The sequence below is a fragment of the Mustela nivalis genome (assembly GCF_964662115.1).
Source record: "Mustela nivalis genome assembly, chromosome: 15".
NCBI classification, from domain to species: Eukaryota; Metazoa; Chordata; class Mammalia; order Carnivora; family Mustelidae; genus Mustela; species Mustela nivalis.
Window position 1 is genome coordinate 68,998,433 of NC_139034.1, and position 144,179 is coordinate 69,142,611.

The following is a 144,179-nucleotide window of genomic DNA, read 5'->3' on the forward strand; positions in this document are numbered from 1 at the left end:
CATTCTATTTGGACAACAATAAATCAGAACTTTTTCTGGGTTCAATTAAGCATAGAGTAATTTACGTATTTAAAAGGTGTGTCCATTATTCTTTTTACTTCCATATTACTTAATATTTCTTCAGAATAGCAGCACTTTTTCTCCTCCTCCATTTCATTTGTTTTCAGTGTCATATAGGCTAGCTTGCATTTTGCTAAAATTACATGAATATATCCGTTATGATGAGTTTGAGATCAGTGTACTGGAAAATTCATAATAACTTCACAGAATTTTATCTCTATTGAATCTAATAATCCATTTTAAAATGGGGTTTGGTTCAGATATCACTGTTTTTTAAATTTTATTTTTCTAGAAATTCAGTTTTATATTCTTTAAAAATATATATAGGCATGTATCGAATTTAAAAAATAGAAAAATATCAAAACCATGTCACTTTATCACAGAGACTTTGAATAGCACTGTTCTAGATTGCTTTAGCTGAGAACAGTTATCTACTCTCATACATATTTACCCCACCCACAAATATCTTTAATCCTTTTTCATCATATATATGGTTCCATCCTATATTTATTTTCATAGGAAAATTGTGGCACTAAGTTAAGAAAATACTCACATTTGCTTCTTTGCAACCAATACTAATGGGAATTATTTCAGTCATGAATTTTTATGAAAAGCTAGAGAAATAAATGAGCATGCTTTTACAGCATTTGTCTTTTTCTGGAAGCTATTTCCTGTGTGAATGTGGACATTAAGGCAATAGCAGGAGATGTCAGAAAGCATATATGATGTTCATAGAGTACAGAGGTGACAGTACTAGCCAAGGGGGGAAAAATCATAATGAGCAATAGCAACAGTACAATGTTGGCCTTTGGGACACATCCATCCACCCTCATTTACTTGGTATTCTCTTTCCAGCCACAGTAGCCATCGTTGAGACACATCTGTCTCTCAATCATACTCTCTAGCATGTGAAAACTCATTTTTTGAACCCTGATTCATTGTTTGATTATTTTTATAAGGTTACATTTTTGGCCCTGGAGCTCTTTGATTTTTTATTTTTCTCTCTATAGTCTACTTGGAATATATATCTGAACACAACATGAAACTCTGCCACAGTAATCCAGGCTGTCAGCTCTCAGCTTCCTTGGATTACTCTTTTGGATTCATGACCTGAAGCAGCATATGCCCAAGACTTTTAACTGTCATCCCAAAGATGCTGTGTTCTAATAAAGGATTCTCCACCCACTATTTAGCATTTTCAGAATATACTCAATGGTTAAAACTGTGATTTCCTGATTAAACTGAAATCAAACACACTGTTAAAGTGCTATTTCATTTATTATTACTTCAATAGCTTCAAATTTTAAGGTATTTCTTACATTAGTAAGACAGCCATTAAATTTTTTTTACATTTTTATTTTATGAACCCAGTGCTCATAATCACCATCACCCTTAATCCCAGTCACCTATTTCACCCATACCCCCACCCACCTCCACTCAGGTAACCATAAGTTTGTTTCCCGTAGTGAGTCTCTTTCTCAGCTTGTCTCTCTCTCTCTCTTTTACCCTTTCCTTATTTGTTTTGTTTCTTAAATTCCACATATAAGTGAAGTTATATGGTATCTCTCTTTCTCTGACTGACTTATTTTGCTTAGCATTATAGTCTTCAGTTCAATCAATGTCATTGCAAATGGCAAGATTTCATTCTTTTTATGGCTGAATAATATTCCATTACACACACACACACACACACACACATATGTGTGTGTGTGCGTATCACTTCTTTATCCTTTCACCTTTATCAGTGGACACTTGGGCTACTTTCATATCTTGGGTATTGTAAATAATGCTGCCATAAACATAGATATGCATTTATCTCTTTGAATTAGTGTATTCGTTGGGTAAATACCCAGTAGTATGATCGTTGGATCATAAGATAGTTCTATTTTTCACTTTTTGAGCAACCTCAGTACAGTTTTTCACAGTGGTTGCACCAGTTGGCATTCCCATCTACAGTGCAAGAGTGTTCCTTTTTCTCTGCATCCTCACCAACACCTGTTATTTCTTGTGTGTCGATTTTAACCATTCTAACAGGTGTGAGGGGGATATCTTATTTTAGTTTTGATTTGCATTTCCCTGATAAATGATGATGAGCATCTTTTCACATGTCCCTTAGCCATCTGTTTATCTTCTTTGGAGAAATACCTGCCTTTGTCTTCTGACCATTTTTAAAGAGGATTATTGAGTTTTGGGGTTTGAGTTTTATAAGTACTTTTTATATTTTGAATACTAACCTTTTATCAGATATCTCACAAATATCTTCTCCCATTTGGAAGGTTCCCTTTTAATTGTTTTAATTGTTTGCTGTACAGATACTTTTATTTTGATGTTGACCACAATGGTTTATTTTTGCCTCTTTCTGCTTGCCTCAGGGAACCTGTTTAGAAAAAGGTTGCTATGGCCGATGTCACAGAGCTTACTGCCTGGCTCTCTTTTAGGATTTTTGTGGTTTCAAGTCTCACATTTAGATCTTTAATTTGTTTTTGTGTATGGTATATTCAAGTGGTCCAGTTTCATCCTTTTGCATGTTGCTGTTTAGTTTTCCCAGTGCCACTTGTTGAAGATATTGTCTTTTTTCCACTGAATATTCTTTCTTGCTTTGTCGAAGATTCATTGACCATAAGTTGTGGATCCATGTCTAGGTTTTCTATTCTGTTCTATTGATCTGTGTCTATTTTTACAACAGTAACATACTCTTTTAATTACTAAAGCCTTGTAATATAACTTGAAGTCTGTAATTGTGATTTCCTCAGTTTTACTTATCTTTTCTCAGAACATTTTTTTTTTTTTTTTTGCTATTTAGGTTCTTCTGTGGTATTTGGATAGGAATTGATATATAGGATGATTTGATTGTTATCTGGTTGCATGCATAGGATGACATGACCTAAACTTCTACTTGACCATCATCTTCCCTCTCTCCACAATTTGTAGGCATTCATGAGCTTTTGATTCATGACCATATTTAGATCATTTTTGCAATTAACTTTTTTTTTTGGATTTTATTTATTTATTTGACAGAGAGAGAGACAGAGAGAGAAAGAAAAGAAGCAGGGCAAGTGGGAGAAGGGAGGGTTTTGGAAATGTTGACAACTAATATAATTTTCCAAAGATAGAACCTATGCAGCTTTTGACTGATTACAGAGAGAATAAGTCACACAGAAATGCTTTGGAAGCATGATTTCATAGTGTGAAAAAGGTAGAAGCACGACATAGACATCTATTTAAACCAGCTACTGCATATGATCTATAGAAACTGATTTTTCTTGTCACTGCATATGTATTTGAAAGTTTTTATTGGATAATGAAAAATACACTTTGAAACTTCTGGCTAAGAGGAAAAATATATAATTTAAAAAATTATAAAAATATACAATTTAAAAAATTATAACTCTTCTTACACTCACTTTTTTAAAAAAAAGATTTTATTTATTTATTGGACAGAGAGACAGTGAGAGAGGGTGCACAAGCAGGGGGAGTGGGAAAGGGAGAAGCAGACTTCTCACTGAGCAGGGAACCCAATGTGGGACTCGATCCCAGGACTCTGGGATCATGACCTGAGCCAAAGGCAGACACTTAACAACTGAGCTACCCTGGTGCTCCTTTACACTCACTTTTGACTACAGATTTTATATACACCAAAAATCTTCCACTTCTGGATCATTGAATATATTTTAAAATGAATATAAGTAAATGAAACTTATGATGTGATAAGTAAATGAAAACACAATCACATTAAAGGTAATACTATCTATGATTATATTCATCACGTGTTAATGATGTATCAAGTTATATGCTAAAAGCTGGGTTACAAAAGTGTAGGTCTGAAGAGAAAAAAGAAATGTGTCTAATATTAATGTGTGCTATTAGCTGAAAATTCACAGAATGTTGTGAAGAAGACATTAAAAAATACCATGTAATTTTAAAAATGCATGTTAAGTATAAATATGTGAATCATTTGTCATCCCCTAGAGTTTCTGTGGATCAGGAATTGAAAAACTCAGTAGGGCCATTCTAGCTCAGAGTCTCCTATGTGATTATAGACGGTGGCTAGAGCTGAAACATTTCAGGGTAGGCCATCACCTTTTTCTTCATGTAGACTTAGGGATCACTATATACTATTTTCTATTTGGGTTAGTTTAGGCTTCTTCACCACCTGGTGACTTCAGGGCAGTAGACTTACATGCCAGCTCAAGGTTCCAAATGAAAGTGTTTTGGTGAACAGGGTGAACCACACTTTCTAATCTAACCTTATATATATGTATGTATCTGTGTGCATATAAACATATACATATGTGTTTGTGTAAACATACACAAACAAACACAGAGAGAAAGAGGAAAATATTGAGCATTCATATGTACAAATTAATTTATTCATTTTGGGGAAAATCTTTGGAGGAAATAAAACCTAGTCAAGTTTTAGAGAATTATTGTACTCATTTTTAAAAATTGTTTTAAAACATTCTAGATAATTATAAATTTATATGCAGTTTTAAGTACGTTATCACAACCAGAATATTAGCATCAATACAGTCACAAGTATAGAGTATTTCTACAATGCATGCCTATTATGGTCATACCAACATCTTTCCTGTCCTCACCCCATTGTTAACCCATGGAGACAACAAATCTGTTCTCCATTTCTGTAACTGTTACTTCAAAAATGAGAGGGTAAATGGAATCATATGTTTTGTATTTGGTGATGACTTTTTTTTTCTTTTAAGATTTTTTAAAATTTATTTATTTGACAGACAAGTAGGCAGAGAAGCAGGCTCCTCGATGAGCAGAGAGCCTGATGTGGGGCTCAATCCCAGGACCCTGGGATCATGACCTGAGCCAAAGGCAGAGGTTTTAACCCACTGAGCCACCCAGGCACCCCTGGTGATGACTTTTTTAAACAGTATAATTCCCTGGAGATTTATCTAAGTTGTTACATATATCAATAAATTTTTCATTTTAATTGCTGAGTAGTATTCCTTGAAATAGATGTACTGTAGTTTGTTTAACCATTTATTCATTAAAACTCATCTGAGTGGTTCCTAGCTTTTGGCTATTATGAATAAAACTGCTATAAACATTCAATAGAAGTTTTGTGTGAAAAGAAGTCTTAATCTGTTTAGGATAGGTGCCCAGAACTACATTTACGGTACATGTTTTATTAGACTTACACCTAACATTTTATCTTTTTTAAGGGATGGCAAATTATATTTTCCAAATATTTATTGATAGTAGATAGGAATAATATGATTTTTGCATATTATCTTGCAACCTCTCACCTTACTAAACTCACTTAATTACTTAATTTACTTTTTCATTTTAGAGAGAGAACATGAGCATGGAGTGGGGAGGCAGAGGAAGAGGAATAAGAAGATTGACCATTGAGTATGGAGCCCAACTGGGAGCTTGATCCCAGGACCCCAAAATCATGACCTGAGCTGAAGTCAGAGGCTTATCTGACTGAGCCAACCATATATCACCAAAATCACTTATTTTAGAAGTTGTTCTTGCAGATTCCTTGGTGTTTCCTATATAGATAGACTTTTCATCTGTAAGCAGAGTCAGATATTTTCTTCTTTCCTGAGATCTACAGATTTTACTTTCTGACTTGTCTTATTGCACTGGCTAGAACTCTTAGAACTCTGTTAATAAGAGTGAGATTAGATAACTTGCCTAGTTTCTGATCTTGACAGGCATATATTCTGGTTTTAGCATTAAATATTCTATGAACTGAAGGTTTTTTTGAAGTTCTCTATCAGTATTTTTTTTCTGAGAGTTTGTTTTTTTTTTAACATGAATTAATATTAAGTTTTGTCTATTGCTTTTCAGCATAGACTGATATGAAATTGTGAATTTTCTTCTTTAGCCTGTTGATATGGTGAATTACTTTGGGCTGATTGACTTTGGGTGATTGACTTTGGGCTACAGAACCTGCTCTGCACACAAAGGTATTTCGATGAAATTCAGAATTCATGAGAGAGAAAGCCTGAGAAAGAGACAAAGGACATCCAGAGAAAAAGGAAGAAAACATGAGGAATGAGGTTCACAGAAATCAGTCCGAGAAAGGTATTTTAAATAGAGTTGGCAATCATTTATAGAAGCTGATGGAAGGTAATATAAAATAGGAAAGCATAAATTCCACTGAATTTAGTCACATGAATGCCACTGGTGTCATTAAGAAAGCATGCATTTTGGAGGTTGAATTCAAGTTACTTTTTTTCTTGTAATTCACATGTAATTCAGCAAAAATTTTCTTTAGCTCTATTTTCAAAATTCATCTAGAATCTGACTATCTCATTCCTCCAATGTCATTACCCTGGTTCAAGCCCCATCATTTCTTGCCCGGACAACTCCTTCTTTCCAGTCTTCTCTTAGAATATGTCTCCAACACAGTAGTATTAATACTCCTTAAAATTATAAATCAGATTATATTGCTGCTCTCTTCAAGATACTGAACTGACTTTCTACTTCAACCAAAGTGAAAACAAATTTACAATTTACAAAGATATGCATGAACTGGCTCTTGTTACCTCCCTGATACCCCTTCTCCTCTCACTTAATTCCCTCTACTCTAGACATGCTAACCTGCTATTCTTTGCTCATATAACATGGCTGTGGTAGGTAACTTTGGCTCTTAACTCATGAAACCACTCTGGATAGAAGCTTCTCTCTGGAACTTAGCTGTGGTTAAGGAATAGAGAAACAAATTAGGCCTAATCAAGATGTCATATGATCAATGATAGCATCAAAATAGGGGAAAGGAACATAATGTAAGAGAGGGATATCTAACATATTAAAAATAATAAAATCTATCCAAGTTTTAGTATATCCCCAATTAGCAATCTGCCAGTATTTCCCTAGATATCTGATATCCATTTAGTAATAGAATGCTTAAAGATCATTATCATTTAAATGTTAAAGTTTTTCCATTGTTTTCCTTTTATTTTTATTTTAACTCTTGTTAGCTATTTTACTAAATATTTTTTTTTCTTCTACATTTCTAGGAAGAGATTTTCACAAAATATTTTGGCTCTCACATTCATTGGTGTTTAAGTTTAGTTCATATTTTCCACATTCTGACTCCAGAGCCAAAATTTAATTTTAAAAATCTCATAAATGTAGTCCTGTGTTTGCATTGAATAGCAAAATACCACTGGATAAAATGATGCAAACTCATAAGCTTTGGCTTGCTAATAAAAACTCTAGTTTTACCCAGTCATACTGAGTTTTTCCTTCTTGAATGGCAGACAACTGGAATAAGATTAAGCTCCTCTTTTGTGCCAGTATGCCCATCTTAAGTAGACAGGAGAGAGGAGGGGACATGTTAAGTCTCCAAAAAAGCTTCTCCCTGTAAAAAGCATAAGAAATAGAAAAAAAAAATGTTACTGAAACCATGATACAAATTAATTTGCCAAGTTAGTACAGTCATTTATGCTTGAAAATTTACTTATTTTTTAACTCCTAGAAATAAAGGATACATTTATGAAATCTGAAAAACAAAGACATAGTTGGTACTAAATAAAAAAGGAATGTTCTCTAAATCAGAAATGGAACAGAAATAACAATGAGCTGGGTTGACGACATGAATTTTCTGTTTTCCATTCCAGAACAACCAGTGAGGGTTGGAGTGTGTTTCTTGAGGTATTTAAAAACAAAACAAAACAAAACAAAACAAAACAAAAGATTTGACCTCATGCCTGTTACAATGGCCATCATTAAAAGGCAAGAGAGCAAATACTGGCATGTGTGCAGAGAAAAGGGAACACTCTCGGCGGGACTGTAGATTGGTGTGGTCACTATTGAAAACAGTATGGAGGTGCTTGAATAAATTAAAAACAGAACTACCAAATGATCCAGCAATTCTAGTTCTGGAGTATATCCAAAGGTAACAAAAACTTTAACTCAAAAAGACATCTGAATCTCCCTGTTCATAGCAGTATTATTTATAATAATCAAGACATGGTAACAACCTAAGTGTCCATTGATGGAGGAAAGGATTGTGTGTGTGTGTGTGTGTGTGTACATACATACATATACTCACAATGGAATATTATTCAGCCATAAAAATTAGGAAATTCTGCCATTTCTGATAACAAAAGTTACTAGGCTAAATAAAATCACTTAGAAAAAGACAAATACTATATGATCTTGTGTATAGCATAAACAAAAAGTGAAACAAAACAGTCTCACAGAAAGAGATCTGACTTGTGATTACCAGAGGTGGGGGTGTGAGAGAAGGAAGGATTAAAGGAAAGTGGTTAAAATTTGTTAACTTTCAGTTATAAGATAAATAAGCACTAGGGATGTAATGTACAACATGATGACTCTAGCTAACACTGCTGTATGATATACAAGAAAATTGTTAAGGAGTGAATATTGAGAGTTCTCATCATAAGGTGAAAAAAATTTCCTCTTCTTTTTCTTTTTTTTTTTTTTTAACTGTATTTGTGTGAGAAGGTGGATGACAAACCTATTGTAATGATTTTACTAACAATATAAATCAAACCATCATGCTATATGCCTTAAACTTATACAGTGATATATGTCAACTACTACTCAATAAACCTGGAAAAATGTAAAATAATAAAAATAAAATAGAAATGGTAACTTCTTAAAATACATATATGATAACAGGCAGACTTAGTTGAGATAGACATCTGGAATAGCTCCTGAAAAATTAGGGAGGCAAGAACATATCTATCTGTGCATATGTAAATGGTATATGTCTTTATCCAGAGGTTGGGAAAAAGGAGACAGGAATCAGTAATATAATAAATAGGGCTTTCAGGGACAGGTCACAAAACCACTGAATTTATCATGAGATCGGACATATCCTTAGTGTCACACCTGGGAAATAATACTGAAGGGTGCTTTAGTGTGGGCTCACAAACAAAAATCACTAGACAGTGAAGACTGAGCCTATAGGGGGAGAGGAAAAAAAAAAAGGAAACTAACAATCTTTCACTTCTCAAAGAAAATGCTTCCCATCAAAATGTACATGCAAACAGAAATATCAAAGCTCATGAAGAAATCCAGTCCTAAAAACAAAGCAATACAATACAGTCAATAATCAGATAGTAATTTTGATCTTGCTAACCAAGAACTTGAAATACATACATTAAGGGTGTTCAAAGATGGAAAGAAGTTATAGTTTTTATTTAAAATGCTCCATGTATTTATAAAAAATCAGAAGGGAGGAGTTTAACCAAGTCACAAAGTCTTGTAACTAGCAAATAAACACTGAAATTGCTAAGATTTTCTAGTTAAAGAGATTTGGGAGCATGAGGTTTGATCATCCTGGATTACTGCCCTCCCCATTTTAGACCAGAGACTCAATTTCCCTACTTTATGAATGTCTACACCCTAATAATTCCTGTGGGCATTCAATTTCCCTGACCTAGTGCAAGGCCATATAAATAAGATAAATAGCAGAATGGACATGTTGAAAGGTTTGAGAGACTATTCTTTTTTTTTTTTTTCATTTTTTTAATGATTCCAGTTTTTTATTTAAATTCTAGGTAATTAACATATCGTATAATATTAGTTTCAGGAGTAGAACTTAGTGATTCATTCCTTACTTACAATACCCAGTACTCATCACAGCAAGTGCCCTCCTTAATACCCTTCACCCATTTAGCACATCTTCCCACCCACCTCTCTTCTGTCAACACTCAGTTTGTTCTCTCTAGTTAGGAGTCTCTCTTATGGTTTGCTTCACTCTCTTTTTCTTTCCCCTGTGTTCACCTGTTTTGTTTCTTAAATTCCACTTATGACTGAAATCATATGGTATTTGTCTTTCCCTGAGTTATTTTGCTTAGCATAATATACTGTAGATCCATCCACCTCATTCTTTTTGCTGGCTGAGTCATATTCTGTTACACATACACACACACATACACACCACCTCTTTATCCATTCATCAGTCCATGGTCATTTGGGCTTTTTCCATAATTTAGTTATTGTTGATAATGCTGCCATAAGCATTGGGGTACATGTGCCCCCTTTGAATCAGTATTTATATTTGGGTAAATACCTAACAATGTAATTGCTGGGTTGTAGAGTAGTTCTGTTTTTAACTTTTAGAAGAACCCCCATATTGTTCTCTAGAATGGCTATACCAGTTTTCATTCCCACGAACAGTATAAGAAGGTTCTCCCTTCTTAACATCCTCAAAAACACCTCTTGTTTCCTGTGTTGTTAATTTTAGCCATTCTGACAGGTGTGAGATAATATCTCATTGTAGATTTGTATTTCCCTGATGATGAGTAATATTGAGCACATTTTCATATGTCTGTTAGACATCTGTATGTCTTCTTTGGAAAAATTTCTATTCATGTCTTCTTCTCATTTCTTAACTGGATTTTTTTTTTTTTTAAGGTGTTGAGTTAGTAAGTTCTTTATAGATTTTGAATACTAAACCTTTATCAGATATGTCATTTGCAAATATCTTCTCTGATTCCAAAAGCCACCTTTTTATTTTATTGATTGCTTCTTTAACTATGCAGTTAAATAAATAATATATTACAAAGTACTTCTTTTTTTTTTTTAGATTTTATTTATTTATTTGACAGACAAACATCACAAGTAGGCAGAGAGGGAGGCAGAGAGAGAGGAGGAAGCAGGCTCCCTGCTGAGCAGAGAGCCCAATGCGGGGCTGGATCCCAGGACTCTGGGATCATGACCTGAGCCGAAGGCAGAGGCTTTAACCCACTGAGCCACCGAGGCGCCCCAAAGTATTTCATTATTGACTTTATCATATGGTATATATAGATCAAGAAACATGGATACATTTGTGTTCCTGAATACCATTTCCTGAGATTAACAATACTCACTAAGTATTTGTGAAATATATCACAAAATGCTTAAAAGTATTTTAAGCAGCCTGGAGACCAGCTGCTTGGATTAGAAACTCGGTTCTACCACTTAACTTTTAGTGGCTGTGAGTTTAGGTAAATCCTCTACTCTAAGCCTGGGATTCCTCTTTTGGAGTGGGATTAATAAAAATAACTACTTCAGCCAATTGTTGCAAGGGTTAAATGGAACATTAAATAGAAAAGTATTTTTTGTGAAATTCTCAATAAATCTACTGTTTTTCAGTGATTTTCTTTATAATATCTATATGTTTATATATTTAATGATAACGATAGAACCTGAAACAATAATTTTTATATGAAGCCACATAATGATGAAAGCACATTTTTGATATGTAACTATAGAATAATTTTATCTTTTGATTCTTGTATGATACTAGAAAAGAAATTCCTTTTTAATTAAATGATAAAGTAACTTAAGCAAAAATAGATAATGAGTTTATTTCTTTGATCAGTCAGTGAAAGACTAATGATTCACTGTATGCTCATCAGAAAGTTTTTATTTATAAATTAACTGTGCTTTATAAAACTGCTAATAATGAAATACAATATCACATCCTGAGAATAAGTGTCATTACATTTTGAGATGGTTATGACAGGATAGAGAAACATGGAAATAAAAATAAACTAAGGCTTTTTTTTTAGGACTTAGAAAGCTTCTATTAATTGATAAATATCCTGCATTATATTATATCAAACATCATCCTCATTGGTGAATAATTTTTTTAAAAAAGTCCTTTGAATTTTTTTCCAGCACTCCTTTTTAAAATAAAAGACCACAAACTAAAATAAATTTAAAAGGATTTTAAAGCAATGAACTATCATGATTCTGAAGTAGAATGTTTATGTAGAAAGTTCAGGTGACTATCACAGTGAATATTATTAGAATTTTCAAGGAGATTTAACAATATTGATATAAGATCATTATAAAAGATTATTATTTTCCTATAAATTAATACACTTTAGAAAATGAAATCAATTTAGAGGTAAAATTTGTATCAGAAACAGATGATAAGATACCTAAGAATGTATCTTTTAAGTTTTTTTTAATTTTAATTTTATTTTTTCAGTGCTCCAATATTCATTGTTTATGCACCACACCCAGTCCTCCAAGCAATATAATGTATCTTTTTAAGTGGTGTGCAAAATCTTAATATAAACTTAAAAAATTTTTGAGTTTTTTAAAGTAACTTAATAAGTAAATGACCCAGCAGCATAAAACTGTCCATGTGCTCCAAATTTAAAGCTTCAAAGCAATTCCAACCAAAATCTCAAAAGATTTTTTTCTTTATTTTAATAAGTTTTACAAGAGATTTTTAGAATTTATGTAAAAGTGTGAAAGGATAAGCATATTCAAGAGTCCTTTAAATATGATGAGGTTAGGAAGAAGGACCTGCCTACCACATGGTAAGCATTTTTTCAAATGTAAATTCAAACCAAATAAGATACTATTTCACCTTGTACAGATTGGTTAAAATAAAACCAAACCAAAAACATATCAACCGATCAACAAATAATCCTACAACTGTCAAATGTTGGGATAGGTGGAGCCTATTATACTACTTGATTCCTCTCTCAATACTTTACCTCTCTCTTATTGACACTTATTACCACACTTTTATTGACAATCATCAACGGATAATTTTCTCCATCACTTCAGATTCATCTGTTCAGTGTGCTACACAACATGTTCACTTGGATTTCTAATTCATCTTCATTTACCCAAACTGGACCTCATGATCTCACCAGCCTAAACTTTTTACCTGTGAAATCTTTGCATCTCAGTTAAAAGCAACTCCATTTTTCCAGTAACTCAGGCAAAAGCTTGACTTCCCATTTTCTGATATACTCCACTTATGAGTCTCAAAAAAACAAAACAAAACAAAAAAACAAAAAAACTTTGTGCTTAACCCTTAAAATACACTTATAAAATCTGACTATATCTTATCACCTGCATCACTACCTTTTGGTTCTAAACCACTTTTAAATTTGGGTTACTGCAGCAGTCTCCTAACTGGATCTCCTAATTTCTGTTTTGCTGTCCACTAACTTCTATTCTCAGGAAAACAGATGAATCCTTTAAGAGAATTGGGGCACCTGGGTGGCTCAGTCGGTTAAGCAGCTGCCTTCAGCTCAGGTCATGATTCCAGGTTCTGGGTCTCTTTGCTATTCGTGAGGCATGGCATATACATGGAGTTATGGAGTACTCTGAATACCCTTCATAGCCATTTGGCTGACTCCCTCACCACAACAAAATCTGTTAAAATATATTTGCATACTGGGGACTATCTTTTTTAAAATTTATTTATTTATTTTAATTAATTAATTAATTAATTTTTTTACTGGGGACTATCTTAACCACTCTACTTAACATCACAGCCCCTTAGCACACACACCTCTCTCCCAGTCCCCATTACCCTGCTGTATTTATTTTTCCATGTCATTTATCATGTTCCAGCATTCTAAAAAGAATAGTTCTAGTTTAGTATGCTCATTATTTCTCTTCACTCTAGAATATAGTAAGTTCCTGAAGATAATTTGCTGTTGTTCAAGTATGGCATTACAAATTTTAGAACTGTGTGTATTCTATAGAAAGAATACATATAAATATTAATAAATACTAATCAAGAACAACAAATTCATAATTATGCTAATAATGAATTATAATGTGTTAATAATACATAGCAAGAAATATTGGTTTATTGAATTGAATTTCACATGTGAAACCCTTGAAATTATGTGATTTATGCAATAATAGGCAGATGGTAGAGTCTGACCTTGAATTAGAACCTCTCCTATAATCAAGGTTAACTCTTTGGTCTGCAAACGTTAGGGTAAATATACATATCTAGGTATTTTTAATATAGAGATATCCAGACCAAATTCTCAGAGATTCTAATTATTTATGTATCATCTTTTACCCTAGTAATTTGCATTCTAAACAAATACTCCATGTGGCTTTTGGTACAAGTAGCCAAATTCTCCTTTGAAAAATACTACATTGGGGTGCCTGGGTGGCTCACTGAATTAAGACTCTGCCTTTGGCTCGGGTCATGATCCCAGAATCCTGGGATCAAGTCCCACATAGAGCTCTCTGCTCAGCAGGGAGCCTGCTTTCTCCTCTCTCTCTGCCTGCCTCTCTGCCTACTTGTGATCTCTGTCTGTCAAATAAATGAATAAAATCTTTAAAAAAAAGAAAAATACTACATTATTGAATTGTAGCAATGCCTAAGTTTACGTTCTCCCTTATTTATTCCACATTTGGCATAAATTTTGATGCCCTAGAAATGTATTTGTCCATCTTGCTTTTGTGAAGTGCAAAGAATACTGCTGAGTTGGGTTCCATCTAACATGGTTCCATCTAAGATGGAGTAAACACATTCTACCTTGGTTCCCCCATTTAATGTAGCAATTAAACATTGACAAAGTGAATTTTAATTATTCAAGGTGTCATAAAAATAAACAGTAGTAAGCAGATCAGGAGAGAAGACCAGACTGTGAAAAGAAGAGTGAGTTTACCATTTCTTTTTCTGTGCATGTGTTATGTCATTCATAGGACGGTACACATATGAAAATTATTTTTACTGTATTAACAATTAAAATAACATAAATAAAATAATACTGATGTTCATTCTGTGCTTCAAATGATTAATAAATCTGATGTAGGGGACAGGTAATTTTTGAAAGTATCACATGCAATTTCTTGCAAAGCCAAGGATAGAAACCATTACACTAGACCCTAGATGCATCTCCAGTAGATGCATCTCCAATTTTTTTCTGTTAATTTTAAGTGGGTTAAATTTTTCTGGAAATCAATTACTTTGTTTAGTCATTATTTAATTTCCTAAAGCGCTACAATGTTCAAAGATTTCCTTATTTAAAAATCACTCAAGACTAAAGTTTTAGGCTTTTCCTGCCTTTCCCAATTTGTTCCCATATTCTTGTCATTCTTTTTGTCATGCTTATTGCTAATGTGCAAGGGTTATAGGCATCAGTTCAGTCCTCATGCTTCCTGCCCTAAAATGTCTCCCTTCCTGCAGTAAGAACAGTGAGATCTTTAAATATTCAGCACACATCCATTTGGTTTTCTCTTCTTTGTTAAGCCTGACTAAAGGTAAACCTAAGTGTAAATGAAGAGTAAGTGTAAACCTTTTCTTAAGGAGAAGTGAAAGAATCCATTCTTTCATTTTCCAGAATAAAGAATGTGAGATCATGGAGAAAACTTAAGAGGAAGTTCAAATGAGGCCATTGTAAGAAAGAAATGTTCAGTGATCCTCCACTTCAAAAAACCCCAAAGATATTTACATGTCAATGTCAACAGGAGAGCTTTTAAAAATTGTAAATTTCAGGATTATGAATTTGGATTTTCTTGATGTGGGACATAACAACACAACCTCTAGTTTTTAAAACCCACAGTGATGCTGACTGACGCCAAACTGAAGAATTAATGGTCCATATACCTCCATTCAAAGCCCTGCTAGAGCTCGTAACTTCATCATTTTAATCCAATCTCCCACAAAATTAGATGTTTTTATAATCTGTTGTGTTTGAGGGTGGTTTGTACCTACCTATTATTAATTGCATTTTATATGACACACACTAAGCAAAAACAGCACATTTAAAAAAACTCTTAAATGATGAAACTGAAGTTGAGAGATTTTGTGTGATTTACTCAAGATCTCAGAGCTAGTAATTAGCCTGTCTTGACTCTAAAGCCTATGGCTTAACCCACAGTAATATACTTTTCTCTTGGGTCAATACCCTACACATCATCACAAAGTGAGTTTATTTAACAAATTGACATTATCTCCTACTGATATTTCATTAAATAGAAGTATCGCATATGAATATAACAGGCCATTTTATAGTCATTAATAGCGTAAAACTCATTGCATCTTTCTTCACACAAACCCTGAAGTAGAAATATGTAATTTGACTAGAAACTTCTTTAGGAAATTGTTAAGAAGTATACATTTAGGAATAATGTATCACTGATTTTTTTTAAAAGATTTTATTTATTTATTTGACAGACAGATCACAAGTAGGCAGAAAGAGGAGGAAGCAGGCTCCCTGCTGAGCAGAGATTCCCACAGGGCTAGATATCCCAGGACCCTTGGATCATGACCTGAGCTAAAGACAGAGGCTTTAACTCATTTGAGCCACCCAAGCCTCACCATATCACTGATATTTTTATCCCCATATGATAAATAACTCTAGTGCATTAATATCTTGAACACACTGAATTTATTTGAAAAATACAACTTGACAAATATTTAAATCTGATAAATTTATTGTTAATATAACTTATACTAAGTCTACTATTTATTTAAAATTAAGTATACTTAGTTTTATTTTCAGAAGAGAATAGTCAAATACATATTTTCAAATATTTGTCAGCATATTATTACCTTTAAATGATAATGATAGATGATAAGTATAATCATACAAGATCAATGAGGCTGACAGCTTTTAAACTTTTGTATGCTGTTTTCAATATTGAGAATTGTATTGAGAAAATTTAACTATAAGAAGTAAATAAATAAAAAATAAAAATAAAGGCAGGAATCTAACATCATATATGAAGATTGAAGAAATGTTATAAATTCTTTTTCTTGAGACATTTATAGCAAATTATAAGCAAACTGTTATAGATAGCATGAGAATTGTCTCAAATCAACCATAGCATTACACAAAGATTTATCACCTTTAAATGAATTGAACAAGTTATTATCATTTCAACTATGGATGATCACATTCTTTAATAATGAATATGAAGCTAAAAATCCTAAAGAAAATGCTGACAAATTCTTTTATTTAAAAAAATGATCCATCAAACGAATTTGCCCTTATAATAGAAATATTGAACTCAAACAGCAAGATACTTTAAGTTAAATAATTCCCCAATATTTTAATACTACATTTGTTTATTTGACTTGATATATATAATGGTAAGGGACATAAAAGTAGAAATCCTGTTCCAACAAATCCCCATCTGTGTTAAAGGAATTTAAATCTCAGAACTTTTATCCTATCACGAATATTGCTTTTATTGTAATAATAACTAACACTGTTGCCGGGCCTTGGAACATAGGCAGATATATATATTCAGAAATATAAACTTAATTAGACCGATATATGTTCAAGAACAAAAGAATTCTCTAAAGATCTTGAAACCATGCTAATCCAACAATAAAACCACCTGTACCTAAGTTTATTTCACTACCTTATCTTTAAATTCAATGGGGTGAGAAATCTTTTGTTGCCTTTGCAAATGCGAAACAATTTGCTGTCTTGGAATACATTTTTGCTTTCATTTATTTTTGTATTTTGGTTTTGTATTAACTTATAAAAGTGTAATCAGTGGCTTGCTATTATTGGGTTTATTAGCAAACAACACTACTTCCAATATATGTGAATGATTTATTTCTAAATATTTTAGGGTTTAGAAAAATCATTAGCCTTATTCTTTTTACTTTGATCATAGTAAGTCTTTAGAAAACAATGGAATGGATAAAAAGAAGTCTTTGATGCTATATGTAACTAATGAGTCATTGAAAACTACATAAAAAACTAATGATGTACTATACGGTGGTTAACTGAACATAATAAAAAAACAAAGAGGTTTGAGGTCAATTCTTCACTAATTTTTTATTCAATTATAGATGACAAAAATATACCAGCTGTCATAGTGCCATTTTTTCATAAACTATACATAGTTAATCTATTGTTTAGGGCTGAATAGGTGTTTTTATGCTCTCTTTATACATTTTTTAAACTATTCTCCTTCATTTTTGAAAGTATGGGATTTACTTTTTTAAAGGATGTATTTTATAACATGAAGAAAACAAACAATTATCTTTAAGCAATAGCAAGATAAATGGAAAATCATTTTGTCATAGATTTTAAAATGAAGTTAGACCTAACACTAAAGATACCTTCCTATTCCGAAGATTCAAATCATTCTTCTAGTGTCAGGAAACACAATATTGTCTCTTCTCTAATGATTTCTCATCCATCTAAAATGAATTAAAAATGACCTTTTTTTCTTTTCCTCTGGATATGTACAAAAATATGTGATATTTATATGTGTGTGTGTGTATATATATATCATATATGTGTGTATATATATGTCATATATGTATATATATCACATATTTATGTACATAGGCAGAGGAAAAGAAAAAAATATATATATTATGTATATATCCAGAGGAAAAGAAAAAAAAAGTCATTTTTAATATATATATAACACATATTTGTGTATATGTATATTTATGTATTTATATATATAACACATATATATGTGTATATATATATCCTTCAAATGTGTTATTTTTATATAATCCTTATATGTATATATCCTTATATATATATATGTATGTGATATATATGTGTGTGTGTGTGTGTGTGTGTGTGTGTGTGTGTATATCTCCTTCGTAAATTAAAAAGAACTACCTACCAGGGCACGTGGGTGGCTCAGGGCACTGTGCAACTGACTCTTGATTTCAGTTCGGGTTATAATCTCAGAGTTGTGACAGGGAGCCCTATGTGTGGGCTCTGTGTTGGGAGTAGAACCTGCCTACAATTCTCTCTTTCCCTCTCCCTTTGTCCCTCCCCTCCTAATCTCTTTTACACAAAATTAATTAATTAATTAATTAATTAATTATTAGTTAAAAAGAACTAACCTACCATATGATCTGGCAACTCCAGTTCTGACCATGTATCTTAAAACAAAAATGAAAACAGGATATAGACAATGCTGTGTTTACTGCAACATTATTCACAATAGCCAAGATAATGGATGTTGTCCGAATGAATGAATGGATAAAGAGGTAGTATTTATACCATGGAATATTACTCAGCCATAACAACAGCAACAACAACAAAATCCTGCCATTTGCAACAACTTGTGTAAAAGTTTAGGGCCTTTTACTAAATAGGTAAGTCAGACAGAGAAGGATAAATACTGTTTGATATCATTTAGATGTGAAATCTATAAAGGCCAAACTGGTAAAAACAAAGAATAATGATCTAAATGATATCATTTAGATGTGAAATCTATAAAGGCCAAACTGGTAAAAACAAAGAATGTGAAATGCCAAACTGGTAAAAACAAAGAATAGACTGGGGACTGAAGGTTGGGTGTGGTAATGGGGATATTTGGGTCAAAGGGTACAAAGTTCCAATTATAAAATGAATAAATTCTGGACACCTATAGCAGTTATAGCTAATTATACTAATTGTATTGTATACTTATAAGTTGCTAAAAGAGTACACCTTACATATTACTACTACAAAATAGAAATAGTAATTATATTATAAAATGGAGGTATTAGTTGACTATGGTGGTAATCATTTTACAATATATAAGTGTATAAAATCACATTTTTAGTGGTTTTATTACTGACATGGGCTGGAGGGAGAAGGTGGGAGAGTTTTCCTGTTTGGGGTTTGTACCCCTTCTTAAGACTCTTGCCTCAGGGCACCTAGGTGGATCAGTGGGTTAAAGCCTCTGCCTTTGGCTCAGTTCATGAGACCAGGGTCCTGTGATTGATCCCAGCGTTGGGCTCTCTACTTGGTGGGGGGCCTACTTCCCTTCCTCTCTCTCTGCCTGGCTTTCTGCCTATTTGTGATCTCTCTCTGTCAAATAAATGAAATAAATATCTTTTAAAAAATAATTTTAAAAAGGACTCTTGCCTCATGCCTTTCATAAAATATGTCAATTGTTAATCTTTATCTCTTCTACTATTTTCTCTAGGCTCTACACTTTTTCTCTTTTCCTCCTAGGACTCTGAAGAAAAAAAAAATCTTACGTATTTTATATTATCTGACAAACTTTTGGGACTTTCTTTTCCTTTCCATTCTTTTTTTTATTCAGATAGCATAATTTTTATTGATGTATTTGAGTACTGATTATTTCCTATGTTGTTTCCAATAAATTTTAAATTTTGCTTATTTTTTTTTACTTACAAGTTTTACTTGTTTTTTCATAACTTTATTTTTTGCTGATTTTTTCAATGTTTTAATTACTTTCAAGTGTTAATAATTGCATGGCAAAGCATAAATAAAAAGGATTATTTGAGATAACCATTCTGAGTATGAGTTGTTTCAAATCTAAACATTCCACATATCTATTGATTAAAATATATACTTTATAGAAAGTCTATTTGTTTTCATTCTTTAACTTGAGACTTACGAGTCCCATATTGGAATAACAACTATACTTTTCTAGTTATTTTATATATAATTATGTGTATAGTAAAATTCTAGTGTATAAGCTGTCTTTAAATAGAGCAATTTGTTTGCCTTTGCCTAAATTATATAATAGGATCTTTAATTTTTTCAGAATTCATTAATAATTTAATTAGATGTTACAATTATAAAATAATAAAGGAAATACATTGTAAAAGTTTATGCAGTAAGTGAAATGTGTTGTAGGTACAGACCTCACAATGATATAAATAATTATATTAATTTAAAAACTCATGCTTGTAATAATCAATGTTCTTTTTATCAAGCCTTAGTTTGTAAATTCCTCACTTCTTTTTCTCCACTTCTTTGCTTTGTGATATGGAATTGGCTGTAGAAGAACGTAATACACTTTGTTTCTTTGGAAACGTGCAGCGGGTTGCTGATTATCTCTAATAATGAAACTATTATCTCTAGCAGATAGGAACCAATATGTTGTTCTTTTTTCAAGTAATACTAATAAACATTCTCTCTGCCCCGGTAGCTGCGGATTTGCTTTTTAAATACTTTTTACTCAGTAATATGCTGCAATATATGAACAACTTCATATAACTTGAACAAATTCATCTCCTAATACATTTTTTATATATTTCTTTCTCTTTAATAAACACTTATGTGGAAGTATTTTGCTTTAAAATTTTACATATATTTCATAGATAATAACTGTAATGAATTTGTGCATATAAAATGTTATCTTTGTTGACTATTTTTTTCCATTTTATTTTACTTTACTTCTTTTCAGTGTTCCAAAATTCATTGTTAATGCACCACACCCAGCAGTCCATGTAACACATGCTCTCCTTAATATCCACCACCAGGCTCACGCAATCCCCCACCCTTCTCCCCTCCAAAACCTTCAGGATGTCTCTCAGAGTCCTCCACAGTCTCTCATGGTTTGTCTACCCCTCCGATTTCCCCCACCTCACTTCTCCTCTCCATCTCCCAAGGTCCTCTGTGTTACTCCTCATGCTCCACAAGTAAGTGAAACCATATGATAATTGACTCTCTCTGCTTGCTTATTTCTTTTAGCATAATTTTTTCCAGTCCTGTCCATGTTGATACAAATGTTGGGTATTCATCCTTTCTGATGGAGGCATAATACTCCATTATATAATTGGACAATATATATTTTTTTTCTTTTCTCCGAGGAGCACTAACATTTACTAGGTTCTCTCCAAGTCCCGAGTACCATTTCCACCCGTCAACTGCGTAGCCCAACAGCCCTAGGAGCTATGAGGGGGTTCTGAGACATGTCTGCAAATTCTGTGACCCTCTTTCCATCTGGAGCTGGAATCTGTCCCTTCCCCTTGAACCTGGGTGGACTCTGGTGGCGGCCCCCAGAAGAGAAGGTAGCAGAAGCTACCATGTAGCTCTGAGGCTGTGTGAGCAAAGGCGGGGAATCCCAGCAGCTTCCCTGCGTCTGCAACCGCTCGCCGCGCCCAGGTTCACGGGCGAACTCCGTGCTGGTTGTCGCTTCAAGCAAGGGGTCTGGATGGTCTCTGGTATACCCACGGCTACCGGTGACATGATGTTGTTTTACGATCTCTGAGGTTCTGAAGCAGGTTCGACCAGGTCTTTGTGCGGAGCATGGTGTCGGGGGACTCTAGGAGGGGCTTCCCGGCATAGCGGCTGGGGTGGGCACGTCGGGGTCACGGAGCTGCAGGGGGAGCCCGAGCGCACCGTGCGCTCCTCCTGCCTGCTGCGCACCGGGGGCTCCAAACCTGGGAAGTGCCAAGGGGATCAGGGGGTTACAGGACAGCCTGGGATGTCCCTAGAAGGGAGCAGGGAACTGTGGCGGGGGGGGGGGGGATGGGTGGAGCCCGTCTGTTCATTCACTGAAGGTCATCTTGGTTCTTTCCAGTTTGGTGACTGTGGCCATTGCTGCTATGAACATTGGGGTACAGATAGTTCTTCTTTTCACTATATCATTATCTTTGTGGTAAATACCCAGTAGTGCAATTGCAGGGTCATAGGGCAGCTCTATTTTTAATTTCGTAAGGAATCTCCACACTGTTTTTCAAAATGGCGGCACCAACTTCCATTCCCACCAACAGTGTAGGAGGGTTCCCCTTTTTCCACATCCTCTCCAACACTTGTTGTTTACTGTCTTGTTAATTTTGGCCATTCTAACTGGTGTAAAGTGGTATCTCAATGTGGTTTTGCTTTCAATTTCCCTGATGGCTAATGATGATGAACATTTTTTCATCTGTATGTCTTCTTTGGAGAAGTGTCTGCTCATGTCTTCTGCCCATTTTTTGCTGTGATTATCTTTGTGTATGTTGAGTTTGAGGAATTCTTTATAGATCTTGGTATCAGCCCTTTGTCTGTAGTGTCATTTGCGAATATCTTCTCTCTCTAGTGTCATTTGTGAATATCTTCTCTCTCTAGTGTCATTTGTGAATATCTTCTCCTATACTGTGGGTTGCCTCTATGTTTTGTGGACTGTTCCCTTTGCTGTGCAGAAGGTTTTGATCTTGATGAAGTCCCAAAAGTTCATTTTTGCTTTTGTTTCCTTTGCCTTTGGAGACATGTCTTGAAAGAAGTTGCTGTGGCTGATGTCCAAGAGGTTAGTGCTTATGCTCTCCCCTAGGATTCTGATGGATTCCTGCCTCATGTTGAGGTCTTTTATCCATTTTGAGTTTATCTTTGTGTATGGTATAAGAGAATGGTCAAGTTTCATTCTTCTACACATAGTTGATTTGTTGACTACTTTAAATCACTTCTCCTTTTTTCCTGACTGAAATAGTATTTGTGGTGATATTTTATGTAGAAACAAGTTATGATTGTTATTGAAAATGGTGAAACTTCTCAGATGTTTAGAGACTAAATCTTCCTTTTAAGAACTATCTTTGAAAGATTATTATTTGATTCACAGCTACCAGGCAGTTGGTTAGATATGGAAGTAAAAACATAATAATAATAATGCAGGTTAAAAGGCTAGGATATTAATTTTGTTGAGTTTAATTAGTAGTGGCTTGCTTCCAAGTACAAGTAGCCATTAAACTTAAAGAGGATAAAGCTGCCAAGGATTTTGCCTAAAGCAGGTTAGGTTCAAAAATAAAATGACCATTAGTTCACTGCTGATGACAAGATATTTCACTATAGCTATTAGGCATGCAAAAGCTTTTACAAATTCTTGAATGTGTATCTTTGCTACTTTGGAAATACTTATTTTGGCAAAGAACTCATAACATCTTTTCTATTATTAATTCCAGCTTAATCAATGTAGAGGGTTTTATAATCAATAATTTTTTTCAAATGTACATGTTTTATCACAGGGCAAAATTTACATAGTTGTTTCGCTATGCAACTACTTGTCAAAAATGTTCATATATGCAAAGGAACATATGTATAGTAAGAATAACTTCCTGGGGCTCAATGGGTTAAAGCCTCTGCCTTCGGCTCAGGTCATGATCCCAGGGTCTTGGGATCGAGTCCTGCATCAGGCTCTCTGCTCAGCAGGTAGCCTGCTTCCCCTTCTCTCTTTATGCCTGCCTCTCTGCCTACTTGTGATCTCTGTCTGTCAAATAAATAAACAAAATCTAAAAAAAAAACTTCCCAAATTTTAAAGCAGTAGTAACATGTAACTTTGTAGAGAGCCAGTCCTTTTTCTCTTCCAGAATTAGCTTTCAAGGTACATTCTCCATTGGCCATATCAGAAAAACAAAACCATAATCATGTTGGTTATTCTACCTTTGTCTCAGTATATCTGCATCATTCAGTAATTACTTTTCTCTGAGTATCCCTGAGACTTTTAAGTTCATCTTCTATGCCGTTCATTCTTTGTAGTAAGTCAAAACTTATTTCCAGGCCTTTGGGAGAAGTTTATCCTCATCTTGAAAATAAATAAGTTTACACCGATGCATCAAAACTTTCAGCAAGAACTTCTGTATGACTTTATATTCATAAAGTCGATGACACAACTTAAATAGAATTAATCTGTGAGATATTCATCTAAGTTTGAATGATAATTAATACTCAAGGGTATGTATGTATTTGATGTGCTCTAAGTTTAAATGGACCAATGTTACTCTGAGAGATGTGCAGTTTGTCGAGCCCACAATATGTGGAATAAAACATATCATATTAAAAATGTTTAATTATATTCAGGTAAAACTCTATGGAATGAATGTATTTCAGCAGTTATATGCATTTCAAGATGGACAAGTACATATTCCTCCTCAGGTGAAAAGATAACACAGTAACAGTCAACAAAACAAGTTGTAAATATCTTATTTTTCAGGTTTAAAATACCTTTATAAATAGGTAGCAGTTTTAAAACAAACTTTTTAACATGACCCTATAGAATTGTAAATGTCTTTACTTTATAAAGTGCTCCTATTCTTAGGATAATAATTGACAAAATCCTTAAGTAAGTCTTCTGCATATGTCTCACTGGTGGCTATAACATTCCTGGTTATTGTAATAAATTAGTCAGAATCATTCAGTCCTGTTACAAACAGATGGTTTCTGTTTTTCCCTTATACTTTCCAATAGGCACTCATTATAAACTAAAAACCAGTTATGGAATCCTCTAAAATAAAAATAAAGGCAGTTTGGGATCTCTCACATTCAGGGCTTCATGGAGGACTCTTAACTGTTGGCACTTCTGAGTACAGGCTTTTGTCATCATAAACTTGCACCTGAAGGTTCCAAGGGAATTAATCAGGATCTGGAGCACAATTATGATCCAGATGCTGATTTCATGAAAGCAGACTGTTCATCTAAGATCCAGCAGAACAAAATCTCATCATGTCTGAATGAATACAGCCAATGAGGGAAATCTAATTGCTTTTATAATACCAGTTATTGCTTTTAGATTAATACTACTATAGCTTTTAATTTCTATGTTTCATGATGGGCAAATGAGAAAGCAATTGATCTTTTTCTTCTAACCTTCCATTGAGCAGACTATATTCATGTAATACAGAATAAAACAGGTTTTGAATGGTATACACTTTCAACTCCCATTTCTTATAGATATAGGAAAATATCTAAGAGGTCTTAATATTATAAGCAGATTCATTTTAAGAGGAATACAGGATGATCATTCTCTAGGTATATGTCACATATTCAATAGCTTGTTTTGAAAACATTCCTCAACATTGGTCAAGGTACCTTTTTCATGTCTCTTAACTCAATCTACATGAACCTATTATAGAAGGAAACTAAGGAACCATTTTTAAGAAGCCATGAATTAATACTATTCAACCAGTCTATTTGACACCAAAAATAAAATATTAATACAAGGGATACTGAAAAAATACTGACTCATAGTGCTGGATGCCATCTTTTTTGGGAGGGGGACAGGGTGCCATCTTTATTTCCTTGGTATATATAGTTCCAATTTGACTTTTCAGCTGAAAATATGTACCACACTTGTAGTCTTTAGAGAAATACCTGACAGATTTGACTGAGCAGCACAGTTTATATAAAATTCATAACTTATCCATCCAATGATCAGCCCAGGTCATCAAGTAGCACATACTGTACTACATTACACTGATTTAGTGCGTGACAAGAATATGATGACAAAAGAATTAGAAAACAACATAAAACAAGTAAACAAACCATGTAGCTTTATTTTTCATATAAAAATGTATGCATTCGGGGGGCGCCTGGGTGGCTCAGTGGGTTACGCTGCTGCCTTCAGCTCAGGTCATGATCTCGGGGTCGAGTCCCACGTCGGGCTCTCTGCTCAGCGGGGAGCCTGCTTCCCTCTCTCTCTCTCTGCCTGCCTCTCCATCTACTTGTGATTTCTCTCTGTCAAATAAATAAATAAAATCTTAAAAAAAATGTATGCATTCGGTTGTTACATGTCCTAGCTATGCTTTCATTTGAATAGACATCTTCATAGACACACTTCTCTCTCATGTACAAATACAAACTGTCTAACCCTATTTGACTGTGATCCAATAAGACCCATTGTATGCCTAATGTGTAAGATGCCATACTAGATATTTGATGAATATTATTTCAAGATGCATGCAAGCTTTTCAAGGTAGGAATTATCATTAATTAAAAGAAAAAAAGAGCTCGGAGAATAAGTAATTTGTCCATGTTTACATCATCTAGCCACTAACAATAGGAAGTATTGGGTCTCTTTGCTCACGTTCCTTACATTCATCTTTTCCCTCAGTTTTCCTTTCCCTCAGCATTTATTTCTGTTCTCTTTGGGAAAAGCTCTCTATATGAATGGCCACCAGTGCCATACAACATAAAACATATTGAAAGTGCTTTGTAGAACACATAATTAAAGGTACTATGAAGCCAAACAGGCTTGGAATCCCACTTTCACCATCTTCATGGCATTTTTATAAGGATCAGTTGAAAACATGTGAAGCACTGAGGACTATGTCTTACAGGTAGTGAGAGCAGTCTGATTATTGTTCATTATCCTTATTGTTGCTGTCCTTGTTGATATCATCACACTCAATAGTGATACATGTCTGTAAATTTGCCTAAGAATTCACTTGTATTTCCTTGGAGCATGAAAAGGAAACCCTGTTGGGCAATGTTTTGCTCTGAGATTTTCAATGCCAACATTTGTTCCAGCAACCAAAGAATAGCTTGTTTAGCAACGTAGAAAAAAATCTTAAACACACTTTTTTTTATAGTCTTTTTATTTTTTTTCAATTAAGTAAGGTCTGTGCTCTACATGAGATTTTACCTCATGACCCCAAGATCAAGAGTTTTGTGCTTTACCAACTGAGCTAGCTGGACACCCCTAAGAAAAATTGTCATATAAAGCAGAGCTATTTAACCTACTAATTTATTATCAAACTCACTAAGACACCTAAAAGTTACCTGAAAATACTCTCTTTTGAAGTAAATATATTCTATCATACGCATGTTCTAGCAATTTTGGAATTTGAAAGAAGATTGGTTAAGGTAAGAATCTCAAAATAGTATTTTTAAAGTATTTTCAGGTAAACAGAATATATATAAGCTTCCTTTTCAAGAAGGAACTCTGTGAGCTTCTCATTGCCTTTATGCCAGAATTCTTTTTTTTTTTTTAAACTAATTCCAAACTCAACCTTCTACATAACTTCTCCATTCAATGCTCTGCCTCCTTGTTTTTGCTGATATTTCTTTTTTTTTTTTTTTTAAAGATTTTATTTATTTATTTGACAGAGAGAAATCACAAGTAGATGGAGAGGCAGGCAGAGAGAGAGAGAGAGAAGCAGGCTCTCTGCTGAGCAGAGAGCCCAATGCGGGACTAGATCCCAGGACCCTGAGATCATGACCTGAGCCGAAGGCAGCGGCTTAACCCACTGAGCCACCCAGGCACCCTTTGCTGATATTTCTAAACATTGTTTAGGGATGCCTGGGTGGTTCAGTCAGTTAAGCTTCTACCTTCAGTTCCGGTCATGATCTCAGGGTCCTGGGATTGAGTCTGTCATCCAGCTCTTTGCTCTGCGGGGATCCTGCTTCTTTTTCTGCCTATTGCTCTCCCTTTTTGTGCTTTCTCTCTCTCCCCCCCCTCAAATAAATAAAATCTTTTAAAAATTTATTTTAATTCTGAAAGCAGCATATTTATTTTAATTCCACAAACATAGCTTGTCATCTCTCAATTAAATCTATCTCAAGATGTTCTCTTTACCAGAAGCATGACTCCTCCTGACCCACTTAGCCCTCAGTGCTCCATCAATTTTCAATTTGACTCTCATTTTTGTTTATTTTCTTTTCCCACAGTGTGATATCAGAGTATATGCCTTATTAATCTTTAGATTTGGTTCCATTTTCTTCTGGACTGCATTATGCGTAATGAGAAAGGCAGAATAAGCCTTCCTTTGATTATCATGTAATTGGTATTTAGAAATTGTTAAATGTCTGTATAATTTAAAAGAGAAGGAATCATTTTACATGGAAAACATAAAATGTTGAAAACTTCTATGTGGAAACAAATTTACAAATTTAGTATCTATATGTCCTATACGTACCTCCCAGTTTAAACCTCATGACATAGTACTATCCCATGGTAATTCCATTTGACCAATGAGACAATTTGCTAATATAATCAATAGAGTAAAAGAATATGTATAGATAAATTGTTCTATAATAATTTTCTTTAAACCATGTGTTTAGTTACATACAATTGGAACTTTATTTCTATAACCAAATTTGAGTCTTAGATGATTCGATTTTCCATAATTCAGTTTTTTTCTATTCACACTAAGCCTTGAATGAATCCATAAGCATTGCTTTATCACTACCAAGACGGGGTAGTCAGGTCCTTAGCTATTTATTTCATATGTACAGACACCATTGTGGCATTTATATTTCCCAAAATCTTTGATAGGAAACTATTCACATAAATACTTGGTAATAAATGTTCATTTACACCAACTCATGGAGCCATAAGATGTTTTCAAGTATTCAAAAGTTAAAAGAATGAATTACCAAAGACTCACACTACAAGATGTGTTAAGCCAAATCTTTTGGGAGAAGAAAGATGACTCTGTATGGAATATAGATCTACACAAAGGATGGGGAGTGCTGGAAATGGAAACTACATAAATATATATACACTTTGCTTATATACCCCATTAAAAGATAATTGTTATTTAAATGAAAATAATGTGCAGTTTGGTTTTTATATCATGCATAGAATTAAAAAGAATGACAGTATTAACAAAAATGTCAAAAAGATAAAAATGCAAATAAAAATTTTAAGTTCTTACAGTAAAATGTATATGGTATCACATAAGTGTGATAAGTTAAATATATATAATATAAAATCTGTCATTAAAATGAAAAAGTTATAACAAATTTATCAGAAAAGAAGGTAAAACAGAACTAAACATTATTATCAATCTAAAAGACAACAAAAGAGAAAAGGAAACAAAAAGCAGATAATACAAATAGAAAACAGATAGCAATATTATGGTTTAAACTGAGCCATATTATCAATAATATAAATAAAAAATGTTGTGAAAGCCTAAATTAAAATCAGAGATGGTTTGATTAGACATTAAAGCAAGATCAATTATGTGCTCTCTGCAACAAATACACTTCAAAAACAAAGTCACATATAAAATAAGATAAATGGATGCCAAGAAATATACCATGTTCATATTAATCTTTTTTCTTTTTATGTATTAATCTTTTTAAAAACAAAAACAAATGATATAAATATAAATAGATGATATATTGTGACCAAGTAAAATTTATCCTAGCGATGCATGCATGGTTAATTTTTTTTAAAACATTTTATTTATATATATGACAAATAAAGATCACAAGAATGGCAGGCAGGTTTGGGGGGGAAGCAGACTTCCTGCTGAGCAGGGACCCTGATGTGGGGCTTGATCCCAGGACCCTGAGATCATGACCTGAGCTACAGGCAGAGTCTTTAACCACAGCCAACCAGGTGCCTCCATGCATGCTTACTTTAATGTTTATAACCAATCAAGATCATTACACATTTTAAAATCTAAAAAGAAAAATCATATTACCTCAATAAATGCAGAAAAAGCTTTTGACAAAATCCAATTTCCATCCAGAAAAGGAAAACCTAAGCAAAGTAGGAACAGAAGGAAACTCATTCAATTTGATAAAGGGATCTAAGAAAAACCTGGCGTTTATACCATACTTAATAGTGAACGACACTTCCCTTAATATTATGCAAAAATAAGTGACCAATCTCATTACATCTGTTCAACATTATACGGTAGCCAAATGAAGAAAAAGAGACATAAAGCATTCAGATGAAAAAGGAAGAAGTAAAATACCCTTTATTCAAAGACAATATGTCTATATAAAACTGAGTGGAATCTGCCAAATGTTCGTAGAACTAAGAAGCGTTCTAACATGTTTGCAAGATACAATATAAACATACTGAAGTCAGTCTATTTCCTCACACTAACATCAAACAGAAACTGAAATGTTGAAATATAAAATTATAAATGGCAATGTAGAGATAAACCTGGTAAGTGACATGCAGTATCTGTACAATGAAGACTATAAAGTATTTCTGAAAGAATATAAAAAGACCTGAACCAATAGAGATATAGACTATGCTTATGTACTGGAAATTATAAAATGGTTACATTTTTAATTATCTCTAAATTATCTGTAGATGTAATATAATACCTTTCAAAATCCACAGAACTTTTTTGTAGAGATAAATTTATTATAAAATCACTATGAAATTACATAGAAACTGTCATGGCCAAATGACTTTGTAAAAGAGGAACGATTTGGAGGACAGATTTGGTTAAAAGATTAATCAAAAAACCATGTTAAGACACTGATATTGCACAAGATCGACAAGTCTATCAATGGAACAGAGGAAGGATTATAGACCTGTAAAAAGTTGATTTTGAAAACGATGTAATGGAAGTACAGTAGAGAAAGGAAATTAAGTAGATGGTGCTGGGAAAGTATATGTCTATACAGCAACTTTTAAAAATTCAGAATAGATTTCAGAACAAATATATTAAATCTCACACTAGTGATCCGTGGGAGTGGCCGCCACGACTAGTATGATTGTTGGCTCAGAAAAGAAAACTGTCCAGATCAGGGAAATAACAAAGAAGGTGGCTAAGCAGGCAGACAGAGGGTGTTTTGAGGAAGGGAAGTAAGATTTATGTGAGATAGGAGATATTAAAACTTCGTCCAGTAAATGAAAAGTAGGGTGTGTTTGAGTGAGGGGGTAATACTTGCAACATTACATAAAAAACCCTAATAGTGCAATGTATTGTGGCATTTCGTTACACAAAGATTTCTTAGAAGCAACTCCACAAGGAACAACTATAAAAACAAATAAATGATAATAGAACATCATTATTTTATTTAAATTCCGTTCTTCAAAAGGTATAGATAAGTGAATGAAGAGATGATACTTTGAAAGAAAATACTTGCAAGTGATACATCTCATAAAAAACGTGCATCCTGATTATATAAATATTCTCAAAGTAAGAAGAAAACTCAATAAAAATGGATAAAGTCTTGAACTGACATTATACCAAAGTTGTTTCATCAGAAAGATATAAAAGAATTGGACAGACATCTTACAATATTTACCTTCAGAAATAAGTATATAAAACTGTGTAACATCTTTAGATGTTAGGAATATTCAAATTAAAACCAGAAGGAAATAACACTAATCACCTGTTAGAATACCTGGAATTAGAGTGATTGATCATTCTACACAAATATCCACAGCAAGTTTATAAGACTCCCAAACTGAAATATTTATCAATGAATGAATGGGTAATCAAATGATAATATGTTAACAAAGAAACTTTATTCAGCAATAAAGAAGAAGAAAACTGTCAATACATGATACAATGTGAAAAATTCAAAATTGTTACTCTGAGAGCAAATGAAAGCCAATTAAAAGGGAGTGCAGATTGTATTACTCTACATTGATTCATAGGAAAAGCCAGTGAACATATTGTGACCAAAAACGTGAGTGTCTGAATGAGGAGATGGGAGGGGGCATAAAGGAAAAATTTAAAGAAGCACAAGGAAATTTTGGGATGATCTATATGTTTGTTATCTTGACTATGAGATAATTTCATGGAATGGATGTATGATGAAGGGAAGCAGAATATGCCACCCTCAAATATGCCAGTTTGGCATATTGATTTGAAGGTAAAGATCTTTAGAAACAATTGGTGAAAGAAAGATGCCCTGATCCTGTCTGCCTGAAAGCTGGAGATAAATCTCCCACGTGGAAGGCACCAACCTGGACCAGAATGATAGAAGGCATTCTTATCACCACAGATATAGGATTTAGGGCTTCAAAGGCTGTTTAAACAAACTTTGTTACATCTTCACCAATTTATTACCCCAAGCCCAAACCCCTTTGTTTTGTCAATTCCTCACAAATCTATTGTTTCTTTGTCTAAACAGTAGAAAAGCTTCTGGCTTCAAGTCTTATGTTTTTATGAATCTCTTGTATGTATGAAATCAAATTTGTTTTTCTCCTGTTAATCTGTTTTATGTCAATATAATTATTTAATCAGCTGAAGAACCTAGATGAGAGGAAGGGAAGAATTTTCTACCCCTACTTGTCAAAGCATATCAAAGTATACATTTTATATATGTACAACTTATAGTATATAAATGACATGATGGTAAATCTTTTTAAAAAAAAAGGTAGAAGGGAGAATTATTAAGAAGACATTAAAACTTTAACAAATCATAAGACCTGAGAGAAAAAGACAGAAATACTAAACATTCCAGGTATGGATTCTTTGGGGGGGGGTAGGATCACATAAATATATATCAGGTACTATTAATAAAAGGAAAAGTTCAAAGTGACAAAATAATATAGAAGTGAAATTATAAGAATAAAATATAGAATTTTGCAAACAAATTTGAGAACATAGATGGAAAAAATGTCTTTCTTGAAGTATATACAATTAACAAATCTGAGCATATAAAGATATAAAATAGATAACACACCATAAGCAAAACAGATAAAGTTGATAATTACCTTAATTTCTAAAATTTAACATTATATATTAATATTGAATAAGAAAAATCAATTTGTAATCCCTTCAGTTTTCATGTTTATGTACCACTATATAGCACATTATTTTTTGTTTTGTTTTATAATAGTAGGTACTAATATATGACTGGGATATTTCTTCAGTAATACACAAAGTCCTGCTAAAACAAGTTTGTCTGGAGTTATAAACCATATGAGTGTGGGGCAAGAAAAAAAAGAAATTTATTATAATTTCAAACTTCTAGAAAAGAATATATATACTTAAAATTATAAAACGATCCCATGCTTATAAAATGATTCCTCACTTAAAAAAAAGAACATTAAATAAATCTTTTATGATTATAGCCCCTCCATCCCTCCAGTTAATAACTTGAAATTTCTGTTTATCACAAATATCTTGCTGTATATTCTTATCATATATATAAGCATACCTAAGCATTATACTGTACAATATTACGTGTTTTCAAAATTCAATGAAAATGTACCACATGACTTATTAGCAACTTGGTTTGTACTGTCAATACTATTTTTTTTAACCTTAATTAATGTCACCATGCACAGCTAAATTTTGTCCCAAGATATTTGAGTTTTCTTTTAGGCTTTTTGCAATTATAGTTCTTATGATGACTGCTTTGGTTATTGTTGCTTTGGTCATCCTTGTATACAACTTCTAAGAAATATCTTTAGGAAGCATATTCAGAGTAGAATTGTTGGATCTTAATTTACAGGAAGACTGACATATACCAGTAAAGTAAATGGCTCTCCAATATAATTATATCAACTTATGCTCTGTCTGCAATTTCAGATTGCCATTTGTGGAACAATATTACAAAACTTGCAATTGATAAATTTTTAACATCTTGTCAACATAGTGATTCTAACGTACTTATGGAGTGATTTAAATTTCTGTATCACTAATTATTTAGTGATTAAACAGATTTTTCATAGTATTACAGACACTTATGTTATCTCCTTTGTGAAATATCTGGTGATATATTTTTCCCATTTTATCCATTAAGTTGTTTTCCTATTTATTGATTTTTTTGAGCACTGCTTTGAAGATTAAATATTTTAAAAATGTCTTCCAAATTTTTTTATTTACCTTTTGGAATTATTGTATATTTTTATAAGCAAAAGTTGTAAGTTTTAAATGAGTTCAGTTTGTACAATATCTATAACAGTTTGTGTGATATATATCAAAACTCAACTATAAAGATGAACAACACACCCAGAAAACATAGAGCCAAAAAAGTTCCATTTTCAGATAAACCCTGAGATTATGTACCAGTGACAGAACTTCCTTAGAAAAATTTTTTTAAATTTTTTTTTTTTAAGATTTTATTTATTTATTTGACAGAGAGAGATCACAAGCAGATGGAGAGGCAGGCAGAGAGAGAGAGAGAGGGAAGCAGGCTCCCTGCTGAGCAGAGAGCCCGATGCGGGACTCGATCCCAGGACCCTGAGATCATGACCCGAGCCGAAGGCAGCGGCTTAACCCACTGAGCCACCCAGGCGCCCCCCTTAGAAAAATTTTTAAAGATGTACTTCAGAAATAAGGAATTAGTTTCTGAAAGTTAAAAAAAAACAGTAAACAAAGAATTAATGACCCACATAGATAAATCCAAATAATTCGTGATTTATGAAATTCTGAAAACAAGCTCTATATAGTAAGCTCTGGTAGAAAAGTTGTAGCTCTAGGTGTATAGATGTTTACATGTGATGAAAATCAGACAGAGATGATTTGAGTGAAAGCATTTTCAGTTTATGGTATTAGATAGGAGATTAAAGATTATAATGTAAATTATTTTTTATAAGGTATTTATTTATTTGACAGAGAGAGAGGGAGAGATGGATCACAAACAGGAAGAGTGAGAAACCCCATGCCCAGCTCAGTGCCAGGCTCAATGGGGGGCTCCATCACTCAATGACTGTGCCACCCAGGTGCCCCAACAATTAAACTGTTTTTAAATTTAAATTAAATTTAATTTTTTCCAGTGATCCATAATTCATTGTTTATGCACCACATCCAGTGCTCCATGCAATATATGCCCTCCTTAATACCTGCCACAGGGCTCATCCAACTCCTTCCTCTCCAAAACCTGTTTGTTTCTCAGAGTCCATATCTCTCAAGGTTTGTCTCCCCCTCTGATTTCCCCCATCTCACTTCTCTCCATCTCCCAATGTTGTTATTCCTTATGCTCCACAAGTAAGTGAAACCATATGATAATTGACTCTCTCTGCTGAGTGAAATAAGGCAAACAATTAAAATCTTAAGAAAGAAGGCACTGGAACCAATTCAGTGGCAAGCCATCAAATAATTTTAAACATACTAACAATAAATCACCACATCACAGTGTTTAGCAACTACTTCTCATCCTCAGCAGAGCAATCAAGGACTGAATGCGCATTCAAACTGAATAACAGAGTTACTCCTAAAATTGGTCCCTCGGGTTTAGGGTTGAGTGAGCTTTGAATTGCCCGCATTCTATTGACTGTTCAATTCTCTCAGTCAATTGATAAATAAAATACTTCAGTCATCAGAATTAATCCACTTTCGTAACACTTTTCTTTAAACATTAGATTAGGTCTTTTTGTTTATTGAATTTCAGATTCTGGTCAAGTTAAATGAAGTTTATGTCATTACAAATTGTCAGGCATAACTCCTCCTGGGGAATTTGAGGAATTTTTTTGTGGAATTAAATCTTTCTAAAATCAGCAGAGAGCAACATGATTTATGCCAGCATGTTGAAATAGGTTTTTTATTTCTTATGGAAAATAATTATATCAAAATAAAACACTTGAAAGATGTATTTCATTAGTATCAATAATTAGTTGAATTCAGCCTGGGTGGGCCATTTCTAGTAACTAAAATGTGAGAACCTATGATGCATTTACATTTAATATAGGGTACTTGATTGTTTTGAAGATGTAGGTATGTATTTTTGTTTATATCATTCTCTTTCCCCTCAGTAATTTAATCTTGAAGAATATACAAGTAATCGTTTTGATAAATTCCTTTAGCCATCATTTTAAAGTAGGTAAGTGATAAACTCTTAGTGTTCCTTCATCTGTGAATGTGTTGATTCCCTCTTCATTTTTGAAGAATATTTTCACTCAATATAGGATTCTGAGTTGGTAGGCTTTTTGTTTCTTTGTTTCTCCCAGCACTTGAAAAGTGTTCTGCCACTTCCTTCTGATCTCAAGAAGGATTTATTGTGAGAAATCAGTTGTAATTTCATTTTTTTCCCCTTACAGGTAAATGTCTTTTTCTCTCTCACTGATTTTCAGGTATTTTCTTTGTCTTTATTTTTCAGAAGCTTGTCTATGATGTGCCTTGGTTTGTATTTCTATAGGTTCATCTGTTTAGGGATTCAGTGAAGTTCTTGGACCATAGATTAATGTCCCCCCCCCCAAATTTGGGAGGTTTATTCTATTATTTTTCAGCGCTTTATTCTCCTTCTTCTTTTCAACTCTAGTGATGAATTTAGTTAGCATATTATAGTTTCACTGTTTCTTAGATGTTATTTATTTTTAACTCTATTTTCTTTTGTTATTCAGGATAAATGACTTTTAAGTTTTAATTTTACTAATTCCTCTGTCTTCTTCTTCTGCGCCTATGCATTGATAGTTATTTTAATTCTTTGGTCATTATACTTTTTAGTTATTAATTTTCCATTGGCTTCTTCTTTGTATTTTCTGGTTCTTTGCTAGGAGTCTTTATTTTTTTCATTTACTTCAAACATGACCATTGAAGGAAGTTTATGAAGACTACTTGAAAATATGTGTCAGATAATTCCAATATTTCTGTCGTCATTTTTTTGCCATCTCTTGATTGTGTTTTTAATTCAGTTTGAAATCTTTTGGGTTCTTGGTTCAATAAGTGTTATTTAATTGAAATCTAGAGATTTTGAATATTATGTGGAAGTATAGTGAAGGTTAAATTTTTCTCTTAGCTTCTTTTCTTTTGATTTGGTTTCAGTGGATGGGTTCAGGAGTCTCAGTATAGCCTTGGGAAAGTGGACTATTTAGACTCCCCACTCAGGATTTTCTGGCATAGATAAAGGTGGGGCTACAGTTCTAATCTGTAGGATTTGACTATTGTTTTCTGAAAGTTTTCTGTCTTGCTGAGATGTCTCTGACTTGTTTTTGTTTCTTTTTGGCTATAAAGGTCAGGCTTTCTGAGGAGATTTTACTGCACATATTAGCATTTACAGGTTGCTGGATACCCCAGCATCCATTCTAGAGTACAGACATACTTTGTCTTATTGTGTTTCACTTTATTGTACTTCACAATTGGGCTTTTTCTTTTTTAATAAACTGAAAGTTTGTTGTGACCCTGCCTCAAGCAAGTGTGTTGGCACCATGTTTCCAACAGTATTTGTTCACTTGTGTCTCTGTTGTGCATTTTGGTAATTCTCACAATATTTCAAACTTTATTATTATTATTATATTTTCGTCATGGAGATCTGTGATCAGTGACCTTTGATGTTACTATTGTAATTTGTGAGGACCACAAACTGCTCCCGTATAAAACAATGAACTTTGCTGATAAAATTTGTGTGTGTTCTGGTTGCTCCACTGACTTGCCATTTCCCATCTCCTCCCTCTCCTCAGGCTTCCCTGTTCCCTGAGAAACAACAGTGTTGAAATTAAGCCAATTAACAACCCTACAGTAATTTCTAAGTGTTCAAATGAAAGAAAAATTGCACACCTCTCACTTTAAATCCAAAGCTAGAACTGATTAAGTTTAGTAAGAAACGTGTGGTGAAAGCTAAGATGAGCTGAAAGCTACGCCTCTAATGCCAGTTAGCCAAGTTGTGAATATGAAGTAGAAGTTCTGGAAGGAACTTAAAAGTGCTAGTCCAGTGAATGCACTAATGATAGGAAAGCAGGGGCACCTGGGTGGCACAGTCAGTTAAGCATCTGCCTTTGGCTCAGGTCATGATCCCAGGGTCCTGGGATCGAGCCCTGTGTCAGGCTTCCTGCTCAACAGGAGCCTGATTCTCCCTGTACCATTCCCTCTGCTTGTGTTCCCTCTCTCACTATGTCTTTCTCAAATAAATAAGCAATATTATATATATATATATATATATATATATATATATATATATAGGCAGGCCAGCCACACCATTCCCTTATCAAAGGTTAATCCAAAGCTAAGTCCCATTGTCTTCAATTCTATGATGGTTGAAGGTAGAGAGAGGTGAGAAAACTGTAGGACAAGCTCTGAAGCTAGCAGTGGTTGGTTCATGAGGTTTAAGGAAAGAAACTATCCCCATAACATAAAACTACAAAGAGAAGCAGAAGTGCTGATATAGAACCTGCAGCTAGTTTTTCAGAAGATGAGCTAAGATAAGTAATTAAGGTGGCTGCACTAAATAACAGATTTTCACTGTAGACAAAACAATCTACTAGAAGAAGATGCCACCTGGCACTTTCATAGCTAGAGAGGAAAAGTCAGTGCCTGGTTTCAAAACCTCAGAGGCCAACTGGCTTTCTTATTAGGGGTTAATGCAGCTGTTGACTTTAAGTTGAAGCCAATGTTAATTTCTATTCCAAAAACCCTAGAGCCCTTAATAATTATGCTAAATCTACTCTGTCTTTGATTTATAAATGGAACAACAGAGCCTAGCTGACAGCATATCTGCATATAGCATGACTTATTAAATATTTTAAGCACACTGTTGAGATCTACTACTCAGCAAAAAAAGATTGCTTTCAAAATGTTACTGTTCATTGGCAATGTACTCATTACTGAAGAGCTCTGCTGGAGATGGACAACAAGATTAATGTTGTTTTCATGCCTACTAATACAACAGCTCTTCTGTAATACAATCCACTTTGGATCAAGGAGGCATTTTTACTTTCAAGTCTTATTATTGAAGAAATACTTTTTGTAAGGCTATAGCTTCTGTAGATAGTGACCCCTCTGATGGAGCAGGGGAAAGGACATTGAAAACCTGGAAAAGATTCTCCATTCTAGGTATCATTAAGAACATTCATGATTCATGGGAAGTGGTCAAAAATATCAACATTAACAGGAGTTGGAAAAAGTTGCTTCCAACCCTCATAGGTGATTTTGAGGAGATCAGTACTTCAGTGGAGGCAGTAACTGCAGTTGTGAGAGAAATAGCAAGAGAACTAGCACTAGAAGTGAAGCCTGTCTATGCCATCGGATTGCAGCAAATCTCATGATAAACTTGACTGGATGAGGAGTTGCGTCTTATGGATGAGCAAAGAAAGTGGTTTCTTGAGATAGAATTTACTCCTAGTGAAGATGCCGTGAGGGTTGTTGAAACAACAGCAGAGGATTTACAATATTACATACACTGAGTTGATAAAGCAGTGGCAGGGATGAGAAGATTGGCTTCAGTTTTGAAAGAAATTCTACTGTAGGTTAAATGCTATCAAATAGCACCATATCTACAGAAAGAAGGGCTGTGAAAGGAAAGAGGGAAGGAAGAGCTGATTTGTGAAGGATAGAGGTAATCAATGAGGCAAACTTCCGTGTCTTATTTTAAGAAATTACAATGGCCACGCCAACTTTCATCAGCTACCACTGACAGTGATCTGACAGCAGCCATCAACAATGAGCCAAGTCCTTCCATTGGCAAAAAGATTACAAGCTGGTTGAAGCTCAGATGATGGTTGGCATTTTTGAGCAATAAAGCATTTTTTAACTTAAGATATGCACATCGTCTTTTTAGACACAATATTATTTCACACTTCATAAAATACAGTATAGTTTAAACATACTTTTAAATGTGCTGAAAAGCCCCAAAATTGATTTGACTCACTTTATTGTGATATTCACTCCATTGTGCTGGTGGAACCTGCACAATCTCTGAGGTATGCCTGTATATGAGCCAATAAGAAATCTCTGGAACTTAACTACCATGTTGTTTTCAGGGCACATGAACATTATCTGGCCCACACACTTTTCTCCAATTTTCAAAATTCTTTTATTTTGCTTTTACATGGAATGCCCACCATTTGTCATTGTACTTAGAGGAGAAATAGGAAAAAAAAGTACAAATACCCCATTATCCTTTATTTCTGTTTCTTAACTTATTTTCCTTTGGTGCAATGTTCTCCCTCTTCATTAGGTTAAAGAAAATGTGCACTTAATTGCTGACATATTTTTATGGTGGCTGTTTCTAAAGCCTTATCAAATCCTTATCAAATTATACTCATATTGGGACACCTTGGTGGCTCAACCATTAAGCATCTGCCTTTGGTTCAGGTCATGATCCCAGAGTCCTGAGATTGAATCCCATGTCAGGCTTCCTGCTCAGCAGGAAGCCTGCTTCTCCCTCTCTCTCTTCCACTCCCCATGCTTGTATTCCCTCTCTTGCTATCTCTCTCTGCCAAATAAATAAATAAAATATTTTTTAAAATAATACTCATATTATTTTTGGTATTCATGTCAGTTTATGGCTTTCTTACTCAAGTTCAGGTTTCCTTTGCTTTTCATAGAACAGTGATTTTCAGTTGTACCATGGACATCTGGGTTCTTCTATTAGGAGAATCTCGATCCTATCTGAATCATCAGCTTGCCCTGTTTAGTTTCAGCATTTAGGTCTGACCAATTTTAAAGGCTATAGTTCCAGTGAGTGTTCGGGTTCCTCCTATGACAGTGCATTTCTGCTCTGCTCATTGTCTGGTGCTTCTGGGATTCCTGCTCCATCCCTGCTGGTGCCACCTGTAAAGACAGAAGGAACTTTCCTGAGCTTCCCTCTGTGACTGGGCAACATTTGAGAGATGAGAGCAAAGCTTCCGGGCTGGTGTGTCTATGCTACAGTGTAGAGGGCAAAGAGATGCATAGTTTTGCGTTGGGATTCCTGCTGGTACCCCAGTTGATAAGCCGGGTCTTGGGTGAACCAGGAGGACTTTGTTACCACAGCTGCTAATAAATTCCTTTAGGTCCACTCACTGAATTTAAGTTATGAAGCTTGGCCTGGGATAGCCAGGTTTCATTACGAACTCTGCTACAGGCAGGTTAGATGCCCAGTGGAGCCCAAATTTTGAGCAGGGCTGGAGTGGATTACCTTTGCTATTACTACCACCAGTGGATCATATCATCAGCAGCAGCCAGCTGATGAGTCAGTTAGGGCTCTCTGCTAGGTCTCTGTTAGATTTCTGCTTTTCAGGTCCTTTAACCAGCAAGGGCAGGTTATTCTTGTATGTTGCCGATTTTATAGACTTTTCACTATGCCTATTGTGGTTTGCTATTATTTTCTCTGCCACTGCCTAGGTCAAATATATATCAGGGAGAGAAAGAAAACCCAGGGAACTCACTTCATTGTAGTTTCTCATGTCTTGGGTTCCAAGGTATTCTGGGGTAATTAGGATTCCTTCATTGTTAGTGTAATAAATCCAAGGTATTTAGTTGTATTAAGAAGGAGAAGAACAAGGAAAAGTAAAACTATACTATCTTTTTCACCACCTGTAAGTGTACCAAATCATATTTTAAAATATCTTTGTGGGCAATATAACTTTTACTCTTAAAAGAGCAAACAATTTTGCTTTGACTTTATGATAGTACTCATTTCTCCCAGGCTTGCTATTTCCTCCCAAATAAGGTAGACACATCTTATTTTCTTTTTCTTTTCTTTGTTTCACAGGGATTTTAACCCTTAGTATTTGAAGCTGATAGATCCAGATAATAAAGATTAGTACTTTATCTTGCTTTGATGTTGTTTTTTGCCATGTTTGTAACTGTTTGAAACTTAAGGCCACTTAAGGTACTTAAGGTTAGCTCCCTTGAAATTACATCTTGTGTTGAGATAAGGGACTACAAAGTTTGGGGGATATGGTAGTCATTTTGGTGAAGATACAAGGAAATGTGAAGATCAACTATACAGTTGATCCTTGTACAAAATGGGTTTGAACTGTACAGGTTGACTTTCATGTAGATTTTTTAAAAAGATTTTATTTATTTATTTGACAGAGAGAGATCACAAGTAGGCAGAGAGGCAGGCAGAGAGAGAGGGAGAAGCAGGTTCCCTGCTGAGCAGGGAGCCTGACATGCAGGCCCAATTCCAGGACCCTGAGATCATAACCTGAGCTGAAGACAGAGACCACCCGGATGCCCATATGTGGACTTTTTATGGTAGAACACTTGTACATGTATTTTGTCTTCCTTCTTATTTTCTTAATATTTTATTTTTTCTAGCTTACTTTATTGTAAGGACACAGGAGATAATACATAAAGCATATCAAAATATGTATTAATTGACTGTTTGCATTATCTGTAAGGCTTTCAGTCATTTGAAAGATCTTACTATGTTGTGCACAAAACACAACAGCTGTGTTTCAGTTTTGAAAAGGAGAGAAAGCTTATTATTTTTGAAACCTAATAGAAACAGAAGAGAAAGGGAATCTACACATAAATGATATAATAATAGGCAATGAATGAGAATAAAACAAAGTTATATAAAACCAGGTACTTACAACATCTGACCTCATCAGCTAGAGAAGCCCCATAGGAAAAATCAGGCTGGATTCCTGAAGGCGATGCCTGCACAGAGTGTCCTCCCCTGAGGTGGGACTTCCAACTCACCCCTCCCAAACCCCCATAACCAATAACAGGGTTTAAAATTAAATGTTTCTTTACCTACATGCAGTTTGGACTGAGCTGCATTTCCATGTCATCATGTTTCTATATTTCCAAGAAGCCCAGGCTTTGTGTCTGCCTCCCCTCCAAGATTCCATTCAAGGGAGGCCACACCAGCGTGGAGCAAGATGGGACTTGAGACAAGATTTGACACTCTTGGCATCCAGACCAGAAGAGCCAGTTCTTACTTGGAAGCCCGATTGACATACCGCAAAAAACCAAGCTCCCAAGTTTCCTCACAGAGCATGAGTCTCACCAACAACACTTGTTAGCCTGCCTGTGTACTTGTAAAGTCTGGGTGGTTGGTTACAAGGGACAAATCACAAAAACATCCATACAGAATATAATCATTAAATTTGGGGGGAGTCAGAAGTGAGGTGTGGATTTTCTACTTTCAGCATCCATAACTCCAGTGTTCTTCAAAGGTGAACTATAATTATTTAATAAATTTCACTATGCTTTTCCCTACACAAGCTTCTGTTTTTCAGTTCGTTAATGACTATCTCAATATTTAAACTTCACTCTTTAGAAAATGGAATCAAAGAGAAAATAAAAGATTCTGATTGGCCAGGAGTTGATGGCTGACCCGGGATGACCTCCCCATCTGAGGTAGCAGACTCTATTCTGAGATAAATACATCTCCTCTCATTTGGCCACCAAGCCCTTTTGTTTTTGTTTTTTTGTTGTTATCGCTGTTGTTCCCTACCCCCCTTTAAAAAAGTATTTGAAGTGAAAGCCTTTAAAATTTCTTTCTATTAGTCCTAGCAACACTGTACTCTCATCACAGACTGGAAATAATTTGGCTATTATAAATAATGTTGCAATAAACAAAGGGATGCATATATCTTTTCAAATTAGTTGAATTACTGGATCATATGGTAATTCTATTTTTAATTATTTTAAGTTTTTATATTAATTCCACTTAGTCAACATACAGTGTAATATTACCTTCAGGTGTACAATACAGTGATTCAAAACTTCTGAACGTGACCCAGTGCTCGTCAGAGCAAGTGCCCTGCTTAACTTCCATCACCTATTTCCTCCATCCCTCACCCACCACCCCTCTGGTAACCATCAATTTTTTCCCCTTAATTAAGAGGCCCTTTCCTTCCTGGCTTCTCTCTCTCTCTTTTTCATTTTTCTCATTTGTTTTGTTTCTTAAATTCCACATATGAGTGAAATCATGTGATATTTGTCTTTCCCTGACTAGCTTATTTTGCTTAACGCTATACTCTCTACATCCAACCATATCATTGCAAGAGTCAAGATTTCATTCTTTTTTGTGGCTGAGTAATAGGCCACCATCTTCTTTATCCATTCATCAATCGATGGAAATGTGGATGACATCAATCGATAGACATTTGGGATGCTTCCATAATTTGGCTATTATAAATAATGCTGCTATAAACATAGGGGTACATGTATCACTTTGAATTAGTGTTTTTGTGTTTGTTATGTAAATACCCAATAGTGCAAATGCTGGATCATAGTGTAATTCTGTTTTTAACTTCTTGAGGAACTTTCATACTCTTTTCCACTATGGCTGTACCAGTAAAAGAATGAAATTTTATCATTTGCAACAACATATATGGATCCAGAGAGTATAATGCTAAGTGAAATAAGTCAGTCAGAGTAAGACAAATACCATTATTTTGCTCACATATGGAATTTAAGAAGCAAAAGAAAAAAAAAGAAGAAAAAAAACCTAGAAATAATTTTTATAGTCCTTGGTATTATCTCTTTTTGTGCTTTGACAAATATAAATTATCTTCTGTTTGTGGGGATATTTATAATATTTATTTAAAAATTTTCCTCATACTGTACATACAGATTTCCATTTCACATGTGCTTCTTTGTCCCTCCTGTTTGGTATCAAGAACTTGGTCAGTTCATGAGCATAATGCATTGCAACAAGTATTTATTGAGCACCTTTGTGTTAACCACTAGTGAATGACATTATAGAGATAAAAAATGAAACACTTCTCTTAGAGGACATTTATAACTAAACAATTAAAATGCATAGAATAGTTAGAGTTACTCTTAAATACTGTTTAGACTAGGATGATAAATGATAATGGAGAAAATCCCTACCTTAATGAGAATGATTCTAAATACCTCTCTGGGGAGATGTTGCCCGAATATGGAGTATTTAATGATCCATGTGAAGACTTGAGTGGAAAGAGCCCGGGTTGTGGAGAAAGCATGTGAAAAGTTTCCAAGTTTGGAAAGAATTTATGTGGTACCAGGATCCACATAAAATTAAGGGAGGAAGATAGAACAGTCAAGAGGATACTGTTTCAAAGATGGACAGGGACAGAGCACATAGTGCCCCATAGACTATGATAAGGCTTGGGATTTATTTTACCAGAATTCCTACTATGCTCATTAAAAAAAAAAAAAAAGATTTATTTATTTGAGAGAGAGAGAGACTGTGCATGAGCAACCAGAGGGTGTGGAAGAAGGAGATGCAGACTCCCTGCTAAGCAGGGAATCAGATGCAGAGCTCATCCCAAGGCCAGGACACTGGAGTCATGACCTGAACTGAAGGCAGACATCTACTATGATTATTTTTGTGTATTTTATCTTATACTTTATATATTATATAGGTTACAATACAACATTTCCTGAGAGAAGGCAGAAGTTTTAAGTAGTTAATGCATTAGCTAAATCATTATCTAAAATAGATACAAACTTCCTCAATAAATTTGAATTAACTCCTTATACAACCTCTTGTTTGCATTCCCCCAACCATCAGTGGACTGTTAGAATTCTATCTTTGGCACTTACTATGAAATGAAAAAAATATACCATAAGAAACTGTCAACTCAAACCATCTATAACCCATGTTATTATACTAAATGTATATAATTTGTGTGGTTCAAAAGAGCTGTCCAAGTATTTTTTTAAGTATAACTCTACATTGATGACCTTAAGTCCTTCACCTCACATAGTTAGCCTTGTACATGTGGTAAGTACACTTATGATCTCTTGTCTTAGCAAATATCAAGTATACAATACAGTAAATGTGGATGAACTTGAAGTACATTATGCTAAGTGAATTAATTCATATTCAGAAAGACCAATAATACATGCAATAATATCTGGAATCTATGAAAAATTCAAACTTCAAGAAACATAAGGTAGAATGGTAGTATTCAGGTGCTGGAGGTGGGAAAAATGGGGAGATGTTGGTTAAAAGGTACAAACTTGCAGTGTTAAGATGAGTAAGTTCTGGAGATATAACCATGATAGTTACAGATGACAATGTGTGTCTGAGAAGTAAAATAATCTTTTATTTTATACATAAAGTAATAGACAAATTCAACAAAATGAAAAAGGTCATTATATATCTTAATAATCAGGTCAATCTAATTACAAAACAACAGAAGTATAGAGCAAACTTGAAGATGAAATGAAAATCATTGATCAAATAAATGAAACTGTAAAACCAGCAGTTACAGACGAACACATGAAACATTTGTGAAAATTATATGAGCAATGTTTAGGATTTACACATTATAGAACATACATCTTTACCATAATATGATTACTATTATATATTGAAAAATACAATAAAAAATGTGTGTACGGTGTGAATTATCTCCTATCATAACCCACAAGTCAAATAGAAAATCATAATGGAATTTATAAAATGTTTAAAACTAAAAAACCATGAAAACTACACATTGTATCTTCTGCAAAACAGTAAAACAATCCAATATCTTTGGTCTTAAATGCTTGTATTCACACCCACACACACACATGCACACACACACACAAACAAAAGAGAAGTCCTGAAAATTTATCAGCAAAATATCTATCTCAAAAAGTCAGTGAACAGAATAGTAGAATAGATTTTATAGGCACTAAAAGTTGCTGGCATTTGGTTTGGAGGTAGGTACTCCTGGGTGGTAGGTGGTCTCCTGCCAGGTATTGGCTCCACATTTCTTTTGGACCAGTAGTCACCTGCATCCAGCCAGTGGAGAGGAAAAGAAAGCACAGGGAAAGATGAGCTCCTTCTTACGTGCCTTGGCCTGAAGAGGACACAGAAACATTTGTTCACGTGTTTCCCACAAAAAAGTCACATGTTCCTCCCTGGCCAGCTACTTACAGGTGTTAACTCTACTTTGGTATGTTTTCCAGCTCTACCACTATATAAGAATGCAAGTGGCAGAGCTGGCAAACCAAAATCTATAAAAGAACTTATTAAGCTCAGTATTCAAAAAACAGATAATCCAGTTAAGAAATGGGAAGACAACACAGATAGGCATTTTTCTGAAGAAGACATCCAGATGGCCCACAGACATATGATGAGAAGATGCTCAACATCACTCATCATTAGAGAACTAAAAATCAAAACCATGATGAGATACCACCTCGCAACTGTCAGAATGGCTAAAATTAACAGCACAGGAAGGACAGGTGTTGGCAAGGATGCACAGATAGGGGAACCCTTTTAAACTGCTGGTGGGAATGCAAACTATGGCAGGCACTCTGGAAAACATTATGGAGGTTCCTCCAAAAGTTAAAAATGGAACTACCCTCTGACCCAACAATTGCACTACCAGGTATTTACCCAAAAGATGCAAAAATACTGATTCAAAGATACCCATGCACCATGTTGTCTTTAGCAGCATTATCCACAATAGCCAAATTATGAAAAGAGCCCAGATGACCATTGGCTGATTAATGGATAAACAAGCTGTAGACATACACAGTGCAATATTAGTCAGTCAGTAAAAAGACTGGAATCTTGCCATTAGCAACAATGCGGATGGATCCAGCCTGTATTATGCTAAATGAAACAAATCAGTCAGAGAAGGAAAAATGTCATATGATTTCACTCATATGTGGAATTTAAGAAATATAACAGATGAGCATAGGGGAAGGGGGAAAAAGAGAAGAAGGCAAACCATAAGAAACTTTTATATCTAGAGAGCAAACTGAGGGTTGATGGAGGGGATGTGGTGAGAGAATGGGCTAAATGGGTGATAGGTATGAAGGAGGGCACTTGTGATCAGCATTGGGTGTTCTATGTAAGTCATGAATCACTAAACTCTACTCCACTAAACTCTAAACACTATATGTTAACTGACTAGAATTAAATTAAAACTTGCAACAAAAACAAAAAATAAGAGTGCAAGGTTTGTTTCTCCATACAAAATCAGTTAAGAAAAACAAAATGTTAATGCATTACTGATTTTTTTATTACAAACTCTGGGTACTAGAGCAATAATTTGGAAGCTTAGAGAGAAGAGGTGACTGTCCCAGACATGTGGTAAATGTCAGGTGCCTACCCTGAGATGTCATGGTGCTAAGATTAAGCAAGATTGTCTGCTTTACCTAGACAGTAAATTGTAGTGATTCTGGCACTTGATCAATAAAGTACAAGAATAAGAACTCCAGTAATATTTTGCTGAATTTACAAGTTTATTAATATTTGAGTACTCAGAGAAGAAGAAAAATTGGGAAGTTTACACTACTAGATGTTGGGATTTATTATAAATTATGGATGTTAATTTTAATTTAGTGTCAAACTGACTCCAGAAGAGAAGAGGGAGAGATGAGATAGAATCTAAACAGACCTATGCATATGAAGACGTCAGATGTTTAACAAAGGTGGACAGGAAGGAAGGAAGGAAGGAAGGAAGGAAGGAAGGAAAAAAGAAAAGAAAAGAAAAGAAAAGAAAAGAAAAGAAAAGAAAAGAAAAGAAAAGAAAAGAAAAGAAAAGAAAAGAAAAGAAAAGAAAAGAAAAGAAAAGAAGGGGAGGGAGGAAGAAGGAAAAGGAAAGAAAAAATAAAGAAAGAAAATTAAAGGAAAGGAAACTTCTCAGTGAATGTTGTTAAAATCAGTGGGACATCCATATGGGTAAAAACAAACAACAGTGACTCCTAAATCCCATTGTATGAAAAAAAATATTTTAGCAAGACTGAGAACCAAGCAAGAAAAGTGAAAAAAAAAAAAAAGAATCTTTTTGGAGGTGATTTTTGGATATTCATGACCTCAGGATAGAAAAAGTTTGCTTAAACAGAAAGACTAATCACTAAAAAAATAATAAATTGGACTCCTAAAATTTATGAATACTGCACTTCATGAGAAAATTTCAGAGAATGAAAAAATAGACACACAAAACCATGAGAAGGTAATATATATGTGACATATTTAGTAATAAAATTTATCAACAGATGGACAGAAGAATGAATATATCAGTCTGTCACACACAGAAATGGAATACCCTATGACAGTGAAAATAAATGAATTCTTGCTATATGGAGAACTCTTAAAAGCATAATTTTAAAAGAAACAAAATACAAATGGATGCAAAGTATATGAATTTAGGCATTTATAATTTAGAAACAGACAAAACCAGTAACTTGTGAAAATCCAATATATTGTTTGCTTCTGTGCAAAAAGTAAGGGATAGAGATTGACACGGATAACAAAGAGTTTTGGAGGTGTTGATGACATTCTATTTCTTGACCTGGGTGGTGTTTCCAATAGTTGAAAATTTATTGTACAGTGTATTAATTTTTAGGTGTATCTTAATTAAAAATGTGGTTGACATGTTTTATACAATTGAGAATTAGAGAGGTTAAAGTCTGACTGCAGGGTACTTTTGATTATTAAATCAATGTTGTTAAGAAGGAACATTTTTTCCTTTTCTAATCTCCACATATTAATTACTGCTATAAATAAGAATTCATGATCCCAGTATTTCTGTTAACAGCTCACAGAAGTATGCACTTCATCCTTCATGCTTGACAGAATGAGAGAATCTTGCTCCTAGCATAGAAAGAACAAATTCTGAGATTCAGAGTAATTGTTTGATTCAAATCACATGTCCACCACTGAACCAACAAATGTGGCAAAGGGGGCATATGAAGCAATTGGCTTCACCGTGCTCTAGGTCTGAGTGTGTAATCAGCTCTGTACAATCCCTTGATGCCTTGATAGGAATTGAGGGCTTCTGGATAGGAAAGTTACTAGAATTCAGTTAACAAATATTCAGAAATGACAAGAAAGAAAACAAATTGACTCTATATTACACCAATTACATTCTCAGATCCAGAGTGAACCAAACAATGATTGTTTCAATATACTGAATGTTATGATCTCACCGACATTTAAAACATGAATTTCTAAGTAAGTACAAAATGGAAAATGGAGTACACTGTTACTTGCTCATCATGATGCCATTATGGTGGTAAATGACTCTGAAAATCTATCACAGTGTTTATCCATTCACAATGCCATTCAGTGGAAACTATTGCTGTGGAAAAACCAAACGTGAGGCTAACAAAGTTAATTCACATATGAAGCATTTAAACTATACAAAGTTAATGTCAGAGTCAACATTTGGGGAAAAAAGCAGCCACATTAGTGGTATTGTGAACTGTGGGTAACTAAGGTCTCCTTTCACACTAGAAAGTGCCTCTAATTTTTGAGGGCTGCAGGAAGTAACCTGCATCTTGAGTCAGTCTGTAAGAAAAAAAATTAACAGTACCATTAGATTACAGAACCTGAAAAAATAAGTTAAAACATAAAAATTAAAATTAAGGAATAAAACTTAAAAAAATAAAAAGACTGTAACATCTGATCCTATTAAGTCATTATCATTGGTTTTTATCCTATGAAAAATTATCACATGTAATAAGATCAAAGGGGCTTTTGAGAAAATGTAAGTAATGCATGGTTAAGTACATTTGTGATATTTAAAAGCATTTTTTTTAAGATTTTATTTATTTATTTGACAGGGAGGGAACACAAGCAGGGGGAGTGGAAGAGGGAGAAGCAGGCTCCCCGCTGAGCAGGAGCCCAATGCAGGACTCGATACCAGGACCTTGGGATCATGACACCAGCCAAAGGCAGATGCCTAATGACTGAGCCACCCAGGCACCCTTAAAAAAACATTTTTTAAAAACTTTTTTTAAATTCATTTGAGAGAGAGAACGAGTGAGAGAGAGAGCATGAGCATGGTGAGGGGCACAGGGAGAAGCAGACTCCACACTGAATAGGGAGCCTGTCCGGGGCGTGGATCCCAGGACCCTGAGATCATGACCTGAGGTGAAGGGTGATGCCTAACTGACTGAGCCACCCAGGTACCTCTTAAAAACATACTTAAAATAGGAAAGGAGAACTGAATCAGTCTTCCAAATAATTGAGGGTCCTTAGAAAAGGCTTCTAAACCAGAAAGTGTTTTCTTCATTCTTATTTTGATCTTAAGTGAAATTAACTTAATATTACATTAGCTATTAATAACCAATTATATAATCAACCAGTTTATTGCAAATAAACTTAAACTTTTAAAGGAAGTGGAATTTTATGACAAAGTTTATCATTATCTGGATGACAGCTTTAGTTATGAGAAAGATGAAGAAAGCAAATTCACCATAATTAAATTTGCTGTAAAATGTGATTAGAAGAGGATAAATATGAACTTATTTTTCAAATAATTCAGAGGGATAATATGTTGTCTTAATATTTTATACTTTTTTTAAGGGTTTTATTTATTTATTTGACAGACAGAGATCACAAGTAGGCAGAGAGGCAGGTGGGAAGGGGTGGGGGAGCAGGCTTCCTGCTGAGCAGAAAGCCTGATGTGGGGTTCGATCCCAGGATCCTGAGATCATGACCTGAGCTGAAGGCAGAGACTTGACCCACTGAGCCACCCAGGAACCCCAACACTTTATACTTTTATCATATAAGTCTGTGTGATTCATCAGTCTTAATCAATTTGTAGCACTCATCATAGCACATACCCTCCCCATCATCTGTCACCCAGCCACCCCATCCCTCTCACCCCTCTCCCCTCCAGCAATTCTCAGTTTGTGTACTCTTACCAACCAATATAGCAGTACTACTGTCTTCTTGAATATCATTTGGATGGTAGTATTATTTATATTTATTTATATTTATTTTATTACATATCTGTAAAGTGGTTTTATTATTGATGTCAAAGAAAATAAAGAATACTCCTATAAGATTATATTTCTAGTAATGTAAGCAAAATGATTTGGACCAACAGTCCAACTGAAAATAATTAAATAACCACTGAAGAACTCAGAGAACAATAAGAGATTATCAATATAGAATCCGAGAAGGCAAAACTCCAGATAAATAGAGTACCAGAGGCTACTTACAGAAAAACACATAAGCCTGCATACATGTGCGAAAGAGAGAACAATAAAATAATAGGGCAAAGATAAACATTCATTTGTTCTTTATAAAAAATAGAAGAGAGTTACTCAAACAATTCTCACAACTTAAAAATAAATTTAAAAAGGTATGTTTCCAACCAAACCAAACCAGAAAAAAAAACCCTCTTATTTTTAACATGGTCTCTGTGTTGAAAATTGTGTTGACCTTAATATACTCTAAGAAATACTATGTTTTAGGGGCCCCTAGGTGGCTCAGTGGCCCCTCAACAAGCTCAATGTTAAGCATTTGCCTTCAGCCGAGGTCATGATCCCGGGTCCTGGGTTGGTGTCCCACATTGGGTTCCCTGCTCAGTGGGGAACCTGCTTTTCCCTTTCCCTCTCCCCCAGCTTGTGTTCTCTTTCTCTCTCTCTCTGTCAAATAAAAAAAAAAAAAGGGAATACTATGTTTTAGATAATATTTGAGCTACTTGCTGAAAAGCAAACTAATGATTTTTAGATTATATTAAAAAGTTTAAAAACAATAATAATGCCTAGAAAATACGTAAAATATTATATATATATAATTAATATTTTAAATTTCTAGATGTGACAATAATGTGTAAGTAAAGAAGGAGATAATAGAATTCAAATATTCTAAAGCCCTTTATTATGTGGGAGAGCAGGGTCAAACTCTATATGAAGTCAACATGGAAACCTTCTCTCTCACAATATATTCCAGTAAGTCAAAATTTTAAGATCTGTCTTCCTGCAAAGTAATCTGCAAAGATCCCCTTAATATTTATTTCCCTTTGCAATTTAACTCTACCCAGAGCCCTTTGAAATACCAACCCTAAGCCTTATATTTATTTGTATTTCCCATAATGCTCCTAGAATAGGAAGAAAAGTCTACCTACCATCCTGTCACATCTTAACTATAAACTATTGGAAGACTTCTGATGTGCAGGAGAGCATGAGCCTCCTATAATTCCAAAGGGGACCTATGCCTCCTTTGGAAGAATTTGCCCTCATTAGGATCTAGCCCTCCCCCACCTCACTCCATACTTCTTGATGTTCCACTCTGGGTCACAGTGTGAGAAATCTGCCTATGACTCTCTGAGATGGGCAGGCTCAGAACAGCAAGTGGAATCACAGAATCCAGAGGTTACTCCCCCCCACCCTTTCTAATATGTAAACAGTCTGGGTGTGGCTGTGCTGGGCACCTTTGACTAAAAATCAGAGGACTTACACATGCTGGAGAGATAAGGTGCAAGCAGGCTTAACACATCTAGGGGCTGTATTTCTAGCAAAGTCTCTATTTCCCGTGTGGCTGGAAGTGGAAGGGGTGTTTGGGCAGAGAGGATAAAAAGTTCAAATAAGGGGTAAATCATCCATGTTCTGGCCTGAAAGATGCAAGTTCATCAGCAAACTCATCTTGAATTTAGAAGTTAGTAAGCTAATATGTAACTAGTGTCTAAGTCCCTTACACTCATGTTTTTGTCTCTACCATTTTCATGAAAGTCAGCAATGAGTTTTTAAAATTTATTTGTTTATTTATTATTTATTTTTACATTCAGTGACCTTTCCTTTATCCATATATTTCACAATCTGTTTTTTGGCATTTAACTTTGTTGAAAGTTATGAGAAGAATATTAAATTTGAAGTTCTGGTTGAAAAGTAAAGATGATTGATACAAATGTGTGTTCTCATACAGAAATGCCAAAGTTCAAACCCACATGAAATCATGGGCTTTACAGCTTTTGTGACTTAATCTATGACATGTGAATAAAAGGAGTTGACCCACTGGAGAGAAAGAACTTCTTGAGGATTTCTTTAGAGCTAGCTATGCATTAAATCTACATACATCATAGGGAACTTCCTGCAACTATTTCTCAAAACTAAGTTTGGGGTCATTGGTTATAGAAAATGTGTTTGTGTTTTGGAGTTTGAGGTCTGACCCCCTAACCCCAGGAAATCTGGAAAACAGCATTCAATAGCCTGTGAGATCCTTGAAGATAAGAGTTGAGGGGAGATGCTACTGTGTTTTCCAGTCAGTCAAGGATGCCATGAGTATTTCCTTTGAACAGAAGTGGAGAGAGCTGAGAGTCATGTTAAGTTCTGCTCAAGAAGATGACCTGGAAAGCAAAAGAAGTCAAATATTTACTAGTGTTCAGAGTGACCTGTTGGAGAACTGGGAGTAGGGATGAGTGGCAGGCTAAATGGTTCATTGACCGACATCATTTGTTAACCACAAGTTCTCAGCTCAGTAAACAGTGATGTCCCCATACGAATGTCAAAGATGGAGTCAACCAGTGTGGCAACATCATATATTTGTCAGAGTAAGCTCTTTCTTCTGAGTCAGTTCTTTTGTTGGGTCCCATGCTGAAGGGGCCAACTTCAGTAACTAGAAAATGAGGGAGATTTGAGGAAAAATGAGACAATAAGGAATGTGACAATTCTCTTGATACAAATAGTAAGGCTAGGGAAAAAAGTTATCAATTCTAGAGTTTTCCTTATTGTTAGGTAACTGGACATTTGAATAGAGATTTTTTTTTGAGACCTGAAATGGCAGTAGCACTTTGGGTGGATGAAAAGAAAATTCATTGATTTGTTCCTTTAAAAAAAAGAAAAGAAAAAGAAAAGAATTGGTAATATTAAAATGAAGACAAAGAAATAAAAATAAAGTTGTAATATTTTTATATCATGACAGGACATTGATTCAACATAATGATTAAATCTATTATTCATAGATTCTATTTGATTCATGAATTTTCCTATCTTGTTTCTGTGTGTTATATTACTTTTTAAATAGCTTCTTAGCCTCTAATTTATTATGTAGCATGCTAAATATAAGTACTCAAAATTTCTCTACTCAACTATTTTTTGCCCTTTGATCATTCATATGTGATCTATCACTATCACTATTTCAGTTATCACCATTATGTAAAGTAGGCACATATTAAAAATGTCCTTATCTGTGCTCCTTAATATGACCTTGGGCATTTTCTGTTTCATTGTTAAGTAAATGTGTACTATCTGTGTATGTGTGTGTATGTTTATTATAAACTCTGCAACACTCAGTTATTCTTTATGGAAAATTTCAAGTTATTTTTAATGCTCTCACATTTATAACCACAAAATATTGTAAACTATATCTTGGCAATGGTTTGATAAATGTATCTTTTTCAGTATATCTTCATTGACCTCACTTCCTCTTGTATGAAACCATTCTTTTGTCCTACAGATCCTTTCAATTTAGTCATATATCATGCAAATTTATGTCTAAATAATCTGCTTTGAAAAACGAGTTGCCACTTGCATGTTAAACACTTATAACAATTTTTATTTCATGCAATTTATTTCCATCCATGCCTCCAATGATATGTTTAACTTTCCGTTTTTCATCATACTTCTATCTAAATGGAGGTATCAGAGCATAGAACAATATGTTGTTGTGGGAAACACAACACACTATAGGGTGATTTTGGGAGCATTTCACTGCCAAGTTTTCTGGATGTTGCACAATATACTGTATGTGACAGAACCACGTAAGTCTTAGGAGAAATTAGGGAGAAAAAATTGAGAGAAATTTCCATTAATTAGAACAAAAATTCCAAAAGATAAATAATAGAGAAATGCTATAAAATAGTCAAGAAGAGTTACTAATATCAGGGAAAACAAAAAGATGTATAAGAAATGAAATGTTGGGGCACCTTGGTGGATCAGTCAGTTGAGCATCTGCCTTCAGCTCATGATCTCCAGTTCCTGGGATTGAGTCCTGCAAAAGGCTTCCTACTCATGACAGAGTTTAATTCTCCCTCTCTCTCTGCCCTCCCCTCACATGCTCACTCTCTCGCCTTCTCTCTTTCAAGAAATAAAATCTCTAAAAAAAGAAATGTTATAAAAGTACACCATATGACTCTGCTGTCAGTAATAAATACATATAACATAAATATAGTCAGAATTTTAATTCCACTAAAAATTGTGTCAAAAATGTATTGGTAGCATGAATTGAAGGAATTTTTACAATCTCCTTATAATCAATAATCAAAAATAAAAAAATAATTTCTAAAGCTGAAATAAACAATAAGTAGCTGTATAAAACTGTTACTCAGAAAGATGGTAGTAAGTATTCAAAGTAGTAAATAAGATGCTTGAAAGCGGATCCTTTTGGGAATGACAAATAGTGATTACATACTATAAGTGTAAGAGGAGTATCCTTTTGTATAAAACTTTGTATAAAACTTCTATTAAAAAAACCTAAAATTTAAACAACACATAAATTTTTACAAAATAATTTTCATTTTATATTTCTGTATTTTATTGTAAAAGAAATTTAAAAATATTAATATGTCATATATCTTTGATATCTCTCTCACTCAAATAAATAAATAAATCTTTTAAAAATAAAAATACATACTACAAATAAGCTTTTAGGAAATATTAATATATTGTTTGGAACAATCTATATATCATATCTATATTTATAGTATAGTATAGACACCAAACAATTTCATAATTTTGATTTAGTCTTGGTAAAAAAAAATATATTATGTGTTACACTGTACTTAATATTCATGAGAGATTTGGAAAACAAAATGCATCAGGTAAGCAAAAACAGCATGTTTTTATAGATTAACAGAGAAATTAAGGAATATCTGCATACCTGTTATCCAAACAAATTATATAAATCTAAATTTAAAATTTTATTTTCCTAAAAGCTGCTTCTGTTTATTTATTAAAAAGAAAAAAAGCTGAGGACTATTACAATTTTTAGAGGAATGCTGTTTTCTTCTCCTGCTATTTATGGTGGTGGTTAGCACCTTCTAAAAATAACTAGAAATGCTGGAATACATCATATATATCATATATGTCTTTATATATATAAAATATGTGATATGGTATTTTTGAAAATAAAACTAAACACAACACCCCAAAAACTCTATAGCACAAATTTAAAACAATCTTGCCAATTTTTGAAAACAAAACAAAACATAACAAAACCCTGTTGAAATTTTGCTTGGAATCACATTAAATCTACAGGTCATAAGAACTAATATCTATATTTAGTTTCTTTTATAACTAGCACAATATTATCATTACATTTGTTTAGATCTCTTTAGAGGCATTTTCTTGTTTTCATCATACAGTGTTGAATATATTGTGTCAGCTTTATACTGAATCATTTAATATTGGGGAAGAGCTATTCTAGGTGTATTCTATTTAGTGCAAGTTCTAATTGCTGATGTGTAGAAATGCAATCGACTTTTGCATACTGACCTTGCATAGTGTGAAGTTGAAAAAAAGCTATGTATTGGGCTAATAGCTTTCGTAGATGCTTTGAAGTTTTCTCCCATAACAAATCATGTTGTCTGTTAATAAAGACAGTTTTATTTTCCCTTGTTATTCCATCATGGCTTGTAGCAGACACCAAAGATATTTTTTTTTTTAGAATTTTAATGATGAATGTATTTTTAGAGGCAAATTTCCATGTAATGTTTCAACTATAAGAATTCGATCATTTACTGTCTTTGAGGTTTTTTCCCATTAGGAAGAATAACATCTCACAATGTAACTTTTTCTCCTTAATTATTTTTAGCTATAATTAAAAGTTCATAATATGGTAAATACAACAATGGTCATCTATCATAATTCAAGAAAGGGTTTTGGCAGGCTAATATTTATATCTTTCAGTGAGTCTTTTTAATTTGTAAATCTTATTTAACATTACAGTATTAATTTTGGAACATGTCTAGTAATTATAGTAATTGTGGCAATAAGAATGAGCATGTTTAATTCTTCGCTTAGTCATGGCAAGATAATAAAACATCTCATTTTATCTCTATTACTGTCAAATACATGTTTTCCTGCCTGGATTCACTTTCCTCAGAAAAGGCCCAGCAAATGATAGGCTGTTGAGAAGGGCTTCAGAATAGCCTACTTCATATGATAAAATGTAAATACTTTTTGAGGTACTTCACAGCTTTTTTTGAGAGAGTAGTGGTATGCTTTGAGAGCAATTTTTTCTTAAATTTCTGCATCTCTTTAGAATATAACAAAATATTTAACCCACTGAGCCACCCAGGTGCCCCTAGAATATAACAAAACATTTAAATGTAAACATTTCTGGTGACCTGATTAGACCTTCCAGTTCAACAACAATAAGTTTAACAAAATCCACTATAAATGAATGAATGAATGAATAAATAAATATGAACATTTCTAACAGCTTTTTATAATTCATTTCATTATATATTACAACTATTTAAAGTGGATACCAATTACACATATACATTTTTTAAGTTATATTTTGCCTAATAAAAGCTATATGAAATGTCAAAATATGGATGCCTGGATGGCTCAGATAATTAAGCATCTGCCTTTGCCTCAGGTCATAATGCCAGAGTCCTGAAATCGAGCCCCATGTCAGGGTTCTGCTCTGTAGGGAGTCTGCTTCTCCCTCTCCCCCTGTCCCTCCTACAACTCATGCTATTTTTCTCTGCCTCTCAAATAAATAAATAAAATCTTAAGAAAAAATCAAAAGGCAAGGGAAGCAAGGGAAAAAATGAACTATTGGGATTTCATCAAGATCAAAAGCTTTTGCACAGCAAAGGAAACAGTTAACAAAATCAAAAGACAACTGACAGAATGGGAGAAGATATTTGCAAACGACATATCAGATAAAGGACTAGTGTCCAGAATCTATAAAGAACTTAGCAAACTCAACACCCAAAGAACAAATAATCCAATCAAGAAATGGGCAGAGGACATGAACAGACATTTCTGCAAAGAAGACATCCAGATGGCCAACAGACACATGAAAAAGTGCTCCATATCACTCGGCATCAGGGAAATACAAATCAAAACCACAATGAGATATCACCTCACACCAGTCAGAATGGCTAAAATCAACAAGTCAGGAAATGATAGATGCTGGCGAGGATGCGGAGAAAGGGGAACCCTCCTACACTGTTGGTGGGAATGCAAGCTGGTGCAGCCACTCTGGAAAACAGCATGGAGGTTCCTCAAAATGTTGAAAATAGAACTGCCCTATGACCCAGCAATTGCACTATTGGGTATTTACCCTAAAGATACAAACGTAGTGATCCAAAGGGGCACATGCACCCGAATGTTTATAGCAGCAATGTCCACAATAGCCAAACTATGGAAAGAACCTAGATGTCCATCCACAGATGAATGGATCAAGAAGATGTGGTATATATACACAATGGAATACTATGCAGCCATCAAAAGAAATGAAATCTTGCCATTTGCGACAACATGGATGGAACTAGAGCGTATCATGCTTAGCGAAATAAGTCAAGCAGAGAAAGACAACTATCATATGATCTCCCTGATATGAGGAAGTGGTGATGCAACATGGAGGCTTAAGTGGGTAGGAGAAGAATAAATGAAACAAGATGGGATTGGGAGGGAGACAAACCATAAGTGACTCTTAATCTCACAAAACAAACTGAGGGTTGCTGGGGGGAGGGGGTTTGGGAGAAGGGGGTGGGATTATGGACATTGGGGAGGGTATGTGCTTTGGTGAGTGCTGTGAAGTGTGTAAACCTGGTGATTCACAGACCTGTACCCCTGGGGATAAAAATATATGTTTATAAAAAATAAAAAATAAATTAAAAAAAAAAAAGAAAAAATCAAAATACTATTGTTTAAAACTCTTAAATAATAGGCATAAAAGTTACCATGTTTTGAATCTGTCCTAGTTGACTTAAAAATAAACCTGAATTCAGAAGTTTGCAAATTTTGAGTGAATTCAAATTAAAAAAAAATGGGAAATATAATTATCAAATAAATTGTATTACTTTTGCTAATGTAGCAAGAATTGTAATCATATAGAATAGAATAATGTTTATCTGAGAAAGACTAAAAAAAAAAAAAAGGGCAAGTAGGCATTTTAACTTGCCAGACATCATTTTGTAATTAAAAGACACTATCCACCTTTGAAACATATACACTGATTTATAATGCTACTGTGAAGTTAGTTACAACTAACTTTTTTCCACTCTCTTATTGAGAGCTTATTAAAACTTACTTCTTTCTTTTAGCAAGCATGTACGGGTTTGTGGGTTTTCTTCAGATACAGTATTCCTTAGGTATATTTGGAGAGGGAAGGGGTTATGGAACTCAAAGATAGACTATGAGTCCTGTTTTGTATGCATTATTTCTAGCTGAATTCAAAGCATTCATCAAACTTGATTATGTATATTTTACCCATTGCCTCCTAATTTCTCTTTTCTGCTTTTCTCTCTGCGCTATCCTATTAATCCGTCCTTCTATAGAATAGTCATTTGCCACTTAAATCATTATGAGAGTGTTCCTTGTTCCTCTGTTCAAATAATATTACTACAATGTATTCCTAAGGTCTTTTGCTGATTATAGACTAAACTGTCTCAGAGTTCTTAATGTTCCCAGTCCACTACCATAATTTTGCACTTCAGTCTGTAGCAGTTTGAAAATAGAAAAAAAACACCCATGATGGGCGCCTGGGTGGCTCAGTGGGTTGAGCCGCTGCCTTCGGCTCAGGTCATGATCTCAGGGTCCTGGGATCGAGTCCCGCATCGGGCTCTCTGCTCAGCAGGGAGCCTGCTTCCTCCTCTCTCTCTCTCTGCCTGCCTCTCTGCCTACTTGTGATCTCTCTCTGTCAAATAAATAAATAAAATCTTAAAAAAAAAACAAAACACCCATGACATTGACTGTTGCTTAGGAAAATCCAAGTGGCTCATACAGCAATATATTAAATTGTCTTAGCTATATAGACTGTTGCCCTCAGCTCTCAGTCATGCCAACCACAAAGTCTGCTGGCAGAAACACATCTTGTTAGAGATTTTTAATAAATCCATTCAGAAAATATATAGATAAATGACCTATAATAGTTATTTACAATAATAAATGGTCAAGTAAATAAGGAAGGATAGGTGTTATTTGCTCATGAGCTCTCCATGAACAAATAAATAAATAAAATAAATGAATAAATAAATAAATGAATGAATATATATATATACATACACACACACACACACATATATATATCAAATAAAAATACCTACCTCATTATTTTACAATAAGTGATACAATGATAGTATGATTGGCATACTGTTACTCTTTAAGCCACATTCAATTGAAACCATTCCTGCCTGACAGATAAAACAGCAAAGTAAGGGATGCCAACTGGTTAGATCTAACAAATAATCTAATATCTTCTAAAACAATAGCCAAGCAGACCAGATACTGGTTTTCCTAGAAGGATCAGTTTTTTTTGACAGTTTTTAAAGAATCCTGCCATTCTTCTCTCATCTTCCTATTCCATGCTTCCCTTGCTGAGGACTCACATTCTGATATTCTGATTTGACTTCTCTCTCTCTTTCCCCCCTGCCCCATACTCCAGTAGGACCATTCATAAAGCAAATGAGCCCAGGGCCTTTTTTCCTTTTTTTTTTTTTTTTAAAGATTTTATTTGTTTATTTGACAGACAGAAATCACAAGTAGGCAGAGAGAGAAGGAGGAAGCAGGCTTCCCTCTGTGCAGAGAGCCCGATGTGGGGGCTCCATCCCAGGACCCTGGGACCATGACCTGAGCCGAAGGCAGAGGCTTTAACCCACTGCTACCCAGGCGCCCCCTTTTTTCCTTTTTTTACATGACTTAATGGAGCACATTTTTGATGAATTATAGGTATTTATACCTTAACTCTCAGATGGTGATTTTTTTTTTTTTTTTTTTTTTTTACTTTTAAGTCTTGGGATAGTGGTGCTCATTAACTTACCCATATGCCAGAGAAAGCACTTTCCTTTCATTATTGTGTTAAAAGCACATTGCAGTGTCTGAAACAGTTAATGTTAATATTCCACAGCAATTACTATGTGCCAGACACTAAGGGCTTTACACATAATTAACTCATATAGTACTCATAAAAATTCTTTGATGTAGGTTTTGGTTATTATTTTCCATTTACAAATAAGAATATTGAGGGCTGTTCTTATTTATGTCCAGGGGAATTTAAACTTTAAACAAAATATTCTCAATTACTGGTTAGTTTATCTTGCCTTTATCTTGGCCAAGTGTCAGTAGAAGACTTGTAGGTATCTCCAGAAATTAGCACAGATCAGGACCAGTCCATCTGTAAGACAGTCTTATCTTATAAAATCCCTCTATGTTTCGGGTGCCTGAGTGGCTCAGTTGGTTGAGTGACTGATTTAGGCTAGCGTCGTGATCCTGGAGTCCTGGGATGGAGTCCCACATTGGTTTCCCTGATCAGAGGGGAATCTGCTTCTCCCTCTCCCCTCTCATGCTCTTTCTCTCTCACTCTCTCTCTCTCAAGTAAATAAATAAAATCTTAAAAACAAAACAAACAAAGCAAAACAAAACAAAAACCCTCAAGTGATTCATGAATATTTCTTAGGACATCTATCTGTCAGTGAAATCTAGCTATCTTTTAAACCGATCCTTTCTCGTGCAGCCCCTGATAGGACAGGCATTTTAAGATGCAGAATTTCTGGGGGTGCCTAGGTGGCTTAGTGGGTTAAGCCTCTGCCTTCAGCTTAGGTCATGGTCTCAGAATCCTGGAATGGAGCCCTGTAGCGGGCTCTCTGTCTAGCAGGGAGCCTGCTTCCCCTTCTCTCTCTGCCTGCCTCTCTGCCTACTTGGGATTTCTAAATAAATAAATTAAATAAATAAAATAAGATTTCAAAATAAATAAATAAAATTTCTAAATAAATAAATAAAATCTTTAAAAAAAAAGACACAGAATTTCTGAGACTCAGCAATGAGACTCCCTCAATAGCCTTCCACTTATAATTGCAACATTTCTATAAGCCAACCTCCCAACTATAAATAATAGTCTAAAAATGTGCATCAAATTATTTTGATATTTTCCTGATCAAAGTTATCCAAATCTTGAACAGAGTGAGGTTGTAAAATTATTTCTTATCAAGAAGGTATTATACCTATCAGACATGCTTAGTTAATACTAAAGAGGAAGAGAAATCACATAAGTTCAAGCATTTGCCCCGTTAAATAAGAAAAAATAAAATAGATGGAAAAAGACTTCAACTAAAATTATTAAACATAAGATATAATTTCAAAAAAATAAAGGAAATAATCTACACTAATAAAAAATAAAGATAAAGAGCTAAAAGTGTAAATAACAACAAAAGAAGGAAATATAGAACTTAAAGTTAACTCTAAAAACTCCTATACTACAATGTAAACACAGAAATTTGTAAAAGGCATAATTCGGAAGCAAAAATTGAAAGAGCTGACACATTTGATCATGAGTACCAAGGAAGAATATTAGATAAACTAAAATGCAGGAGCCATATGGACAAATCCTGTGCCTAGAATAACTGATAAAAAACAGGCATGGGGCACCTGGGTCACTCAGTCAGTTGAGCGCCAGACTCTTGGTTTCCTGCTCAGGTCATGATCTCAGCATTGTAAAATCAAGTCTCGAGTAGGGCTCAGATATCTGTGGGGAGTCTGCTTGAGATTTTCTTTCTCCCTCTCTTGCTGCCCCTCATACACCTTGTGCTTTCTCTTTTTCTCTCTAAAATAATAATAATAGTAAAATAAAATAAGTTAAGATGAATACTATTTACTAAAAAAAGTAGATAAAAAACGTACTTTGGGTGGATGACTTTGTATATGAGAATTCATTTGTTTTGTTCTTATCTTCAAATTATTCACAAAACCAAAGCAAGCTATAAAATATCCTATAGGAGAGGGGGACTGGTCATGGCACATATGGAAAACTTCTATGAAATTTAAGTTTTTAAAATACTTTGGTTTGGGACAAAAGGCAGATAGATCTGTGAAAGATAAACCTTAGTAAGGACATTGTTGTGTATTTACCAATACTTAATGAAAAATGCAAATATACATTAACCTCATAGTTCCATTTTTACATATACTAGAAAAGCTGGTGATCAAACTTAATGGATCCTGTGAAAGTTTCAGACTGGAAGTAGGACAAAGATTTCTCTCAAATGGCCAATGGGCAACTCCTGCCCCAGCTTCAAAGAATGGTTAATGATGCAATGGCTGTTTCTTCTGTCCACTTGGCTTGAATGTTGGGTGGGCATTATATAGATAATATAATATGCATAAATATACATACACATGAAAACACACACATATTACCACTATATTCACACATATATACCCATGCACACACATATACACACATACATATATATACATCCCCACATGTACACACACATACATATATATGTACCATACATATGGCCTGAATATATATTTTAATATCTGCATATTGTATTTTGTGCATAAATGTGCATAATTGCAATGCAGTTATATAAACATATGTGTCTGTATATATATAATATATACATATCAATTACGTATAATACATTGTGTTGTGTATTTCTTGTGCACATGTATGTTTACACATGTACATATGCATGCATGTGTACAAATGCATATTTGGGGACGCCTGAGTGGCTCAGTTGGTTAAGCAGCTGCCTTCGGCTCAGGTCATGATCCCAGCGTCCTGGGATCGAGTCCCACATCGGGCTCCTTGCTCCGCAGGGAGCCTGCTTCTCCCTCTGACTCTGCCTTCCACTCTGTCTGCCTGTGCTCGCTCTCACTCTCTTACAAATAAATAAATAAAATCTTTAAAAAAAAACAAAAAAAAACAAATGCATATTTGATCTACAAACTTGAAACCTCAAGCTTTATTACTATGTAGAAATATATGTGTATATATATGCAGTAAGCATGCATTTATATGTATTTAGATACAGTATCAAACTTGCTTATTGTACATGTATACATGTTTTTAAGGGGGAGTACCAGTGTTTGGTTCTGGAAAGCTTCACAAGAGTAAGAGATAGGGAATTAGGGCAGGGAGAGCAAACACTGCATAAAATCTCATTCCTAATGAGATAGAAAGTACCAGGCAGAAGGGAGGGCAGCTGTTGACAAACAGACCAACAGCTGTGTGGACAGCTCTCTGCCCTTTCTATTGTGTAGGTCTTGAAAAAAAATGTGTCTGATCACACCCTGTGTTTATATAGAACAAATGCTGAAAGCCAACCTTCAATCTCTTACTGATTTGGTAGGTGAACAAGTCAGCAGAATTCTGATTCAGAATCCCATCTTCTGGATTCAATCAATCCCCAAAAATGAATGTGAGAGGCATTCCATATTCCTCCATATTGCCTCTCACAGGCTCTTCTTCCACTGCTAAAACAGATTGGGGCACCAGGGAGGATTGTTCAATACATGCTTTGTGTGATGTTCTTAGGCGCTGAAGCGGGCCGTGCTGTGTGCCCACGTCTGGCACTTTCACAAGATGTGATGGACCCTATGTGTCAGTTCCTTCCTTCCCTCAACAGAAAAGAAAAAAAAAATTACGTTAAAAGAGAATTCATTTTTTAGAGCTTATTTATTTGTGAGAAAGAGAGCAGGAGAGTGTGGCAAGGGAGGCAGAGAGAGAGAATCTTCATTTAGACTCCCCGCTGAGCTCAGAGTCCAAAGTGGGGCTCAATCTCATGACCCATGAGATCGTGACCTGAGCTGAAACCAAGAGTTGGATGCTCAACCAACTGACTGAGTCACCCACGCTAAAGGAGAATTAAAAGAAATTTTTTAATAAAAATTTTAGGTAATCAATTATAAGGAAGGTAACAATTTCATATACTAAGGCTAAGGGCTTTCTTCACAGGTCCCAAGGAATTTATCCAAAATTCCTCTCCAGTACATAAGGCAGAGCTACAAGTATGGTTTGTTGTTGCACTGAATCCTGGGCAGCAGTTTTCCCCCCAAAATCATTATGCTACAAAGCCACATATCCTTACTGAGGAATTAAGTGCTGAAGCCATGGAAGCCAAGGGCAGGATGGTTCTGAGATTTACCAACGTCATCATAAATACAAAAAACATTGTCATGAGGAGTGTTAGTGAGAAAATTAAAGAAAAATTTATAGAATACAAATTTTTATGTAAAATGTACATGGACTTTTAAGATGAGTTGCATTCTGCTGCATGATCCAAGTTAAAGTCAATTTTAAATATGCAGTGATACCAATAAAGTTAATTAAATATTGGATTATTTACTAAACATAATTTGGACAGAGAGTATATGGCTTCGGTATGGTGGTAATCTTTGTCACATTATTTCAATGGTAGAGCTCTGTCATATTTGTTTCATTTAATTAATGATTTTTTGAAATTATCGGGCCAAACCACTGCATGAGCAATACTTGTTAGGGCAGGCAGTAATTGCCATGTCATTGGACTTGAATCAAATGTGAAGTATTAGCCCACTTCTTCCAGTAAGAAGTTCCACATATACCCTTCTTTTCTTCCTTTTATATATATAAAAAAAAATGTTGGTATCCACTGAAAATGTGCATTGAAATATCATATCAAAAATACATTGGGGGAAGAAAGTCATAAACAGAAATGCAGCTGGTATTTTTCCATCCAGTGCTTGAGTTGGATGAAAGGCAATTTGGAAAGCTGCATTCTGTGTTTTAGGACATACAGGTCCCACACTAGTTGAGTCATGTGCCAAATAGCACTTCAGTGACCTGGATAATTGTTCTGAAGGTCCAAATTGCAATGGATTCCTCACACGCCTAGCCGACGTTGTTTTCCTATTTTAACTTTTTTGAACTACACGAAAATTTTCTGCATACTTTTCTACTTCGTGTAGGGACAGATATAAGGACACAGTCGTAGTAATTAGTAGTACTGGTGGTAGTAGAGAAGAGAAGCAGCGTGTAAGCTCTAAATTAGTACATTTTTAACGTGGACTACTTTATACTATATAGATTTCTGTCTAAAAATGTGGGCTATAAAATAACTACAGTAAATCTTGGGCAACCAAAATTGTATAACCCATAAGTAGCCAAATGGAAGAGGTCAAACTCAGTACAGTATACAGCATTTCATCACTGGAAGCTTTCAGGTATTGACCGGCTGGCAACTTTATAGAATGCAAATATTCATGAGGCAACTCTCATGAAACAAAGAAACACTAGGTATTCTGTATGCTGCTACATTCTTCTGTATGTCCCTCATTCTAAAAAAAAAAAAGTACCATAATTTATACTTACATAAACTGGATGGAAAGGGTGGAATAAATGTCAATACCGCTTTTGAGATGAGTAAGCCAAACATTGCAAAATCACTCAATAACAAAGTTGTAGAATTTTATGTGAAAATCTAATTACTTTGTATCGTCTGCTTTCTTAAGGCATGATTATTATTTTGGATTTTAGAGCTTTTATGGTCAATTTACATATGTAAATATTTACTAGGCTTTGATTTACTTAGCGAAAATTCAAATTAACCCAACATATTATTCAAAGTCATCAGAATCTTTCAGATTCTCGTAAATAAATCATGAATGCGAAGGAGTCTTTAAATATTAAGTTATGTATATAAAAGTGTTATCAGAGATATATATAATGGATAGATTTCTAAGATAAATAATTCAAATTCAGTTTGACTCTATAAAATGTCAAAAAGTTTACAACTTTAATGTTATTGTCAAATATAATATGAAACAAAATTATAATGATAGGGAAATAAGTATGAAATGAAATTCCTAAAGCAATAATTATATACATAAATATTAGCCTTGTTTTTAAAATTAGGATAGTCTGTTGAATATATATAGCTAGTTATATGCTGTTTAATGGCACTTAATTTATTTGCAACAGGCATATGAAACATTCACTTAGAGGATCATAAATGAAGGTAAGAGCAGTACAACTGGCAAAAAAGTGCCTTCCATTTTCTAATAAGGGTTTAAAAATTCTAGATAGTAAAAACAACAGACAAGTAAGCTAGTTGATAAATTAGGTTGGCTCAGAGAAGAAATTATAAAAATGGCCAAAAAATTAAACTTATAAGTGCTTCCACTTAGCAATAATCACTGAAAAATAATGAAAATTTACAAATTAAAAAAGTATTATCTGTTTATTTATATATTTTTTCCACAAATAAAATATGAATGAACTAGTCTATGGTACCTTAAAGTACAAATAATAAAATATATTTTTAATTATCATACAGCAATCATAGTTCTGGGTCAGCTATTTTGGAAACTTTGTTAGAGTTTTCAATAATAAAATATAAATATTAGATCATTCAAAGAAAATAAAAGATAATACATATTAAATGAAAAAACTGCACAAAAACATTTACCTAAATGTAGTGAATATTAAGAGTAGTCCAGTAAATCTAATGACCTAATTGCTATTTGCTATACTTTAAATTTTGGGAAATGTCTTTTGTTGTGAGTAAAATTCACTTACAATAAGTGTTCTCAGAGTGTGAACAGCTAGTTGTCAGCCTGTTTGTCCAATTACTCACTGGCTTGGAGGAATATATTCCTGTGACTTTTGTATTTACCTTTTATTTTTATAACTTCTGTAGTGTGAAATAACAGGTTTATCAGAATGAAGGCTACTCATTTTTTTGAATTTTAGAGGAATTTCTTTTTGTTGTTGTGCTACATCCTTAAAGCCAAATTTTTTCCTTTAAAATACATTTTCCTTTAAAAGACATTTCCTTGGGGTGCCTGGGTGGCTCAGTGAGTTAAGCCTCTGCCTTCAGCTTAGGTCATGATCTCAGGATCATAGGATGGAGCCCTGCATCGGGCTCTCTGCTCAGCAGCGAGCTTGCTTCCTCCTCTCTCTGCCTACTTGTGATCTCTGTCAAATAAATAAAATAAAACATTTAATAAATAAATAAATAAATAAATAAATAAATAAGACATTTCCTTTAAATAAAGTCGTTATTAAAATGAAGCTTTCTAGTGAGTATACATATACAAGCACAAATGTTGCCGAGATTCACATTTTTTTTTAACTTCAAATTGAATTCAGGTATCGGTTGAAGGTTTAAGCTAATGGTTACATATGGATTTCTTTCTATAATCAGCTAATGATTTCTAAATCTCTTCTATCAAAAAGAAAGTGAGAGGGTCCACGTCATTTTGCTCATTTTGCCTATCACATACGAACCTGTTCTGCAAAACCCCCATGCCTCACCTCAGACCATATTTTGAGTCAAATCTATATTAAGAAAGTTAGCTAAATACTCTAAAAAATAGAACATCAGGCATATAGGTACACTCCAAGGTTTTCTATTTTATATGGAATTGCATCAGAGTCAAAACATTTGAAATTGGTCTTAACCAACTTTCTAGATATAAAACAACGAATAAGAGTTAACAGATTTTGGTAATGAAGGAAAAGGATGTGATTACTCTCTCTTCAGTAGAGATATTTTACATAGGCAAATTAGATATAAAGCAAAAGAATCATAAGCTAAATGTTGTCAGTAAAGACAATAAATAAATTAATTAATTAATTTAATTAATCGATGTAATTACAGCACAGCATCTAACATGTCCCAAATGATGGGTGTGTTTCCTTTTCTGTTGAATTGTTTAAATAATAACTTTAACTCTTCCAATTTAATTTGCCTCCTCAAAAAAATCTTGTCGACCCTACAATGCATTTATCTACACAGACTGACATATTTAAAGAAATCTATCCTCCATAGTTAAAAACTGGAATAAGACACACAGGAAAATATGTAAGTATTGCATTTTTAAACTTAAATGATAGTAGAGACATATTCTTATCACTGACCACCTGCAGAATTTCAATTAAAATATTAATTAATTTAAAATATTTTATCAAAACTAATTGCTGTGGACATATGTCATGCTGAATATTAAACATAGTGGAATCATTTCAGAGAGAATATGGAAATTCATATTAAGACTTTTATATACAGATTTTTAAATCCAATAATTATTTTTGCCATTCTGAGGAGTTATATCAAAAGAATTGAGGTATCATTACTTTAACGATGTCATAATATTGCTTATAATGGAGAAAATTACAATCAACTTATTGCTTTAAGTGTTACAGCATAATTTGGGGTATAATATGGTAGTTGCAGTAAGAGCAGAAAGTTTAAGAATGAGACACAGGTTGCTGAAGTAGTTCTCTATTTCAGTTGTTTGGTTTCATGTTGACAATAAACTATATAGATGTTCATAGCACCCAAAAATGTGAATTATTTAGATGTACAGAACATGTACTTACTTACTATGAAGTGAATATATTAATAATAATTAAAATTTACTTCAGTAGCAATTTATTTTAATTATTATTTTAAATTTCCCATGCTTTAACATTATGTAAATTGCTGACCTTTTGAGAGAAAGGTTTTTTTAAAAATATATTTACATTTTTAAAAATAGACTAATACAAGATTATTTAATTTGGCAACTTATTACTACTACCTCTTTGGGAGCAAAAGGACATATTAGAATCAATATCAAAGTTTTAAAAACTCAATAGCAAAAAATCTAAATAAACTGATCGAAAGATGGGCTAAAAACCTGGATATACATATCTTCAAAACATGTATTTGGACATTTTTCTAAAGAAGATGTACAGGGGCACCTTGGTGGCTCAGTGGGTTTAAAGCCTCTGCCTTCAGCTCAGGTCATGATCTCGGGGTCCTGGGATCGAGCCCCACAGCAGAAAGACTGCTTCCTCCTCTTTCTGCCTGCCTCTCTGCCTACTTGTGATCTCTGTCAAATAAATAAATAAAATTAAAAAAAAAAGAGAAGATATACAAATGACCAACAGTTATATGTAAAAAAGGCCCAAAGTCACTCATCATCAGGGAAATGCAAATCAAAACCACACTAAGATATCAGCTTACACCTGTCAGTTTGGCTGTTATCGAAAAAAAAAAAAAAAAAAAAACATGTTGGTGAAGGTCTGAAGAAATTGGAATGCTTGCACACTGTTGGTGTCTATTTCAAATAGTACAGTTGCTATGGAAGATAATATGGAAGCCCTTCAAAAAATTAAAAGTATCAGGGCACCTGGTTGGCTCAGTGGCTTAAGCCTCTGCCTTTGGCTAAGGTCATGATCTCAGGGATCAAGCCCCGAGTCAGCAGGGAGCCTGCTTCCCCAGCAACCCCCCACCCTGCCTGCCTCTCTGCCTTCTTCTGAACTCTCTCTCTGTCAAATAAATAAATAAATCTTAAAAAAAAATTAAAAGTGTAACTACCACATGATCCAGAAATCCCACTTCAGGGTATTTATCAAAACAAAAAACAAACAAAAAACAAAAAACAGGACCTTAAAGAGGTATTAGCACTCCCAATGTTCACTGAAGTACTATTTATAATAGTTACACTGTAGAACATACTTAAATGGTCATTGGCAGATGAGTGGTAAAGAAAATATGGCATACATATACAATGTAATACATTTCAGACACAAAAAGAAAAAGAGGAAATTCTACAATATGGAACAACATGGACCAATCTTGAGAATGTTTTACTAAATAAAATACACCAATTACAGGGGGACAAATACTGCATAATTCCCCAAGTATGAGGAATATACATAATCAAATTCATTGAACACCAGGAGGACGTTGTGGTTGCCAGGGGACAGAGAACAGGGGTGGGTGGATGGGGAATAACTAATCAATGGACATACAATTTCAGTTAAGCAAGATGAATAAGCTCTAACGATCTGCCATGCAACACTGTACCCATAGTCAACAATAATGTATTCTGCCTCAAGAAATTGTTAAGGTCTCATGTGAAGTGTTCTTACCTATTACCAAATAACGTTTTAAGGATAAATATAGTAAATATCAAGCCTTAGATTAATTACTTAAATAAGAACTAACTGTAAATGGTCCTTGCCATCTATAATATATAATGATATAAGGATTTTTTTTTTTTCTCAGAAAGCTTAAATGACTTTAAATATTGTATTCCGGGGCACCTGGGTGGTTCAGTGGTTTGGGCTTCTGCCTTCGGCTCGGGTCATGATCTCAGGGTCCTGGGATCAAGCCCCACATGGGCTCTCTGCTCCACAGGAAGCCTGCTTCCCTCTCTCTCTCTCTCTCTGCCTGCCTCTCTGCCTACTTGTGATCTCTGTCTGTCAAATAAATAAATAAAATCTTTAAAAAAAAAATGTTGTATTCCACTTAAGATCTTAGTCAACTGCTTTATGGTGTGTCCTTGACCTCTTCCAATATTGCAGGCTTTGATGTAGTGCACAAATATTTCCAAACCCACGTATCATTTACAGATATCCCTCAGGGTCTTAATAGCTAAAAAGAAGACAACTTTTTTTTTTTAAATTTTCTGTCCTCAGTCTTTATCAAATAATAATATATTTTATATTTACCTTCATAGGTGAAAAACTCAATATGTTCAGGTTTTCCTTGACATATGAACCAGGACTCTAGGGAACAAAGAAGTAACCAAAGATTTATTTTTCTAATTATGGTACCAATCACTTTACTCTCCTTGGGGAGGAAATTTTTAGAGTGAAATTGAGAAAAGAGATGTAATACTTTATAGAATGCTTGTATTACCTTTTAGGATTTTCCTTTTCTCCTGTATTTTTTCTTTCTTTTTAAGCACCCCTTTCTATGTTACCTGGTATTCATACACTTTTTCAAATTTCATATTATAAAAATGTGTGACACATACACACACACACATGCAATATTCACACACTACATTCATAACTTGAAATACCTTTGTAGTCTTTTTGGCACAGATTATTTTATCTGTTTTTGTTGCTGCTATTTGCTTCCAGGTATTCAGAAACCATTTTTCTGAAATTCAGGAACTATTTTTGTTTACTTTTGTATTGGCATCTCAACAGTGTTAAGGACATCTCTGTAGTCACAAGAGAAATTGCACCAGAGAGTTGTTAAAACAAAACAAAACAACCCTCAAGATAGACTTTATTTCATATTTGGAGTCTGAAAGAATAGGTCTAGTCTGAATAATTAAAGTAAAATTTGAAGCCTCTCTTCCCAGGCTCCCTAGATGTTCTAGAATATCTCAATGGGATAAACATAGATTAATCAGTAGCAATTTACAGGGGCCCTATTTTGTTATACAAAGCTAAGTCAGTATTATGAAAACACATTCTGTTCTTTAATTGAAATATAATTTGCTAATGGTTCAAAGTTTGATTTTATTTGTTTCTAAAGATTTGCTGCGAATATTTCCAGTTACTTTCTCTTCACTTGTAGGTACTCAAAAATTGTGCTTGGGCCATAGAAGTATTAATTCACATTTCGCCAGATTATCTCCCATATTTTTGTCTACCTTTGAAATTTTGTTTTTCTTCCTGATAAAAGGAAATAAAGGCGAGAGATTTTTGATGGATGGATATTGCTCTACAGAAATTTAAAGAAATATTCTTGTCCCATTATTCAAAAGGAATTAGGGTCTGTGAGAGTTTAAAAAGAAGAGAAACTGACTCTATACTTGTTTTTGTACATATGAGTCTTGGTCTGTGGAAGTTGAAGTACAATGAAGTCCAGATTGGAATAAATATGACTGAGACTAGGAATTACTATTTTGTTATAGTTTATTTTAAAATTATGCAATGTTTTTTTTTTAATTTATTTATTTTCATGATAACAGTATTCATTATTTTTGCACCACACCCAGTGCTCTATGCTGTCCGTGCCCTCTATAATACCCACCACCTGGTACCCCAACCTCCCACCCCCCCGTCCCTTCAAAACCCTCAGATTTTTTTCAGAGTCCGTAGTCTCTCATGGTTCACCTCCCCTTCCAATTTCTCCCAACTCCCTTCTCCTCTCTAACTCCCTATGTCCTCCACGCTATTTGTTATGCTCCAGAAAAAAGTGAAACCATATGATAATTGACTTTCTCTGCTTGACTTATTTCACTCAGCATAATCTCTTTCAGTCCCGTCCATGTTGCTACAAAAGTTGGGTATTCATCCTTTCTGATGGAGGCATAATACTCCATCGTGTATATGGACCACATCTTCCTTATCTATTCGTCTGTTGAAGGGCATCTTGGTTCTTTCCACAGTTTGGCGACCGTGGCCATTGCTACTATAAACATTGGGGTACAGATGACCCTTCTTTTCACTACATCTGTATCTTTGGGGTAAATACCCAGTAGTGCAATGGCAGGGTCATAGGGAAGCTCTATTTTTAATTTCTTGAGGAATCTCCACACTGTTCTCCAAAGAGGCTGCAGTAAAAATTATGCAATGTTTTACTTTAAAAAGAATATATATTAAGTATGTCAGAATGTCAGTATCAACTTGAGAACATCTAAATTAAATATTGGTTGGCTTAAAAAGTTCAAATACCCTTTGTTGTCTCAACACTATATATTATACCTCATCTGGGTATTTTATGACAGTTTCCAATTATTTTTAGTATTTACTGCAAATACGGTTATTCTAAACAATGTTCAAAGGAAGAAAAAGGACATGAAATGGACATTTTATTCATGCTTTAATAATACCTAATTTATATAAATCAGCACAAGTCAATTTAATAAAAACTAGCCAACACTTGTTCTGATAACATGAAGAATATTTTTCTTTATTGGCTTTTCAGTTAGTTCAAGAGTTGAGATTATGAAAGTCATAACCTCCTGATTAATGGTAAATTTTTATATTAAATTCTATATTTTGAAAGGAACTAAAACCAGAAAGTTAAACAATGTCTATTTTTTTTACCATTACTATCTTCTAATAATATATTCATCAAAATAAAATCTTAAAAAAAATAATATATTCATCAAAAGTACATTTTTTAACCTCAATTTAGAAAAAAAGTGAGTTTTTTATCACTATTTAGAAAAAATAATTTATCTTCTACCACACACTCTTATTACATTTAATAGTAGCATAATTCTGCTGTAACTCACTACATATGCGTTGTCAGTCCAATACCTTTCCCCCCCTGGAAACTTAACTTTGAACCTGAAAAATATAAATTGCTGAAAAAGAGACATACTAAGAAAGTACAAAATTGAAATTGCTTTCTTGAAAACTCTACAACTTCTATTAAGTTATTTTGATTTATATAATGGATAGTAGGATTTCGTGCACAATAATGGAACTCATACTTCAAAATGTCATATTTTTTCATAATCTCCAGTATCTAGGTGCATTTTTCTTTAAAATATATATATTAAGAGGATTCCAAAAAAGTTGAGTAGTAATTAAGTGATTTCATATATAGCCTTAAATATTACTGAATAAAGATGGGTATAATAAGGCAAATACATTTATATTATATGCTTCACAGATAGAAATGTCATACAGATTAAATTCTGATACTTCCAAGTGTTGAATAGGGCAACAGAAGCCATGAAATACAATTAGTGCCTTTGTAAATAGATATAACTCCTAGCAATTCAGAAGTAATCAGTAAAATTGAAGTTGTATATATCTTGGGACCCAGAAATCCCATTGGGACATAAACTAGAGAAAGTTATCATACATGCTGTAGTGGCATGTTCAAGAATGTTCACTGTAGCATCATTTGCAATAGAATCTGCTATGGCCTGAACATTTGAGAAATAGCAACTTTCTTACACATAACCAAAACTACAAGAATAATTGTCAACATATCTACTCTGTAAAAAAATAAAATAAAATAAATTCTTTCTGTCAGAAATGCCATGTCACAGTTTGAACATATAAAACGACACGAATAGCCCTGGAAATGAAAAGATGATGGTACAAAGAAATTTTTTTTGTCACTTGTAACAAAAATACTAGACAAAATGCAACCCTGTATTATGCGTTTATGTCATATTTAAAAGAGCATTACAGTAATAGCTCAAAGGATAGGAAGAAAGAATTGTGATTATAAAGTTGTAATATCCTTATACTGCATGTGAAGTAGTATAATATTAGGTGAAGGTAGGTTGATTAATTAAATTGTTTGTTATAAACCTTATGGCACCATTAAAAGAATTAGCAACAACAAGATGTATATATAATAAGTTAAAATTAGCAACAACAAGATGTATATATAATAAGTTAATGAAGGAAACAAGGAGAAATCCCGAGAAAATGGTCAGTTAACACAAGAGAAGGCAGAAAAGAGCAGGGAAAAAACAGAAAACAAACACATAGAAAGGAGATGGAAAGATAAGAGATTTTAATTTAAACCCTGCCAAAAGTCATATTGAATATGAATAATCTAAGAATACCTGTTACAGGATAAATATTATCATACTTGGTAAAAGGAGATAATCATAAGTTTAATTTAGAATTAACTTCTGAATTATAAAATAAAAATATATGCAGTATCAATGTATGTGATTATTCAAAAAAACTAATATATACATTTAGACTAATTTTTCACAAGCTTCATTTAGATTATAGAAAATTTAATTGTTTTGATATTAACATATGTGTTCACTTAATATTTCCTTTCCTGGATTGGGAAAAATTAACATGCAAAATAAAGTTTATTCTTTACCAAGATATTTAACCCTATCTATGTTTTAAAACTTTAGAACTTCAAATAATATTTATATCTAAATAAATAAATAAGTTATATATATATATATGGACCAATTCTGTTCTATCTATTAGCATGTCTTTATTCACACAGGAAATATAAGGTATTCATCTAAACACAGATGTATCTAGAAAAATAAGGAGATAACTAAATGTGTTTTCTGGGAAGAGTCAGGTGAATTTAATAAAGCAATTTGTGGCTTAAACGTATTCTATGCATTTTTTTATATAACTTCATATTTTAAAAAATTCAAACCATTCTTTACCCCCCCCCAAAGTATATATGGACCAAAAATTAAATGTATGGGGGAAAATGCTTCATCCCATAGAAGTAAACATTTGTAAAAAGTAGGGGAATTGCTGTTATACAGAGCCTGGAGCACTTAGGGGTTGCTGGTGTTAGATTCTCAAATAAAGGCTCCAGTAACCTCTCCTCAAAATGCCCAGGGCTCATTATAAGCAATTGCCATATGTGTACAGTTGAGTATTTCATTCATTGTGAGTTCAAATTATTATGCTCTCTAAATTGCAGTCCTGGCATTCCCTTCAGAAACATCCTGTTCAGAAATGTTCCCTTATATTAAAGGGCTTTACAGGTTCATTGACAGCATTGTATGGGAGCTTCCTTAGAACCAACCCATACTGTTCAGTAGTCCATTAAATCCTAAAATTATATAAGAACTATTTTCACACAAAAATGCTGACTGTTTTTTAAAGTTATTACTTCAACAATATTGGTGGAAAATTCTATTGGAAACTAGAGAAGTTGTCCCTATGCCAAAATCCCACTGGTTGGTTCATGTCATTTATATTGTTTCACTGTAGGAGAAAAGTTGGATTTACTAGTTGGCCATCGAGTAAAAACAATATTAAAACTAAAAATAGTTCCCTGATGAGAACTCATCAAATATTTACAAACTCTCTAAAGAAGTAAAGAACTTAAAACCTTATCTAACAGAAAAAATAATTGAAGCAAAGTACATAATAAAAATAGGACATTTTCTATTAGTAGATATTATACATTATGGTTTTATAAGTTTCAAAGCTTCCCTCTCTATTCTGTATTCCTTCATAAAGGATATGATGTTAAAATTTGTTATTTTATTGAGTCTTGATGGATATATTCTTCATATTGGGTTTATTCTCCATTTTCTAAATTTCTACTAACTATAATTATGTTACCAGTCAGCCATCCAGCAAAGGATTACAGACTGACCCATGACAGAGGAAGGAAGCAAATTGTCTTTATGTAGATTAACCACAGTACAAAATTTGTGGCATTCTAAAATGCAAACAGATATGTGGAAAGGTGTGGAAAGAGGAATATAACAGGCCAGAAGAAAGTTTTCATGTCTTAGAAACTTCAGCATTTTTAGGCTATTGATTTGTGTATGATCTTCAAAACATTAAATCTACTTGTCCTTTTTGTCTTTGTGATAACGTTACTATAATGCCTTGCTCGAACTATTAGATTTGACACCAAAATGCTTTTTATAATCCTTTTCTTGTTCCTCAAATTTTATTTTATTTTATTTATTTTTTTTTTTTTAAGATTTATTTATTTGTCAGAGAGAGAGCGAGCGAGAGCGAGCACAGGCAGACACAGTGGAAGGCAGAGTCAGAGGGAGAAGCAGGCTCCCTGCGGAGCTAGGAGCCCGATGTGGGACTCGATCCCAGGACGCTGGGATCATGACCTGAGCCGAAGGCAACTGCTTAACCAACTGAGCCACCCAGGAGTCCCTATTTTATTTTTTTATATGGCAGCCAGAGCCCATTTAAAACCAAACGTACACATCATTTCCTTGTACCCTTTTGCTCAACAATACTCTGGTGCCCTCCCATCTCCACACACAAGAGCATTTGTATCACAGAAGGTAAAATAAATGAGAGCCCACTACGGGTTTCATTATCACATACCTGAATGAATCTCTGGCATCATCTCTTAAATTCTTCTCCTTGCTCATTTTGGCCCAGCTTCTCTGGCCTTCCTACTGCTCCAAACCACACTTCTGCTCTGTGGCCTCTGACATTGTGCTTGCCTCTACCGGGAAGGCCTTTGGCTACCTGGCCATGCACTCATTTCTTTCAAGTCAGTACTGAGATACTACTCTCCAGAGAGGTATTTCCAGTCCTTCTTGTCTCAAACAACATCAACCCGTGTAACTGTCTAATCACTTAGACTGCTTCAGTTTTCTTCACAACTTTCTTTATTATCTGATTTCATGTCAAGCATCTATGCATTTATCTTAGACGTTGTCAAACAGAATAGAAACCTGGTGAGTGCAGATATTTTATCCACTTTGTTCACTGCGTATCCACTACAAATAGAAATGTAACTGCTCTGATAATTGCTTTGTAATATTTTGTGAGTATATGGAAGAATTAATTATGAATTAAAAACTACTGAAAATAAAAGTGCTCCCCTGTCAAGTTTATTGTTGTTTTTATTGTTTTAGGCAATGATGATCCTCAGTGGCGATGTTAGTATTTAATACCCTCCCCTGGATTGTGAGTAACGCTTGTAATTTCCTTCTAGATAGAATATGGCAACAGAGTACGGCAAAGGAGTTGGACTATTTGTCCCACTTTTTAGGATGTTGTTTGAAATTAAGGAAATCTGGTCCAGAAGGCTCTGATTTTAGTCTCATGGCAATAAAAGATATCAGTGCTCCTACTGAGATTTCACAATCAGAAATATCTGGCCTTTTAATATGTGATTAACAAAATACCCTTTGTGTTCATTGGATATACCTAATTCCTGCAAAATGTGTGACCAAAATTGGCAAGCCTATTTGTTCTCAGATGGCTGGCATACCATGGTGTGTGTGTGTGTGTGTGTGTGAGAGAGAGAGAGAGAGAGAGAGAGAATAAATAAGCAAATGGATATAAATTGTCAAAAATAAAAACAAAACCATAATATTGAGGATCAGCCTGAAAAACTATTATGGCTTTGACCAGAGCATGGCATTAGACACAGACAATCTTTAATTGTGACCCATTGTGACAGTAAAGTTATTGATAGAGCTAACAGTCTGATTTCTTAAATGGTTTTGTGCATTGTACAAAAAGAAAAACTGACTCTTCCAGAGGAACTGGTTTTTTATGGGGAATCTCCAGGGTTTCTTAAAAACTTGGGGATTGATGGAAGAAATACTTGACTTCCCACTGATAATAGCAGAAGACATTTAGTTACTGGAAAATTTTGAAAGACTAAATTATAACAAAATATAAAAACATATTTGAGAGCAATATGGTAGGCTGGTAAGTGCTCTATCAATCAGCTTTGATAAAATTAAGGATATTTTGAAGGTTTATTGATGATTGTGAATAACGTAGTACAATAATGTTAGTGCCTTAAAACAGCATTCATTTACTAGTTCACGGTCTGTAGATCAGAAGTTGGAAAGGGTGTGTTTGGGTTCTCTGCTTGGGCTAAATCCAAGTGGAATCTAGTTGCAAGCTCATCTGCAGTTCAAGATCTTTCTCCAAGGTCATACTTGTCATTGGCAGAATTTATTTCTTTAGATTTGAGAACTGAATTTCTGTTTGTTTCCAGGCTATCAGCTGAAGACAGCTTTCAGCATCTAAAAGGCATTCTTAGGCCCTTGAGCTGTGCTTCCACCATTTCACCAAAAAAGGAGTTTCATATTGTTACATTCCTCTCATTTCTTGACTCTCTCAGTCTCTGCTGCACCCAGCCAAAGAATAAAGAAGACTGCTTTGAAAGGTCACGTATAATTAAGTAGGCTTACCCAGATCAACTCCCAATCTTAATGTCAACTAAGTAGTAACTTGAGTTATATCTACAAAATTTTTGTTGCAGTGTGCCTGGGTGGCTCAGTGGGTTAAAGTCTCTGCCTTTGGCTCAGGTCATGATCCCAGGGTCCTGACATTTAGCCCCAAGTCAGGTTGTCTGCTCAGCAGGGAGCCAGCTTCCCTTCCCCTCTCTCTCTGCCTGCCTCTCTGCCTACTTGTGATCTCTGTCAAATAAATAAATAAAATCTTTAAAAAAAATTTTTTGTTGCTACATGAGGTTGCGTAATCATACGAGTAACACTCCCATTGGAGGAAAAGATCATGGGAGCCATCTAGAATTCCGCCTACCACTGAAAGCAAACTACTGAAGAAGAAAACCAAAGTGTTTTAATTCTGTTAGTTTATTATTAGTGATTTCCAATACTGATCAGTAATATTACAGTTAGGGAGAATAATAGTGTGCTTAAATATTTGACAAATTAATTTCTATCTGAATAAATGACAATTGGCAATGACCTCAAAATCATCATAAAAAATTAAAATAATATAAAAATAGTTATGTCCATTTGCAATCTACATATTAATCTTAATATATCTTACCTAGAATTCAAGCAATGAAACGTTTGTACATGACAGTTGTGCTAATCCAGTGAACTATATGTCAGATAGGAATATCTATAGTACACTAATCAACTTGCATCCAGAAAAATGTAGAATGGCAAACCATAAAATGCTTTATAGACTTGCAGTAAAATTTTCTACTTAGCTGCAGTATTCATATTTGTGGAAGGCAGCATTTATAATTTAAGAAAAGGGAAATTGGGAAATAAGTCCATTTGTGTATTTCAAAGCAAAATGTATTATTAATTTTATTACATAAGTAGATTAATTTGCTTGGAGAACAAATTTCCTCTCTTTGGAATTACATTATTTTTTATTTACCCTTAGGGGAAAAACATTAAAAACAATTATACTTGTAAATATATATTAAAACTGAATCAGAACAGATTAAATGTAGAAGTTAAGTAAGCTTCATATTTACTTAACAAAGAAAAACTATTGCATTAAACAGGAAATTTTCTTCTGACAAAGTAAATCATAAATATATTGATATTGCATTTTATTTGACCTAGACTTTATATCTATTTTTAAATGCCTTTACTGAGAAATAATTTATTCACTGAGATACACTCACATTAATGTTCCATTTGGCCTTTTAGGATTAATTTGGAGTTTAGTCATGTATTTTATGAATATGTTTGATTTTTCCATTTTTTCTTATGTTCTCTTTAAAGAATAGTTAATGTTCACTTGTTCAGTATAGAACATACAGTGGAAAAGCTTCCACTGTCATATTATAAATACAACAAATAATGAGTAAATATAATACAAAAATGCAAATATATCTGATCTTTAGTTGTAATCCAGGTAGATACAACTAATTAATAGTTTTTTTTTCTCTTTTGCCTGACCAGTGCAGGTGTAAATTATAATAAAAGAATAATACTTACTTAAGCCCATTCGTTTCTACCTATATAAATTTATAGATAAATAACACTCATTTAAAAATTTAAAAAATTGTTTAAATAGCCCAGTTATTCAAAGTACATGATTATTCCTTCATCACATCTAAAGCTTTCACACTATAAGTGTTTTAGAAAATGTCAACAGATTTGTGCAGAATTTCATAGCAAGACCATCTCGTGACTGATTTGACCAGTAAGTGTAAACCTTTACTTGGATTGAAAGTAATAATTTAGAAACTTAAATATATATATACATATGTATCACTCTAACAACATTCCAAAGAGAAATTAAGACTTTGATTTTTATTATTTAGAAGATGTATAGTTTCTGTTACATGATATCTGCTCAGTTGCTTTTTGGAAAGATTTACTCATTTGTTTGTCAGAATGAGAGAAAGAGAGCACAAGCAGGGAGAGTGGCAGGCAGAGGGAGAAGAGGTTCCTCCCTGAGCAAGGAGCCCCCTGTGGGACTCGTTCCCAAAACACTTGGATCATAACCTGAGCTGAAAGCAGACACTTAATTAACTGAGCCACCAAAGTTTCCCCCTTAAATGTCTACTTTTTAAAGTATGCTAATATATTTTGCATTTATGTGCATGGCCTCTTCTTCCAAGGTCAAAAGTTATGCTTGAAGTTAAAATGAAGGAATAATGGACTGACATTAGCAAAATGGTAGAGTAGGCAGCTCCAAACTCATTCTCCCATAGACAAAATGGAAGAAAAAAAGTAGAAACTATCAAACCAACATTGCTGGAACTTTGGAAAACAGTAAAAGATTTACAGCAACGAAAAACATGCTGAATCATGAACAAGGTAACTTGGAAGTGCTAGGAAAGATTTTTGCCATTTTTAATTGACTGTGACCTACTCTCTACCTGGTTTCAGTGGCAGTCCTGAAATAGCAGCAGCCTGTGTTCCCAGAGTGGGACTATGGTTTCTGGTTTTGGAGAAGTCAGAGTGCACTTATTTGCAATATATATATATATATATATATATATATATATATATATATATATATATTCTTCCCCCCCCCCAACTGCTCTGGGAGCTTCCTGATGAACTGACACAATTTGCTCATTTCTGTATGCTTAACTCAGTATTTAGGCTGGAGAGTAGCAGACACTGCTCAGAAATGCCACAAGGAAACAAATAACCAAAGTATCCCTGACAGGTAAGATGATGATCAGGGCATAAACAACCAAGAGCCAAGAAAGAAAAGCTGTGGGGATTTGGTGGCGGGGGGCAGATTTTAGGACATTCAAAAGTGTGTATAGACACACACACACACACACAAACACACACACACAGGAATTTAGAAAGACATGTGAATGCCCCAAGCAACACACATGTGCAGAAACAACCTTGCAAGACCCTTAACGGATACATCAGCTTGATTCCTCTGTTCTTTTGAAGTCTAGATAAATGTTAGAGTAAGCCCACCCCGAACCAATGTGGAAAAATTCCTCCTGATAGCTATGCTGATATTACAAATACCAACCTCCCAACTTGGAGCAGTAATTTATTGATCTTGTGGAGATATTTTTTTAAATTTAATTTAATTTTATTGTTTCAGTGTTCCAAGATTCATTGTTTATGCACCACACCCAGTGCTCCATGCAATACGTTCCCTCCTTAATACCCACCACCAGATTCACCCAATCCCCCACCCCGCCAAAACCCTCAGTTTGTTATGTTCCTTTTTTGTTTACCCAAGAACTTTTTCACAAATTCTAAGAGATCAGTTTCATTATTCTTAGAAGCCAAGCTCTTCAGCTCTTGCAGGTGTTTATATAACTTCCTTTCCACCTCCAGAGCAATCATTATAGCTTGTAATCCCCGCCCTGGGCCAATCTGGATCAACGGGGTGGATGAGTCGGTTAAGCAGTTGCCTTTGGCTCAATTCCTGATCCCAGGGTCCTGAGATCAAGCCCAGAATCTGGATCCCTGCTCAGCGGAGAGCCTGCTTCTCCTCTCCCTCCCATACTGCCTACTTGTGCTCTCTCTCTGTCAAATAAATAAAATGTGAAAAACAAACAAACAAAAAAACAGGACAAGTATTAGTTTGGGTTTTGTTGTTGTTATTATTCTGTGTGTGTGTGTGCACACGTGCACACGCTTTAATTCTTACATCCAAGGAAGACTCTCTTAAAACATGAACTAAGGGAACATAGACTTCAGTGTCCACAGAAAAGAAAGAATGCACTCTTTTCAAAATAGTTTGAAGAATTTAATAAATCTATAGTACTCAAAATACAGCAGACATAGGGGGAGGGAAGTTTTTTTCAGAATTACAATACTAGAATATTAAAATGTGCCTTTTCCAACAAAAAATTTCATAGCCATAACAAGAAACAGAAATATTTCCTCATTCAAAGGGGACAAAAAAAAAAAAAAAAGATTGATAGAAACCATCCATGAGGAAGAAGCCCAGACATCCAACTTGCTAGATAGAGACTTTAAAACAGCCATGGAAAATATGCGCAAATAATGAAAGAAAAAGTACTGAAAAAAGGCCAAATGGTAGAGCAACAAAATGAATATATTGATAAAGAGGTAGAAATTATAAAAAGAAACCAAAAGAAATTCTGGATGTGAAAAATACAATATCTGAATTGAAAATTTCACTAGAGGAGTACAACATAAGACTGGAACAGGTGAAAAAATGTCAGCAGCCTTGATGATAGGATTATTGAAATTATCCTGTCAGAGGAGCAGAAAGTAAAAAAGAAAGAAAGTGAAATAATGGATGAAGAGATCTGTGAAACACCATTGAGTTTTCCAGTTGTACACATTGGGGAAGGTCCAGAAACAGATTAAGAGAGAGAAATACAGAAACCAGAACAGAGAGAAAATTTCAATAAATAATGGCCAAAACCTTTTCAAATTTGAAAATGTCATGCATGAGTCTACAAATCCAAGAAGGTTAAAAATGTGTATATAAGAAAAATTTAAAGAGACCCACATCAAGACCCACATTGTAATGAAACTATTAGAAGTCAACATAGATAATTTTGAAATCTGCACTAGGAAAAAGACTCATCACTTACAAGGGGTCCACAATAAGAATAATAGCAAGTTCCTTTCATGAAACTATGGAACCCAGAAAACAGTGAGATAACATATATAAAAAGCTGGGGAAAAAAAGTAAAACTTTTCAAACAAGAATTCTTTGTTTGGAGTACTGCCCTTCAAAAATGAGGAAAATTTTAAGACATTCACAGATAAACATAAGCCGAGGGAATTTATCATTAAACTTACCCTAAAGAAATGCAAGATGGGGTTTTTTGAGTTGAAATCAAAGGGCATTAAACAGTAAATCAAAGTTCTACAAAGAAATGAAGATATTCTGTAATGTAACAACATAATGAGAAATAAAAGCTGGCATTATTGTATTTTTACTTTGTAACTCTGTTTTATTTTCTACCTAATTTAGACAGGTGTATGAAAATAATTATAAATCTATGTTTTAAGACAACAAAAGGAAATTGAAGGCATCCAAATCGGCAAAGAAGAAGTCAAATTATCACTCTTCGCAGATGATATGATACTATATGTGGAAAACCCAAAAGACTCCACTCCAAAACTGCTAGAACTTGTACAGGAATTCAGTAAAGTGTCAGGATATAAAATCAATACACAGAAATCAGTTGCATTTCTCTACACCAACAAGACAGAAGAAAGAGAAATTAAGGAGTCAATCCCATTTACAATTGCACCCCAAACCATAAGATACCTAGGAATAAACGTAACCAAAGAGGCTAAGAATCTATACTCAGAAAACTATAAAGTACTTGTGAAAGAAATTGAGGAAGACACAAAGAAATGGAAAAATGTTCCATGCTCCTGGATTGGAAGAATAAATATTGTGAAGATCTCTATGCTACTTAAAGCAATCTACACATTTAATGCAATTCCTATCAAAGTACCATCCATCTTTTTCAAAGAAATGGAACAAATAATGCTAAAATTTATATGGAACCAGAAAAGACCTCGAATAGCCAAAGGGATTTTGAAAAAGAAAGCCAACGTTGGTGGCATCACAATTCTGGTCTTCAAGCTCTATTACAAAGCTGTCATCATCAAGACAGCACGGTACTGGCACAAAAACAGACACATAGATCAATGGAACAGAATAGAGAGCCCAGAAATAGACCCTCAACTCTACAGTCAACTAATCTTCGACAAAGCAGGAAAGAATGTCCAATGGAAAAAAGACAGCCTCTTCAATAAATGGTGCTGGGAAAATTGGACAGCCACATGCAGAAACATGAAATTGGACCATTTCCTTACACCACACGTGAAAATAGACTCAAAATGGATGAAGGACCTCAATGTGCGAAAGGAATCCATCAAAATCCTTGAGGAGAACACAGGCAGCAACCTCTTCGACCTCAGCCACAGCAACATCTTCCTAGGAACATCGCCAAAGGCAAGGGAAGCAAGGGCAAAAATGAACTATTGAGATTTCATCAAGATCAAAAGCTTTTGCACAGCAAAGGAAACAGTTAACAAAATCAAAAGACAACTGACAGAATGGGAGAAGATATTTGCAAATGACATATAAGATATAGGACTAGTGTCCAAAATCTATAAAGAACTTAGCAAACTCAACACCCAAAGAACAAATAATCCAATCAAGAAATGGGCAGAGGACATGAACAGACATTTCTTCAAAGAAGACATCCAGATGGCCAACAGACACATGAAAAAGTACTCCATATCACTCGGCATCAGGGAAATACAAATCAAAACCACAATGAGATATCACCTCATACCAGTCAGAATGGCTAAAATCAACAAGTCAGGAAATGACAGATGCTGGCGAGGATGCAGAGAAAGGGGAACCCTCCTACACTGTTGGTGGGAATGCAAGCTGGTGCAACCACTCTGGAAAACAGCATGGAGTTTCCTTAAAATGTTGAAAATAGAACTGCCCTATGACCCAGCAATTGCACTACTTGGTATTTACCCTAAAGATACAAACGTAGTGATCCAAAGGGGCACGTGCACCCGAATGTTTATAGCAGCAATGTCCACAATAGCCAAACTATGGAAAGAACCTAGATGTCCATCAACAGATGAATGGATCCAGAAGATGTGGTATATATACACAATGGAATACTATGCAGCCATCAAAAGAAATGAAATCTTGCCATTTGCGACAACATGGATGGAACTAGAGCGTATCATGCTTAGCAAAATAAGTCAAGCAGAGAAATATAACTATCATATGATCTCCCTGATATGAGGAAGTGGTGATGCAACATGGGGGCTTAAGTGGGTAGGAGAAGAATAAATGAAACAAGATGGGATTGGGAGGGAGACAAACCATAAGTGACTCTTAATCTCATAAAACAAACTGAGGGTTTGTTGGTGGGGGTTGGGAGAAGGGGGGTGAGGTTATGGACACTGGGGAGGGTATGTGCTTTGGTGATTGCTGTGAAGTGTGTAAACCTGGCGATTCACAGACCTGTATCCCTGGGAATAAAAATATATGTTTATGAAAAATAAAAAATAAAAAAATTCAAAAATAAAAAATAAATAAATCTGTGTTTTAGGGGACAAAATGCATGAAGATGTCATTTGTGAAAACAGTAACATAAAAGAGGGCAGATTTATATAAGATTAGAGCTTTTGTATGCTATTAAAGTGAAGTTCATAGCAGTTTCAATTATATTCTTCAAAATTTAGGATATTAAATATAATCCACAAGGTAAATGCAAAGAAAATATCTAAATAATATACACAAAAGGAAATGAGAAACAAATCAAAATAGCTCAATACAAAAAATACAACTAAATACGTATTAAGTCACTGATGGAGTACGTAAATGACAACAAAGATCTAACCTACCAAACACCGATATCAAAATAGCGGAAGTTTTTCCTCATAACTATTTTATATGTAAATGAATTCAACTCTTCAATCAAAAGTCAGATATTGCAAAATGGATTAAAAAAATTATGATCCAAAGATATATTTTCTGTAAAGTTTCACTTTTGATGTAAAGATACAGCTAAGTTGAAAGTGAAAATATTAAAAAAGATATTCCATGCAAATATTAATGAAAACAGAGTTGGGTTGGCATAGTAATAACAGACAAAATAGACTTAAAATAAAAAACTATCATAAGAGAACAAGAAGGATATTAGTATTGATAAAAGTATCAACTCACCAGAAAGACATAACAATTATAAACTTATATACACTGAACAACACAGTCCCAAAATACATAAAGCAAACATCACAAAATATAAGAAGCAAATATTGGCAGCATTGAAAGGAAAATAGAGAGTTTTAGACAATAATTGGAGACAGCCAATATCCCACTTTAAAGAAGGCAAGAACATTTAGACAGGAGACTAATTATTATTTTTATCACTTATTATTTATAAAATGCTTTATCAATAGTGTAGGCTTAACTGATGTTAATGATGGACTACATATTTTCCAAAGTTTCTAGTTTCTAAATTTCTGCTGGTCTATATCCATTTTTTCTTTTGCCTTTCCTGATTCTTTGATTCTTTTCAATATGTGTACCATTATCAATTGTAAAACTTTTGTCATTCATTATGACTTTAAGGCTATATGGTAATATGAAAGAAATGGAAGAAATAGAGAAATACAGGTGAGATAAACAATAAATAGTATAAGCTTGTTATTTTGATTTTAATCATTGCCTAAGAAAACTAGAATTTTCTTCCAAATTTGTATTTTTTAGTGTTTCATGCTGCTAACTTTCAGGTTATACTGTTTATTACTATTATGGATTCTTGTTTCAAATATTTCATACATTTGTAATATTAGAATTTATATCTACCTGCAATAAAATTGTTATAATATTGCAACTTACTTACAATATTGATTATTTAGAAAGGGAATCATTTATTCTTTCATAAATATTTATTGATTATGTGTTACATTTCAGTAACTGTGTAATTTCCTAGAGATAGATTGAGTAAATCACAGGACTTTTTCCCCGGGATTCTGAAAGTACACTATGGAAGCTAAAGAAAGAAATTAATGCAATCACAGTTATTGTATTGAGCACATTAATACAGTTCATTTCTGAAAGAAAAATGGCAATAATGGGAAAGAGAGAAAAGACACAATTGGAAGAAGACATGGAGTCATGAAAGCCTTTTTCTTCATTTGATTGTCTTGTTTAATGTTTAAGGTAGGTAAGATGAGACCATATTCAGAAGTGATTAGGTGAGGAAATTTAAATTGTGAAGAGAAGGGATAGAACAATATTTTGGAGAAGTGCTAATGTTTCAGTCATTTTAACAGAGGTATTAGTGTGTTACAGCAAAAAGAAAGCATTAAGGATGAAATTTTCCACTGAGTTAAAAAAAAAAAAAGTTGCCATATGTTCCTTTCTTTATAATCTGCTTTCATTATTTCCTGATTAAAGAATGATGAAACTTCTCATTTTTGCTATCATCACTTTCACTAGGCATGTTCTTATTTTCTTCAAATCAAGTAAGCTCCAGGATTCCAGTATACCCCTATGAGTGTACACAATCTCAAAATGTTATAAAATAAATTTAGGGCGGAACAAGTATTTTTAAGAATGGTTTAGGAAAACCATCTCACTTGGGGAAATGTTGAAGTGGAGATATTTGTCGGATGATATAGGTGACAAGAAATTCTACCAAAAAAAAAAAAAAATGCCCTGTTATCCTTCTATCTAAACTTTCTTTGTATGACTAATCCAATCATTGATATGGGGCCTTTCTCAGAGTGAATATTATTCTTTATCTACTGTTTTGTATTTTTCACAACACAGTTTTATTTCTAAACAGATTCTTTCCCACCTAAATATACTTGTTTGCTGACTCATTTCACCTTCAGTCGTGGATGACAAGGGAATGCAAACTAATTTAAATATCATCCTAAGCAAATTATATTCGAATGATAATTCTGCTGTAGAATGCAATTTGCATAAATAAATTCTAAGATCAAATATAAATGATTTATGGATTGCCTACTGTTTGTGATTATTTGTGCCACTTTTCTATTAACACAAATAAGTCAGGCTTACTTAGCATTTTTATAAGTAATTTTGAATAAGAAATGCACATTGAATTTATGATGCATTCTGATTGTAACAAGTTCCTCCACATGGTGACATGCCATGTCATGTCCATGGGGGATGGACTGCTAAAAGGGCTCACAAATTTTGGGTGACCAAGAAAATAGAATTTTAGGGGTGCCTGGTTGGCTCAGTGGGTTAAGCTTCTGCCTTTGGCTCAGGTCATGATCCCAGGGGCCTGGGATCGAGTCCCGTATTGGGCTCTCTGCTCAGCAGGGAGCCTGCTTCTCCTCATTTCTCTATCTGTCTGTCTCTCTGCCTATTTGTGATCTCTCTCTCTGTCAAATAAATAAATAAACCTTTAAAAAAAAAAAAAAAAAGGGCGCCTGGGTGGCTCAGTGGGTTAAGCCGCTGCCTTCGGCTCAGGTCATGGTCTCAGGGTCCTGGGATCGAGTCCCGCATCGGGCTCTCTGCTCAGCAGGGAGCCTGCTTCCCTCTCTCTCTCTCTGCCTGCCTCTCCGACTACTTGTGATTTCTCTCTGTCAAATAAATAAATAAAATCTTTAAAAAAAAAAAAAAAGAAAATAGAATTTTAGAAGATAAGTTATAAAATTTTAAGTTGAATGTCATTGCACAGATTTCCTAGTCTGGGCCCATTTAAGATGAAAGTGAATTAATGTCCTAAAAAGTTAAAATGACATCTTAATTTAGTTTATTTGCATTCCTTCTTCTGGTGAACTTCAGACCTAATGGTTATGTTCAGTTGTCTATGCCGCTTTCCATTCATAATTCTCAGCAATTCTATATTAGACAGAAGAATTTTTACAACTCACACTCAAAGAAGAGCTGAGATATTATAGTTCTAGGTTTTATACCCAGTCAGTTTGTTATTTTTAAATGTCAGTATTTTTTAAATATTGGTTTATATTTGTGTTAATTGGGTTTTCTATAAGCCATCATGCAAAACATACACAAAATAAATATTTCTGAGAAAAGAAACTTAAACATTATAATGAAAAATAATCAGGACCTAAGAATACGTATATATAAATACATATGTAATCTGAAAGTCTAATGGCAACAGGAAGTATAAAGCTCTTAGCACAAATATTAAAGGAATATAAATGTGAAAAATTATAAATTCCCTATTCAGTAACTGCTAACAGTAACTGCTGTATTTATGAAAAGAGACAGGCATAATTCTCCCATGTTCTCAATCACAAAATAAAGATAAAACAAATGTACCTTTTAACTCTAAAAGGTTTTCTATATAAACTTTTAGTAGATATACAAAACATTCCTTTAGGCTGCGATAATCACATTTATGATAACTCTTTAACACACATTATAGCCAAACTTAGCCATAACAAACTCCTTAGCAATATATTTTATATAACTTTAAGAGCTACACATCATGAGTAAAGGTAGTCTGAAAGATACTTGATTAAACTTCACTAGAATTTGTTATGGAAAGCATATCAACATATTTGTTAATTAAATTTTTACTAAATCCCCATATTTGCAGCGCAACATTTTATTCCTTGAGTAAGTCATTTCATTCATTTAAACATATTTTAATAATTCATAAGTATTTTTAAAAAGACATAAATGATAAGCTCTATTTATAGAAAAGCAATCTTGGTAAGTCTTTTATTTTTTCCCATTATTTACAATATGATGGTAGTTAGCCAAACTAAACTAAAACTAAAAAACACACAGACAAAAGTGGGACTACAAATAAATCACATTTTCAGTTCTTTGGTTTCTTTATCTTTTTTTTTTTTAATTTGTAACTTTTTTTTTAATTGTTATGCTAGTCACCATACAGTAAATTACTAGTTTTTGATGTACAGTTCCATGATTCATTGTTTGCATATAACACCCAGTGCTCCATGCAACCAGTGTCCTCCTTAATACCCATCACCAGGCTCACCCATCACCCAACCTTCCCTCCTTTTAAAATCCTCAGTTTGTTTCCAGGAGTCCATAGTCTCTCATGGTTCATCTCCTTCTGCCGTGTTTCACATCTATGAAAAACAGAAATAGGAATTGCAATGGGCTATCTAAATTTGCCCTATCTCCATTATCTCAATAGTAAAATAATGTGATTTCTAGAGGCCATGGAGAAGCTTTTTTTTTAGAATAGAATAGTAATTCTATTCTATGAGTTCAGCTTTTTTAGATTCTACATATATGTAAGACCTTTCCCTGTCTAAACAGTTTCACTGAGCATAATATCCTCAAGGTTCATCCATATTGCTGCAAAGGAAGGCTGTCCTTCCTTTATTATGGCTGAGTAATATTTCATTGTGTATGTTTCTATAGATTAGATAGATCGATTGATTGATTGATCAATAGTTATGTCCATTTTCTTTATCCATTCATCTACTGATGAACATTTAGGTTTCCATATTTGGCTGTTGTGAATAGCGTTGCAATGACCATGGGAATGCAGACAATACTTTGAGATATTGATTGCATTTCCTTTGAGTACATACTTCTCTCTTTTTACCCTGGTAAAGATTTGTAAAATTTGTTTATCTTATGAAAAATCCAACTCCCAGTGTTTTTTATCTTTTCTTTAGCTGGGAGGACAAGCCCAAATTTGCAGACAGTGGTGCGGGTCAACCTTGAGTCTTGGCTGACATCTTCCACTCATGCAGCTACAGAGGCTGGGGCTGGCTGTCAGCATGGGTCCTGATTCTTGTGAGGGTAGGGGGTAGGGGATTGAGGAAATAGATCTGGGGAAATAGAGGAGTCAGGGGGCTGGTGTGTGGGGGAGTACCTCAGTGGTGGAAGACGTAAGGGGTTCACAGTGGCTCTACTGGCCATTGCTTTATTCAGTGGTTAAAACTGCTGCGGGGTGCTCCACAGAGCAGACCACTGGGGAATCTTCACCAGTGGTTGGTACAGTTTCTTGCCCTTCTTCGTGTTCCTAGCTCTCTCCCCATGTCTTAGCTTTATCAGTCTCTGGGTGGGGTGAGACCAAAGCAGGTCTTCCTGCAGTGCCCTGAAAGCCCAGGGAAGCTGGTGCCTCATCCTGTTCACTCTTTCCCAGTAAAGTCAACTTTTTCTAGCCAGGAGTTTACTTTTGGTGCTGTGCAGTGTCAGCCTGGGGGATGGGATACTGAGGAAAGGGAAGCTTTGAGCATTTTCAGCTCATTTCATTCATTTTTGTTGCACTCTGTTACTGAATTTTCTTATTTGGACTTTAAAGATTTTCCAGAGATATTTTTGTTCCCGAATACCTCTCTAATTATTGATCTTGTGTGGGAAGAGAAGCTGGGGTTTCTTACTCTGCCATGATGGTGATGTCCTCTATATTTCATTATTTCATTTTTAATTATTTTTTCCAAACCATACCTGTGAAAGGTAACGCATCATGGGATTGTGTAATTGACATTTTCTCGGAAGTATTATACACTTATGGAAAAATACAGAAGTCCAAAGTATATACCTAAAATTAATATAATAAAGTCAACACACCCAGGAAACCAGCAAAAACGTCAATAAACAGAATAACAAACTTTGCAAAGTTCTCTTATAACTGTTTTTCCTTAGTACTTATCAACCAGGAGTAACATCTCTCGTAACTTTTAACACAGAGTAATACTGCTTGTGTATTTCAATTTTATATAAACAGAATGATATATTTTGTATTCTTTTGTGTCTGCCTTTTTTCACTTAATATTATGCTTATTATGAATGTAAATCAATTAACAATGAATTTTTTCGTCTCATTTATTTTTCTCTTTCTCTCTGGAGGTTCTTGGCAGTCTTGGTGTTTTGTCTTGTTTGTTTTTCAAATTTCCACATGTAAAATAAGTTTCATTCTTAATACTGTCTAGCCAATAAATCCTTTATTCTCACATGTTCCTTTTTAACTTTTTACCAGCGTATTTAATAAAGATCTGATTTTTAATTTTTTCCCATCTATTCTTATTTTTCCCTTATATATAATAGGTAAGACAATCCATCATTTCTATAAGGTATAATTTGTTACTACACAAAGTAACTATCACCATGATGCCTTTTTCCAAAATATAATATCCTCATGCTACTTCCAAATGTTTCATCTAGAAATATCTCTTGACCATCTTAAAGGACTTTAATTTGCCTCATTATTTTTTTTTATTTTAAATGGTTTATCCATTCTATTTTCTACTAATTTAAATTACTATGCAATCCCTTTCAATTTAAAATGTTATTTTTGTTAGTTTGTTGCTCACTTAGCAATCTCTAAGGAGAATTTTAAATAATTTTGGTTCCCTGGTATATCATTTATTCTAGAATATCTATAGTATATTTTTGACAGCATTAAACGAAAGGGTCTTATGCCACTGGGTAGGTGACTAAACAACCATTAGATGCATCAGACGCTCACTGATTTAAATTCTAATTGTATGAGATTAAAAATTATTCTATTATAATTAAGTTGTAATTATCTACGTCCTTGAAACTAGTCCCCGCCTCTTTCTCATGTCCTACCTCAGATCACTCCTCCTACAGTTATACTGTGAAGGGGATTCTTTTCTGATCTTGGTTGTACATCAGTCCCTAGTCTCTATATAGCATTTGACTTGAGACAGTGTGCTGCTTGCTACAGGTGGTTCTTGGCAGTCCTGTCCATTGCTTTCTCACATCTAGAATTTAGTAATTCCATGAGGTCTGGTTACAAGAGCTAAATTACCAAGGTCGTCCAAAAATAATGAAACAACTGGATCTGAAGGTTCAGTTTCTATGAAATCTCTAAGGTTTAAAACCATGTAAGTTCAGAATTGCACTCCTACTGAGCAAATAAAGTAGAAGAATGCTAACAAGCTGTTAGAAAGAGTGTGTGGTTCTTAAGTTTATTTAATCAAGGAAGATGTCATTGATTGATTACATTTAAGGTCCCCGTTCTTCTCTCTCTTTATCCTTTCCTTTCCCATGTGACTTTGCAGGCTTTCTCACTGAGGAGAGTCTCTAGCTTTTGAATCAGAGGATTTTGAATGCAGGCATTTGACTTACTTGAACCAGTGTTATAAAAGTCAATTTCATCTTAGTCGATGCTTTTGCACCTACTTTTGAAGCTATGTTGCTGCCTAGAGAGCATGCTGGGACCCACTGCTAGAGGATGATAAACACAAGGGAAAATCATTCTGTCACCCAATGTGACAACAAAATGACTGCCTGACAGATAATGAGGGACAGAGCCCAGAATAAGGAGAACCACACACCCAAACACAGGCAAAATCCCGGACCTGCACACCAGAGGGTGGCGAAGTAAGTGCTCATTGCTTTAAGTCACTGATATTTGAAGGTGGTTTGTGATACAGTGTTCTTACGGTAATAGAGACCTGATACAGAAATCACTACTTCAAAGTGGAATGTTGCCATAGAAAAATAGAATAGAATAGAATAGATTATATTGGTTGGCAGAGGCTTACAAGATGACTATGATACCCTATGCATCCAGGAATACTAAAAAACTGTTGGCATATTGGAATATATTAAGAAATGTATATTTGTTCTTTATCCTTTGTTCCTGGCACAGAAATGTCTAAAACACTTGGAATTTCCTAAGTGATAGGTGTGAAAGGTACATCTTTTGTTATTCATAACAAGATTTTTAATCATGTGTGAATTTATGCTAATGAGGTGCTGCTCAGTGAGCTCCTAGGTAGTACCAGGATGGGGACTGGTTGCTAGAGGACCCAGTTATGTGATTAAAGAAGCTTGCAGCCCCAAATTCCAACCTAAGGACAGGAGAGAGGGGCTAGAGATTAAGTTAATCACTAAGGGCCAGTGATTTAATCATTCATACCTTAATTAATGGAACTTCTGTAATAACCCTGAATAATGGGGTTTGAAGAGTTTCTGATTGGTGAGTTCTTGGAGGTGCTTGGAGTATGGCATGCCAGCTAAAGGTAAGGAAGCTCTGCATCACACCCCTTACTACATACCTTTTCCTGGGCATCTTTTCTACTTGGCTGTTCCTGAATTGTATCCTTTTTTTTTTTTTTTAAAGATTTTATTTATTTATTTGAGAGAGAGACAGTGAGAGAGAGCATGAGCGAGGAGAAGGTCAGAGGGAGAAGCAGACTCCCCATGCAGCTGGGAGCCTGATGCGGGACTCGATCCCGGGACTCCGGGATCATGACCTGAGCCGAAGGCAGTCGTCCAACCAACTGAGCCACCCAGGCGTCCCCTGAATTGTATCCTTAATAAGAAGCCAATAAATGTAAATAAAATGCTTTCTGGAGTTTTGTGAGCAGTTCTTGCAAATTACCAAGCCTAAGGAGGGGGTTTGGGGAAACTACCTTGACTTAGTCGATTGGTCAGAAGTGTGGGTAGTGCTAGCTTTCAATTGTTAACTGAAGTGGGGGCAGTCTTATTAGACTGAGCCCTTCCCTGAAGGGTCTGTAGTAATTCCAGGTAGTTTGTATCAGAATTGAATTAACTCCTAGGATGCTCAGGTGATGTGTGGAGAGTTGTGTAACTGGTTGGTGTGGGGAAAGAACAGGAAAATAACGCGCTGTTTGATGTCATAATTTTGGTGTTAAGAACAGTTCTTGTACTAAGTAATGGTAGACTATTTTATACAATTATATCTTCCTATAACTTAACAGATGAAAATTTTATATAAAAAATTTTTGAGTGTGGACAAAGTGCTCTCAAAGCTAACTACTGGAAGAGGCAGCTGATTCCTTTTAACTGAATATTACGAGAAAGGAAAGTACTCAAAAGAAAAAAAAAAAGTGGTATGCAATTTGCAATTTGCAAGTGACTGCCAGAACTTGCTAGGTTAGAAAAATAACATTGTTTCTTATCCTGGGCCAGTATAATATTTTCTGAGAAGATACAACCTCAGAATACAGATCCCACAACCACAGAGGTGTGAAACTTTGTAATGACCTTTTAAAAAATTAAGGCAGTGCCTCCTGGACCCATTCAGTTCTACCAGAAGAACTTCTCGGAAGCTTTAGTTCATAGCAAACAGAAACCTGCCCCAAATAGCAGAAAACACATCCAGAAAAGAAGGCATAGCAAGAAACTAATTATGAGTATGACTTTTGTTGTATGGGTTGGATTATAATTAGTGGATAATAAATTTCACATAGCTTTTCAGGAAATAATAATGAAAGCTTTCTACAGTTTGAGATAAAATGGGCTGAGTCTGCTATTGTTATAAAGCAAATCTCTGAACCTCCAATTTTTTACTAGGGAACAGGCTGAGAAAATACTCCAATATGTTTTGGTGCCTTTTGTAGGGGTGCCCAAGGGGTCTAGTGGAAAACAAATGATGTCCAGAGAAGGGAAGTCAGGGGAAATGAAGGAAAATGGATTAAGGAACCATAGCTATGGGAGAGAATCACTGTCTGTTGAAAGGATACTTGCCACTCAAAGAGTAGGTTTCTCAGAAAACACTATCCCAGCAGGATATCAAAGGCTATGTGGACAAGGTACTGCTCTATACCTTCAATTATTCATCTTTACTTAGAGTGAAAGTGTTCACTGTGATTATTCTGTCTTTTGTCTGAATCTTTTGAGTTTGTGGGGTTATCTTCTTTGATCATAGTCCTCCAGATTTAGCTCCAGTCCTCCAACATGACACTTATATGGACTTGAAGTTGGTCATGAGGTCCTATACTTTGAGACTGACCTGATTAAATGGAGCCTTGTTGGGCTTGTAGAGAGAGTTATTTGCAGTTATTTGCAGGATGTAAATAATTGTGGCAAGAGGGCAAACTAGTGTAGATTAATTTCACTGGTGGTTGCAGTCCTTTCTTTCTCACTCCATTCATGCCTTTGATATGTTGTGTTGTAGATCATCTCACAAGAGTGATGGAGTCTGGTTCTTCCAGTATTTGATTCTGGGTTTGGCCATTGGACTTGCTTTGGCCAATGGGATATCACCACATGCCATACACGTGAACATTTTCATTTTTATTTTTCAACTTCAGCTTCTACTATGAGAGTATGCTTAGAAAAGCCTGCTTGGAAGATGAAAGACTGATGACCCAGTCGTCCTTGTAGGCCTAGATGCAAGTTAGTTTATCAATAAATGCATGACTGAGCCCAACCAAAAGAAGGAAAGAACCACCCAGCTGAATCCAGCATAATTCAGCAATCTATAGATTTATGAACTCAATAAAAACTTTTTAAGCTAAGTACTGGATGATTTCTTCTACAGCATGTTGCAATAGAACTCATGTCTGAACCTTATGTTAGGCTATCACATTTTGAGCAGAGACCTGAATGTCTGTAAAGGAGACAACCAAGAGAGCATTCTGGTCAAGGAAAACGATTTCGTAAGAAGAGAACGTGATCATTGTGAGGAAGAGAAAGAAAGTCAGTATATCAGGAGCAGAGTGATTAAAGACAACCAGTAAATAACAGACTGGAAGGTTAAGCAAGAGCCACATTAAGTGGAGTTTTGCAAACAGGGGTTAAGTGCTTCTGTTTTCTTGGAAATATAATGGGGCATTTTTGGAACATTATACACAGAGTTTATTTTAAGTTTTAAAAATAAACTTATTTTAAAAATAAATTTGTCTTGCTTTTCTATGAAGAGTGGATTTTACGGGGGCAAGAATAGAAGCTGGGAAACAAGCTACAAAGCCAGAACCTAAATGATTGTAACAGACTTTTCAGGTTGCACACTTTGCGGGCGTGCCTTCAGGAAAGTGCAAGGAAGAAAAGAAAAATCTCAAAAGGTAAAGCCTGATAATATTTCCAGGAAATATTTGCTATTATGTTTTATTTATAGCCTCCATCTAAGAAGGAATTGTTAGGTGGACAAGTAAATAGTTATGATATTGTTTTGTTTTCTGGATCTTAACCAGAGCCAAAGTCTAAAGTATCATAGATATGATTTCCTGAATCATTATATCTTTTTCTTCAATGCTGCTTATAAATATTTATTTAATAACATGTCTTGCATTCATATCTCCTATCTATCTATTCTGTCTCCTCATGCCTGACACACATCAAATAGAGCTCACAATATTTCTATATATATTGAACACTGTATATTTTACAACTTTCTTACTGAGAACCTGAAAATTAATTTGGATCCTCCTTTGCACTATTAAGTATAGTCAATAATTCTAAATTACTTATTACATATGACTTTATTAAATTAGTTTAATGTTAATATTAAATTAGAACAAGATCATCATGATGCTACTCAAATGATAGGGACATTTGCTTCATAGTGTCTTTTAAAGTGGTTATGGATCCTGGCAGCAATATTTAACTGAAAGGTATTTGTAAGAACTTAAAAGTTTGCTGAAATACACACTTGGCAGGTTAAAAAAAAATTGTGCATTCTGTATGTAAATAGTACCGATAGTTAAAATTGTGTCATCACTGGACTCTACTTTCAAAAATAGTTCATTCTTTCTTTCAGTGAGATGATCTAGACCTGTACTCCTGAAGCAAATAATACATTATATGTGAATTTAAAAAAACATAAATCACAAATAATTTTTTGCTTTTAAGGATTTATCATTGCATTTAGGAGAAGACAAAAATCCAAACTGTCTTCATTGACCATAAGATTTTACTTTGTCTTATTATTGTCTAAGTCTTTAATATTTTTCCCCACTTTCTTCAGTGATGAGCCAGGATGGTGTTTTCATATGATCTTCCCTTTACTCACACCATCTTTACCTCCTTTCTTCTTGAAAGTGACATGTCTACTGGTTCTTTTCATTGCTACCACCTTAGCAATTAACCCATGTGTGAATTCAGGCTGTCTGAGAGGCAGAGGCCAAAACCCAATTAGACATTTCAGGAACTTGCTGGAGGGAAGTTCCCTGGCTGAGAGCTAGTAAGAATAAGGAGACCTCAGTCGCAAGGTGGCAAGGAGGTAAGTGTGTCAATAACCAGGGAACTGGAAGAAGCCCCTGAGACTTAGATAAGATCCTAGTCCTGGACAAGTCTTTGATTTTAGCTTGAGACCCTGAGCTGTGCCCTGCTAACCTATTCCTGGACTCCTGACCTAGAGAAACTGTGACATAATACATTCGTATTGTTTTCAGCTGCTAAGTTTGTAGTAACTTGTCACATAGCAATAGAAACTAATTCAACATCACCATTTCTTTTCTCAGGGATTAGAATAGCCTCCTTCCTAATTGTTATCCTTACCATTAATACTGCTTACTTGTTGTCTATTCTTCTAAGCAGTTAGAGCAGAACTTTACAAATTAACTAGAGACATTTTATTCTACTGAAAACCATCCAATAACTTCTAATTTATGTTAGTGCAAAAGCTATAATCTTTCCAGTGAGTCTAAAATACTTTATTGTGTCCTAAGAAACATTCTGTCTTACCTACATCCTGCTCCCATCATTCTGTCTGGTTTCAATCATTCTTTTTTCTTTCCTGTTTTCTTTGTTTGTTTGTTTTGTTTGTTTCAGTATTAACACTTTAAACCCTTCTTGCTTCAGGCTCTTGCTTTTTCTCTTTCCTTTGTTTGGATTTTTTTTTTTCCCTCCTACATATATGCAAGTCTAATTCCTCAGTAAGCCTTCATGAACACTCTATAGAAAATAACAAGCTTCTTTATTTCAATAATTTATTTTTGGTGCCCTGCATAAAATATCCATCACATATATCACCATCTTAAAAGGCATATATTTTCTTGTTTATTTAATAATTGTTTGTGTCCCTCAAGAGAGTATAAACTCCACAGAACGAGAACTTGTTGCGTTTTTTGCTATGTCACCACTACCTAGAATACTACCAGAAAAGTAGTAGATATTCTATAAATATTTGTTAAATAAATGAGTAAGGAAAGAGAGGAAGTTTTGTCAGTAATTTTGTGTCTTTTTAAAAATATTTTATTTATTTATTTGACAGAGAGAGAGAGAGATCACAAGTAGGCAGAGAGGTAGGCCAGGGGAGGGGAAGAAGTCTCCCTGCTGAGCAGAGAGCCCAATGCCAGGGATGGACCCCAGGACCCTGAGATCATGACCTGAGCCGAGGGCAGAGGCTTAACCCATTGAGACACCCAGACACCCCTGTGTCTTATTTTTTAACTTTTTTTCACTATCTTCTTGGAGTTCCAGATTGATTTTGGACTCTGCTCTGCTTTGCTGTCTAAGACAATCATGAGTGTATAGAAAATAGTCCTAAGTCTATGTCTGCGATGTAAAGTTCTCTTATCTTTTATCCTCATGACATGTAGCAAGGGACCAGATTTTCTGGTGTACTGTATTTTGTTTAGTTTGCTTCTTGACTAATTAGCATAATGATTATTCCACGATCACATACCACTCCTACTACTTTTGAATCAGATTTATGTTTGGTGTATTTAATTTTTCCCTGAGACTCTGGAGAGAGGACACTGACATTTCTTCTCTCCGTGTGTTAATTATAAAATATGTGAACTATAAAGTAATGCATTTTTAAAAATATTTTATTTATTTATTTGACAGACAGAGATCACAAGTAGGCAGAGAGGCAGGCAGAGAGAGAGAGGAGGAAGTAGGCTCCCTGCCGAGCAGAGAACCTGATGTGGGGCTCCATCCCAGGACTCTGGGATCATGACCTGAGCCGAAGGCAGAGGCTTTAACCCTCTGAGCCACCCAGGTGCCCCAGCAATGCATTTTTTGTACCATCCAGTCTCTCAATGTGTTTGCTAAACTTTCTTCATAATTTCTCCACCTTAGCGTATTCAACCATCTGACTCAGTCAGGAATCTGGAAGCACATTATATGCTCTTAAATCCTTTACTGTCTTCTTCCTTTTTTCACCAGCCTTTGCTTATTTTATCCCCAAAACTGTTTTTCAATCCAGACTTCCATTTCTGCTTCACTAGGTTGGTAAAACAGCCCCGGAACTTGTGTTTCTGCTTAGAGTCTCATTCCCTCTCAAGATGCCCTTAATTTTTTAAGTGGAATGATACATATTATATATAATATATATTATACATACTATATGCATATAGTATGTATAATATATGCTATATATAATATATAGACAGATGTTTATACATTCTTTATATGTAACATAAGTAATACATAATGATGTATTAACATGTATATATACATATATATGTAAAATGAATAGATGGTTAGTAAAATAATCCTAAAGAAGAAAATTATATTTTAAAATAGACAGAAAGAGTGTGATACAGAAAGATTAAATTTGCTTTGTAACAGTTATATTTAAACAAGTATTTTAGAGCTTAAGCACTTTTCATGATTCAATAGTTGTTATTATATAGACAATCATGACTTGTTACAGTAAAATTAATATTGGTTATGGAAATGTAAAATAGAGATCTTGGATTTTTCCAATAACTATGAAATCCAAATTTGTATGTGAAATTTATTTTATATGTTTATTATTTTCTGCTAGTTGAAGGTATGTTTTCTGTCTAAAAGAATGTTTACTCCCATGTAAAACTATTGTTTTGAATAGGGATAATTAGGAGAATGATCATCATTAAATTTATTTGGGGTTCATTACAGCTTGTAAACAGATTATTCTAAGTACCATAAAATTTACCACTTGCATTGTAAGAAATATATTTTTACAATTATCTTTGTCATTTAATTGACTATTATGGTTTTTCACAATATAATACAAAACATACATTAACTTACTATATGACATACTAGATTTATAAGGGTTTTATTCAATATGACAAGAAAGTTTGCATGGTTTACAGATTGAATTTTTAAGGCTATAATCTTAAGATATAATGCTAGGGAATATTAAGTATCTCATAAATTACTGCATTTACACTCACCTAAAGTTCTCAGAGGCAATCTGTCTCTTTATATTAAAAGAGGAATGATAAAATTCAAGAGAGATCTGTTTGAAGCTACTCCACACACTGGAAGATGAAAACCTCAAGATAATATTTAAAATGCCTGATTACAATAGTAATCATGAAGTTAGACAGTTTCAAAAATACTTTCTTTAGTTAATAACTACATGTTGATTATAATATAAAACCTTTAATGACTAGAATTACAACTTCATTCCTATCTTAGTTTTCTTGTTTTCCAAGTTTTTTTTTTTTTTTTTAAAGCTTTGCATTTTCTCACAAACCTATGAAAGGAAACTCTCTAATACAATTTAGTGGTCAGCTTATTTGTTACATGAAGGATGTTACAAAACATCTGATATTAAAAAATAAAATTAGCCACCAGCAACTTCAGTATAGCTGCTCAAAAATACACACTAACATACGACTTATAGGGTGATTAAAAATTTTAAAGCTGCACTGTAATGGTCAGGATGATCTATAAATATACTGGTAAGGAAGACCAACACTATCCAAATATCAAGGTTTTAAACTATTCTTAAAGTTGGAATGAACTCAGTTTGAGGTATAACAATCAGTTGCCTTCTAATGCATGAGAGAAGTTCCAAACCTTTATTATCACTCTTGTATACTGCTGAGATAAATATGTACCACAGTTACATAAATATGAAATCTAAATGAAAATTTATCACTAGACCATACCAAAGTTAAATCTCTTGGTTTATTTGCATGATGTGAAGCTAGGGCAGGTCACAACATTTTCAAATTATGTGAGAAGTTGTGTATTCCTTTGGCTATATTCCACACCTTAAAAAGGCTATATATTTTTGGCCACTTCTAATCATAGGTCAAGTATGTAACCTCTACATTAAAAGATCCTTGTCAATGTCCTAAGGAATTCCCTTTCTTTTGATAGTTTCTCTAACATTGATTCCTGGGGTAGCTGCCAATGCACCAGACTATTTTAGGGGTTCACAAGGGAAAAAAGTAAGACAGTTGGAAGGCTCATGGAGTAGACCTTGTCAGAGTTATTGGTCATTTGTGGTAGGCCTGTGGGAATAGAGATGGATGATATTTGACAAATGTGAGATATGATGTAAGTTGGAATTTATAGATATGGTTTATTTATAGAAACTAAAATCAAGAAATAAAGTGGTATCACATGGATTATAAATTCAAAAATCAGTATCAGTATCAGTAGATATCAATACAACAAAATTAGACTTGTCTTTCACCAATCTTAACTCCCATGTTTGGGAATATTAAGTTTTAGAATATAAAGGGAGACTTATGTTCTTACCCCTTATAGGATGATAAAAATAGTAAAAAATGTTGGCTCCTTATGAATTGTGCAAGCCAGGGTGCTGGTTGACAAATACAAAGAATTAGTTTGTGTCTTAGTTTCAATACATCCTAACCATGTTGAACTCATCACAGGCCTTGTTTCTTTTTTCTATAAACTGCCACATTGGTAATAATATCCAGTCTAAAAAGCTTCTAGTTTACTCTGAAATTCATGTGAAATAAATAAGATTAAATGTTTTGCATCTTTTATTGTTTGTTTTGCTATTGTTGCTTGCTGTGGTGGTAATTATGGTAGCACTGCCACAGAGTAGGAAAGACAAAAGAATGTTCTGTTGTTGACATTTTTTAAAGAAATAAGTATAAACTTTTATGCAAATTAAATCTGCTTATGTTCTGTGGTAGTGTATTCAAATTGAAAGAAACAAAAATTACTGAATATAACTGCACATATATTGAATATATCCTTCAGATAACCAAATATAACTATATTGAAACGAACTAGAAATATAACTTTGGAGGTGAAAGATCATTTTATCTTATCTAAATTTCTTCCTAGGCTCAAATCATGATTTTAAGTCACCATTCCTCATCCTTAATAAATAAATATATTTACTTTACTTTTGTTGTTATGTACTATGTTTGATATATGTAATCTGTTTTTTCCTATTTTTTTTTTATTGATTCCTTTACAAGTACTCTATGTATTTATCATCCTAAAAAGAATTTTAACATAGTGTTCAAAAAAACAAGGGGTGAAAATGATCGGAACTTAGTATCATTGCGTGTATACCAGTAAACCAGTTTGAACCCATGTATCCATTTAACACATTTTTTTAATTAAATGTATCCTACATATCAAATACTGTGTTTAGTAGTTGGGGTTCCCAAGTAAACAAAACGGACAAAATTTCCTGGCCTTATCGTATTTTCATTGTACTGAAGAGAGAGGCAATATATGATAGTTAAGATAAATAAAGAAATATATTACAAATGATTTGAAATAAATAAAAGAGAAAATGAATTGTCTTGTAGAATAATGACACTGAGAAGCTGCTAAGGTAAGAAAATGTGAACTTGTATTTAAAATAGGGCTTTCTCCAGCCAAAAAGATCTTAGAGAAAAGATGGGACTGTAGTAGAACAAATAGGAATCTAGTGAAAGAAAGGTTTGAAGGAGAAATATCCAGCACAAAGTCTCTGCAGTTGAGAGTGACTGCTGTCCTCAAGAAAAGCAAATCATTTGGAGCAAATGATATGGAAAGAATGGAGGAGAAGAAGATGCGTAAGAGAGGCAATTCACCTTTCTCTGGATGAAATAAAGAACCATTTTGGAATTTTGAAATGAGTAATGATCTTTATCATTATATAAAATACATACATATAAATGTATATTTGCATATAGATGCATGCATATCCATAAATATATATGTATACATGCATATGTGTATATAATCTGATTCAATGTTCAGAATAGAAAATAAGGAGACAAAATTATAATCAGGAAGACCACATAGAAGACCCTTTCAATAATTCAGTTATGGGATGATGGTGGCTACAATCAGGATATTATGGAGGTGGAGGAGTTTGAAGTGCTTGAATTGGATCTATTGGGAAGATAGAGAGTCATGGATTTGCTTAATAGATTGGATACAAGAGGTGACTAAAACAGAAACAGAGAATTTACCCCACATCTTTTTTTTTTTTTTTTTACTTCAGCAACTGAAGAGATGGAGATGTTACCAACTAAGATAAGGAATTTATTAAGGGATTTAGGGGGAAATGTGGAAATTTTAGTTTTGACACATGTTAAATGCCCTAATGGCATGCTAAGAAAAAAAATTGGAATTTGGGGCACCTGGGTGGCTCAGTGGGTTAAGCTTCTGCCTTTGGCTCAGGTCATGTTCTCAGGGTCCTGGGATCCAGCCCCACACTGGGCTCTCTGCTGTGCAGAGAGCGTCCCCCTCTCCCTCTGCCTGCCTCTCTCCCTACTTGTGATCTTTCTCTCTGTGTCAAATAAATAAATAAAATATTTAAAAAGAAAACAAAAACGTATAAAAAATTGGAATTAATGTACATACTCCAACATATACAACAACAAATGCAACATATAATTGTATTTGATATTTGTCTTTGTATGTATTTTTACAGTGAGTTTTATACATTCATATGCTTTTGTGCTATTGTTTAAAATCCTTTTATTTCAACTTCAAGAACACTAGCATTTTTGTAGGAATGTCTAGTGGTGATGAACTTCTTTATCTTGGAAACTATATTTCTTTATTTTTTTAAGGATAGTTTTGCTGGATCTAGTATTCTGTGTTGGTGGGTTGTTTTTTATTCTTTCAGCACTTAATGTAACTTCCCACTCACTGTAGCCAGTGAGCTTTCTGCTGAGCAGTCTAATGATGGTCTAACGGAGGCTGCTTTGTACATCAAAGGTCACTTTTCTCTTACTGCTTTCAAAATTCTCTCCTTGTCTTTGATTTTTTACAATTTGACTATAATGGGTCTTGATATAAATTTCTTTGGGTTCCTCTTACTTGGAATCTTTTGAGGTTTGTGAATCTGGATGTCCATTTCTCTGTCCAGATTGGGGAAGTTTTCTGTCATTATTTCTTTAAAAAAGCTTTCTACTCCTTTCTCTCTGTGTCCTTTCTCTGGGATATATAGGTTTGGAAATGAGAGAATAATGCCAACTAAAAACTTAAAAAGCTGAAAGTTTGAGTAACGTAAATAACAGTCATTAAGTCAGCTGAAATGATCAAGAAAATGTGTGTAGTTAGACAAGGAAGGAATAAGAGATTGAATCTAGGGCACTACATCACTGAGAAGTCAGGGTGAAGAGGAGAGACCATCAAAAAAATAAGTAGCGTCGCAGAAGGCAAACATAGGCAAATGTATAAAAGTATAAGTCACCTATTGTTTATTTTTTTCTTCTGAAACATAATGTTCAAACTATTAAATTATTGTAACTATTCAAAATTATGAAATCAGCCATTTTATTGTCCGCAGATGAATATATTTTTGACTGAAGTAACATTTAGGATTTCTAAACAATATTTCTTATTTGGGGTATTTATTTTTCATCACAACTGGGTCTTATTTTGTGGCTTTAGTCATTTTAAAAATTTCTATGAAACTCTTAATGGTCATTTCAATGATTTTCTTTTATTTCCTATTTTATTTCTGTTTATTCAAAGTCTAATCCCTTTCTTCATCAAGGCTCACTTCTCTTTTGCCATTAACCATCCAGAAATATTTTTGCTTTTGTTGTTGTTGTTGTTGTTCTGTTCTACTAAAGAGTGACTGGTTAAGTTTTTTTGTTTGTTTGTTTTATATAGATAGTTAACATGAGTTTTCTCTGTCATTGTAAAATAAGGGTGTGTCTTGAGTAATTCTTTCATCTGGGGTTGTACTAAAAAGGGCCTGTATATTATTTTCATCAACTTACACATTATGCCTTTATATGTTTGGTTGAAAGTCAGTAATAGAATACAGAATGGAAGGGGATTTTTGTTGGGTCATGTTTATTCAAGAAAACCAAAATCCTAGATTTTCCCAAGTAAAATTTTTCCCTGCCTCTGCTAAATTCTCAAATGCCAGTTTCTCTATCTTCTCCAATTAAATTATTGATGTGTTCCCCAGTTCTGCTATAAAATCTGTTTGTTCTGTTTATTGTTGTTTGTTTTTGGTTTTGGTGTTTTTTTCATTTGTTTTGTTTTTGTTTTTGTTTTTGTTTTTGTTTTTAGTGTCAATGTCAGTACCTTCATCCTTGCAGCCTCCTTCTGTGAATATCCTGGTCAATTATAGACTCATCTTTTCCCATGTACTGTGAAGATCTTTCATGATGCTAACCTGCTGATGGCCACCTGCCTTCATCCACAACACACATATATCAGCTCATCCTGGTAGATGTGAGCAAATTGTTAATTGAGCATGTTAGTACTCATGACTAAATATCATTTTATTATTCGTTTCCTAGGTCAGACTGAATAAGGCATATACTTTGAAAAGAAAGTTGTACTACTAGGTGAATATTCTATTATATAAAGATAATGATGATATGGAAGAGAAAGAGGATGATAATGATAGGAATGATTCATGCTTTGGAAATTACTAAGTACTAAACTTAGGAGATCAAAAATTGATCTCTCCAAACAGAGATCAATTACATATGAACTCTTGGCAATTTATAATCTCAGATTTCTGCATTTTGGGTTATATTCTTATGATGAAAGTTTAAGACTCATATTAGTTATGAAAGACTAAAAACTGTGTCCTTCTTAAACAATTGTCAGTAATGTCCAGCAATCCCTGTACTGACTGACTTAAGAAAGAGAACAGGAAATATTGTAGGTATTGTCAAAACAAAACTTTCTCTTTTTAAAAAGATTTTATTTATTTATTTGACACAGAGAGAGAGAGAGAGATCACTCGTAGGCAGAGAGTCAGGCAGAGAAAGAGGGGGAGGCAGGCTCCCTTCTGAGAAGAAAACCCAATGTTAGGCTTGATCCCAGACCCCTGAGATCATGACCTGAGCTGAAGACAGAGGCTTACCCACTGAGCCACCCAGGTGCCCCCAAAATAAAACAAAGCTCAGCAGTAAGAAGACTATATTCCAGGCTATTGCAAAAGGAGAGAAAAAGACTAAAACTCCATCTGAACTCAATTCCGCTGAAACAAAGAGCTGAGGATATTATAAAGCTGGAATGGGGATGAGAGATCACAGCCTGTCTGTATTTCCTAACTGGCTTCACCCAATGGAAAAATAAACTTGCTCTATCTTCATGGCATGAGTTAGTTTTACAACTCAGAACAAGGGTCCTATAAATTTAGGCTCCTGCCCTCTCACAGAGACTAGGATATATAGGCTTTTGCTAATAATATTTTTATTTTAATTCAATTAAAATATTATGTTGCAGATGTACAAAATTCAACAATTCAATAATTTTCTACATTACTCAGTGCTCATCATAAGTGTAGTCTTAATCTCCTTCACCTGTTTTACCCACCTCCATCATCCACCTCCCATCTGGTAATCATCAGTTTGAACTCTGTGAGTTAAGAGTCTGGGTTTTAGTTTATCTCTTTTTTCATCTGCCCATTTGTTTTGTTTCTTAAATTCCACATATGAGTGAAATAATACAGAATTGGTCTTTCTCTGACTGACTTATTTTCCTTGGCATTTATACTGTCTAAATCCAACCATGTTGTTGCAAGTGACAAGATTTTAGTCCTTTTTAAGGGCTGAATAATATTCCATTGTACATATGTCACATCATCAGGGAAATGCAAATAAAAATCTCAATGAGATATCACCTCATACCTGTCAGAATAGATAAAATCAAAACACAAGAAACAAGTGTTAGTGAGGATGTGGAGAAGAAGGAACACTCATGTACTGTTAGTGGGAATGCGAACTGGTGCAGCCTCTGTGGAAAACAGTCTGGAGTTTACTCAAAAAATTAAAAACAGAACTACCCATGGCCCAGTAATCACATTACTGGGCATATGCCCCAAGAATACAAACACAGGGATTCAAAAGGACATATGGATCCCTATTAAAATATTTTAAATGGATGACTCCCAGGTCCTTGAGAAAGACAGGTTATAAAACTATCAAGAGGCTTTCAGAAAGATTTACAGCTCAAAGCACCAGAGAAATAATTTGCAACTACAGATTTTCTAGAGTAAACACATTAAGAAAGGGGATGGAGGAACCTCTATCGTTATGTAATCTGGATTCTGTAGAAGCCAGATGACAGGGAGGTCAAGTGCCAAGGGTCAGGAAGAAACGTGTCCAAATCTCTGTCAAGGCGAGAGTAATATTAAGAATATACATCATCCATACCAGGGTTCATAGCAAGCTCATAGGAGAGACATTATTTTCTTTCCAATGGTAAACCCAAGATTCAAACTTACTTCTTTTAACTGCAGATTATTTTTTCCTAACCAGAAATTTTTGATTAATATAAAATATTGTTGTCTAAATTTTCATTCTTCTATCTTCTATTTTTTATGCCATCTAAAGCTAAATTAAGAAAGAATTCGGGCGGGGGGGCGTGGGGTGCAAATGAGACATTAATAGACTCTAAAAAGCTGCAGAAGTTCCAAAAAAGATTTGAAAGGTTAGAGATCAAAGGCCTTGTGTTTTGAAATTGCACATTATCTATGCCAAATCATTATACTAATGAGCTACCACTGTATGGTTCACATTTATAAAAAAGGGTTTTCATATTATTACAGATGTAGATTCAAATTTTCCTAATGCACTTCCTTTTCCCTTTGGAAATAGCCTTACCTTATTAAGGCCATGAGGCCGTTTTTCCTAAAGCTGTCTCTCTTTAAATTGATAACTTTATAACAAAAATGTCTGCCAGGAAATTTTATTGTAATCTGATATACTCATAGCTAAACACATTTTTTCACTGTCATATTATAATTCTATGGAAGATGTATTCCGCTTGAACTCCAGCTTGCACCTTCTCATGTATACTGAAGTAACAGTGGACTCTTGTGCTAATCCATATAAAATGCTAGTCCTGTCTTACCCAGTGAGGTTCAATACTTCACAGCTATTTTTAATAGCTTGACCTTTCTTTGGGTGTGCTGTTACATGTAGAGCTAATAGGCAAAGCAAACTAAAGTTTAGTATCTCTGTTTGGATAAGGATCTGGACTCAAAAATCTTCATGTCTATGACCAGTACTTTTTAGTGGCCGTTGAGGCAATTTTGTGAGAACATGAGACTCCATAGAAATTACTTAGAAAAGAGCTATCTGGTATAACCTCCACATATTTAGATAAGTAAAATGAAGGAAAAAAAGATAATAATCCATGTCTTTTATTTTACAAATAGTACAAAATAAATCCTTTGCCAGGTTAGTACTGGTCTTGTAATTTCCAGGTTACTACTTCTCAAATGATTCAAAATCCTATAGAACTAAAACAAAATTTAAAGTTTGAAATATCCACATACAAAAACATGTACTTCTGGTCTTAAATCAAAGAAAAGGTCATTTCAGTTATAATCTGATTGCCACCTACCAGTGTTTGTTACCACATTCATTAAATAATGGATACGTATGACATAAAATTAACAAAACTAATAGATTTCATCCTCATTTCTGCTGTGCCAAATTCCCAACTTTTGTTTTTCTCCAAGTCAGCACTGATGGTTTATCTTTTGGGATTTGATGATGTCAAGAATAGAGGTCTTTGTTAGAAAATCTAGAATATTATGCTACCAGGAAAACTGACTTCAAAGTAGTCATTCCAGTTGTTATTTCTTCTGCCAATTAAACCCCAAAATTGGGGCACCTGGGTGGCTCAGTGAGTTAAGCTTCTGCCTTCAGCTCAGGTCATGATCCCAGGGTCCTGGGATCCAGCCCTGTATTGGGCTCTCTGCTCAGCAGGGGGCCTGCTTCCTCCTCCCCTTCTGCCTACTTGTGATCTCTCTCTCTCTCTCTCTGTCAAATAAATAAATAATAAATAAATAAATAAAATAAACTTCAAAATTATTTGGATACTGGGTTCTCTCTCAAATGATTTCTTTATGCCCCACTTGCTAACTCAGTAAATTTACAAGATTCTTCCACTATTTATTCACCATTACCTATCAACCAATATAGTAGGCACTAAAGTCAACTACCAAAAAAATAAATAAATAAAAACCAAAAAGCATGGATCACAGATACAACTTTCTAAAATGAGCTTCCTGTCCTTTTGGAATCTCTCCTAGTTAGATCCTCATATTGGGGTCTTGCATTTCCCCCACATTCCAGTTCCCAACTGTTTTTGCTCAATACTCCTTGCTCAGTCTTTTAGGGGTGAATAGCATTATCCAGGTGTGACAGAAATTCCTTCAATATTAAGTATACTCTGGGGAACAAATGTGCCTCTATGAGAAATTTAAAATACATTTTTTTCTTTTGCACCTATCTAAACACTTTGAGATTTTTCTCAACAATTGTATCCAAAAACATTCTATCAATAAATATAGAAGGAAAAATTAAAATTATTTGTTAAAGCATCTTTCCCAGTTATTTTAAAGTTAAGTTCATTCTTGTACTTTCAGATCTCACAGTGCATTTTTAAACTCTCCAACAGAATAGGTCTATGATAGGTAAAGTTGATGACATCATGTAACAAATTTCATTTTCACATCTATTCCAGTGTTGCCCAATATATTCTGAGAAATGCAGCAGCAATAAAATAAACTTGGCAGAACAAACAAACAATATATTTTCAGGGTCAAGATCCTAAACACAACACTAAATGCTGATGAAGATGCTGAGCGACAGGAACTGGTTCATTACTGGGAGCAAAGAGTAGGTGGAACAGAGGGGATTTTTAGTCATGAAACTCTTCTCTTTGATGAAAGAGTGGAGGATAGGTGACTATGCATTTATCAAAATCCATAGGACTATTCAGCACAAAGAGCCATCCCTAATGTAAGTTACAAATTCTAGTTAAAAATAATATATCCATATTTGTTCATCAGTTGTAATGGATGTACCACACTAAATGAAAATGTTAATAATAGATGAAACTGAGCCGACAAGAAAGGGAATAAATGACAACTCTGCACCATCTGCCTTTCGTGAATGTCAATATAAAGAATCAAGTCTAGTGATTTTTTAAAAAATTAAATACTTAGTTATAACCCTATAAAAACATTTTCAGGATGTACATGGTGAAAACTATAAAATGTTGATATGAATAAATGGAGAAATAGACCATGTTTATGGGTTGGAAATCAAAATGTTGATATGAGGGACGCCTGGGTGGCTCAGTTGGTTAAGCAGCTGCCTTCGGCTCAGGTCATGATCCCAGCGTCCTGGGATCGAGTCCCATATCGGGCTCCTTGCTCCACAGGGAGCCTGCTTCTCTGTCTGACTCTGGCTTCCACTCTGTCTGCCTGTGCTCGCTCTCGCTCGCTCTCTCTGACAAAATAAATAAAATCTTTAAAAAAAAATGTTGATATGAATAAATGGAGAAATAGACCATGTTTATGGGTTGGAAATCTCAAGATAGAAGAGATACCATTTGTTTCCAAAGGGATATACACATATAACACAAGTCATATCAAAATTACAGCAAGATTTTGTTTTTTTTAGATACAAGCATTGTTTTTCTAAAGTGTATATGGAAAAACGAAAGAACTAGAATACCTAAAACAATTTTGAGAAAGAAGTACAAGGTGAGAAGAATCAATCTAACCAATTTCAAAATTCAATATAGAGGGACAGTTTAATTAAGACCAAGCCCATGTTGTTTTGAGGATAATTAGACACAAAGATAAATGAAATAGTATACTTCAAAAATAAACCCATGCAAGTATGCAAATTACTTTTGACAAATGTGTAAAATAAATTAATGGAGAAAAGACAGTCTTTTCAACAAATAGTGCTGGAGCGATAGATATTCATAGGCCAAAACAAAAAAACGAACAAAAAAATAAATAATGATAATTATACATAAAGTAAAATGAAATAAAATAAAAAACAAAGGAACAAAACACAATAATATTCTTGACTTGTTTTTCTTCCTAAAGAAAGTTAACTCAAAAGTGGATCACAGACTTATTTGTAAAATGTATAACTAAATAAAATACAAAATAAAATAAAATAGAAAATCTTTATGATCTAGAGCTAGGAATAGAGAAGTTTCTCAGATTTGACATGAAAAGTGGGATCCATAAAAAGGAAAAAATGATCAAATTAACTTCATTAACATTTAAATACTTAACCCTACAAAAGACCCACTCAGCTGATTCAGCAACTACCAACTGGAAGATAATATTTGCAAACTACATATCCAACCAAAGACTAATATCTAGAATATAGAAAGAACTCTATAAACAGTAATATGTACACATGTATATATATTAGAAATGCCAAAAGAAATAAGCAAAAGATATTATTTAACATTTCATCAGGGAGGATGTACTAATGACAAACACATAAAACACATTCCTCAAAATCACAAGGTTGCTTATTGAATGATTCCAAGTACATAACATTTTTGAAATAACTAAATTGTAGTAGGGAACAGATTAGCAGTTGGCAGGGATTTAAAAAGTAGGTGTGGAAGGGAATGTAGCTATAAAAGTGAAGTCATGGAGAATCTTGTGTTGATGGAAATATTTTTTATCTTGACATTCTCAATGACAGTTATCTTGGTTGTAGTATTGTTTAGTTTTACAAGATTTTATCATTAAGGGAAACTTTGAAAAGGATACATAATGTTCTTTCAGTATTTTTCTATGCCATTTATTATGACTGCATATGAATCTACAAATTTATCAGAATAAAAAGTTTAATTAAAAAAAGAAAATATATAAATATCCAGACCTCCAACACTGAATCATTGCTAACATAAAAAATATACTATAGATATTTAAACATAATTGTCAAAGTCATGAGAGATATACCAAATTGATTTATGTATCATTTAAATATTTTTAAATTGTGATCTCCTAAGAATATAAAAAGGTGACACTTCTTTCAAGTTTAAATTACTTTAGTGTTAGAAAAAAATGCATTCAGCCATATTAGGAGAATCCAATCAAGTGATCAGGACTAGTGTACATTACGTGTGTAATAGTTGAAAAGTATACTTGGTATAAAGGGTTGAAAGATCAACACCTTGAGAATATTAATATAATTTGGTATGTTTTTTTTAATAATTTGGTATGTTTTATTAATATCATCAATAAGAATCTATCAGCATAATAGCTAGATATTCTACATGCAACTCAGAATCAACTAATACTACAAATGTAACTAATTGTCAAAAAATTTCAAAATATATAGAAGGATGTTCAAAGAGGGGGAAGACTGGGAGGACTTAGAAATATCAAATATATGTATTTTTGAAAGAGTGAAAACTATTAAATTTTATATTAAGGAATATGTATATTTTGGTGTCCTAAATATAAAAAATATTTAAGATAATTTTACTTTTTAGAAGTGTACAAGACTGGCCATTACAATTTTAAATATACACTCAATTAATTAAAATAACTTTATGATAATAGCTAAAATCTACTTTCTATACTATATGGAAATATAAGACAATTAACAATTTATAATATATAGATTTAATTTATTAGACTTATAAACGTTATTTGACTACTCAGGAATGTTTTATTTCTGTGTTAATTAAAATATGTTAAGGAAATGAAAAAAATAATTTTAACATATTGAAGCTATAAATGCAGCTTAAAACATTCAAAGAAATTTAATTAACTAAATTTGTAAATGGACTTTATGTTATCTAAAGTACTCTTAAATGTAATTCTTAATGCTTGCTTGACATATAAATAGACTGGTATAAATTGTGTTCTGAATTTAAAGTCTAATGAATAAATAACCTTACTTGTAACTTAAATTAATTGAATGTTAATCTTTAAAATCTTAATAGATTTCTCAATAGGCCTCTCTGAATACACACACACACACACACACACACACACACACACACCACATACATACCAAAGTCAAGGAAAATCTCATCTCTGCTATAGCATATCAAATGGAATGACAAAGAAAACTCCATAGAGGAAAATGAAGTTAAACATAAAGTAACTTATTTTGACATAACATAGGGAGAAATAGAAAAGTAGAGTTATATAGCATACATATATAATGAATTTTAGAAGAAAGAATAGGGAAATATACTAAAAATCATAATGTGCTTTACATTAATAAAATTCTGAGATGAGATAATATGTAAAATAAATCTGTTGAGGAAAAATGAACTTTGAAGACTTACAGAAACAAGTCAAAGTTCAAGGAGACAGGATTGAGCAACTAATACCTGATATATAAATTACAAATAGGATAGATGTTGGTGATAATTAAATCAGATCACTGAGGGGGGAAAGCTAAGAAAATCATAGAGTATCGAGAAGAATAAGGGGGAAAGAGAATAAAATTATTAAATAGTAGTTTAATATGTATATGTAAAATATAGAACATTTGGGTATTTGAGTTTTCTAAAGTAGAGAACTTAATGCAAAATCATAAATTTCAATATTTCAGTGATTGTGTCCTTGAGATAGCTCAACATTAACGAATGAATTCATACCTTAAGGTAAAAGTACACATTGATTTAGAAAAACAACCTAATGTGGTTTACATTGTTGGATTTGAAAAATAAAGAACAAAGTCAGTAATAGATAAACAAACAAACAAAAAATGTTCACTTAAAATAGGGACATTCAGTCTGGATTCCAAGTTTTGTATAGCATTTTACAAAGTCAGATGGGGCAACTTATTGAGAGAAAAATAGTGTATCCTAAAAGGGTTATTCTAAGCTCAATAGTTTTAACACTACAGAGGTAACAGAAAAAATCTCAATTATACAAGGACCCATGGACTATAATACCCATGAGCTTGTGTTGGAGAAGAAAAAGATAACTTAATGACAAATTCTAGGCAAACAATACCTGAAGAAATAATAAGCAACGGGTCTAGTAGTAAGCTTTGGATAATTTAATCTGAAACTAAATCTTGGAAAGAAAGTGATAAGAAAAGAATTAATGTAATGTTAATTAACTTTTAGAAATAATAAAAAATACTTTTACTTATTAGATATGCAGAGATGTAAGAATAAGTAAATAAATGAGTTTTCTTAATTAATCTTTATTGATAAGCCAAAAGTAAAGATATGCTTATTTTATTTATTTAGAGGATACTAAATAATAACAAATGAAATGAAATCTGCCATCTAAGACAACATACATGGACCCCAAGGTGCTAAGTGAAATACATCAGGCAGAGGAAGACAAATACCAAAATAAAGCAGACAGCAACTAAAAGAGAAACAGGCTCATAGAGAAGAAAACAAACAAGTGGTTGGCAGAGGGAAGAGGGTGGAGGTACAGGTTAAACAGGTGGAGAGGATTCAGAGATGCACACTTTTAGTTATAAAATAAAAAAGGGGATGACAAGTTCAGCTTAGGGAATATAGTCAATAATATTGTAGTAACATTGTGTAATGACAGATGGTAACTATACTTATTGTGCTTAGCATACAGTAATGTATATAATTGTCAAACCACTATGTTTTACAACTGAAAATATATGTAAGTTATACTTCAATTAGAAATTTTAAAAAAATAATAATTAAAGGAGAAAAAAAGGAAACTAAAACCAAAGGAACAACAAATCCCTAAATTGGAAACACCACCCATTAAAGAAGCTGCATGTACTTACACTAATGGAAGAGGGCACTCTTGAACTTAGAATCTTGTGACCTACCCCAAAGTGCTGAGTCTAACAGCTGGTGGTTTACACCTACACCAGAAGTTGGCAAACGTTTCCCCTACGTGAATAGATAATATATATTTTCAGGTGTGTGAGACATACAATTAATGTAACAGCTACTCTACTATTGTAAAACACAGTCAGCCATGGACAATACATAAATAATAGATAAGACTTGTTAACCAAAACAAATACCAGACCTAATTTTGTCCACTGACTATAGATTACTGACCTCTAATCTAATCCTATCTACTGTGAATCGGAATATTACAGTCAATGAGAGACTCCTCCCAAAGTGACCCTAATGAGAAAAAAAATAAACACAACACTCCAGAATGAAGTAAATACTCTGAGGGTGCCCGGGTAACACAGTTGGTTATCCGTCGGACTCTTGGTTTTGGCGCAGGTCATGATCTCAAGGTTGTGAGATCCATCTTCACATTAGGCTACACACTCAGCAGAGAGTCTGCTTGAAGATTATCTTTCTCATTCTGCCCCTACCTCCCTGTGCTCTTTCTCTCTCTCTAAAATAATAAATCTAAAAAAAAAAAAAGAGAGAGAGAGAGAGAGAAGTAAATATTGTTAACTGAATATTCAAAAATCACTATGATCTTCAGTTCAAAAACAAAGAAATGCTCCCAAAAGCAATAAAACAAAAGATTGAAATCAGGGAGGAAAGGAGGAAATATATCAAAATAGTGTCAGGAATGAAAACTAAATTAGAAAGTGCTCAGTGAAGAATAGATACCAATGACAATTTAATAAAGTAAGTCTGAAGACTAAGAAAGCAAATATAAAATAAAGAGAGAAGTAGGAGCACCTGGGTGGCTTAGTGGGTTAAGCCTCTGTCTTTAGCTCGGGTCGTGATCTCAGAGTACTGGAATTGAGCCCCTCATTGGGCTCTCTGCTCAGCAGGGAGCCTGCTTCCTCCTCTCTCTCTCTCTCTTTCTCTCTGCCTGCCTCTCTGCCTACTTGTGATCTTTATCTGTCAAATAAATAAATAAAATCTTTAAAAAAAATAGAGAAGTAAGAAGTGTCAAATAGAAATTAGTTGAAATGGAAGGGAAGCAATGATAATCAAATAATTATAATTGAATTTCTTTTAGTGGAGAAATAAAACAATGAATAGGAAATTATATCTATAATCTAAGAAAAATTTTTGGAGAGAAGGGAAGAATTGATAGGGACCACTAGGTACATTGGACAATTTACTTGTAACAGAAAACACTGAGACAATTGCTATTAAAACTTTCTGGCTTTACTGATAAATAGGGGATGCCTGGGTGGCTCAGTCAGTTAAGTGTTCAGCTCTTGATTTCTGCTCAGGTCATGACCTCAGAGTCTTGAGACTGAGTCCTGCATGGGGATTCATGCTCAGTGGAAAGTCTCCTTAGGATTATCTACCTTTTTCTCTGTCCCTCTCCCTTCTTTCTCTAAAATATAAATAAATCTTTGAACAAAAGAAAGAAATAAAGAAAAAATTAATATTGATCCCAGGTTTGGGCAAGAGAATATAAGATGAACCTAGAAAGTCTTTTTGACCAGAAAATGCTGAAAAAAGATGGGGAAAGGTCAAGCCAGAAGGAGACAGATTGAAGTGGCATTAAGTTAAATGAAATACAGTTGACGATTCATAATCTATAGAATAAAATAATCCATGAGTTCACACTGACAAAAATACAAAAATAAATAAAAGCTCCTCAATGGAGTAGAATTAAAAAAATAATACATGTGGATGAAATGTCAGAGTTGGAAAGTCATTATTTGAAAAACATGCTGGTAATAGTTATTTCATGAAAGAATCTTTAATTGATGGTAAAACCAAGAGAATAAATTTTGTTGAGGTATAGGATATTTACATAGTCTCAAAATAGCTAACCAAAAGTTATTTATTAATAACATGAGGGAAAACATTTACTCGATAGAGTAAAACCTAGCAAACACTACCTTAATCAAGTGATCAAAGTAATACCCACAGAAAAAGGAGAAATAAAAATCATGTACTATCTGTTAGGATTCAAAGAGAAGGATAGAGATTCACTTTGCTATCTTGCTCTAAAAAGAGTTGCCTGAAATTTATCACTAGGAAATATTAAACTCAAATTAGTGGATATTCCATTTTATAATTGATGCCTTAAAGTGGCATTTCATTGTGATTTTTAAACTTGTATTTTTTTTCTATTGCTTATAAAGTAGATCATAATTTTTTCTGTCTGTTTATGTTTTATCTCCAACAAAACACCTGTTATTCCATTATTTTTATTTGTTTTTAATTGATTTTCAGGAGTTATCTATTAAAATATTGTTTTTGGCTAAATGCACTGAACATATTTGCTTCAATTTTTGCTAAGTATGTTATCAAACATAATTTAATTTATCCACATTTTTTATCAAGCATAAATTTCAAACTTGCTTTACATATATCTTCCTACTCCAAAATAATACATATATTATGTCATTCTCTTCTTAATGTTTTAAATCTTTACTTTTCATATCTTAAGATTTTATTCATCTTCATGAGCTTAATTTTATCTATGATAGAAAAATGCAAAATGCAATAAAAAATTAATTGTACCAGAACAAATTTATTTTGGGTATTCTATGAAGATAGTTGCATCACCAATGAAATATGACATTATTTTATTCTTACTTTCCAGACTTTAGGTTTTTACTACATTTTACTGTCTTACTGCATTGTCTAAAATCATCTTTCAATAAAGAATAAAATGTGAGCTGGTATATTATAGTCCTCTTGATTTTAAAAAGAATATTTCTGACATTCCAACATTAAATATGATAATTATACTAGATTTGAAGTAGGTATCCATTATTCAGTGTAGAGAAGTTTTCTGCTACTTTTAGTTTATTAAGAGCTTTTATGATTAATCAGCATTGCACTTTATATTGAATGTACTTTCTGCTTCTAATGAGAAGATTAAATGGTATTTTGGTTTGATTTTTTAATACAGTGTAATTCCATAATAGATTTTCTATTCATAAACCAAACTTGTATGCATAGGATAAAATTAATTTATCACTATGTACCATGTTCTTTAATGGTTGTATTCAATTTGGCAACATTCTCTTAAAAATTGTTTCACCCATTTTCACGTGTTGGTTAGAATTATTCTTTCTTTTTCTTGTGGAACCCTTGTATAGTATTCCATAGTACAGAGAGCAACAGCTAAGGAGGCAAAAGAAAGATTAGAATAAGGTTCTAACACAAGGAAAAGCCCTCTGGCAAACTCATGGAAAGTATATGGCACCATTGGTTGAGTTTGAAATCTGCAGTGCATTGAAGGCAATTGGAGATTACCTTCAATGGAGAGGCATAACAACAACTAAAATCTGAGGAGGGGGGCAAGATGGCGTAGAAGTAGGAGACCCTGTTTTGACTGGTCCCCTAAAGTGAGCTAATTATCTACCAGAACACTATGAACATCCATGAAATCAGCTAGAGATGTATGATTATACATTTCTGGATTGTTAGGGGGATAGAAGACACCAGTGGAGAGGTAAAGCATACCGGGAATGATCAAAGTGATATGACAGGATAAACAAAAGGGGGAGGGAGGCACCAGAAGCAACCCATTGGAAAGTAATACCCCAATATGAGAGCACCCTGTGATTGGGGACCAGCATTAACTTGGAGTCTGGTTAAAAGAACTCTGAAAGAGCAACCGATTTTAAGGGGCAACTGGGGAAATCAGGCAGACATGGGATTGGGCCTAAACCCATGGTCCCAGGATGGCCACTGCCGGTGACCACCCCTGCCAGAGAGGGTGTGGAGGAACCCCCAGTGTTGAACAGCTCACACCACAGCTTGGCGGGCGCACTCCCACCCCTGCATGAGGGAGTCTGGTGATGTCAGCAGCCTGCACTCCCTAAAACTTTTGGGCACTGCAACACCCAGGTCTGACCTACTCCCCACCTGCGCCTGAGAAAGCTTCACCCTGGAGCTAGCCAGTGGTCTCTAGGCCCAGCCAAGGGTCTGGACTCTCCCAGGAAGTGCCTGAAGGAACATGGTACAATCTCCTGCGGTGGCAACCTGAGGTCTGGACCTCAGACAGCAGTCCTGGCAAAGGCAGTCACCAGAAGCAGGCTCCCTGGACCAATAATTGATGATTTTAGTGGCACAGGGGTGCAGAGAGAAGCGAGTGCTTTGAGCGACCCCTGAGATGGTGCCTGGGGATGTGCTCTGCCTGTGGAAGTTTGCATGGCTCAGCGGAGTTTGCAGAGTGAGGGTCTGTGTGTTTGGGACCACCCAGAGGGGAGCAGACTGAGGCTTGTCTCTGAGATGGAGGTTTGGATGCAGTTTACTTTCCACTAAACCTCCAAAAAGTGGCAAAAAGCCAGCAAAGGAAAAAAAAAAAAGAAAGAAAGAAAGAAAGAAAGAGCCCTCCAGAGTATGAAAGCCTAAAAAACCGGTTTCCACAGAGCCCAGCCCCTTGATAGAGGAAAGGAGGACTCAACCTAAGCAAGACTGCCTGAAAAACCAACACAGCAGGCCCCTCTCCAAGAAAGCCAGCCAAAATAATGAGAGAACTACCACCACAGGGTCCCCATAAAACTGTAAAGCCCCAATATCAGGGGAAAACAACATATTAAGCTCCCGGTATTGCCCTAAAACCTGTATATTTCATAGATACAACTTTTATTTTTAATTCCTTCTCACTATTCTTGTTTTTTTATTTTTTTAACCTACATACCATTACAAATAGAGGTTTGATACAACATGTTCCATAACCTTTTAACTTGAACTTTTTCATACAGGTACCTGTGTTTTTCTTTTTTTTTATTTTCTTTCTTTCTTTTTTTTTATTTTTATTATACATATAGATAAAAGCTTCAAGGTAACTCTCTTTCACTAATCAATACTACTCCTGTATACAAGCCAGTTTTAATCTCCCTTTATCTCTGGAAGTTGAGTCCTTTAACTAAGATATCACGATACACCCAGAAAGAATCAAAATAACCTTCCTTACCCACTTCAAGGATTGATAAACACTCTTCCATCTTTTTCTTCTGTCAGTGTTTCTGTGTATTTGTTTTTGTTCTGGTATTATATAAATCTTATATGTGGGCTTCATTTTGGCTGGATTTTTTTTTCTTATCATTTACTTTTGTTGGTCTTTTTGTTTGTATAACTTATAAATCTTACTTTGGGGGCCCATTCTGGCTAGGTCTTCTCTCTCCATGTCTCTCTCTCTCTCTTTTTCTGTTTTACTCTTTCTTTTTTTCTTTTTTCTTTACTTTTGGTGGTGACTTCCAATTGCACAGAAGCATTCCAGGGTGCACCTTGCCTGGATCATGGTTGATATATTCAGCGACACATCCCCTCAGCCACCTCTCACCAAAATGACCGGGAGGAAGAACACCCAACAGAAGGTAAATTCAGAGACTGTGACCTCTCCTCCAGAACTATTGGATATGGACATAAACAGTGTGTCAAAAAGGGAACTGAGGATAACAATTATTCAGGCAATGGTTAGATCGGAGAAAACCATTAGTGACAACGTGTAATTACTAGGGGCAGAAGTGAAAGCCACCTGGGAAGAAGTTAAAAATGCTATCAGTGAGACCCAGTGTAGTCTTAATACTCTAACAGCTAGGGTAACCAAGGCTAAAGATAGAATTAGTAATCTAGAGGACAAACTAATAGAGAAAAAGGATCAGGAGGAGGCCTGGAACAAATAGCTTAGAAGCCATGAAAACAGAATTAGGGAAATAAATGAAGCCATGAAATGTTCCAATGTCAGAATCATTGGGATCCCTGAGGGGGAGGAGAAAGAAAGAAGACTAGAAGATATAGTTGAACAAATACTCCAAGAAAATTTTTCTGGTCTGGGGAATGGAACCAGTGTTCATGTCTTAGAGGTAGAAAGAACACCCTCCAAGATCAACGAATCTAGAAAGACCTCAAGGCACTTGATTATAAGACTGAAGAATCAAGAGCTTTTGAGAGCAGCTAGGGGGAAGAGATTCCTTTATGTATAGAGGAGGTCCATCAAAATAACATCAGACCTATCCACAGAAACCTGGTAAGCTGGCAAGACACATTCAGGGCACTAATTGAGAAAAACATGCAGCCAAGAAGACTTTATCCATCAAGGTTGACATTCAAAATGGTTGGAGAGATAAAGAGCTTCCAAGATCGATAAGGTTTAAAAGAGTATGTAACCACCAAACCGGCACTACAAGAGATATTAAGGGGGGGTTCCATAAAAGAAGAAAGAACCCAAGAGTGTCATAGAACAGAAAATTACAGAGACAATCTATAGAAACAATGACTTCACAGGCAACATAATGTCAATAAAAACGTATCTTTCAATAATTACTCTCAGTGTGAATGGCCTAAACACTCCCATAAAATGCCACAGGTTTGCAGATTGGATAAAATGAAAGCATCCATCCATATGTTTTCTCAAAGAGATCCATTTGAACCTAAGGATACATCCAGATTGAATGTGAAGGGATGGAGAAGCATCTTTCATGCCAATGGGCATCAAAAGAAAGCTGGGGTAGTGATTCTCATATCAGATAAATTAGATTTTAAACTAAAGACTGTAGTCAGAGATAAAGAAGGACACTACATCATTATTAAAGGGTCTATCCACCAAGAAGATCTAACAATTGTAAATATTTATTCTGCCAATAGGGGAGCAGCCAACTACATAAGACAACTGTTAATCAAGATAAAGAGTAATATTGACATGAATACATTAATAGTAGGGGATTTCAACATGCCACTCTCAGTAATAGATCATCCAAGCAGAAAATCAATCAATAAACAAGAGCAGTGAATGACATATTAAACCAGCTGGACCTCATAGATATATTCAGAACATTCCACCCTAAAATAACAGAAAACTCATTCTTCTTGAAAGCACATGAAACTTTCTCCAGAATAGACCACATACTGGGCCACAAATCAGGACTCAACTGACACCAAAAGACTGAGATTATTCCCTGCATATTCTCAGACCACAGTGCTTTGAAAATGGAACTCAACCATAAGAAAAAGTTTGGAAGGAATTCAAACACTCGAAAGCTAAAGACCACCCTGCTTAAGCGTGTTTGGATCAACCAGGAAATCAAAGAACTTAAACAATTCATGGAAACCAATGAGAATGAAGACACTTTGTCCAAAACCTATGGAATATGGCAAAGGCGGTCCTAAGGGGGTGATACATAACCATCCAAGCCTCCTTCAAAAAATCTGAAAGATCTAGAATACACCAGCTCTCTTTACACCTTGAAGAACTGTAGAATCAACAACAAATTAAGCAGCCCCACATGCATGAAGGGAAATAATCAAGATTAGAACAGAAATCAATGAGATAGAAACTAGAGATACGGGGCGCCTGGGTGGCTCAGTGGGTTAAGCCGCTGCCTTCGGCTCAGGTCATGATCTCAGGGTCCTGGGATCGAGTCCCGCATCGGGCTCTCTGCTCAGCAGGGAGCCTGCTTCCTTCTCTCTCTCTCTGCCTGCCTCTCAGTGTACTTGTAATTTCTCTCTGTCAAATAAATAAATAAAATCTTTGAAAAAAAAAAAAAAGAAACTAGAGATACAATAGAACACATCAACTAAACCAGAAGCTGGTTTTCTGAAAGAATCAATAAAATCAATAAACCATTGGCCAAACTAATCCAAAAGAAAAGAGAGGACTCAAATTAATAAAATTATGAATGAAAAGGGAGAGTTCACAACTAACACCAAGGAAATAGAAACAATCACCAGAAATTATTATCAACAGTTATATGCAAATAAGTTAGGCAACCTAGAGGAAACGGATGCATTCCTGGAATCCTATAGACTTCCAAAGTTGAATCAGGAAAAAATTAACACCCTGAATGGACCAATATCTAGTAACGAGATTGAAGCAGTGATCAAAAACCTCCCAAAAACCAAGGCCCAGGACCTGATGGATTCCCTGGAGAATTCTACCAAGCATTCAAAGAAGAAATAATACCTAGTCTCCTGAAGCTGTTTCAAAAGATAGAAACAGAAGGAAAGCTTCCAGACTCTTTTTATGAAGCCAGGATTACCCTGATCCCCAAACCAGGCAAAGAGCCCACCAAAAAGGAGAATTTTAGAACAATATTCTTGATGAATACAGATGCCAAGTTTCTCAACAACATCCTAGCCAATAGGATCCAACAGTACATTAAAAAGATTATCCACCATGATCAGGTGGGATTTTATCCATGGAATGCAAGAGTGGTTCAACATTTGCAAATCAATGAATGTGATAAAACAAATCAATAAGAGAAAAGAGAAGATGGTCCATGTGGCCCTCTCAGCTGATGCAGAAAAGGCATTTGATAAGATACAACACCCGTTCCTGATTAAAAAGATTCAAAGTATAGGGATAGAGGGGACATTCCTCAACTTCATAAAATCTATCTATGAAAAACCCACAGCAAATATCATCCTCAGTGGGGAAAAGCTGACAGCCTTCCCTGTGAGATCAGGAACACGGCAAGGATGTCCACTCTCACCACTGTTCAACCTAATCATAGAAGTCCTAGCAACAGCAATCAGACAACAAAAAGAAATAAAAGGTATTCACATTGGCAGTGAAGAAGTCAAACTCTCTGTCTTCACAGATAACATGATACTTTATATGGAAAACCCAAAAGACTCCACCGCCAACTACTAGAATTCATACAGCAATTCAGTACTGTGGCAGGATACATAATCAATGTACAGACATCAGTTGCTTTCTTATACAATAACAATGAAAATATAGAAAGGGAAATTAGAGAATCAATTCCATTTACTATAGGACCAAGAATGATAAGATACCTGGGAATAAACCTAACCAAAGAAGTAAAGGATCTGTACTTGAGGAACTATAGAACACTCATAAAAGAAATTGAAGAAAACACAAAAAGATGGAAGAGAATTCCATGCTCATGGATCATAAGAATAAACATTGTTAACGTGTCTATACTGCCTAGAGCAATCCATACTTTCTATGCCATCCTGATCAATATTCTACCAGCATTCTTCAAAAGCTGGAAGAAATAATCCTGAAATTTGTATGGAACAAGAAGTGACCCTGAATTGCTAAGAAAATGTTGAAAAAGAAAAAGAAAACTGGGGGTATCACATTTCCTGATTTCAAGCTTTGCTACACAGCTGTGATCACCAAGACAGCATGGTCCTGGCATAAAACCAGACACATAGAGCAGTGGAACAGAGTAGAGAGCCTAGATATGACCCTCAACTCTATGGTCAAATAATCTTTGACAGAGCAGGGAAAAATATACAGTGGATAAAATCTCTTCAATAAATTGTGCTGGAAAAATTGGACAGTTTTGTGTAGAAGAATGAAACTCGACCATTCTCTTAAACCATACACAAAGATAAACTCAAAATGGATAAGAGATCTCAACGGGAGGCAGGAATCCATCAGAATCCTAGAAGAGAACATAGGCAGTAATCTCCTCAACATCAGCCACAGCAACTTCTTTCAAGATATGTCTCCAAAGAGGGGCACCTGGGTGACTCATTGGGTTAAGCCTCTGTTTCAACTCAGGTCATGATCTCAATGTCCTGGGATCGAGCCCTGCATCGGGCTCTCTGCTCAGCGGTGAGCCTGCTTCCTCCTCTCTCTGCCTGCCTCTCTGCCTACTTGTGATCTCTCTCTCTCTCTCTCTGTCAAATAAATAAATAAAATCTTAAAATCCAGGAAATCCTTCTTAATATATTTCAAGTTCGACGCATCTCAGTTCTTTTAAATTAAGTTGTTAAAAGCCTGTGCATTGCATAAGCAGATATTAAAATGAAAATGGCATTCAGGAGCTGAACTATACCCAGTATATACCAAAGTTCTGATTTATAAATATATATCATCTTTTGTAAATTTCATTGAGTGTGTGCTAAAGAGACTTTCTTTTTTCCATTGGATATTCTTTCCTGCTTTGTCAAGGATTTGTTGACAGTAGAGTTGTGAGTCCATTTCTAAGTTTTCTATTCTGTTCCATTGATTGATGTAATCAAGTATAAGCTAAAAGTAGATGGCATGCCCAGGCTTTGAACAAGATTCCTATCCTAATTTATTAAAAATTATATTCTTACTTTTAACCCTCCAAAGGGAGTTTCACGATTAAAAGAATCATTGCAACTAATTCTAAACTGAGGAATATTTAAATATTGTAATTGTTTTTTTTTTTTTTTTGGCTGAACGTATTCTGAGAAATGTTTTTGTTCTGTTTTCTCCAACAAAACACCTGTTGTTCCATTATTTATTTGTTTTCAATTGGTTTTCGGAGTTATCTATTAGATATTGTTTTTGGCCAAATGCACTGAATAGCATCTTATCCCAATATATTCACCTTTAATAGCACAATTTGTTAATATGTATAGTGGTTTTATACTTCAATATATATAAATTTAACTTTCTACCTATAAGAATGATCTCTATTTCCAAGAAGAACAAAAATAGCAGATGTTTTTATTGCATTGTCATATGTTTAACAGTAAGTAGTCTCATGTACCAAAAGTAGAAATATGAAAAAATAATTTTATGACTTTTCAGAAACAAAAATTACTATTTCCAAAGGTTGGGCATGAGGTGGAGGTATTGGGACAAAGGATATTCTCTTGTCCTTTTTTTTTTTTTTAAGTATTTTATTTATTTATTTGACACAGAGAGAGACAGTAAAAGAGGGACACAAGCGAGTGTAGGGGATCATGAGAGCAGGAGAAGCAGGCTTCCTGCCAAGCAGGGACCCCAATGCAGGGCTGGATCCTAGGACCCGGGGATCATGACCTGAGTGGAAGGCAGAAGTTTAACAACTGAGCCACTTGGGTGCCCCTTCTCTTGGTTTTGTAGTAAGCTTCTTCACTTTGGATTCCATTGTAGCAGATATAGATCTCATTAAGAATAACTACTTCAGCTTTGATTTTACTTATTGTATCAGGAAATATGTTTAATGAAAAGAAGATACATTGATGGTAAAATTGTAACTTTCTATCTATGGATGTCAAGAAAGTATGACACATTTTGTTTACTGTTTTCATACAGAGCATATTTATTTTATATGGTCTTCTGAAGTAAGGTAGTTCTTTAATCATTTCTCAATATATGTTAAAACTACTACCCTGATAGCACATAGTATTTATTTTAAAAACTAGAGTCTGTAAGATTGTGTATATTTTTTCTAGTACACATATTCTAGCTCAATATGATGTCCAATTAAAATATCATTCATTTGGAAACACAAATTTCCATATTATTGCAAGTCATTTCATAATACTTTCAAATAATTCATTATGGCATGAAGTAAGAATTCGTATTTCGAGGCACCTGGGTGGCTCAGTTGGTTAAGCAACTGCCTTCAGCTCAGGTCATGACCCCAGAGACCTGGAATTGAGTCCTGCATTGGGCTCCCAGCTCCAAGGGTGGTCTGCTTCTTCCTCTGACCTTCTCCCCTCTCATGCTTCTCTCAATGTCTCTCTCTCTCTCTCAAATTGATAAATAAAATCTTAAAAAAAAAAAAGAATTCATAATTCATTTCAGGGTCCAAGGTCATGGCATATGTGGCTGGGCTGACAGTGCAGAGTGTTATTTCAGGGTCGGCTTGTCATATAGATGGCACTGTGCAAAGCTCAGCTTGAAGTTGTACAATGAACTAACCCTGTTTTTACTCCAAATCTAAGTGGGAAATCAGGCATGATTATTAAATGCTTCAGAGGCCTTATATTTATGTAATTAAGTGGTAGAAAACAACGTCTGACTATGAAATACAAGTTTCCTGGGAAACGTATTCTGTTTTTTCCTTGTATTTTTGTTTCACATATTTTGACATATAACTTCAGAAGTAGAAGCTCATTCTTCAAAATTAATGTGTATGCTATCGTTATAGCCTCCGAAGTGATAAAAATGCAACCCTCAGGATGGCACTTTTAATATAACAAATTGCTTTCTAGTATATTCTGCCTTATGTAACTACCTTTATTTGGCAGTTTTAGGTTTGGTAGGTTGCCATTTAAGGCTCCAGTATCCTAATAGGCAACTCCTGTGAATTTAATAGAAATTTTAATTCTCTTGATTAATATTGCTTTAAAAAGCACTCAGGGAAAATACCACCTTGTCTTGTATTAAAATTTCATCTGATTTTCAATGTAATTAGAATATGCTAGTATATCAATAAGTAAGAAATTACATTTTTGCCACAGTTAGAGAATTTGAAATCAAGTGGTTCATATGTAGTAAATCTATTGTGTAGCTCATATCACACAGTTTGTTTGAATGAAGATCATTCTTTTGGCTCATTGTTTTCCCTTATTAGTTTGAGTAAGTTTTCAATATTCCTATTGTGGACCCAGCATTCTCTCTATTGAATTCTGTTCTCATTTTTCAGCAAATGAATAAATGCATGGCTAATTTCATGTGTAAATTTCAGTACTGCTAATGGGAGTTAGTAACAGAGGTTTAGTTGGCTGTATTTCCCAGCAATGATTAGTGAAACGTTTCATTTGTTCCTCAGATTGCAATCCACTGAGTTCACGTGCACTGCTTTTCTATTTCAAATGCACAGTTAAATAAATCAATGTAGCATGTAGCAGTGTCTTTTATCTGCACTACCATTGATGCAAAAAGTTTTAAAAACAGTGAATACGTTTAAAAAAGTACTGAATTCATGATATATTTGAAGATATTTATATGCAAATCTGAAGAAATGAAAGCTGCAGAACAATGTTAAACATTATTCTTGCATATCAATCTAGATTTTTTTCCCCTAGTACAAATTTGATTAATTCTAAAAGATGAATACCTGTATTATCTTTCCCTTTTGTAACTTGTGCTCAGTGGAGAGCTGTGCCTGGAACATAAGTATTTGAGATATGTTGCACTAGCCTTCCCTGATAAAGAAATGTTGATGAATGTGTATATCCCACCTGTAAGAGCACAGCACAAGTTTTGGAAACTCACAATCTTACTGCTGTATTTCAAAGGTTCATTAGTCACTGCAAAGCACAATGGCCCCCATTTGGCTCATACTAAATGAAAGCCTGAAGGAAATATGAGTATTATGCCACTGAGCCAGCAGGAGATAATAAATGCAATGCTAGCAGAAGCAACCAAAAAGAGAATCCCCATTCAGCCTCAAATCCTAGCATCATTACGGGATTACTTCACATTGGTCAAGACTATGTAGTACCTCTTTGGCACTCCGGTTTACAAGACATCATGTCTAATTCAGAGTTGGCCTGACAAAATGAAAAAAAGGTCATTTGTGAATGTCACAAATGTATGTCTTTATACACAGCAGATCTTCATAACACTGGTTTTTTTTTTTTAAGTTATAGAAAATACTTGCAAAAATAATCTGAAATTATTTTCGAAGAAGTATATAGAAAGCATCAAAACCTATCAAACCATTTGCGACAACATGGATGGAACTAGAGCGTATCATGCTTAGCGAAATAAGTCAAGCAGCGAAAGACAACTATCATATGATCTCCCTGATATGAGGAAGTGGTGATGCAACATGGGGGCTTAAGTGGGTAGGAGAAGAATAAATGAAACAAGATGGGATTGGGAGGGAGACAAACCATAAGTGACTCTTAATCTCACAAAACAAACTGAGGGTTGCGGGGGGGAGGGGGTTTGGGAGAAGGGGGTGGGATTATGGACATTGGGGAGGGTATGTGCTTTGGTAAGTGCTGTGAAGTGTGTAAACCTGGTGATTCACAGACCTGTACCCCTGGGGATAAAAATATATGTTTATAAAAAAAAAAACCTATCAAAATAAGCAATGAAAATATTTTTGGTTCATTCCTTACCTTTTGTTATAATTTTGTTGATAGATAACTATGGTGTTTTTCATTTATGTACAATTAGAGTCATTCCCCAAAGTCATTTTTCCTTTAAACTGTTAGGTAAAATTGATACATTATAGTTAAAGATGCAAGTGTCATATTGTTAACATATACATAAAATAAGGATAATTTCAGTTTCCAGTTAACAGAATGTTATGATGTCACAACTCTTAATTACTTTGAAATTGTTTTCAGACATTTTGGACAATTTACCCAAAATTTATCTATATTGACAAGTAGAATTAGAGGTAAGACAGCATTTGGTCTTCTTTTTTATTGCAAGACATTATTTTTAAGAGCAGTTTGAGATTCAGAACAGAGTTAGGCTGATAGTGCAGAGAGTTCTCACATACTCTTTCCCGACTACACAGTTTCCAATATTGATTGATTATTATTAACTAAGTATCTAGCTCCTATTATGGTTCACTCTGTACATTTTTAAAGATAACAAGATATTGTCCTAGTAAGGAAAAAGCTTAAAAGACAATTGAAGAGAAGTTTTCATTTTTATTACCTTTATAGCAAAATTTATGACAAAATAATTTTTTAAATGCATGCGTGTCTGGTGTATGAGAAGTCTCTTTAATTAAACCCTGTGTCCCTTAGAAATGCTCCAATTTTGTAAATTCTACAACTGAACTTCAGCTCTTCTCATGCTCTTTGCACTATACTACACAATCTTCCTAGTAAAACTGGAATACAACTACCAATGATAAGAGTTCATTTAAAGCTGCCTATTATGTAATGAAGAGCTAGAATATGTTTAGATTTGTATAAATTATATGAGCTTCTGCAAAAGGCAAGGATATGCATGTATACATATGCCTGTACTAGCGAAAGTATGCACAGAGATCTACCTAAATTGCAGTCACTTCTGAAAGAGAATGCATATGCAAATGTATGTACCAGAATATGGATATATGTATATATCTGTATATATATGGAAGGGTATGTACATATGTACGCATATCTGTATACATAACCAATGGAACAGATTTTAGTTTTTCAGAAAAGTGAGGCAAAGAATAGCTTCTAGTAGGTTGAGGAACTAGGGCTGAGAAATCCACAGCAACTATAATTTTTTATTTATCCTTCCCTCTCCCTGATCTTTTTGTGGTCACTTGTGTTAAAGGGTAAAGAAGTACAAATGGAAAATAAAAAAAAAAAACTAAGGAGTAAAGCTAATTTTTTAAAAAAGTCAAGTAGAGCTAAATTTAATTTTGAGGTAGGTTTTCCCTCACTGATTTTTTTTTTTTTTGTCTTAGTGCTATTACTACAAAAAGCTAGATATACCAGCCATCTCAGTGTTAGTAAGACCAACCTCTTTTTTTTTTTTAAATTCACAGGAAAGGTATAAAAATATATGTATAACTCTTTTATATATTGTACTCATTTTTATTTAGTTTTATTTAGTTACATAAGAGACAGGCCGCATGCTTAGATCTAGTAATATTGCCCTTGATATTTTTATTCAGTCATCTATTAATTTATTCATCAAAACTTAGTAAACTACAATGTAATGGGTAGAATTAATTTTTTAAGTGGTTGACACTTGCCTTAGCTAATTTTTCACAGTGTAAAATTGATTAAAACTCTCCTGTGTTATAGTCATCCTATACTTTATAAGATATATAGCTAAGTTATTTTTGAAACTCTCTTACCAAGAAGTTTTGCATGAATACAAAACCATAAAGAAGTGTTGATAATATTTTTGCAGATTATTATTTTTTAACTTTCAAAATTGTATATAAAATGCTTTTTAGTATCATTTGGCTTTTACAGATTTCACCTTTCTTTTTTCTTTTTTTTTTTTTTTCAGTTCAATACATATACTTTTGACAAGCTTTACATTTCCTTTTCCCCATTCCTGTTTTTCCTCTGGTAAAATCATAACAATTACTATTTTGGAAAATTTAACTCTTAAACTTCTCACAATAGCGTATATGTCTATTGCCATATTTTCAAGAAATCTACAAAGGAACTCCTCAAGGTTTTCTTTTTTAATTTTTGCTTAGTCGAAACTCCCTGGAAAAGCTTACATTATTTATAGGTAGATTGCACCTTGTTTTATGGTGTCACTAGTGTGTTACTATACATTTTATCATAGCTTGAAATTAATATTATATACTTAATGATATGTGTATACATAGACATTTTTACATTGAAAAAATTGAAATCTATTCTCTGGATATGTTTACTCTTCCAAGCTTCAGTGACCATATTTTCTACAACAACTTCCAAATTTATTTAGGCCAGATGAACTCCAGGATTACTCAGCCATCTCTACCTAGATGTTCCCTACCAGGCTACATAACAGGCATGTCATAGTCAGATTACTCTGAATGATCTCATCATCTTTGCACAGAACTCTTCTTGTCCTACTGACTTTTTAATTTATGAAAGAGAATACTACTCACCAAGTTGCCCAAGCCAGATGTCTAAGCAGTCATAGTCTTAACTAGATTACTAAAATAATCCTCTAACTGAATTTTCTACCTTTAGTCATATCCTCCTAGAACTCATTATTTACATTACAATTAAACAGACTTTTGAATTCTGCAAATCTGATACTATAATTTCCTTGCTTACAGTGAAACAGTCATTGATCATCGGATGCATATGTAGTAGTCCAATTTCTGGGAAGGTGTATTGTTTTATGGAATCAGACTAATTTACAATCATGTTCTAGGTCCCAAACGTGTATGATCTTGTAAAAATAAATTACTTACCATTGTCACTGTTTGGCCATCTCCAAAATGGGATAATAATACAATATAATTAAAATGCAAAGTACTTACCATGGCGGATTAAACAAATAAATGTTAGAGGAAAGTTAGTAGCGGCATATATTATAGTGTTATTTTAAAATGGATCAACTTAGTATCTTTCTTCTTCTCTCATCATTCCCATCTCTTGACTATGTGCCTTTGAGGAGCTATGAACAAAAACAACTGTTTTTTAAAAACATTGACATATTCTATAGGCATATGGGAAGGCATTGCTCCTAAAGGTCATTGAGAGGATGAGATGAGATAATGTATGTGAAATTTATGTATAGACAGTGAGTTAGCCTTATGCTTTATTGTGAATATGAACTTGAAGCCAGACTTTGGTTTTAATTGTTGCTAGTCCTGTGAATCTGGGTAGTTATCTCTTTTTAAATTCCAATATATTCATCAGTAAAATGGAAAAGTAATATTTTCTACTTAATGAAACAGTACCTTTATCAGTTACAAAAGCTATTTAAAATATATAACTTCATGCTGGGAAAAAAAAAGACACATGTGACAAATGACATAAATTAGAAAAATATTTGCATTAGTATTCATACCAGAATGTATCTCATATTGCCAATAAAGCAAATCAAAGCTGTTTTCTTAGACAATAATATTTGTTGTAAGATGAAATTTATACACTTAAAATATGAAGGAAAATAATGATCTGTTTAAAATTTTGAATAATAAAATTATGTTAGTAAAAATAAGCCTAACTTTAAAACCTATTTAAGGGTCAAGTACATGTAAACATTCTTTTAACCAGTATATTATGCTTTTATGAACTTTAGTTTACTTGGATAAAAACCTTCATATCTATAACAAGTAATTGAGCATGACGTTTTTTCCCTTGGTTCTATATATTAAGCATATAAAAATGATACCATTTCCCCCATCATATAAAGATCTCTGTAAATTACCTTTCAGAGTTCAATGTCTTGGAAAGTACTTTTCACCAAAATAAAATAGAATAAAATAAAATAAATTTGGGATTAATCTATTTCAGGCTTTTTTCTTTCTCAAGAACAAAAGCTAAGGGAGAGCTTTAGTACTTCCTTCAAAAATAAAATTGCTTGCTAAATTGCTTTCTAGGCGCTAAGTCAAAATTCTTTTAGATATGAATTATGTGAAAAATATAAGAGCTTTCTTGAAAATCATGTGAGTATGATAAGCATTTTTGTAGAAGAAAGCTTGTGATTAATACAAGAAAGTTAATTCTCCTTGACAATTTAATTGTTTAGATAGTCCATTGAGCCTAATATTCCTCAAACATGTTTGAATTATAAATAATTCAGGTAGTTCAACAAATCAAGGTCCAGAGATAATCGTTAGTAACTTTATATTCACAAGTAATGAAATAATTTTATAAATTAAAACTTTGGAGTCATAAAGCTGTTTTGAATCTGCTTGCACAAATCTGCATCATGTTTAGGCATGGTTAGCCTCAATTAATTTCATATATGAATATTAGATATCTTCTCAATTTGCAAAATCTTAAATCATTGAGTGAGAATGTTTTTGTTTGTTTGTTTGTTTGTTTGTTTTTAGTTTTAAAAAGCTCTTGGAGAATGAATGCCCCAAATAATTGCATTTTGAACTATACTGCACAGAAATACATTGAAACAATTAAGCTACTTGGGGGTATAGCACAGTGGGGTTTAGGATCATCAGGTGGCAACATAAGCAATTCCCAGCCCCCCCCCCCCACATTCCCCTACCTATTCAGTATGAACAAACAGAAGCTGTGAATAGAGATGAGAAAAAAATTCGAAGCTGGTAGAGAAAGATAAGAATAAAAATGAAATGTATTGGAATATGCTGTCCAAATATGCTGCCAAATTTGTTAGGTAAGCACTTCCCAAATTTTATATGTGCCTGCAAATAATCTGGACATCTTTATAAAATGCAGATTCTGAATCAGTAGGTCTAGACATAGCTTGAGCTTCTATGTTTCTAACAAGCTTCGAAATAATGTCAATATAACTGGTCCCTGGACCACACCTAGAGAGAGCAACTGTGATCATGATAATACACCACCGTTCCTATGGCAACGATGGTGCACGAATAGAACATAACCGAAGTCCGACCAATCAGAGATCTTTTCCGAGTGTTTGACAGCGGAAGAAGGGTTCTTTCTATGCTTTCGTGTTGCTAAGCAGGGATCCAGTAAAGCACACTTCTTTATAGGAATGTTCCCAACTATGTGAAGGAAGCCAACACAGAAGCATTTAGAAATACCAGCCTTACTAACACACACACACAGAATGAAATGAGACTTGCAGAAGAGCCATTACAGTTTTCCAACACCTGTATCTAGTAGTCCTTCAGGCCAGTTTTATTCTTTCCCTGTTTTATTTTTTTTAATTGAATCAATATATAACTCATTACCCCTTCTTTTGGTAAGAATGAATTTGCAGTAGGTGAGGAATATCACCCCCTTTGAACCACTAATAACTGATAAATACTCTAGGACTAAGAAATTGTGCATTCATTTTTCTTTAAATTTTTAAATTGTGAAAACCTTTACACAAATACAATGCCACATACATGCAACAAATTCGTAATGTAAATACACCATACGTGACTTTAATAGTCTCATTTTTTTCTTTCTCTACTTCATTTCTCTCTCTTCATCTATTCCTTCCTGTTGCTTCTCATACTCTACACACAGTTGCTTTTTTTGCCTCCTCAGTATGTATTTTAACCATGCTTATATAATCAAATAAAAACACACAAGGTGCATATTCATAAACACATTTACACATATTTTATCTGTGATCGTATTTATAAAGCTAAACATTTACCTTGTATATATTAGTGAAAAACACCTCTGAATTTTCTTTCTATTTACTAGTAGAATTCCATTAATTTGCTTTAAAATCACCCATGATGTTGGTTACATATGAATATTTTCCACTGTTGATAATCCCCCCCTTTTTAAATAAGTTTTAAATTTTAGTTAGCAGGCACCATATTGTAGCAAAATTCTTGTGTACTTTTATTTCTATGATATAAATTCACAGGAGTTGCAATAAATAATAAATCATCTTAGAAGAATTATTCTTATTTTTTTACTTCTTTTTCAAGAAAATAAGATATTTCTTATTTTCAAGAAAATAAGGAAAGACTTCTTTTGGGATAAGCATGGAATTTATTTCAGTGTTTAGTTGACAATAAATACAGATATTGTCAAATTATAAGGTTCTAAGCAACTATATATGATATAATATGTTTGTACATATCTTAAATTGGTCTTCACGTTGCAAAAATCTCCCTCTAATATAAATTTTCTCTTTTCCTGTTAATAACAGCTCAGTCTTGTGTTAGTTAGAAGACTAGGGGTCTTCTTGACTCTTCTCTTTCTTGTATACTTTATATTCAACCTCTTAGCAGATAGTATCGGTTATTTTTCTAAAATACATTCTAAATCAAGAAACTCTTTCCACCCCTCTCAACCTTCTTCCGGTCACCATCAACGGTAACCAACATATTTCCATAATCTGCTATGTTTTTCCACTTTTTTTTTACCTATGTTTCTTTTTTTGTCAGCCAGTGGAAGTTAAAATATGTGTTAGACCATTTGACACAACTACTCAAAATACCACGATAGGTCCCCAGACTCCTCTAAATAGAGAGTGGAAGTCCTCATGGTAAATTAATGACTCAGAAATTGGGGCCTAGAATGGCATTTGTGGCCTCACATTTACCACTCGTCCTCTTACTCTCAAAATGTTTTCAAGTCTTCACTCTGAGGTTCCTTGAACAAGCAAGCCACATTCCCACTACAGGGCCTTCGCACAGCTCTTCTATAGGCAAGGGACATTACTTTTTGGCTTTTTACTAGAAACCTGGCACAAGAATAAGAGGCTGATTTTAATATTTCCCCCAACTATTTCACACATCACAACTGGGCAAGCTGAATTCAGTACTCTGCATTTTCAAGCGGTCTTTTTTGGAAATTCTACAGCAGATGAAACTCCACAGCGATTCTGATCCCAGCTCCCTCAGAGTCTCAATATCTCACGTGTGTTCAGCGGCTCATGGGCTCAAAAGTACCTTAGCTGAGGAAAGTGAGAGAAATCGAGTCAAAGGTGGACAGAAAAAAACATGTTTAGGTCCCTTATTCCCAGAGAATGTGAAGTTCTTGACAGAAAACTTAATGATGAAATAGCTTCTTTTCATCACTGAATAAAATCAGAAATAAATTCAAACTTGATCTGACTGACATACTCTGATTAACCCTTTGTTTGCATATATTTCATTGTACGTGACTCATTTTTTCAGCAATGGCCTCAATACGAATGTCAAAGTTTTTTTTTTTTTCCTTACTAAAGCATTAACAAATCCAAGTAATGAAAACAGTTGAGTTATTTTGTGTTGTCTTGTCCAACATAATTATCCTGCCTTCCATTTGCCTTTAAAATATACATGGTGATTATAACTGCTCTGGGGGCACCTGGGTGACTCGGTTGGTTGAAGCTCCCAGCTCTTGGTTTTGACTGGGGCCATGATCCCTGGAGATCTCCTAGAATCAAGCCCCATGTCAGGCTTCCTGCTCAGCACGGTGTCTGCTTGAGGATTCTCTCTCTCTCCTTCTGCCATCCACACCATGCTCACTCTCTTTCTCTTTAAAATAAATAAATAAATCTTTTTTAAAAATAACAATAATAACTGCTCTGGATGGCATTATGATATACTATGATATATTTGTTATCATAATTGATATTCATGTTTCTAGCACATGAGGCTCTTAGCTCTATATCTTATTATCCTCTTCTAGGATTTCAGTTATTGGCCTTATGCCAAAGTTTTATTATTCCACATTATTTCATAATTGTATGGTAAGTGAATATTATGCTAAGGAAAATGGAAAGGAGAGTGCAGAGAGTGGCCAGTAACCAATTAAGGAAGCTTAAAAGCAAGGCTTTAAGATAACAGTAGCCTCAGCCAACAACTGGACCTACACTTTGTGAGGGATTCTGAGTTAGAACCACAGAGAAAAGTTATTCCCGGATTCTGGATTCCTCAGAAATTTTATGAGAGCTGCTTCTGGTTACTGGTGAAGAGATGATTTCCATGGGAGAAAACTGTAAATCTTTCTTGATGGAGTTAGTATGTATGACCTTTCTCATTAACAAAGTAGGCGATTTGGAAAAAAAAAAAAATTATACAAAAAATGGTCTTGAATAGACTCTACCTTGTAAGGCTGAGTACAGTATTTTATGCTGGTAGTGGAGAAAAATTCTCTGTAGTGACTTCCATGAACAGGAACTAGCACAGTATTGTAATACCCCAGAGTAGATGTGGAGAATGTGAAGTCCTGAGGAATTTGAAAATGCATCTCAATGAAAACTGTGGAATTTGAAATTAACTATTATAGAGGTTCTTTTAAAGCTAAGAATAATTAAATGTAATTAAGTAATACCTTTTGCTTCTATTTTCTTTGATTTCTCCATTACTATGGTCCTGGAAAATTTTGCAAAAGCAACGGAACACTTACGAAGGAAGATTGAGCAAGAAAACATACGAACAAATCATTTTTGCCCTTGCCCATTTTTATCTTCTGGATACAAGCATCATGAGATGCCTGACCTAGAAAAATAATTTTTAAAATGAATTTTAAGAGGTAAAAGGCTAGCTCTAGAATGGTCATGTTCACATCTGACTACGACCAGAAAGCTACAGAAACTCAAGGTTTGTAAAGGCTGATGAAGCCGTGTTAACAGATCTAGATGCACTTAACTCTCTTCTTACAATATGTGGATATTATCTGTTGTTTTCAGCTTCTGCACATCAGCCAAAATTCCAAGAAAAAGGAGAAAGTGCTAATTAATATTCTGTCACACAGTTATGCAGTGACACCTCCCACCTTAAACTAAGCATATTTTGGTCTTATATCTCCCAACTTTCAGATTTCTAAGCTCTTCCTTATGGGAAAACTCTTCACAATGGACTTCTGCTTATTTCATTGTACGTGACTCATTTTTTCAGCAATGGCCTCAATACGAATGTCAAAGTTTTTTTTTTTTTTTCCTTACTAAAGCATTAACAAATCCAAGTAATGAAAACAGTTGAGTTATTTTGTGTTGTCTTGTCCAACATAATTATCCTGCCTTCCATTTGCCTTTAAAATATACATGGTGATTATAACTGCTCTGGGGGCACCTGGGTGACTCGGTTGGTTGAAGCTCCCGGGTCTTGGTTTTGACTGGGGCCATAATCTCTGTTTCATCAGCTCCCTCTCTTCTGAATCTACTCCAAACAAGTTTTTATGCCCACCAATTCTCAAAAGAATTTGACAGTAACTCTTTTTTTTATTTCCTAAGTAATTGTTACATTTAGTTTTCAGAACAGAATTTTTCTGATTTCTCTCCCATCTCACTAGATGTTTCTTTCTAAGTGTCTTTTGCTTAATTAATTCTTCTAGACTTCTAAATTTTGGTGACCTTGGTTCATCCCTATGGCTTTTTCTATTTGTCTGATCTTTCTGACATCTCTTACCATCATATTAGTGTAAATACCACTTACCAATGACTCTAAAATTCAATCTTGAAATAGTTCTTGGATTCCAGAGTAATACATTTAACTGACCACTCAATACAGTCACTTCTATATATAATAGGCATATCAGCATTAATGCATATATAGCACACAGATTCTAAGATTGCCCTAATAGTCCTTATTTCTTGGTATGCACACCTTATGTAATACCCTCCTTTTGAATGGTCAGTATTTTTTATTTACAACAAGTAAAATATGCCAAAGGTGATAGGATGTCACTCTTCTCATTACATAAGATAAAAACTTCTATCTTGCTAGAAAATTAATTTCTACTTTATCTCTCCCTTGTTGCCTTAGATAAAGCCATTAACGATGTGGAGGGCCCCAGAGCAAGAAACTAAGAATAGCCACCTGCCGGCAGCAAGAAGTTGAAGCACCCAGTTGACATCCCACAAAGAACTAAAGCCCCGCAACAATTACAAGAGTTTAGAAGCAAATCCTTTCCCATTTAAGCTCTATGTGAGACCCAAGCCCTGGCTGACACCTCTATTACAGCTTTGTGAGAGACACTGAAATGGAAATCCGTGTCCCAATTCCTCACCCACAAAAACTGTGTGATAAAAATGTGTATTTAAAAAAAAAAAAAGAAAACAAGCAACAACAACAACAAACTTTTAAGTTTGTGTGTAATTTGTTATACACAATAGATATTTAATACTTACTTGGGTATCAGGATATAGACACCCCCCCCACACACACACACTTTGTGTATACTTTGTCTATGTGTGTTTGTGTATATCTATATACACAAAGATGCAGGTTCTAAATATCTATAAAATTAGATATATATATCTATAACCTGTTCTAAATATCCATGTAGTATGTAAGGGTACAAGTGTGAAGGTGGAGGCTGCATAGTGAAGAAGGTAGATTTGCCTCAATTATCAATTACCTGACTATTCCTAATTTACCCTTATGTATCCTTCTTTGTGACACTGGAATTCTATCTTCTTTGACAGCTGGAAAAATATTAGACCTTGTCAGGAGAGAGGGATAGAGGGATCACTGAAAGAAGGAGCCTTTCTCTTCCTGGCTTTGAAGATTTTCCACTCTTGCTCGAAGGACGTGGCCATCAGCAGCTAAATTTTCTTGCTAGTGAGAACATCCTCTGTCAGTTGTCTGTAAGCCACTCAATGGTGAATAGCCTTCAGTTAAGTTTCTCTAGCATCTAGCGGGGGAGCTTATCAGTGAATGTTGCCAGTGGATGGCTTCCTAGCAAGTTATTGGCACTCCAGTGGGTTGCTTCCCGCTGACTTTTACTGTTATCCCAGTGGGAGATTTCCTTCCACCTAGCGCCAGCCAGCAACACCTCAACAAATCGCTCTTCATTTTGTGGGTCACAGTTTCACTCTTTTGAATGAGATCTAAGCTTAGTCTTAAGGGTTGGGAGGTGGAAACCCTCTTTGAGTAGCTGCCCCTTGTGTGTGTTTTCCTTCCTTCCTTCCGCCCTTCCTTCCTTCCTTCCTTCCTTCCTTCCTTCCTTTCGTTCTTTCTTTTTTAACCTTTAGCTTTCTCTTTAGTCAGACTATTATAAGCTAGTTAATAGTTTCATGAGAAATTTTTCCCTAATCAAATAACTTCTGTGATTTCTGTTCCTGTAATGTATCTTACATAATAAATATGGATTTATTATGTTATTTTGTTGAGAAGGTAAAGAGGAAATACTTTTCCTTAACTTTCAAAAGTCTTTTCATCCAAAAGCAATTTTTAAATGACCGGTGGAACTTAGGAAAGAAATATTCAGAAAACCAAGGAAGAATCAGAGCAGATTGGAATACAGGTGGAGTCTCCATCTGGAGCTAAAAGATGACAAAAATAAGTTTCCTAACAAAACAGAAGCTTCAGACTGAAATGATGAAAGATGGACACTAGAAGGACTTTAGGGAACACTCATCAACAGTGACACTGACAGTTTGATCTAGTTTTAATTTAATGCTTTTCTAGTCCAAACCCTGTAGGTTAGTTTATTGTTAAGACCAACATACATGTAATATGATATTGTCCTAATTGTGCCTTTTCTGAATTATATGTGTCATATTTTTTGAAATTGAAAGCTACAAAATAAGAAAAATAATGTTACATGTTAAATATTTAAAGATGATAATAATACGTCTTATATTCACAATACAGGAAAACTACTTCAGCTTAAAAACCATTCGATACATCATTTGCAAAATATTATCTTGTGTATTTAGGATTTTGTACATAAAGAAATCCTCAGTTGTCACCTTCACTGTAACTGCAATGACTCTAAATGACCCTATTTATAAGACTTCTTTGGTGAAACATAACAAATCTCATTTCATAATAGTTTTTTTCTTGGAAAGGTTCACCGTACTGTCTGGATTAAGTGTCTACTCTTGCCTAGAGGTGTTATTATGTGGATGAGAAGTTGGAGATGTCATTATGATACATAATTTTGTGGCTGAAATATATAATGCTGCGAATTAATTTGTGACTAAAATTCAGTTTGCTTGTGATTAACATTTAGTTTGATATTATAAATCATGGTAATTATAGAGAGAGTTCTTGTTTTACAATGTTCTTCAAAACTGTTAAAGCTGGAGTCAATTTCAATAGCTGTGTGAATATGCACACAGATATTATCTGTGTCAGAGTTATCAGGAGTCTTTGGTAATTATGCATGTATAAATATACATATATAATTATAATAAACATATATTGCATTATATGTCAACCTATATATTACATGTTTATAGATATGTATATATACATATATAAACAACCTTATTTTCTTTTAGAATTGAGTCACACTGCTATGCAATTATACTGTTGATCATAACACAACACTCTTTTCATCAATTCCTAATAGATTTACCTTATTTTTGAATATTTGACATGTTGTCAGATTCTTATCACCATTTGGCACCATTCAACTAATAAGGAAAAAAAGAAATGAAATCAGGGCAAGAAAAACTTGCTCAAGAAATACTTCACACATGTTCAGTGATGACTTAATAGAGTTTATTTTAAATAATATGTATGCTTTATTTTTCCAAGGATGTTGACTGAGAACACTTGTGTACTTTCCCCAAATGTCTGGAATAATGATAAATGTATATAAAATCTATGACAAGACGAGGAATGAATGTATGCTTGTGTGTTGTTGGGGGTAATGGCAGCAGATATATTAACATTCATCAATTTTGGTGAATTTCTGAAAGAATAAATGCATTGGTTCACACAGAGCAAAGAGTAGGAAACTACAGTGAGGGGCACCTAGGTAAGCCTCTGTCTTCAGCTCAGTCATGATCTCAGGGTTCTGAGAGCAAGCCCTTCACTGGGCTCCCTGCTCAGCGGGGAGCCTGCTTCCCCCTCTCTCTCTGCCTGCCCCTCTGCCTACTTGTGATCTCTCTCTCTGTCAAATAAATAAATAAAATTAAAAAAAAAAAAGAAGGAAACCACAGTGGTTGGTCTGTATTATAAAAGGAATCCACAGTGCTTTGAAAATGTTTTCACAAAGAAAGTGGGCTCTTTTTTTTTTTTTTTTTTGATAGTATGATTAGGAGGGCAAAACTATATTGTTTCAGGAAAGTAAGCATACATTTTCTCTGTTAGGGAAAAACACAGATGTTAAAAATTTTAAAACACACACACACCACACAAAATTTATTCTATAAGAACACACTTGAAACATAAAAGCAAATTATTATAAAAGCAAATTAAAGCAAAACATTAAATGAACTGGTATGATTTCTGAAAAACATGATTTGAAATTGTTTTCTAGAATAATTTCTTTAAAGGAACAAGGATGTAAAATGATACATGATTTCTTTTCCTTTTCTATGGGTCTAACATGCAAGTGAAAAACGTATATCATTTAATGAGTTTATTGAAACTCTCAGGAAAGAAAATGCTGTGTGATTAATCAAGTTATAAGACAAAAAGTTGTGCCCTATATTCAGGGGCCTAGAGCTCTTAAAATGTAAACTTTTACTTTATAGGCTAAACTTAAATCTACAAGCCTCTAATTAATACGGCCATTTTGTACTGCAGATAAATAGTGACATAAAAATGATAACAAAGTATTCAATTTTTCAGGGCATCTGGGTGTGTCTCAGTTGGTTAAGCGTCCATCTCTGCATTTCAGCTCAGATCTTGATCTCAGAGCTTGATCTGGCTCTGTTTTTAGTGTGGATCCTGCTTGGATTCTCTCTCTCTTTCTCTGCCTCTGTGCTCTCTCTCTCTTTCTCTTAATAAATAAACTTTTTTTTTTTTTTAAAGAGTATTCAATTTTGAGGTCAACCTACAGGAAAATGCAGAAGAGAGTTTTGGATTCACAAGATAAAATCCCAGGTCTAGCTGTGTCTGAATTTAACAGGATAATTAACTCTGTAAAACTATACATAGATTAAAAGTAAACATAAAATAACACCCCAATACTCTTGGGAATTTAAGGAAAATTATCTTAGCCTTGATAAGCAATTAGAGGAAAAAAACAAAAACTCATCCTTGAAATATTTAAGCATAATGTAGACTTCATTTAGCTTTCAGTAGTCCAAAATTATCAATAAAAAATGAGGGTATATTTATTCTAGAGAGAGGCGTTAATCACTGTATATAATTA